Source organism: Phocoena phocoena, chromosome 13 (assembly GCF_963924675.1).
Source record: "Phocoena phocoena chromosome 13, mPhoPho1.1, whole genome shotgun sequence".
NCBI lineage: Eukaryota > Metazoa > Chordata > Mammalia > Artiodactyla > Phocoenidae > Phocoena > Phocoena phocoena.
Genome location: NC_089231.1, coordinates 20199854 through 20344032, shown reverse-complemented (window position 1 = coordinate 20344032; position 144179 = coordinate 20199854). Strand labels below are relative to the sequence as shown.

Below are 144179 nucleotides of genomic sequence, written 5' to 3'. Positions count from 1 at the left end.
CCCTTTCTTCAACTCCTATAACAAGGTGCCCCTCCCCAGAGATTCTGTGACCCCTCACCTCCTAATGATTGCATTCTCCTCTGAAACTATGACATTTATAGTTCACGTTAAACATCTGACAGTTTTCCTTAGCGTGACCGTATGTCCCGGTGTGTGTGGGACACTCCTATTTTGCGTCTATATTTCTGGTGAAATACTTAATAGCGCCCCCTCATGTTCAAAAATGTTTCCATCCAGATGATAAAACATGATCACCCTACTTATCAAACCCAGCTTTGTGAGAATCTTGCCACCAGAGCAGGATTGCCCAGGACTCAGTGATGAGAACTTTATCACATTCCTCTGACACCTCTGCACGTGCTGTACATTTGCCCAAAGTAGCAGCTCAAACAGCCCTTGAAAATCAGCTGGTCTTATTTGACAGTGGGCAAGCCAGGAATGCTTATTTTGCTTATCGACAGTCTGCCCAACAGATAATTCTATGGGGAATTACCTACTCTACTCCTCACCACCCTCCCCTACACGCACACACTCACACGCACACACACTCACAGTCTGGCCAGAGTACATGTCTGAGCTCCTTCCACAGACACTATCTTTACTGTGAGCCTCATTCCAGGTGGGTGGGGCTAGGGGCGCCTTTGTGTCTTGCAAAACCCAGAACTTCTAGATTGTAAATATCTTTACTAAGGATTGGTCTGAAACATAATCTTAAGAGTCTGTCACTGATGACACTCATTTCCTGTTTTAGCATATCCACTGGCTCCTTCATTCACAAAACAATTGATGAGCATCTGCCATGTGCTAGACGCCATGCAAGGTGCTGTGGACTCAAAAAATAAGCAGACGTCCTTCCCTGTAGGAACTTAGAATTTTGGTGGCCAAAAAGACACCCAATCAGGATTCTGTGTGGCATGTGCTATTGAGAAATGTATAATATCATATGCTAGGGGGACACAGAGCAGAGAATACCTCTCTGATTGGTCTACCTGGATGAGTTGGAGACGGTTCCACAGAAGTGACCTTTGAGCTGGGGGACCAAACAGAGAATTACGAAGAAAAGCTACACCAGGAGATAGCTGTAAGAACAATGTCCTGCACGGAAAGGGGAAGGGTAAGCTGGGACGAAGTGAGAGAGCGGCATGGACATATATACACTACCAAATGTAAAATAGATAGCTAGTGGGAAGCAGCTGCATAGCACAGGGAGATCAGCTCAGTGCTTTGTGACCACCTAGAGGGGTGGGATAGGGAGGGTGGGAGGGAGATGCAAGAGGGAGGGGATATGGGGATATATGTGTACGGATAGCTGATTCACTTTGTTATACAGCAGTAACTAACACACCATTGTAAAGCAATTATACTCAAATAAAGATGTTAAAAAAAAATGTCCTGGAAACATGAACTAATTCAGTATATAACGAACATGCCAGGCATGAGAGTTGGATGTGAAGGGGGGAAAGGGCAGAAAATATGGCTGAAAATGTGGATTGAAGCCAGGCAGAGCCTCAGATAACATGCTCAGAGTTTTGGGCTTTACCTTATAGGCAAAGAGAAACCAGTAAAGGTTTATTAAGTTGGGGAATGGTGTGATTAGATTTATGCTTTCTTGCAGAGAACTCCAGAATTCATATACAAGAGGTTAAGGGCTGCTTTTCTGTAAGGAGAGGTTGGATAAGTATACTTAGAGTGTGTGTTTTCAGGGTATGACTGGTTGGGAGTGGTGGTTTAATAAAGACTATGGAGAAGCTAAAGCCCTTCCCACCAAATAATTACCCATTCTACCCATTTGTCATTTATTATATAGAGTCTTTGTTACTGGGTGGATTTTGAGGGGAAAGCAGCAGAGATGTGGGGAGTAGGAATGGGGTGGGGGGAGATTGAGAAAAAAAGAAGAGAAGCTTCTAGCTTGGGCCACTAGATGGATTATGATGCCGTTAATAAAGTTGGAGAATACAGCAGACCCAGACTTGGGAGGTAAGACGACCAGCTTGGTTTGGGACATGCTGAATTAGAAGCACTTGTAGGCATTCCAGATGGGAAAATCTAATAGGTTATAGAGCTATCAGTGTTAGGGGTCAGGGGGAAGATGTGTTCTGGAGATAGAGATTGGGGTGTTTTCAGCATATGAGTACTCATTGGAACTGTGGGAAGGGATGATGTCATGCAGGGAGAGGATGGATATCAAAATGAAATGGAATCAAGGATCGTAGGAGAGGCACAATTAAGGCAGGCTGAACGGGAGGTATCATCCATCCTGCCCACTTTGATCGACTAGCAGTGTCTGCCTGGAGCCCCGAGAGAGCATGCTAGGGCCACAAACAGGTACCAGGATGGATTCACAAGGTCGTTAGTGGGGAACGAAGTGGTGGCACTGGTGCCATGAGGCTACCATGCCAGGTTTAGGAGGTTGTGAAATGCAAAAGACCAACAAGAAAGTACGTCGGAAAGAAATGTTCAACACGAGCAAGTGCCCCAGGGAGAGCTAATAGAATTAAGGGCTGAAAAAGGGATGCTGGAATTTGGACCTTTGTGATTTGAGAGTTGTCTCAGTGATGTAGTGGGGGCAGAACTGAAGAAGGTTGAGGAGTAAACGGGAGGAGTTGAAACTACTTCAATAAGGAGAGACTACGGCTCAAGAAATTCCCAGCATCCTTCACACGCTACAGTGCCTGCCCAGGGATCTCAAGTTCTCCATCGCCACCTGCCGTTTCAGTGTGTCCTGTGGCTGTTTATCGTTCTCTCCCCCAACACTTCCACACCATCTCCACTGCGCCCTAAAACTGAAATATCCTTTGATAATATAACAAAAGAAATTAGGACTTTTCAACGTTGAAAAACAAAGGCCAAAATGACATATGTATACAAAAGGGGACACGCACACAGACACACACACACACACATACACGGATTCTTTTACTACAAGGGAAAAAAGGGGGAGTTAAAGTGAGGTGAAAAGGCAACAGGCTTCTGCCCACCCTGGGGGTGAAGCTTTGAAAGGACAGTGGGCAACCTTCCAGGTTCAAACAGAACAGGTGAAAAGCAACATATTTGAAAACAGCACAAACAGTCCTGAATTTCAAATTAGAGCTGCCTTTGATTGTACATGTTTAAAGTTGCATTAAAGGAAAATGGCCATCTGGGGGATTGTTCTGGAGCCAGCCTCGGCAGGAAGTAATGGGACGGGTCCCTCATTATGATGAAATAGGGACAAAGCTGTGATTGAAATCTCTGGGATTCAGCTCAGCTGCGAGCCTTGGCCATGTTTTACGTTGCACTGACCCCTAGAGGTTCTTCATTTCCTTCAGAACATGCTAGGCGTTTGGCCCAGGGGAAAAGAAATAAGTATGGGAAAATGTTGCTTCGCTTTCTTAAAATCAGAAAGGGTGTGGAGAGTAGCGGTAAAGCAGAGAGCGGGATCTCCCTGCCAAGTGCCATCAATTAAAACCGCCTTAATAGGAGCAAACTTCATCAGCGTATTTCTCACGACCCGAGCGCCAGCAGTTAAGCTTGCTGCTGTATTAGTCAGACAGATTGGAAACAAGCGCTTGCATTTTAAATGTGCAACTTTGATTTCCTGCCCCGTGTAGCAGCTGAGACCCTAGGCCAGCTGCCAACCACTCCAGTCCCTCCCAACACAGGGAAGGCAACCGGGAGCTGTGTCCCTGCGTGCAGGCCCCGGGCTGCCTGGGATACGGCATCACTCGCGTCACCCCTTGCCTTGCTTCATTCCTCATCGAGAAGAGAAGGTTGAGTCACACTAGATTGAAATACCAGCGCTGCCACGGAGGCTGGGGGCGCGGCGGACACAAGTTGCAGCACTGCCACCGAGTGGGGGGAAAACAGCTGTGGCGTGTCAGCTTCTCCCAAGAGTCTTAATGACACACTTCTGGCAACTGAAATTTTGATTTGTAATACACAGATCACCCAGAGATCTGTCCCCATATACAGGGGGATTGAAGGAAAAGAAGCACATGGAACACTGAGGGAGCTGAGATTCCGAGTCTGCAAGTCTAACTTTGAGGGATGGGCGATTTGCGGAGTGCATTCTAGGGTTGCAATAAGGAATGAACCCCCGCTAGGGGCAGACAGCCCACGTCAATCAGCCCGGAAGGAGCTGGGATTGTACTCTGAAATTCAAATGATCCGGAGTTATGGTCAGGGAATCTACATAGTGTCACAAATAGGGACAAAGGAAAAATATAAGGAACTTTGGAAACAGCTCCAAAACCATAGCTCGATCACCCTCTAAACGTCCTGTAAAGCCTCTTTATCCTTGAAGCAGCCCAGACCTACCTAAAGGGGCCCTCCCCTTCCAGGACATCTCTGGTTTAAAGCATCTTTGTTTGCACCTGGTCGTACACCGGGGCTCAGGGCTACCTGATTGGAACTGGAGGATGCTCCCCAAAGGGGTTGCCAACTAACCTGGAGAGGTCATTGCAGTCCATGGGTAAAGCAACATGGTGTCCACTCCTCGGTCCTCGATTGTCTTGGTCTGAGCAGGCAAGAGTTCGGATGAGGTTTCTAATCTATTTTCCTCTGGGCAATAATACTCTCACCTACAAGATCGCTACCCTAAAGCTCCTGTCCTCAGCAGTGGTAATCGTTAACATCTCAAACAAAGCCAGCCTCTCCAGAGCATACACCTGGGAAGAGGCTGAATTTATTGAAAAATGGTGAGTCTGAGAAACATAATCGCAGATAAATCTCTTTATCCCTATGAACTGTGGAAGAAGGAATTTTAAGCCGGTATATACATAGGTGACTTTTTTTCTTTTTAAAAATGAATACCTGGTGGGGGGGAGGGGGATGACTTCTCATCTAGATACTTGATTTGACACCAAAATTAGAAACATAGGGCTTCCCTGGTGGCACAGTTGTCGAGAGTCCGCCTGACAATGCAGGGGACACGGGTTCGTGCCCCGGTCCGGGAAGATCCCACATGCGGCTGAGCCCGTGAGCCATGGCCGCTGAGCCCGCGCGTCCGGAGCCTGTGCTCCACAATGGGAGAGGCCACAGCAGTGAGAGGCCCGCGTACCAGAAAAAAAAAAAAAAAATTAGAAACAGACGGTAATTAAACAACTCGTGTCTTGTGGCTAAGCCAGTTACCCATTTCATGAAAATAACAACTGTTAGTGTCACTATCCTTGACGTTATCCATTTGGAATTTCAGGCTGTCTTTACTACTGATACTCTAATAATTGATCAGGTAGTGATCTGATTTGATGGGGGACTAGCTGAAATGATTGGATTGACAGTTTCCACAGATGAGGGGCTTACACACCATCTTTTGCCCATTAGGATCTCATGCATTGCCTTCAGTACATCCACAGAGCATCATAATTATTCACAAAATTTTCCAGTGCCCCACTGCAGTTGTCACTTAAAAAGTATGTCCAGAAACCAAGGAAAAGAAATACATAAGTATGTGAGCATTTATCAAATGTATCCACCTTACTACCAGTCTAAGGGGTTCCCACTTTCATATACAAGGAATCCTGATGCAGTCAGTCCTAAGACTTATAGCACTGATTGTGCCTTCAAATATATCCCTTTCCCCAAGTGGACTTTGAGTTCTAAAAAAGTATCAGAGCAAGCACTTGCTACCAACTTGTAAGCCTTCATAGTTACGTCTATAATTTCTAAAAAAAAAACCTGGGAGAATACCAATCTTCCCAAATTACAAGAAGATGTGATTTATACTTACTTTCCTTTTCAATTGTGTTTTGTTAGTTAGGCACCTTTTGCCCAAGGGAATGAGGCATTTCTAGTTGTCCTCTGGGCTTGGAAGGTAGAAGAAAGTAGAAAATACAGCGGCTAAGTTGGCGGAAAAAGCAAGTGCTAGTTGGCTAACTCCTGTACCCACCCCAGTCCAAGGATGCAATTTCTCCCTTAATTTCATCTTTTGGACTAGAAATGATAGAATGTTGTTGGTTTGCATTCTCGGGAGTTCCCCTGGTGAAATTCAAAATCAGCCCCAGTATGCAGAGGACAAGGAGTGACCATAGGCAGGCCACTCCAGATTGGTAAGCGGCAGGTGTAACAAGCAAGAGAACTTACCTACAAGGCTTGTCTTGGGCCGCTGCAAGATGGGCAACTCTCCGCACCTGCGCACCAGAACCTTAAGTTTATATAAAGCCCTTAATGGAGGTCAGTCATATACGTGGTCCAGGTGGTCTCAGCCAGACATTATGCTCTCAAGACTTGCTCCTTGCAACTGCTGCTAATATGAGAACAGTGGACGGGTGGAACATACACCCCAAGGACAGGGGACAGGGTGAGGAGCCTCTGATGTCATGGTCAACTGGTGGCCATATCCTCTCTGTGACCTCCTCCAACTGTATTTAAAGAAGCCTAATGCATGCACATGTATACACTACCAAATGTAAAATAGCTAGTGGGAAGCAGCTGCATAGCACAGGGAGATCAGCTCGGTGCTTTGGGACCACCTAGAGGGGTGGGATAGGGAGGGTGGGAGGGAGACGCAAGAGGGAGGAGATGTGGGGATATATGTATAGGTATAGCTGATTCACTTCGTTACACAGCAGAAACTAACACACCATTGTAAAGCAATTAGACTCTAATAAAGATGTTTAAAAAATATATATTACCTTCCTCTCAGTGTCCCTGTGAGGATTAACTGAGTTCATATGTGGGGCATTTGAAAGAGCACTGGGTACATTATAAGGGCTGTACAATGTTATGTATGTTGAATGTGGAGACAAAATGTAGAGTGCTTGTTATTTATGGGAAAGGTATTCTAACAACACCACCCATATGTCAAACCACTAGACCCTAGCATTTTTTGCACTACAAACACACTAAGAGTCTGATGGAAGTGTGTTCATAATGTAGGACACAAGTTTTGCTTTATGATTTCAGCATGTGTATGGACCCCGAGTAGTCCATGGGCTCTAGATAAGAAGCCTCGCCTTATGCTGAAATCAGGTTTACAGTGAAAACATGATGGCACAATGAGCATTAAGATATTTTTTAAACTTCAACATCTAAGATGTGGTATCAAGGATGTAGGGAGTTATGGACTGAAATGTGCCACCCCGCCAAATTCATGTCCATATGTCTAGTCATAGCCCCCGGTACCTAAGAAAGTGACTCATTTGGAGATAGGGTCTTAAAGAGGTAAATGACTTAAAATGAGGTCATTTGAGACGACCCTAATCCAATCTGATTGGTGTCATTATAAGAAGAAACCGGACTCAGCCATATAGAGAAGGAAAATGATGGGAAGACACAAGGAGAAGATGGCCATGTACAAGTCAAGGAGAGAGGCCTCAGGAGAAATCAAACCTGCTGACAGCTTGATCTTGGACATCTAAGCTCCAGAAGTGTGGGAATAAGACATTTTCTTGTGTCAGCCCCCCACTTTGGGGTGCTTTCTAATGGCAGCCCTGGCAAACTAACACACAGGGTAATAGAAATAGTGACAGCATTGGGGTGTGCTGAACCGAAGAGCTGAAAAAGTTGCAAAAAAGAGGGGGAACACTTATTCCTTTACACTTAGATGTGTGAATATGGAAAAGAGGTGAAGAAAAACAGTTGCGATTATGAATTTTACTGAGACCTTGTTTGAAATACTACATCCTTGTTTTGAAATTCTCAAACTGTTATCCCACGTGAGACTCTATGAGACTGTCCGAATGAACCAACAATAAATACAAAACCTTTGTATCCGGATGAATTTAATTACGTGGCAAGAGGAAAAGATTCCATAGGCAAGTGTACGCAAGCATGAATGATGTAGATGCAGATGTTATATTTCTGAGAGGGGGAAAACTGTCGCTGTCCTTTGTCAAAACGCTAATCACGTTTGGCCAGAGAGCAGAGATTGAAATCTCCCTGTACAATACTCAAGCTATGGCCATGCATAATTGAAGGTAATGGTAGGGCTGCTACTGCAAGCAAAAAGGACATGAATGTTAGCACCAAATGTTGCTTCTAGGAAAATAAGAGCGCAAGTCTGTGAGCCAGGTTGTTTTTCTCTTTTAGAACAGGTCCTGAGACCAGTTCATGCCATTTCTCTCATGGCAGCCCTGCATGCCATGGTGATGACTAAAGAGAGGGAAAGGGAAGAGGAGAGAAAAAGCAAAGAAGGAAGAGCAGCCCCATCATGTCAAGGCTTCCCTTCGATCCAGCCTGGGCAAGAATTGCCTATTAGCTCTGGAAAAGACTCAGGACAAAATCCTGAAAGAGTATGGTAAATGGAACCTCAGAAGAGGTCTCTTGGAAACTCAGCACTGACTTTTCAACACGTGCTTCTTGGAGCACATTTCATTGTAAGTATTTCGTGGACATTGATGCATGAGCTGGCAATGCTCCTCTTAAATTTTCTTGAATACAAACAATTCAGGAACTAGCTTGCATACATTTTGTATATGATTTTTAGAAAGAATGTAGCATTCAGGAAATATATTATGTTGATGACTTATTCCCAAGAGTACAGAAAGTTTTCCATTTACCCTGCCTGGGTCATTACCTCGGCTTGGCCCATCTGAACCTGAGCTATCTCGACAGCCAGTAAAAAATAAAGGTAATGAGGCTGCCTCTCCAACCAAAGGCTAGGAAAAGTGAAGCATTAAAGAAATAAAGCATGTCATTTAAGTGAAGATGCAAAATTCTGAAGAAGCAACATTTTCTAAAATATCTAAATGTGGCTTCTTTCAACATGGGGCTCTTGATCCTGTTTTCTTTCCGATTTTTTTTTTTTTTTTTTTTTGCAGTACGCAGGCCTCTCACTGTTGTGGCCTCTCCCGTTGCGGAGCACAGGCTCCGGACGCGCAGGCTCAGTGGCCATGGCTCACGGACCCAGCCGCTCCGCAGCATGTGGGATCCTCCCAGACCGGGGCACGAACCCGTGTCCCCTGCATCGGCAGGCGGACTCTCAACCACTGCGCCACCAGGGAAGCCCTCTTTCATATTTTGACACAGGCTTTTTCTTTACAATTTTCTTTACCATTCCCTGTTTAAATATATATATATTATTGAATATGAATTAATATATATATATTTCTATTTCAAGTCATATTTTCTCACCTTTTCTCATTCTTTTCTCATTCCCAGGTCCACTACTCCACTCAGATATCCCTACTTTCCACTCATTTGAGTTCATGCCATTTCTCTCAGTTCTGGGGTTTTTACAGAAATGTTGCCAAAAAGGTTGTTCTCCCACTTTAACGTAATCCATTCCTCTCTAAAATTGGGGCACTCCCTCATTCTGTTCTTTCTGTGAATATGCTAACCCAATCCACAGAGACAGAATGGAGAGGTGAAAATGGTGTCCTGAATGGACTCTGGCACCAGCTGGGTGGCCTTGATGAAGGTCCTCTAAGACTCAGTTTCCTTATCTGCAAAATGGGGATAGTAATGTCTTTCTTGCAGGGGATATTGTGAGTCTAAAATGAGTGTATGTAGACATCTGTCATTATTATATGTTATCTCATAAGCTATTTTCTGGGAGTCCTCCAACTCAGTAAGAACTGATAAGCCTTTTCATGGAAAGAAAAATGGATTGTAATAGGAAACAGAGTAATGCTTCTCCTGGAAGTGTTTGGTCTGTGTCACTTCCCTCTGTGCCAGCAGAACCACATGGAAGAAGGTCCAGTCACTGCAAAGATCATCTCCCTTCCTTACGCGGCATCTTAATGTGATCACAAGGGTGACCCTGGGCTTATGCCCCATGGATCCTTACCCCCGCTCATTTGTATCTTCATACACAGTTCTAAACATAATTGGATCTTTTGAAAGCGCATCATTGGGTCAAACTGAAAGTTAATTATTAAGTTCACTAGTCCAGTCTGCCAATTTTCCATTAAACACCACCATAGAGTGTGAAGTCAGAAGTCAGCATTTTTCTTCAGGAATTAACCAAAACCGCCAACAAAAGAAAGAAACTGGTCACAAGGAAGGAAAGGAATTAAAAACTGAAATTTACAATAAGGGAGATGCTGTGGTAACATAAGTTCCATATTTGACAACTGCTGACCAAGATCCATCTGCAAAGTCTGCCTCTTCACGGAGATTCAGAAGGGTCACACACTGATAGATGAGAAAGGCAACACACTCCTTTCCAGCCAGATCAGCTGGATCCACCCTCTGGATCTACCCACTGGATTAGCAGTATAGGGGATGTTGCAGCCAGAAAGCCCTCCTATCCATGTTTGTTTAGTACTAGAGCAGCCAAAGAAATTCTGATTGCCAAGGGTGAAAGTAGCTAAAACAAGAAAAATGTCACTCAAAATACTTGGTAGGGAAATGTTCAGGTGAATCTACAGTTATGATTCCAAAAGAATATCATTAAGGTTATATGATAGTGTTTTTTCTTCTCCTCTTTAGACCCACAATGACTGTGACGACCAAGCAAACAGCATTCCCATATTACGCTGGGTTAGGCCAGAGGACAAAGATGGTGTCTAACTCATGTGCTGCATTTGGAGAGCATTTTGTACTTTCTTTACTGTATCCAGCACAATCCCGAGCATATATTAAAGTGCAACTCTCTGAAACAAAAAGCAGAATGATTAAAAACAGAGCAATTGTCTCCGACTTGAATTTGACTTACACTGAATTTGGAAGTTCACCATGCATAGAATATGATGCTACTCTTTCGTTTGAACCTCTCAGCCATAAGATGTGTTAAGATGATCAAGTTTTGATCCTAAAACAAAGTGGAGTAATGTCCTTCAACAGATGAATGGATAACCATGGATAAACAAACCTCCACAGCAATAAAAGAATGAACTTTCAATACATGACTTATTCTCAGATGTATTATACTAGGTGAAAGAAGTCAGTCCTGTAAGGCTACATACTACATGATTCCCATATGACATTCTGGAAACAGCAAAAGGCTATGGACATGGAGAACAGATCAATGGTTGACAAGGGTTTAGGGTAGGGAAGTGGTTAACAACAAAGGAATTCGGAAGGGTGATGATGATAGAACGTTTCCATATCAACTATGGTGGTGGACATATGACTTTCTTCCTTTGTCAATACCCACAGGCCTGCACATCAAAAATGTTAGTGTATATAATTTTTAAAATAAATATTTTTTAAAACCAAAATTATATGAAATCCTCCAGGCAGGCAGCAGCACTTTAGAATTCTGTACCCACCCACCCATCCACCAACCCCAATTCACATCTAGAGAGGGACATTTACTTGAAAGGCAAAATGCTCCGATATATCTACATTTTGACCATATGTATTTTGGAACCTCAGGACCCCCCAGAGATCATGACTCTATTGGAGAAATAAGGTGTCAAGACTTGTTCTCCTGTCCTATAACCTCACTTATTGGTTTATCCCTTTTACTAGATTTTTACGACTAGCATCATAAGATTAGCATCAAGAAAGTTCTAATGTGATATAGATGAAAGGATGGATTTTTTAAAAGGCCTAAAAAATATTGAATTAGAGGCAGGAAAGACCTATGACTTTGTAATTGCTGCAATAATTATTATTGTTAAAGTTTAATAGAGATTATTGCTTTTTCTTTCTAGGAGGTAAAGTGTTTGCATGATTACTCAGTCTGTGGCCTCGTTGTTATTCCTACACCGTTTATTTGCTCCAGATTGAGAAAAAAGAAAGCAATTATGTCTTAATTATCTTATATAACTTGTGAAGAAAAAGCAACAGAGAGATACTCTTGCTTAGTTTACATTACAAGTGCAAGGAATTATTCCTGTATAATAAGAGCAAAGTTGAAAAATAAGGTTTTAGTGGAATGGCACAAAATGCTAACTGCTGTTTAAGTGTGATCATTCTATAGCATATCTAAATATTAATTTGATTATCACAGTTCTTTGCTGAAGGCTCTAATAATAACCAGGTTAGTATTTCTTATTACTAAAATACTTACCATGAAGTGTGTAGTAAAGAATTTGGCCTTGCCTAGAGAAAAGAGTGGCCATTGCCCTTGGCTTCTGGGAGGTAATCTATATATACCTGAAGGGAGTCTCTCTTTTTATGGAAAGGCCTGGTCACAATAGATTTTAGAATGGGGCTAACCATGCCACACTGTCTTAGGAGGAGAGGCGCTAGCCACTCCAGAAAGAACCAACCGTGTGAATTGGGTAGAGGCTTTGGGTCAAGCAGTATCGTGGAGACTGAGTTTGACCATGTGGGCAATCAATCAATCAGCCATGCCTAGATAGTGAAGCCCCAACGAAACAATGAACACTGAAGCTCAGGTGAGCTCTTTGGGTTGGCAATACCCAGTGCATTTTATCACGTTGATGCTGGGAAGGTAGTGTGTCCTAACTCAGCAGGGAGAGGAACATGGGGATTTTGCAATTAATGCCAGGTATTAAACTGAAAAACTCACCCCCAAATTCACTGCTCACATCCTGGAGGAACTTAACACCTAGTTAAGATGAGAAACATTTGAGGAATGCGCCATATGGAGTCAAGGGTGTGTCAGACAGTGTGTCAGACAGTCATGCTATCTGGAAGGGACAGATTGGAGGGAGGGATGCATGAGAAGCACTGCGGAAAGCAACGCAATGTTCTCGGGCTTAAAGGAAATATAGGACTTGGATGATTGTGAGAAAAACAAGCTAGTTTTTACAAAGAAACAAGTAAAACTGAAAGCACAAATGTGGGGAAAGCATGACACAGAAGTATAGTGAGTCGTTTGAAGCAGGTATTGTGGTTGACTCCTAACAGCCATATCACTCCGATATGATTAATCTAAGCCATTTGGGGTAATTCCAACCCCCTTCGTCAGTGACTAGTTTAGGAATGGGCAGGTACCCAAATCCAGCCAGTGAAGTAGGGAGGAAAGTGTGTGGGGCTTTTAAAATGCAGACGTAGGAAGAAACAGTCTGTTTTCTTCCTCTGGCCACTGTCATGTCTAAACATGTCATCTGGAACCATCCTGCTACTGAGATGAGGATGTAGCCAATACATGGAGGGGAGGCCAGAAACAGAAGACTACACAGAAGCAAAGCTGGGGGGCAGCTCTGATGGTGTGCCCTGGGTGTCTGTCCTCCACTAGGATTGTCTTTAATATACATTTAATATTTAAACCACCTAAGTCTGATGTTTCTGTTACTTGTAGCTAGCAGTATGCGACAGACAGAATGGCTCCTTCAAAATGTCCATGCTCTAATTCTTGGTAGCATCAATATATTAGGTTCCATGGCAAAAGGGATTTTGCAGATGCAGTTAAAGTTGCAAACCTTAAAATAGGAAAAATTATCCTGGATTATCTGGGTGGACTCAGTCTAATCAAATGAGCTCTTAAAAGCAGAGAACTTTCTCTGGCTGGAGTTGGAGACGTGAGGCAGAAGGGAAGATGAGAGAGATACAAAGCATAGAATGGATTTGACCTGCTTTTACTGGCTTTCAAGATGAAGGGAGTCATGAGCCAGGGAATGTGGGCAGCCTCTAGAAGTTGAGAATGATCCCTGGCTAACAGTCATCAAGGGGGACCTCAGTCCTATACTGCAGGTACCTGAATTCTGCGGACAACCTGAATGCACCCAGAAGCAGATCTCCCCCAGAGCCTCCAGATAAAATCTCAGACCAGCCAACACCTCCATTTCAACCATAATACTCTGAGCAGAGAACCAGCTTGTCACACTGTGCTGGGATTTCTGACCCACAGAAACTATGAGATGATAAAGAGATGCTGTTTTAAGTTTCTAAAACTTTAGTAATTTGTTACCCCAGCAGCAGAAAATGAATACACAGTGTCTGAGCTGATTAAGGGGTTTAGTTGGGAGTATCCTCACTCAGGTAAGGTGTGTCGACCAAGGGCCAGACGTCATTTGAGGAATACACACCTGGTTCAGAAGGACAGAAGCCCACCGTACACATGACCGAGAACATCAGATTATCAGAAGCCACTGCAGGAATCCAGGCAGGGGTTAACAAAAGCATACGAAACCATGAGAATGAGAAGGGAAACTGGGTGGGGCTTCCAGTGACTAACTGAATATGAGTGTTCAAAGCTGAGTCTAAAGTTTGGGTACGTACTAATTAGCAATGGCTGCTGAAGATCTAGGCATCCGATCTTAATTAGGAGCATAAGTGTGGCACCAGTACATCTGTGAATGGCTATCGGGTCAGCCAACCTTCTCTGTCTGCCACACATCACATGGTTAAATAACCAAATAAGGGGGTTCCCTTTTTTGGGACTTCCCTGGTGGTCCAATGGCTAAGACTCTGCGCTCCCAATGCAGGGGGCCCGGATTCGATCCCTGATCAGGCAACTAGATCCCACATGCCGCAACTAAGAGTTCTCATGTCACGACTAAAGATCCTGCGTGCAGCAACGAATCCCGCATGCTGCAACTAAGACCAGGCACAGCCTAAATAAATTTTTTTTTTAAAAAAAAAAAGAAGTTTCCCTTTTTATTTGAGAATATGAGCCAAGATTTTTATAGATATTTGAATAAGCGAGTACTAAGTGGACATATTTGTGAGAGTGTACATTTCTTCACTGTCACATTTGTTTCTTCCCGAAATGTCCTCTGCGATATCTCTGTGCCAGGTAGAAATCTCCTTGAGTGGTTTGAGTTATCTCCATTCTTTACCTCTCACCTGTATTTCCTCTTGCCTCTCAATTGGTCTTTAAGGATATGGCAATGGAGCCTATCGGATTTCATTAAAAAAAAAAAATTCAGGGCTTCCCTGGTGGCACAGTGGTTGAGAGTCCGCCTGCCGATGCAGGGGACACGGGTTTGGGCCCTGGTCCAGGAGGATCCCACATGCCGCGGAGCGGCTGGGCCCGTGAGCCACGGCCGCTGAGCCTGCACATCCGGAAACGGGAGAGGCCACAGCAGTGAGAGGCCCGCCTACCGCAAAAAAAAAAAAAAAAAAAAAATTCAGAAGAACAAAGATTGTGATCATTTTGAATGAATTTAAAGTTCCAGGAAAGTTGTACGTGTTTTTGACTCATTGAATAATACTGCATTTCTCCCCAGCGTTAAGTGCTTTCAGGGTTAGGTGACTAATCCATCCCCTTCTCACAGCAGATTCTGATAAACTAAAATCTGGCTTGCTACAAAGAGCCACAATGTTATTTTTTAAAAAATAACAGTCATAGCTGTAAGCCTGTGGTTTTCTCATTTACAACATTATACTAAGTGACTTTAGGTTTTGGGGCTGACAGAAGAAAGAAAGGCTTTAAAAGAAGGCATTTATTCCCTTCATAGATAGAACATTCTACCATGCTGCTATTCATATCTTTCCCTTTAAGTTTCCAAATGTTTCTATTTTCACACAACTAGCTATTGTTGGGTCCAAGGCTCTTCAGTGTAAATCATGCTGCGATCAACAAGGCACTCTGACAGCTGGGCACCAACCTCCCACCAACACACCCAACTCCCCACTTTGGCTCTCTCTTGCACCAAGAGGTATCTGTCAAGTAAGCAAAATTCAGGATAACTCTCCCCAAAGCAGATTCAATCCTGAAAAAATCATCGGGGTGTTTTTTGAGGGAAGGGGTTGGTACCATTTATGAAATACGGAAAATGTGATATGTATTCCCTATTGAGAATTTTATGGAAGCTCTGGATACCAGCCCAGGAGAAGGGCACATTGCCACAAAACTTTGCACTTGATGGCAAAAGGTTGGTGGGCTTCTTGACTCTGGGGTACATGAACCCCAGATGACGAGTCCTGCACTGGAGTAGTGTTCTCAAAACTCTTTTATTTTTTTTTTAAACAACTTTACTAGGGTATAATTGCTTTACAATGGCATGTTAGTTTCTGTTTCATAACAAAGTGAATCAGTTATACATATACATATATCCCCATATCTCCTCCCTCTTGTATCTCCCTCCCTCTCACCCTCCCTATCCCACCCCTCTGGGTGGTCACAAAGCACTGAGCTGATCTCCCTGTGCTATGCAGCTGCTTCCCACTAGCTACCTATTTTACTTTTGGTAGTGTACATATGTCCATGCCACTCACTCACTTTGTCACAGCTTACCCTTCCCCCTCCCTATATCCTCAAGTCTATGCTCTAGTAGGTCTGTGTCTTTATTCCCGTCTTACCCCTAAGTTCTTCATGACCTTTTCTTTTTTTTTCTTAGATTCCATATATATGTGTTAGCATACGGTATTTGTTTTTCTCTTTCTGACTTACTTCACTCCGTATGACACACTCTACGTCCAAGCACCTCATTACAAATAACTCAATTTCGTTTCTTTTTATGGCTGAGTAATATTCCATTGTATATATGTGCCACATCTTCTTTATCCATACATCTGTTGATGGACACTTAGGTTGCTTCCATGTCCTGGCTATTGTAAATAGAGCTGCAATGAACATTTTGGTGCATGACTCTTTTTGAATTATGGTATTCTCAGGGTATATCCCCAGTAGTGGGATTGGTGGGTCATATGGTAGTTCTATTCGTAGTTTTTTAAGGAACCTCCATACTGTTCTCCACAGTGGCTGTATCAATTTATATTCCCAACAACAGTGCAAGAGGGTTCCCTTTTCTCCACACCCTCTCCAGCATTTATTGTTTGTAGATTTTTTGATGATGGCCATTCTGACTGGTGTGAGATGATATCTCATTGTAGTTTTGATTTGCATTTCTCTAATGATTAATGATATAGAGCATCCTTTCATGTGTTTGTTGGCAATCTGTATATCTTCTTTGGAGAAATGTCTATTTACGTCTTCTGCCCATTTTTGGATTGAGTTGTTTTTTTGTTATTGAGCTGCATGAGCTGCTTCTAAATTTTGGAGATTAATCTTTTGTCAGTTGCTTCATTTACAAATATTTTCTCCCATTCTGACGGTTGTCTTTTGGTCTTGCTTATGGTTTCCTTTGCTGTGCAAAAGCGTTGAAGTTTCATTAGGTCCCATTTGTTTATTTTTGTTTTTATCTCCATTTCTCTAGGGGGTGGGTCAAAAAAGATCTTGCTGTGATTTATGTCATAGAGTGTTCTGCCTCTGTTTTCCTCTAAGAGTTTGATAGTGTCTGGCCTTACATTTAGGTCTTTAATCCATTTTGAGTTTATTTTTGTGTATGATGTTACAGAGTGTTCTAATTTCACACTTTTACATGTACCTGTCCAGTTTTCCCAACATCACTTATTGAAGAGGCTGTTTTTTCTCCAGTGTATATTCTTGCCTACTTTATCAAAGATAAGTTGACCATATGTGAGTGGGTTTATCTCTGGGCTTTCTATCCTGTTCCATTGATCTATATTTGTTTTTGTGCCAATACCATACTGTCTTGATTACTGTAGCTTTGTAGTATAGTCTGAAGTCAGGGAGCCTGATTCCTCCAGCTCCATTTTTCGTTCTCAAGATTGCTTTGGCTATCCGTGGTCTTTTGTGTTTCCATGCAAATTGTGAAATTTTTTGTTCTAGTTCTGTGAAAAATGCCAGTGGTAGTTTGATACAGATTGCATTGAATGTGTAGATTGCTTTGGGTAGTAGAGTCATTTTCAAAATGTTGATTCTTCCAATCCAAGAACATGGTATATCTCTCCATTTATTTGTATCATCTTTAATTTCTTTCATAAGTGTCTTATAATTTTCTGCATACAGGTCCTTTATCTCCTTAGGTAGGTTTATTCCTAGATATTTTATTCTTTTTGTTGAAGTGGTATATGGGAGTGTTTTCTTAATTTCTCTTTCACATTTTTCATCACTAGTGTATAAGAATGCCAGAGATTTCTGTGCATTAATTTTCTACCCTGCTACTTTACCAAATTCATTGATTAGCTCTAGTAGTTTTCTGGTAGCATCTTTAGGTTTCTCTATGTAGAGTATCATGTCATCTGCAAACAGTGACAGCTTTACTTCTTCTTTTCCAATTTGGATTCCTTTTATTTCTTTTTCTTCTCTGATTGCTGTGGCTAAAACTTCCAAAACTATGTTGAATAATAGTGGTGAGAGTGGGCAACCTTACCTTCTTCCTGATCTTAGTGGAAATGGTTTCAGTTTTTCACCATTGAGAACAATGTTGGCTGTGGGTTTGTCATATATGGCCTTTATTATGTTGAGGAAAGTTCCCTCTATGCCTATTTTCTGCAAGGTTTTATATGGTCCTTTTTTTTTTTTTTTTTTTTTTTGCGGTACATGGGCCTCTCACTGCTGTGGCCTCTCCCGTTGCAGAGCACTGGCTCAGGACGCGCAGGCTCAGCGGCCATGGCTCACGGGCCCAGCCGCTCCGTGGCATGTGGGATCTTCCCAGACCAGGGCACGAACCCGCGTCCCCTGCATCGGCAGGCGGACTCACAACCACTGCTCCACCAGGGAAACCCCTTCTGCAAGGTTTTTATCATAAATGGGTGTTGAATTTTTTCAAAAGCTTTCTCTGCATCTATTGAGATGATCATATGGTTTTTCTCCTTCAATTTGTTAATATGGTGTATCACATTGATTGATCTGCCTATATTGAAGAACCCTTGCATTCCTGGAATAAACCCCACTTGATCATGGTGTATGATCCTTTTAATGTGCTGTTGGATTCTGTTTGCTAGTATTTTGTTGAGGATTTTTGCATCTGTGTTCATCAGTGATATTGGCCTGTAGTTTTCTTTCTTTGTGACATCTTTGTCTGGTTTTGGTATCAGGGTGATGGTGGCCTCGTAGAATGAGTTTGGGAGTGTTCCTCCGTCTGCTATATGTTGGAAGAGTTTGAGAAGGATAGGTGTTAGCTCTTCTCAAATGTTTGACAGATTTCGCCTGTGAAGCCATCTGGTCCTGGGCTTTTGTTTGTTGGAAGATTTTTAATCACAGTTTCAATTTCAGTGCTTGTGATTGGTCTGTTCATATTTTCTATTTCTTCCTGGTTCCGTTTCGGCAGGTTGTGCATTTCTAAGAATTTGTCCATTTCCTCCACGTTATCCATTTTATTGGCATAGAGTTGCTTGTAGTAATCTCTCACGATCCTTTATATTTCTGCAGTGTCAGTTGTTACTTCTCCTTCTTCATTTCTAATTCTATTGATTTGAGTCTTCTCCCTTTTTTTCTTGATGAGTCTGGCTAATGGTTTATCAATTTTGTTGATCTTCTCAAAGAACCAGCTTTTAATTTTATTGATCTGTGCTATCGTTTCCTTCATTTCTTTTTCATTTATTTCTGATCTGATCTTTATGATTTCTTTCCTTCTAATAACTCTGGGGTTTTTTGTTCTTCTTTCTCTAATTGCTTTAGGTGCAAGCTTAGGTTGTTTAATTGAGACGTTTCATGTTTCTTAAGGTAGGATTATAATGCTATAAACTTCCCTCTTAGAAACGCTTTTGCTGCATCCCATAGGTTTTGGGTCGTCGTGTCTGCATTGTCATTTGTTTCTAGTTACTTTTTGATTTCCTCTTTGATTTCTTCAGTGATCACTTCGTTATTAAGTAGTGTACTGTTTAGCCTCCATGTGTTTTTTTGTTTTTTTTTTTTCTGCTGTACGTGGGCCTCTCACTGTTGTGGCCTCTCCCGCTGCGGAGCACAGACTCCCGACACACAGGTCCAGTGACCATGGCTCACAGGGCCAGCCGGTCCGCAGCATGTGGGATCCTCCTGGACCAGGGCACGAACCCGTGCCCCCTGCATCGGCAGGTGGACTCCCAACCACTGCGCCACCAGGGAAGCTGGTTTGTATTTTTTACAGATCTTTTCCTGTAATTGATATCTAGTCTCATAGCATTGTGGTCGGAAAAGATACTTGATATGATTTCAATTTTCTTAAATTTACCAAGGCTAGATTTGTGACCGAAGATATGATCTATCCTGGAGAATGTTCCATGAGCACTTGAGAATAATGTGTATTCTGTTGTTTTTGTATGGAATGTCCTATAAAGAGCAATTAAATCCATCTTGTTTAATGGATCATTTAAAGCTTGTATTTCCTTATTTATTTTCATTTTGGATGATCTGTCCATTGGTGAAAGTGGGGTGTTAAAGTCCCCTACTATGATTGTGTTACTGTCGATTTCCCCTTTTATGGCTGTTAGTATTTGCCTTATGTATTGAGGTGCTCCTATGTTGGGTGCATAAATATTTACAATTGTTATATCTTCTTCTTGGATCAATCCCTTGATCATTAGGTAGTGTCCTTCTTTGTCTCTTCTCATAGTCTTTATTTTAAAGTCTAGTTTGTCTGATATGAGAATTGCTACTCCAGCTTTCTTCTGATTTCCATTTGCATGGAGTATCTTTTTCGATCTCCTCACTTTCAGTCTGTATGTGTCCCTAGGTCTGAAATGGGTCTCTTGTAGACAGCATATATATGGGTCTTGTTTTTATATCCATTTAGCCAGTCTGTGTCTTTTGGTGGGAGCATTTAATCCATTAACATTAAAGGTAATTATTGATATGTATGTTCCTATTCCTATTTTCTTAATTGTTTTGTGTTTGTAGGTCTTTTCCTTCTCTTGTGTTTCTTGCCTACAGAAGTTCCTTTAGCATTTGTTGTAAAGCTGGTTTGGTGGTGCTGAACTCTCTCAGCTTTTGCTTGTCTGTAAAGGTTTTAATTTCTCCATCAAATCTGAATGAGATCCTTGCTGGGTAGAGTAATCTTGGTTGTAGGTTTTTCTCCTTCATCACTTTAAATATGTCCTGCCACTCCCTTCTGGCTTGCAGAGTTTCTGCTGAAAGATCAGCTGTTAACCTTATGGGGATTCCCTTCTGTGTTATTTCTTGTTTTTCTGTTGCTGCTTTTAATGTTTTCTTTGTATTTAATTTTTGACAGTTTGGTTTATATGTGTCTTGGCATGTTTCTCCTTCGATTTATCCTGTATGGGACTCTCTTTGCTTCTTGGACTTGATTAACTATTTCCTTTCCCATATTAGGGAAGTTTTCAACTATAATCTCTTCAAATATTTTCTCAGTCCCATTCTTTTTCTCTTCTTCTTCTGGGACCCCTATAATTCGAATGTTGGTGCATTTAATGTTGTCCCAGAAGTCTCTGAGACTGTCCTCAGTTCTCTTCATTCTTTTTTCTTTATTCTTCTCTGCAGTAGTTATTTCCACTATTTTATCTTCCAGGTCACTTATCCGTTCTTCTGCCTCAATTATTCTGTTATTGATCCCTTCTAGAGTATTTTTAATTTCATTTATTGTGTTGTTCATCATTGCTTGTTTCCTCTTTAGTTCTTCTGGGTCCTTGTTAAATGTTTCTTGCATTTTCTCTATTCTATTTCCAAGATTTTGGATCATCTTTACTATCATTATTCTGAATTATTTTTCAAGAAGACTGCCTATTTCCTCTTCATTTTTTAGGTCTGGTGGGTTTTTGCTTTGCTCTTTCATCTGCTGTGTGTTTTTCTGTCTTCTAATTTTGTTTATCTTACTGTCTTTGGGGTCTCCTTTTCGCAGGCTACAGGTTCGTAGTTCCCGTTGTTTTTGGTGACTGTCCCCAGTGGCTAAGGTTGGTTCAGTGGGTTGTGTAGGCTTCCTGATCGAGGGGACTAGTGCCTATGTTCTGGTGGATGAGGCTGGATCTTGTCTTTCTGGTGGGCAGGTCCACGTCTGGTGGTGTGTTTTGGGGTGTCTGTGGCCTTATTATGATTTTAAGCAACTTCTCTGCTAATGGATGGGGCTGTGTTCCTGTCTTGCTAGCTGTTTGTCATAGGGCGTCCAGCACTGTAGCTTGCTGGTCGTTGAATGAAGCTGGGTGTTGGTGTTGAGATGGAGATCTCTGGGAGATTTTCACTGTTTGATATTATGTGGAGCTGGAAGGTCTCTTGTGGACCAGTGTCCTGAAGTTGGCTCTCCCACCTCAGAGGCACAGCCCTGCCGCCTTGCTGGAGCACCAAGAGTCCATCCTCCACATGGCTCAGAATAAAAGGGAGAAAGAAAGAGAGAGAGGGAGAGAGGGAGGGAGGAAAGAAAAAAAGAAAGAAAGAAGATAAAATAAAGATAAAATAAAATAAAGTTATTAAAATGAAAAGTAATTTTTAAGAAAAAAATTTCAGGCCTTCCCCGGTGGCCCAGTGGTTGAGAGTTCGCCTGCCAATGCAGGGGACACGGGTTCGTGCCCCGGTCCAGGAAGATCCCACATGCTGCGGAGTGGTTGGGCCCGTGAGCCATGGCTGCTGAGCCAGCGCGTCCGGAGCCTGTGCTCTGCAACCCGAGAGGCCACACAGTGAGAGGCCCGCGTACCGGAAAAACAAAAAACAAAAAACGGACGGACAGAACCCTAGGACAAATGGTGAAAGCAAAGCTATACAGACAAAATCTCACACAGAAGCCTACACATACACACTCACAAAAAGAGGAAAAGGGGAAAAAATAATCTATCTTGCTCCCAAAGTCCACCTCCTCAATTTGGGATGATTCGTTGTCTATTCAGGTATTCCACAGATGCAGGGAACATCAAGTTGATTGTGGAGCTTTAATCCGCTGCTCCTGAGGCTGCTGGGAGGGATTTCCCTTTCTCTTCTTTGTTCGCAGAGCTCCCGGGCTTCAGCTTTGGATTTGGCCCCGCCTCTGCGTGTAGGTCACCTGAGGCCGTCTGTTCTTCGCTCAGACAGGACGGGGTTAAAGGAGCCGCTGATTCGGGGGCTCTGGCTCACTCAGGCCGGGGGGAGGGAGGGGTAGGGATGCGGGGCGAGCCTGCGGCGGCAGAGGACAGAGTGACGTTGCACCAGCCTGAGGCGTACCGTGCGTTCTCCTGGGAAAGTTGTCCCTGGATCCCGGGACCCTGGCAGTGGCGGGCTGCACAGACTCCCCGGAAGGGAGGTGTGGAGAGTGACCTGTGCTCGCACACAGGCTTCTTGGTGGAAGCAGCAGCAGCCTTAGTGTCCCATGCCCGTCTCTGGAGTCTGCGCTCATAGCCGCGGCTCGTGCCCGTCTCTGGAGCTCCTTTAAGCTCTTAATCCACTCTCCTCGCACACCAGGAAAGAAAGAGGGAAGAAAAAGTCTCTTACCTTTTCGGCAGTTCCTGGCTTTTTCCCGGACTCCCTCCCTGCTAGCTGTGGTGCACTAGCCCCCTTCAGGCTGTGATCACACCGCCAGTCCTCTCCCTGCGCTCCAACCAAAGCCCGAGCCTCAGCTCCCAGCCCCGCCCGCCCCGGCGGGTGAGCAGACAAGCCTCTGGGACTGGTGAGTGCCGGTCGGCACCGACCCTCTGTGCAGGAATCCCTCCGCTTTGCCGTTCGCACCCCTGTGGCTGCGCTCTCTTCCGCGGCACCAAAGCTCGCTCCACCACCACCCGCAGTCTCCGCCCGCGAAGGGGCTTCTAGTGTGTGGAAAACTTTCCTCCTCACAGCTCCCTCCCACTGGGGCAGGTCACGCCCCCAACCTTTTGTCTCTGTTTTTTCTTTTTTCTTTGGCCCTACCCAGGTACGTGGGGACTTTCTTGCCTTTTGGGAGGGCTGAGGTCTTACGCCAGCGTTCAGAAGGTGTTCTATAGGAGTTGTTCCACGTGTAGATGTATTTCTGGTGTATCTGTGGGGAGGAAGGTGATCTCCGCGTCTTACCCTTCCGCCATCTTCTCCTCCCTCAAAACTCTTTTAATAGTAAGAGTTTAATAAACCCTTTTAATAATAATAAGCCCTTTCAAAAACAAAAGTATATGTCCCCAATTTACGGATTTTTACTTATAAATCATATACATGTACTACTCTCCTAATGTATTATATCTTTAATTAAATACTCATTAAAATCTCAAACAGATGAGATGAAAACAAATATTAAAAGGTAAGATATTTTCCTGTAACTGAGCAGGACCCTTTGGGGCTTTCCTGGGACAGACCCCTCCTCCATATCCTCGGCTGCAGCTCCTTTGTGAAATATCTAGAAAATAGCATCTGATGCAGATTTCCTGAGTTTTTCAGATGCTAAAACCACCACCAAATGGAAGAAATTAACTACTTGATGATCGTGAGCATGTAGCCCCCAGACCTACTGGCACCTAAGGATTGATAATGTTAACCCTTGTGACACTGCCCTGTTACCTGTTTTGAGCACTAGCTTCCCTAGACTCCTTGTCTAGCACCCTGCAATAAACACTGCACTTTGCCTCACCAAGACCCAGTGTCAGTAGATTGGCTTTACTGCGCTCGGGTGGGCAGACCCAAGTTTGGTTCGGTAACATTCCCACCCCCACTGAATGCTTTTACACAAGCCCTAGACGCACGTGCCCCACTTTGCAGCCCCCTTCCCCAGGCCCTGCGGTCCAGTTGCATCTTGATGCCAGACTTCTCACAGCATCAAGCTCATGAAGCAAAAAATAGAAAGTACTACAGCAGAAAGAAAATGCTAACCCCCTCAGATGAAAATAACTCCCAACATTCTGCGACTGAGAAGCTGCACCTCTTCCCACCTCTTATAAAGGATTGATCTTAGTAAAGATTTCTCAGCAGAAGAATTCAATGGAAAAGCTTTGACTATTCAGACTGAAAAGAACTAAGTTTCCCATAAAGAGTCACTCTGCCCTGTGGAAGCTTTCAGGCTACAGTCACACTGTACTTGATAAACCAAACTGTTTTGTTCTCTGCCACAGAGAGAAAGGCAGCTTCAGATGTGAGTGGAGAAGAGTGTTGGAAGGTTGCATGGCGTTCTAGAAACAGAAGACCTCTGCATTCAAATGCCCCTCTCTGTATCTTACCGCTTGAGTAAGTAAGTCATTTAACCTGTCTGCTTCTTAGATTCCTCAACTCTTAAATGGGGGTAACAGCATGTGTATATGACATGGCTTATATGTAGCTTGAAATTCAAACATGACATTCATGGAGGTAAACGTGCTCTATAAATCATAAAATGCTATATAAATGAGAGGAGATAAAAACTTGTGTCCTCCTGTCATAAAAACAAAAGCCAAATAATTGACAGAGTAACTTACATGTGCCCTTCTGGAAAAATCAGTATGCAACTGGAAATTTTAAAGTCCACCCCAGACCCTTTGAGACCTGCAGGTTTGATAAGCCACTGCTGATTTGCAATCCCGTAGCTAATGCTATTTTGACTGATGTGATGACTCCACCTGTGGATTTGGTAGCCACTGAAGTAGATTTCGTATAGGGGTCATATATGCATCCCAGCAGTGAAGGCGGGCAGGACAAGGGAGCTATGACAGTCTTAGTGGAGGTTCGGAGGCTATGGCCTCACGAGGTCAAGTGTGGCCGCCACCTGATTCTGTGGAGAGCCCTTCCAGACCTTTCTGTTCACTGGACATGCCAGCAGCATGACTGAGCACTTTGTCTCAGTAACAAATGAAAGCAGTATCACTGGATAAGCTTGAAAGCTTAGGGCCCCTAACCCCAGTCTGAAGCCCCTATGTCTGGGAAACACAGGTCCTAGATGTTCTCCATAGATTCACAGATCATTGAAGATAACTTACACAAACATTTTTAAAGCTTCAAAATTTATTGCTGTACATTTTCGCATAGCATTTACTATGGAAATACTAATAGTGCAAATATTTATTTTGGACTTCGTAGCATTTGAGGGATCACAAAGCTTTTTGATATCTTTTGCAATCATTTATGAAGATCTATATTGTTCAACTTATTTTAGAAATTCAAACAAGTCATCTTCTATTCAAAGAGATTACATAATGCTTTCTAGATCTCCTCTCTAGCACAAAAAACTACCCCGGAAGCCGCCAGGGGCATCCCTTTCTGTAATAATACATACGTCTTGCAAGATTTTTCCAACTGCAAGACGCTTTGTTCACTAATTCATTCAACAAGTATTTATTGACAAACTGTTATATGCCAGGCACAGCGCTAGGCTCTGGGGACATGAGGATGAAAAGATGCAATCTCTGCCTTCACTGTGCTTACAGTCTAAAAGTAGAAACAGACATCCAAACAATTTACAATACAATACAGTAAAGTGCTTCCGTGGAGGTATTGACAAAGTGCAGTGGGAATTTGGAAGGCGGGGGGAAAGAACATCTGCCTGGAGAAACCAGGGACAGCCTCAGAGGAGGGAGCTGTGACTTGACCAGTGCTCAGGAATTGGCCATGTAGACAGGCAGGCAAAGGGAACGACAGGTGCAAAGACACAGAGGCCCAAGCGGCACTTCAGAGGAGCAGGTGATGTGGTTTTTCTTGAGCCGAAGGTGCAGCGGGGACAGTGGCAGGATGAGCTAGACAAGTAGGCAGGCATCAGATCGTGAAGAGGCTTTTGATCATTTGTCCATTTATTCAACACGCACTTATTGAGTGCTCACTGTGTGCCAAGCACTAGGCTAAGCGCTGGGGTTATAACAGGGAACAAGACAGACACATCCTTGCCCTCAGGGAGCTTACATTCTAGTAGATAGACAGACAAAAAGTCAACAAATAAATAAAATACAGATTTAGAAGATTTCTACAAAGGAAATAAACAGAGTGCCAAGGCAGAAAATAAAGTACTGCGGGTATTTATAAAGTGGAGGGTAGTTAGGGTTATCAGCGAGTGCCTCTTGGAAGTGACATAAAATGACACCTGCAGAGATAATAGCGAGAGCGCCCGCTCCAACAGGAGCCCTCACTATGCGCCAGGCACTGTGCTAACACCTGACAAACAGTATCTCCTTTAGTCCTCACAACGACACTATGAGGTAGGTATTATTATTCCTATTTCACTGAGGAGGAACAGGCTCAGAGACATTAAGTAACCCGACAAGTCACACAAATGGCAAAACCAGGGTTCGGACACAGGTTCTCTCCATTTCAAAGTGCTCCTTCTTAAGCATGATTCTAAACTGCATACATGGAGAAGTGAGGAGTTTCGAGCAGGGAAATGATAAGGTCACATTTGCTCCCAGGACCATTCTGATGACTACATGGAGGAGAAGGAGGGATGGGGAGGGAAGAAGGGGAAGGGGACAGGTGAAAAATGAAAGGAAGCCGCTGAAAGAGCAGAGGAGAGCAAAGGAGGCAGTGGGTGCAGGAACGGAGAAGAGATGTAGACGAAGGTGTGAGAAATGTGGTTAACAATTCTAACAGGATTGATGGGCTATTGGAGGCGAGGGGAACAGTGGCATCTGGGATCTCTCCTGGGCTTCTGCCTTGGGCAACTGGATCAGATGATTTGCTTTTACACAAGTTAGGGAATGCAAGATGGTGGTAGGTCTGGGGGATAAGATGATGCATTTATTTTTGGACATGTCCCACGGGTATACTGGGAACACCTGGACTTATGGGATAGTTCCCAGCTAGACACCATGTAACGGCTTTCAAACCTTGTTCTCTACCTGAGCAATGTATATAAGGACAAAAATCAAAGTTTTGTACGTGTGTGTTTTTCCTTTTACAAAATTTGTTTACAAAGGCATGTACGTCTTGGTTGGATTGCTTTGTGAAAAGAACATATGATCACCAAGGTGAAGTTACCCCAAGCCTGATTACAAATGAAGACTCGTGAACTTTGAGGAGTCTAAGCAAAGCCTTTGGACATTCATTCTAACTAGTCATAATAGCTCTTAAAAAGAAATCAATACTATTGTTAACTTCCCACTGCCACCCCAACGGGGACAGTGGGAAGGGCCCAGAGCGGGCACCCTCTGCCACTCGTCTTCCCAGAGTCTGCAAGTATCTCTGCTTCTCTGCCAGCAGGATTACTCTGTGGAAATAGGTGGCCTAAAGCCCAGAGATCAAAGTTGCATGGAAATCAGGAGTTCCAAGGTGATATCTATGTAGTTTTGCATAAGGCCCAGAGAGACAGCAGCTCAAACCTAGCCAGTCATATTGCTTTCACTGTTTTCTTTTCTTTCCCCTCCTCGGAAACGGGAAGGGTGCTGGAGGTAGTGATAAAAAAATGTACAAGTGACGTTTAGAGGGGTTTGGTCACGTCCTTGATCACATCACATCTGATTTTGAAAGAACTCAGAGTTAAGAAGTGCATAAACCCTTCGTACAGAAAGAAAACATGTTTGCTCTATTTCTCAAAATGTACTTAAATTTGCTTATAACCACTCCCTCCTTTCTTTGGCATCAGATTACCTTAAGTATGTTTTGATTTTTAAAACTCATTTCTCAATGCTATGCCAGTTTTAGTAATTAGATATCAAGGAATTTAACTGGTAATGAAGTTAACGCTTGTGAGTTTCAACAGAAAAAAAGATGTTAATACTTTGGAGGCCGGGTAGCAATTAGCAAAGTATTACAATCTGGTTCATTAAGCAACTCTGCCCAGAAAAATGCCTCTCTTTGTGGCAAAGGGTCTGACCTGCACCTGTTAACTCTGTAAGCCAGTAGACGCTGGAAAATGTAAAATGTTCTAGAAAAACAGACATGAACTTCCAGTAACATCTGATGCGCACCTGTGTACCTAACTCATGCCCAAGGGAAGAAAATGCCTTATTTTTATAGAACTAACAAAAGTACTCGTTACAGGCAAGGGGAAAAAAATTACCCATGCTACACAACAACTTATAATTCTGCTGAAAGCAGCGCAATTGTCATGATATCCAGAGGCACACTGCAAATGTATGAACTATTTGCTACTACCTCCATTTCAAACCTAAGTCCCAGGGATCACAGTTGAATGTGAACCAGGAATCCTAAGGAGGGGCTATGTATTGTTGCTCCTTAACAGAAAGAATTCCAATCAGTCTGTGAATAGAATCATTTATTTGTCTTTACAGTGATGATGGAAGAATGTACAGGTGTCCTCTTTCAATAAAGTATAAAAATCTGTTTATATACAGTGAAGTCACGATAAGCTTTCATTGGGAAATTTATTTGGTAACTCCTGATCCGTTCATATTAAAATTGCGGGGGAGACGAATATTTCACGTTAAGTGCTACATTTCCAGTAGATTGCACCTGGCATGAAAAGCTCAGCTTCATCTTCAGGGTCCTGCTTGACAGATATTACAAAAGGCTAATTTTAAGTCCTGGGACTCAAAATAAACATCATTTTTGAATAATAGATATATACATCAAAAATACATCTAAAAAGGCATTGGTTAGTGCTATTAAAAAGCTCTATGTGCTTGGGTGCATTTTTTTCTTACAGGCGAAACCCAGTGGAAACGTTTTTGTTCAATTCTAGGAATTTTCTCTTGGGGAAAGTCGGTCGAAAGTTACCTGTAAGAAAAAACAAACAAACTTAAGTAATTCAGTGATTTCTCAGGTAAGGTCAGCAAAACAGTTAGAGGCCAAATTTCACTTAGAATAGGATTTTTAGAGCCTGATAGCATTTAGTTACAGCACTTTGTACATAAAAAGTGCTCAACATTTCCCTTCGTTGTTTCAAGTGTTCTATTTTGAAAATAACCCTTAATACTCACTTCATTTTCAAATAAATCATATGTATCCCTTTGTATGCTTATGAAAATATTTTCTATCATTAATTAAATCAGCATAAAAAGAGAAATCACAGGGCATACAAATGAAGAAAATATAACAGACGTAGCCAAATCCAAACATACCTTTTTAGGAAAATTTCTAACAATGATTTCGTTTATTTCACAATAATTTATTTTACTTCTCAGAATTTACAGATGATAGAAATGTACTGAAGTTTTATTACTGCGTAACTTGGGTAAAATGGTACTGTGATTCAACTGCTTCCGTGTTTGATACTCCAGCTCATTTACAGCTAAAGGTCTTAACACTTTTGTTCTTATAGTTTTCTTCTTCTCGCAGTCACTCCTAAAATGTTTGATAAGCTGGGCACTCCTCTTGAGTGTAAAATCTTAAGTGACACAGCAAACCTCAACCTGCTATTGACGGTGTGTGTACACACACACACACACACACACACACACGGGCACACGCACGCACGCACGCACGCCTGCTCGCCCCGACCAATAAGAGCCTCAGCTCCGTCCTCCCTGACGGGCTCATCTGTTCCGGCAATCTCTGGAGCAGATTCTGGCGGGAGGAACACACGCAGAGGTGGGCTGAAACCACAACTGAGCCCCAGGGGCTGTGTGACTAAGGAAGCAGAGCTGAAATCTCTCCTTGCGACTGCACGAAACTTGGGAGTTACACCTCCGCTGACAGCTTCCTAAACTCTGCACCTGCCAAATATATGTATACATGCAAATTAAGGTCCATTTTGCTAATAAGGACCGTCAGAAAGAGCATCCATGTCATAATGCGGTGAACAGACCTAAGCAGAACCGCATGTTACAGGTTCCATCTCTTGGCAGCCACGTGAACTTGACCATGGCCCACCTTTAGCCAAGCTCAGTCCTACCTATTCCACAGGTTATGAACACCTAATTAAGTCATGTGGCAGGGCTCTGGTTTATTAAACACTTTAGATGTACGTGGGGGGCTAAATTAGTGACTTAGGTAAATTTAATTTTGATAATTAAGAAGTACATCTAAATCTTCCATAACCTACAAGTCTAATGGCCTGGTCTAATAATACCATTCTCAAGTTTAGAATATGATACACGTAATGCAGATCTCTCCCTAGCACCATGCCAAAGTGACGGCTACTCTTTAAGTACATATTAAAACTTTAATCCCTCAACTTTAATTAGTTTATTCGTGCATTAACCACAGGCTCGCTTACATAGATTAGGGTGCTGCCCTGACGTCAACCTGCAAAGTAGTCTGCCAAGTAAGTGAGGGTCCCGTAAAACCTCAACTACATGACCCCTGATTATACTAAATTGTTTTCAGGAAAAAAGTCTGAAAAACAACAAAAAGCTCTGGAGGAGAAGAGGGCTTTCCCAGAGTCGGTTCTGATGTGGTGCAGGCGCAACGGTCCAGATTCCCACACCGCACTGAAGTCTCTGCAGAAAAGAAACACGCTGCAGACTTGCCTCTGAGAGACTGTACACACGTTAAGTCCGCTCATCAACGTCCATAAAACACATCCTGATCGGAGTGGAAAACAAGATTCAGTGTCAACACGGCATCTTCCTGTCCTCGATACGGAAAACAAGACAAAACCACTTAAAATAGCACTGAACTCGATTTCAAAGGTTCTGCGTGGTCAGGAAACTGTGTGACCGAAATGTTGCTGCTGTCCCTGGCTATGTAAGTGGAAGACACTGTGATTATTACCTGACCTGTGTCACTGTGGCATGGGCCACTCCCTGAATTAAGACAGAGCACTGACGGGAAGGAAAGACTGTGTTAACAGTGAATTCATCCCCCCTGCATGCACACCCTCAGTACGACCCTCGAAACAGGACCCCTCCCCATCCATCCAGTGGCTCCGGTAAAACACCTGGAGTCATTCATCCCACTCTCACCCTCACTAACAGTCAGTCACCCAGTCAAGTCGATTCTACCTCCAAATACATCTCAAATTGGCCTTTTCCTCTTTTTCTCCACATCCGCTTGCTGAGACCCTCGTGAAGCCACCGTCACCTCTTGGGGGACTACGGCAGCCTCCTAACTGGTCTCCCTGCTTCTAAGCTTTCCTTAGAGAGGACATCCTTTTTCACGCAGCAGCCGTAGGGACTTCATAAATGAGCACATCTAATCGCTTTACGCAGCCTTCAGTGGGTTCCCAGTGGTTTCAATGACGAGGCTCAGAATCCTTAAGAATGCACAAGGCTCACCAGGATTTGATTCGTCTCCACACTTTCTAACCCTCCCCAGACTTCCTACATGCCAACCACAGTGACCTTTCCTTTGCTCCTTAAAGGAACTGAGTTGTCCCTGCTATTTCTTTAGATGAGAACCGTTTCCCCCTAACTTCTCCTGCTCACTCCTACCCGCCTTTCAGGCTCACCGTAAATGCCACATCCCCAAATTCTTGTTGGCCCTCACATCGCATTAGCTCCCCCGCCAGCGGCTCTCCCAGCACCTTCATTTTCCCTTTATCGCACTGATCACAGTTGGTGATCATACAGCTATGTGAGCATCTGTTTCATACAACTGTATGGTAAGCTCTGTGAGCGTGGGGGTGTCCCCAGGACCCAGCACTGAATGCAGGACCGACTATGAGGACGAGGTGTGAGGGGCAGAGACGGGCTCGAAGGGCGCCACGGGGTGAGACTCCCGCTCGGCTCCGCTCGCTCTGCTTCTCGGCCCATCCCTTTCTCCTTCCCTCCCAACACCACCACCCAACACTCAGTTTTGCCTTCAGAGGATGCAAATAAATAATTGGCTTGGGGTTGGCAGAAAGACATGGCCCCCAAAAACGAAGCAGGATAGAAGTTGGGGAGCAACATGCCACATAAACCCTTGGAGACGGGAGTGTAGTCATCTGAAGAGAACATGTACCCGATGGAACAGAGACTGTGAGACTCCTACGTGAGTTCAGGACCGGTTCATAATTTGTACTTTTTAAGGTAAATTCTTTATCCTACTTTAAAATGTCCTTCTCATTCTCCCTGCACCAAGTCTGTGCTAGAGAGAACAGAAACGGAGGGAAAGAAGGAGGGATTTTGGCCTACTTTGTGACCATAATTTTACAGAGGGGACAACAGACCCCAGAGAGCTACTGTGGTAGAGGTGATGGTGCCTTCATCTCCTGCAGCTGCTTCTCCCTCCCTGGCAGAGTCCTTTCCTCCTCCTTCTGCTTTTCTCTGGTGACACCTTGGAGACCAGATCCCTTGCAAGTGGCTGCAGGGGTGTGAACATCTTCACATAATGAGAACAAAAGGATGCCACGCTTATATGGTCCTTCAGTATAGAGGGGCCAAACAACAGCACATGCACAGGATCTGCAGACGAGAAGGCTTTGTGGGCACTGCTGAATCGGGCGACCAGGGCAAAAGCGAGGAAATAAAAGACCTTAAGTTCCACGTCTCTCCGGTGTTGCTTTACCTGATGCTAATCTTAGGCTTCATCTCCACTGTCCATTTCAATGCCCATCTCCTCCGTATCAGCAGCTCGTGACAAGATGTCTGCCATCAGTGCTTCTTCCAATTTCTTACGCACTTGTTGTACTCGCTCTTCCTGTTTCCTTTTTAAAAACAGAGTAAAAAGATACTAATAATTTGGCCAGTACTGGAACAATGAAGCTGCCGAAATGGTTTATCTTTACTTCAAAGTCATGAAAATTCCTGAGAAACATACATTTCCTTCTCCTTAGACTTTGCAAAAGTTGCTTCTACCCTCACAAAACCAAGTCACATGGGGAATGAACTCTGTCAAAAAGAGGGACATTCAGACAGGCAGATAGCCCTCATCTCACAGAGAATTCCGGCAGGAGTAGATTTATTTCAGTGACCTTTTCTACAACTTCACAAACTTCAAATATGTGAAGATTCAGGGTTATTCCTATAAAGGATAATTAGAAATAATTTAAAAGCAGGGAAGGAATACAGAAAATAAAGAAGGAGAAGAGATTTGCTCAGTGAAGCACTGAGAAAGACAGAGGAGGTGGAGGCATGATGAGCTGGGATCTCGCTGCCACTCTCTGCTATGTCAGGGGAAAGGTAGTTGGAGTTCTCCCTGGGTTCCCAGGCCTGCTGGGAGCAGGCCATCAGGAAGGAACCAAGACCATGTGATCCTGTACACCAAGGACAGGGAATGAAAAGACTCTTGAACTGAGATGAGCTGAGTAGGTTAAGAATATGCCACAAGTTTCCCTGTGTCTTGGGGACTCTAAAGGAACCTCAAAAGTGAGAGTTAATAACACCGAGTCATAAAAAAGTTCAGACCCATTAGGTGAAAAACAAAGCACAGGAAGAAAGGCTATTGGTATACAATTCATCTTAAAAAAAGCAGGAAAAAAACGGAGACTAGCTCCTCGACAGGGCAAGAGAGGGATTCCTAAAACAGTTCTAGCAAATGAAGATGGTAAATAGAAATTTGCCTCCAGAACCCAGTGGAGAGGCAATGGTTGAAGACACAAGGGAAGGGACAAGACTGGCTAAGTAAAAGACTTAGAAAAAAAGCAAGAAAGGGAGAGAGGCAAAGGCCCAGCTGGGAGGATGAGCCTTGACTAGAAAACAGGACGAGTCACCTCCTGAGACCAAAGGAAAGGTGGTTAGGATGGATACAGAATGGGAGACGGAGCAGCCCTGGGACAAATGAGAGATGCAACAAGGAATACTGATGGCTCTACTGAAAGAAGAAGTGATTTTCTCCATCAGTAGTTGAGGAAGACAAATTATAACAATGCCCCAAACCTGGGAAAGCAGAAGGGTAGAGGAGCAATGTTCCAGAAGACTCCACTAAGATGCCCTGAGTATTCACCCCTTGGGCACTCAACCAGTTGTAAAGTCGTGTCTACTGTAGTCTAGTCCCCACGTCTCTCTATCTCATGAGACCATGTCCAAGGTAGTAAAATTAACATATACTGTGTAAACACAGAAACTTTAGACGTCATCTTTACTAAACTCTAAAAACAGCACAAAGAGATAAAAGGTTTGGACTTATATGTTTTAAATGAATTTTCAAAAAGAGGGGATCTGTCACTGAATTAATTGAGCTCTGTAGCCTCGATCATATTAACAGAAACTGAAGTTCAACCGATTTTCATAGAGTGGAGCAGAGTCATGAAGAACACAATGTTTATTTCTTAAACAGTTAGCCCTGCCACTGGCTCAGTGACTCCAGCTTTATGATAAATGGCTTATCAGTCTCATGGCAGTCTCTCATGCCTAGTAACAGTGTATGAGAGTCTACACAACTGCCCTAAAGTCACCCCATCAGGAAGACAAAAAATGGAAGGAATGGTGCTTTTGGCTAGAGAAGTATATCTGAAACTCTTGACATTGGCCACTGTTTCTCTTTTGTCTTGAGCACTGCTTCCCACATTTATGAAAACTGAAATTAAAGCATCTGCTGGATGTGGTAGGCAGAATTCTAACACAGTCCCCAAGGTGTCCCCACCTGCCCCTGCTTACATTCCTAGTACAATTCTCTCCCCTAAGGGCAGGCAGAACTTATGAATATGACTGAGCTATCATTCTATGATTAGGTTCCTAATAACTGACCTTGAGTTAATCAAAAGGGATTATCATAGAGGGCCTGATCTAATAAGAAGAGGCTTTAAAAGGGGCTGGGCCCTTCCAGAAAGAAGCAGGAGAGGGGATATTAAGGGAGCCATGGGGCAAGGAAATGCTGGCAGCCTTTAACTGCTGTGAACGGCCTCATCCCACAGTCAACAAGAGAACAGGGGCCTCATTCTTACAACTACAAAGAAATGAATTCTGCAACAAACTTAGGAGGAGCCCAGGCTCCAGAAGGCCTGCAGTCCTACCGACGCTTGGATTTCAGCTTTGTAAGACCACGGGAAGGGAATCCAGTCATGCCTGTCCCAGACTTCTGACCTACTGAACTGAGAGCTATAAATAGGTATTGTTTTAAGCTGTGAGGTTTGTGAGAACTTGTTACTCAGTATTAGAAAACAAATACACCCGTGGGTGAAAACAGTATCAAGACTGATGAAAATATATGTGCTTAATGTTGAGATTCTTAGTTGAAGGTTTAATACAGACAGATTATTGGCTACCCAATTGGAGAAAGGGTAACAATTCCATTTGCAGTCATGTATTTTGAACCTGTACTAATTCAACAAGAAATGTTTGCTTAATAATTTCTGTTATGACAATGAAATCAAATGGACAATTTGCTAGACAAGTTTACCCTAAAAGGAAAGCATCCAGATTTGGCTTTGAGACAGCTTCCTCCACTGTCAAAAGATCTGGTGTTGAAGCCGTCAGCATTCCCAAGACATCACTCAGAGAACCTCAGTCAACCCCCATAATGACCTGGAGGAATCCCTGCTGATTAACTGGGTACTCATTCCAAGACAGATAAGAACTTGTCTCCTGAGTAATTTCCTTCCTCAAAGGTAAGAATTGTCCAAAGAGCAAGTTGATTCCCTTCCCTGATTTTACATTTTGTTTTTCTTAAAAAATAACACTGATCGTAAATTCTATGTAATAAAGGCATCTGAATGCAACTTTGAACCATTCTACATCTTTGCAAAAGGAATCACTTTCAAACCCAGGAAAGGCTTTCCAATTATAAACCTAGCTAGACTCAGGCATTTAAAAACATTCTCATGCCAACTTTCATGGATTTACCAAAAAAGTACAAATATAATACATATTTTTAAATTCAAAAGTGCCTTCTGCCGGTTTGGTCTAGGAATAATACTCCAGTAAAGCTTTCTGGTTTATATTCAGAGGATAGAAATAGTGAAGTGTACACACTGCCCTATATTTAAAGAAAATACAGTATACTATACAATCATTCTAGAGTAATAATACTGAAGTTCATAAATCCCATATAAGAATTTCTTTGTGGTCTTAAATATCTGGAATAGTTTTGTTTCTCTTGAGCAATGGTTTGCTTATACTCCTTGGGCATTATCAATCTGAGCTATATGTCTTCCTTTCAAAATTGGCTGCTAAAAACCTAATTTGTGGCCCAACCTCAGAAAGAGTAAAAGATGTTAAAAGATGCGCTTGTGTCCGCTCCTCATTTGCTTTGTCTTTCTTCTCATTTGCTTCTTATCTGGCTTCACTGTGTGTGTGTGTGTGTGTGTGTGTGTGTGTGTGTGTGTCTTTGGAGTCACCTTAAATTTTTACTTGAAACAGGTTTAAGTAGAGATAAATAAATCTCTAAATTGAGCTTAAGTGAGATAAATATAATCAAGATAAGTAAACTGAATTTTGAAAACACAACTGAACTTAAAGTAGCACGGCAATGAACTGCTACTGCAGACGAACCAATGCAGTCAGCAATCACAAAAGGCATAACTGAATGAAGGGGTTCTTAGAGCAGAAAGGCAGAACCCCAGATTTCATAAGACACTGCAAAAATGATGTGGAGAGAGTACAACTGATCTGTCCTTTGGACATCATCGTGATGATATGCCTTATACCCAGCACTGCTACCTTTTTCAAGCATGTATTTGTTTTAAATGTTCTCTATCACCTTTCATTAGTTTCACAAAAGCTCCTTCTGATTGATTCATCACTTACTAGATGTGCCACGGAACCTAACAGGCAGTATAAAATGTAACAAGTGTAAAAGACAAGCTTTTGAAGCCATGTTAAGCTGCCTTACCTAATGTCTTCATCTGTGACAATGAAAGCCTTGCAGAGGGGTTGAGATGTGTTAAGCCAAACAGCGGGGTTCTTTTCCACAGCAGCGGAGACTTGCCCTGTGATCGGTGCAGAGCTTGTGTGCAAAGCACTGGCAACAGCAGATAAAAGGGTCTCATCATTACTACCTGGACCAACTCCTGCAATTAGAAACATATATGAGTTAAAGGAAATTTCTAGATGTGCTGAGCAAACCTTATGTAACCTAAAACGACTGATATCTTTATATTCATTCGGGATCAGCTATTTAAAACTGACACAAGCCAAAGCAGCAAAGGACAATAGCGTATCTATTTAGTTATTATACACCAAAGAATTAACATTAAAGAAACAGTAACAAAATACCTGAGTATTATAATAAAACTTTAACATAACTTAAAAATACATTTTCCAAAGTATTAAACTTTTTAAAAGTTGGCTACATTTCCACAAGCAAGTTCAATTATTTTAATATCTAAGTCCCTTCTAAGGTCATATTACACTCCAGTATCCCTATTAATGTGTCCCTAGGATCCTGGAATAGTTTCCCCTGTAGCTGTTTAACATTCGTTTCCAGCCATATCTCAAAACTTATCTTTTTTGTGTAGGGATTTCAAAGGAAAAGCCAATGCAAGTACGCTGTACCTGCACCTTTAACAGCTTTTTCAAATACCTAACAAAATATCCAAATTAACAGAATTAAAAACTGCACAGCTTGACTACATGTAGGAGACTGGAACCATGGCTACATTTAAGTGCATTGCTTAAAGTCCTAAACTTGTTAAACCAGTTAAAGCAATAATTTCCAAGAGCACAGAGGGATGAGACAATATTCTAACCATGAATTATGAGGATTTTTGAGCAATCCACAATGTATCAAGTTTTAGAAGCCAAAGTTCCAATACTTGAAAAATAATGCTTCTCTAGAAGTTGGAATTAACATATGATATGACAAGCACACCAGCAGCTGAGCTCTCCACCCCAGATCCCACTCACTCCTGTCACTGGACCAACGGGCATCTGCTCCCACTGCTACTTGCAGCAGCAGTTTGTGGAGGGAGAGGCAGAAGGAGAGCTGTTGGCTGCTCTTTTGATAAGAGGAGGACAGAAAGAGCATGTGCTGGGGCCAGATGCTGCTTTGAGCTGCATCCTACCATTCAGCTGCATTTGGTTCTAAAAGCAGAACATGCGTTAATTTACATGACGAACCTAACTAACCTAAAGCCAAGATGTACACGCAGAAAAAAATCTTAAGTGAGACACTGCCCTGACGCATCCCTGCAACATACAAGCTTTTCAGGTACATTTCCTCTGGGTTTACTAAAACCCAAGAGGTACCTCATCCAGCAAGGCATACAGTCCCCAAAGCAAAGACTTGTCTCAATCATGTCTGACTCCACTGCACCTAACACAGAGCCTGGCACATAGTAGGTACTTCTCAACTGAACTTGGATAATACCTTGAAGACCTTTAGGTAGTTCCATGGTTTTTATAATTTGTTCAGTTACATCTGATGCACTAAGTCCTTGTAGCCTCTTCTCCCAGAAAAGCTGTAAGGCAAAACATCACTGTTAATAGATACATTCTTGGGACAAGAAAGTAGCGCATCGATGCTGTTGAATAATGAAATTGAAATCATTTCAGTAGTTTCCTAATTTCCCCACTTTTTCCTTACAAAAAGCTAAATGATATTCCAAACATGACTTCAACACATCATAATTCTTTCAAGTTATATTACTCAAAAACTTTTGTTATTCTATGCAACCTATTCACTTGTTACATACAATAGATATTTATGTGCTATGTACTATATATAGTCCTTTATAAGGTATCTTCCAAAGAGTATAACTTGAATTTTTTAAAGATTCATTTGGCATGAAAATTTAATGTTATAATTTACCAGGAAAGAAAAAAACTATATTATGTAATACCTCTTAATCCGATATTGTTTGGGAAATAACTCCTCCATCTATGTGATTTTTCCAAGACACTGAAGTTTAGCCCTGTAGCATACTTTAAGGGGAAAAGGCCATTTTTTAATGGAAACTTGCCTAAAATGTCTTACATACTTCCTTGCTTTTTAAACAGGATGTAATGTTCATGAGTGACTCTCTTCCTGTTGCACAGAGCCTAGGTCGCCTTAGCCACTCGGGGGCCCCAGGTCATCCTTCCGGCACCAGTGAGCACACTGAAGTCTCTTCACACCCTCTGGGGCTAGTGAGGTACGCAATTGCTTATTCAAACACTAAATGGTCCAGGACAGTTCTGTTTGATTTTATACCCTTCCTACACTTAGTTCTCTCTCCTAGTTGGCTATTACTTCTCACTAATATCATTCATCCATTCGACATGTATTTATTGAGCTCCTACTATGTGCTGTGCTTGTCCTGTGGATGCAACAGTAGATAAGACAGTGTCTTTGTCCTTAAGCCTCATCTCTTTTCTAGTCTGCTTCATATTTACTACAGCCCAAAAAACAGATAAAGGAATTCCTCAGGATTCGATATACCTGTCTTTAACCCTGGATACCCAGGGCCTGTCACATGGTAAATACTGAAAAAATATTTGTGTGAATGACTGAATGTGGGAGTAAATGGACTCAGAATCAGGATCTTGAGGGACACACAAACCCAAGTTGAGAGCCCAGCTATAGATGTATGACCCTGGACAAGTTCTATAACCTCCAGGGTTTCAATTTCCTCTTCTGTAAAATGTGGCAGCAATGACTATCATATAAGATTACTGTGGAGATTAAATAAAGCAATATATGTAAACACCTGTCACAGAGTAGGAATAAGGTTCATCACATTTACTTTTAACAAATTTTGACCACTCTGAGGGCTTTTCAGGCTTATATTCTAACTTCAGGATATATGAAAAGTATCAAATAATCGCCTTCCAGACAAATGAAAAGATACATTAAAATACTTCTATTTATGGCAGAACAATAATATGTTAGATTATATAATAACCACAATGCTAGCACCAAGAGTAACCTGCTTCACTGTCCTTTGAAGACCTCTGGTATGTGGTTAACAGCTCCTTGTATCTCCACACAAATTACATCAGCAGCAGAATATGTGGTCAACACATATGAGGACATGAACATATCAACCATCATGAGAAAAATAGTTAGGTGAAGGTAATAATTAATGAATGTGATAAATGTCTCAAGAAAGTCTGCCTGCTTTTCCTCTTTGGGGAAATAACAATCATCTATGCTTTGAATATCACAACTATAGGAAAAAAACAAGAAAAACGAAAGTGCAGTTAATTCATAATGAAAAAGCATACAGAGGGAGTCAGTGAATATGAGATTAGTAAGTGCTTTTATAATAAAATTATATATATATATATAATTTGTAAAAATAACACTGCCAAAAACCAAGTTTGAAAACCTTGTACAGAGATGATTACTAACAAATTACACCTAAAAATTCCGATTCTAGATAGCAAAAGTTAAATTGTTTACCCTCTATAATTTTTAATGTTTAAATTCCTATTAATTTGAAGGAAAAAAAATTTAGAAAGAAAAATTTTGCAGAATAAATCTTGGATTGAGAAACAAGTGTACAGCTCTAGATTACAAATCCTGGTACCACTACGCGTCATCTGATAGCCCTCAACTAAATGCGAAGCTGAAACTGAAAGGTTGATGAGCTCTTTATAAATGAAATGCTTATGCCATGAAAATGGAGATACATGTATTTATGAATGTGTAAGTGCGTATGTGTGTATTTCTCCCTGCCCCTACCCACCCTGAGAAGTGGGGAGGTAGTGGGAAAGTTCAGAGCAGGAAAGGAGGCTAGTTTGAGAAAAGAAAATATTTAACTGGTCAGGGGTACCACTGCCCTCCTCTCCATCCTGTCCACCATGCGTTCAAAGCTAACAAGCTTGCCTAGGTTCCATGAGGACTGGAACCATCTTCATGAGCTAGATGTCTGTTTACATTTCAATATGTCCCTAACTCACTTTCTCTACACCCATCTTCTCAGGTTCCTGCTTGTTTTGTTTTGGAGAGGGGGGATTCTTTGTACTTTAAAATATGTTTAAAATTTATACTGAGCAGGCATTATGCTAAGTGCAGTAGTCCAGTCTTTTACATATTGTATGATTGAATTTATATGACATCCTAAAAAAGAAAAAACTACAGGGATGGTTGCCAGGGATTAGGGGTGGAGGGAGGGTTTCACTGCAAGGGGTTAGCACAAGGGAATTCCTTGGGGTGCTGGAATTGTACTCTCTGTTTTTTTTTTTTATATAAACATAAACTTTATCCCGCTGATACAATTATCATTTTTTTTCCCAAGCCAATTGCTCAAGGAATGATCAACATGCACTATCTCCATTCTCCCAGGCCCAGTTCAACTTTATTACCCCAGCCCCTATCCCACGAATTTCCATTAAATTTACTGTTAAAACTTAGTCAGCTCCTCTCACCAAGTTCAGTGACCTTTTCTCGTTATCTCTGGTCACTTTATAGCCCTGCATGCTTTGGAGGGCTGCAGCGAAAGGGAGAGGTCTTCCTCTGCCTGAAATTAAAATTTCTGATCTACTCATTTATGTATTCCACGTGTTTACGAGGTGATTAACTGTGGTAATCTAGAGTTCTTTTTATTGAATTTCCAGTAGAAATCTAAAGACAGAAATATCGAAAAGATGAATCTCCCTAAATTTGTAAGGAGTCCCCCACTAGGACAGCTGTCTTCTCCACCATACTTTCATGAACACTATTGCCTTCATAAATCCTAATCTACCCAATGAAAATCTGATTTCACCTGCCAAATCCAATAGTTTTCATGGCTTAACCTTGCTGCCTTGTGTGAGGTCAAATAATCAATGTAAGACTTTTAAGGATCTAATATTTGGAGAAACTCCCCAATGTGCTATCCCTCTCAGTTATTAAATCCCTTTCTAATCGCCACTAATCAGACCCTCCTCTAATATCATGTTTTCTTTGTCACCCTCCAGTATATAAGAGAACTGGATAGCTCCCATGTGTGCATCACTTTAAATTGCCAACGATCTGGGCAATGCCCTATCCAACAAGCCAGTCGATAGAGAAGCACAGGATGTGATTAAAAGTTGTCCCAAATGAAAAAGACTGCCTAAAATATCACTGACAGGGACAGTGCAGCTTTGGAGAAACCATCCTACTAGAAAGTGGAGTTCATCTCTACACCTTTGCTCCTCACATGAATGTAGGAAACACCTCTATGACATCAGTGGAAGCACAGCTGCAAGTACTTTATCTTAGAGTCCCAGAGGACAAGCATGATGATGTGTTATAACTAGGACTTTGGCAGACTCTTTCAACATGCCTTACAAATGAGATCCAAAGATGAGGGTGAGGAAGAAATGGGGGTGTCAAACAATTGCTCATATCATGCACAAACACACATCCCAATTCTGATGTGCTGGGATGTAAGGCTGATCGTGTTTATTAGGACTGTCCTACATCACCCTGAGCTTAAGAATACGTACTCTGAAGGGATCTGTGCTCTTCGGAGGAAGTCAGAACAGAAGGTTTTATTGGAAAAAAGCAGTAGAGAATCCATCCAAATTACAGATACTCTTTTAGTGCCCATTATACACAAAGCACTTTGCTGGGCACCAGGGATAGTTATTAGGATAACTGGCAATCAGGCAATCACTGCCCTCTGGCTGCTTACTGTTTGGTGAAAAACTAGCAAAACTCTATGAGGTAGACTGTAATAATTGCAATAATGAAGATACAAAATTAACTTCCAATTTGGGAGAATCTGGAAGGACTTTTAGGAAGAGTTAGCATTCGAAAAATGTGTAAGAATTCTATAGAAGAGGAAAGACTACTCCAAGCCAAGGAAATAGCTTAAGCAAAGGCAGGGGAGTGAGACAGAGAGTATGGGCCAGTATTTCTAAATGGTTTTTATACACAAGAATAACCAGGGTGGCTTGTTTTATATGCATGTTCTAAGACCTCAGCCCCAGAGATTCTGTTCAGTAGGTCTGGGGTTAGATAGCTGGCCTTTATTTTATTTTTTTAACCAGTGTCTTAGGTGATTCTGATGCAGGCCGGGGATCTCAGTTTGAAAAAGGCTGGTCTGGTCTGTGCTGAGAGAACGGCAGTACACACACAGGGCTGTGTACACTGATCACCGAGACCCCCGAGTTATTCCTGATTCTACCAGAAGATAAAAAACACATCATGCTATCCTCTCCTCACAGAGAACAGGAGGAAGGTATTTGCCTTTCTATTTTTCACTGCAGGAAGACGTGTGTCAAAGTACATTTAAGAGTATACCAAATTATTTAGGTGTAAACAGAAAAAGGGCTTGCCCAAAGTTCTGTTTGTGCCCAGGCATATCCTCTTGGTGGAATAAGAGGAGGAGGATGACAACTCCCACTTACCCACTGAGCCCTTTCCTTCAGCCTGGCACTGTGCTCAGGGCTTTACATACAGTAATTCGGTCTTTCCTACAGCATTTTGAAGAAGACATCATTGGTCCCACCTACAGTAACTCACCAAAGGTGCACAACTAGTCAGCGGTGCAGCTGGAATTAAAACTCAGGTCAGTGTGATTAAACCGTCCTGGTCTTAACAGTAAAAGCTCTGGAAGAACACTTACATGCATGGCTCTGTGCTAACAGTAACAGGCCTGAGACCCTTGTAGTCATGAAATCAAAGGCAGATGAAAGATCGGTAACTGCTAAGAAAATTGTCAAGTTGCTCTTAATCCACTTACCAGCTAAGTGTGCTGTGTAAACTGCCCACTGTAGGTGACTGGTGCCGACGCCTGCCTCCTCCTCATGTAGAATTAAGAGGCCTGGCCGTGTAATGTATTTTGGCTAAAGCTGGCACAGGGTTTCAAGATGATATCAAGGGACATCCCTGGTGGTGCAATGGCTAAGACTCTGCGCTCCCAATGCAGGGGGCCCGGGTTCGATCCCTGGTCAGGGAACTAGATTCCACATGCATGCCACAACTAAGAGTTCTCATGCCACAACTAAGGAGCTGATGAGGCGCAACTAAGGAGCCCACCTGCTACAACTAAGACCCAGTGCATCCAAATAAATAAATAAATATATATATATATATATATATATATAAAATTTTTTATTTATTTTTGGCTGCGTTGGGTCTTTGTTGCTGCACATGGGATTTCTCTAGTTGCAGCGAGCGGGGGCTACTCTTCAATGTGGTGCACAGGCTTCTCATTGCAGTGGCTTCTCTTGTTGAGGAGCATGGGCTCTAGGCACGCAGGCTCAGTAGTTGTGGCTCGCGGGCTTCAGTACTTGTGGCTCACGAGCTCTAGAGCACAGGCTCAGTAGTTGTGGCGCACGGGCTTAGTTGCTCCACAGCATGTAGGATCTTCCCAGACCAGGCCTCGAACCCGTGTCTCCTGCACTGGAGGACGGATTCCTAACCACTGTGCCACCAGGGAAGTCCCCAAAATAAATAAATATTAAAAAAAATATATGTGGGGAAGCTCACATGATAAAAACCAAAGAATTGGTATAAACTATATTCTCTACAAATTACTTTCTTAGAATTAATCGCAAAAATCAATGACATTGAACAACACATTTTTTATTTGGTGGATAAAAATTAAAGACAGAAACCCGTACTCCAAGAAAACTCCTTCAGATAAGTCACATGAACAATGGAGTGTTAGCTCCAATGGATGTTTCATAAAACAGGAGAGATGGAGTGATTTATGAAGCTTATAGAATGGAAGACTTTTGAGTTTTTTTCTGTAAGAGTACTTTTTTAGGTTACTTATGCGAATACCTATTTCTCATGAACACAAGGAAAAGCATCTAGATCAAATACACATTTTCATCCACCATTATATTTAATTTGAAAAGCACTGTGTAGTGTTTTAAAAGAATTCACTGATTAAAAGAAATTGACCTCCTATGTATACTCATGACCTCAACTTGAGAGTCAACTGGACAGTAGGAAGACTGAACTTCTGAGTAGCTGAGTGAACGGGACTGGCCTTCAGAGTCAGACGGACCTAGGTTCAAATCCATTCTTTGTCATTTACTAGCTTTATAAACTTAGACAAGTAACATAGCCCGTTTCAGCTTCCTACCCTATGGAATGGGACAATAAAAACAATCTCAAATGGTTATGGACACTACATGAGGAGGTTTTATAAACACTTGAAGATAACCCATAGAGAGCAAGTATCAGTTTACTACTTAGTTTTACCCACGGCGTCTAGCACGCTGTTCATCACACAATAGTACCTAGTAAGTAATTGGTCATCTTACTAAAATTAACAAATATAAACACAGCAAAAAGAGTCAGCTCGGAAAGGTGCGTATTTACAAAGTAAGACTGAGACATGCATTCCGGTCTGCCAGTCCCGCCCAGATTTTCAGCGGTGGGGGGCCTTCTTGCTACTCTAAGTATCTTAAAACCCTTCCCCTTCCTTTTCTCATCCAAGCCAGTCTGCGCCACTCCTGGGCCCAAGGTTGGCTGGGAGAACTCTGGTAAGCTACACAGTTTGCAAGGCCCAGTACAAAATGAAAATGTGAGGCTCTTATTCCGAAAGTTATTAAGGTTATTTCATGATGACAGCACAGCACTTGACCAGGCACGGGCCCTAGTAAGGAACTGCTCAGGTCACATGCCCAGGAAGCCAGAGGGATGGTAACTACCGTGCCGGGTGGAAAGGAGGAGAGGCCAGCAGAGACAGGAGACCCCTGTGCCGTGTAGCAGTACTTAGGGAAACGCTGTGGTATAATCTCATTCTGTGAATTCCTTAAAAGTAGCAGGGCAATAGAAAATTGTTCTGGCCGGATCTACGCAATAACAAAGGAACCTTCCCCTCACTCCGCGTCAAAACAGCCCAAGGATTTCTCTTCCCTCTTGTCACTCCTCATTTGGAGGACTGGAGAGAGGACCCCTGCCAAAGCCTCTGCGACTGAGCTGTACGGTAGGAAGAAGGGAAGCCCAGGGAATGAGGAAACCATAATGGGGAAGAAGGACAGAAGCCTAAAGAGGGATGAGAATTTTGTTCTATTTAAAGTACAGTGAGTGGATAACATGGAAGCTTTTCATTAAGATTTCCTGAAACTGTCATTTTCTTGTTATTTTTACTCCAACTATTTCCATCCTGTGATGATAGTAGAGCCCTTAGAGAAACCTCAAAAGGCTATGAGCTTGTTTCAAGAACAGAAGGTAGAAAAGAATCTGGAAACAAACGACATTTCTGTTCCTCAGTAAAGCAAGAAGGCAAAAAACTCAAACCAGTGGCAGTAGCCTAGAGCTGAGTTTCTCAATCTTGGCATTACTGACGTGTCAAGTTGGATAATTCTTGGTTCTCAATTTTTAGCGACATCCTTGGTCTACACCCACTAGATACGAGTAGCACCACCCCAGTTATAACAGCCAAAATGTCTCTGGACACTGCCAAATTTCCCCAGGTATTTGGGGTCGGGGCAGGAGGACAAAATCAGGTCTGGCTAAGAACCAGGGGTCCAGAGAAAGAAAAAGGGGAGAGGAGACAGGAGGTTTTCAGTGGCAGGGGCCCAGATCTCACAGCTGAGACAGAAGGGAGACCCTTCCCTGGCATATGCATCACCACACCAGCCCCTTTCTTGACTTTCAAAGAGTCTCCATCCCAGCTCTCCATTCCCGGGCCTTACCAGAACCACACTAAGTGGCCTGGAGCTGGGTGCCTCTTTCGTCACTGCCAGACAGCCAGGGGGGGAGTAAGATAAAGCAGAAGTGGGAGAAACACTTCTTACCTTAAGAGTTGAAATTGAACACACTTCCTGATAGAAACATGGTTATAAACAGTAATTATTTTTAGTAATTCAGACACACTCTAGATTTAATCGTCTTTTATGGGCTGATCTAGGACACTAGAACCATTTATAATATTTCCATTGGAAGATGTAGAGTTCCAAATGACTGCAACACGACATCTTATATCCCAACCTGTAAGTTGAAAAGCATCTGTGTGTACAGATTTTAGAGGGAGTTCTCTATTATTACCACAGGATCAGAGACCATATGTATGTGCAAAGATGTCACTGACTACTGAGAAAAACACAGCTCCATTCAGAATGACTTCAGGTGTTCAAATATAGGTATGGTAACAAAATAGAACCATGGGTCGATCTTGAACATTTTAACTTCCACAAATTCTTAGTATGTAGCTATCAGTAGGGCCTGGCCAATATTAAATTAAAAGTCCAGGGAAAAAGCATCCCACCAAACTGAGCCATACAAAAACTTAAAACTTAGCTCTTCATATAATTTTCATATCTTGTCTTAAATCACATCTTCCCTTCCCTTTTGAAATTATAATCTCCATTAGAAAAAATCAAACTGACTATATAGAACACACTGAGATTTCAATAATGAAACTGAATTCATCTAAAACTGCTATATATCCAAACTTCTATTTCTTATTGCTCATTTTAAATACCACACGCTGAATATTAGCTCCTAAGCCAAGAAGCCTGTAACAATTGACTCCACAGCTGACTAGAAACACCAGCAACTGAAGCCTAAAGGCCCCAAATTTCTTCAGTTATCCTCCCTGCCCCACAAGATCGCCCCTGGACCATTGCGCCCTTCCTTTACTTTTCTCCTGTCTCAGAGGAATAAGTGTCCTGCTGTCTTTCCGACAGCTTCTCTACAATGATGCTTGGTCATATCTTCTCCTGCCTCCTTCTGATCCCGCCCATCAATTTAAAAAGTCCTCCTCTCACACTTTCCATTTTACCCCTTCCTCTCCTTGGAATTCTTCCCCTGAAGTGACAGATACACTGGAACATGGCTAACATAAAAAGTGTCCTTATTTAACTACATCTCCCTCAAACCATCTGTCTTCCTCCTTCCACCAGGAGAGAAACTTTCTTATTTCCTCACTTTCCATTCATTCTTTCCTTCTAACCTCGACTCTACTCCTACTATTATATTAACACTGACCTGCCCAAAGTCACAGTAACCTTCTAATTACCCAATCCAATTCCTGATTCAAGCTTCCTTTGCCCTACTTCACTGTTGCCACTGCCTGCTGTCAGAAGACTTATGGAAGTCTGCCTTTTATGATGCTTCTCTGTATGTTTCTGTATTTTCTGTTACTGTTAGGCAACAGACTGACAAAAGACTTCTAACAAAACAAAAGACTTCTAACAGTAATTATCAAAGAAATAAGACTATAAGCAATTTTTCTAATAAAAACAAATATTTAAAATGTATGAGATGAAATATACCGGGACTTCCCTGGTGGCGCAGTGGTTAAGACTTTGCACTCCCAATGCAGGGGGCCCAGGTTCAATCCCTGGTAAGGGAACTAGATCCCACATGCATGCTGCAAGTAAGAGTTCACACGCCACAACTAAGAGTTCGCATTCCACAACTAAGGAGCCCGCCTGTGTGCCGCAACTAAGGAGCCAGCGAGCCACACCTAAGGAGCCCTTGAGCTGCAACTAAGGAGCCTGCCTGACACAACTAAGATCTGGCGCAACCAAATAAATAAATAAATATTTAAAAGAAAACAGAACAAAACAAAATAATTATCAACATTAAAAAAAGATGTAATATACCTTTTAAAGTATTTGAGCACAGAAGTGTTAATACTTTGCAAAGTAGAAGAAGTTACATTTAAAATTTAACCATTTTATGAATTTTAACTTACACAGTCTTCATCTCTGTCAAGAGCATGATGCGAGACACTCAAATTTCATGGGATGAATTTGTGGCTAAGTAGAGGGAATACAGGGTAACAGGAAAACCACTGGTTTGGAAGTTTAATGCTTTGGTCCTGACTCAACCATCAAATAGATGTGCTGTCTTAGGGAAGTCACTTAATCGCCTTTGGATGTATCTTCACTAGTAAAATAGAAGTTCTAATAACTGCCTTATCTACCTCAGAAGATAAACACTGATATAAAACGAGGAAGTTCTTTGAAAACATAAAAATTTTATTGTATTGTTTAGAATATTTTCCAATGTTAGGATTTCATAAATTCGATGAATATCTTACTCACTTTTCTAAGGCTTTTGCTAAATCTAATCAAAGAACAAAGGATCTTGTCATGTATTTTTAGACTAAACCAAAACCCCAAAAATGTACACTTTATATTCAGTGATTCATGAAAAGCTAAATATGCAAGACACTGGGTTAGGGCTACACAGAAGAACAATGTTTCCTGCCCAGAAGGAATTTGCTGTCCAGTTTATAAACTGCTCTATTTCAAATCAACCCCATATGATATCTGAGTTGCTAGTTTTGGTCAGCAAAAACAACAACTTAACTTAAATACCATGGCCTGCCAACATCAAAAGACAAACATGAGATACCCTTTTATTTTGGGGTAGTGGGCTAGGAAGAAAGGGCTAGATAATGACAAGAAAATTATTATGTAAATCAAGGAAAAGCCTGACTCATGTGGCTGTGCAAACTACAGTGAGATCACTTGTGAAGGCAAAAGATAACAGTTTGGGCTGGAGAGGATGGAAGGATGAAGCAAGAGGCAGTGGAGCTGAGGAGGATGGAGGTGCAGTAACCGTCCGCTGCAGCTGCTCGTCTGAACTCTGTCATGAACGCCACTTCACTTACACAAAGTTGGTAGGTAATACTTGCCAAGTACCTGAAAAGGTACTGTTACCCTAAGATAACCATGGAATAAGAATACTTGCTCATGAGGCCTATAAGTTTTTCATGTGTTACTCCCACAGGAAAAGTTGTAACAATTTTCTTATTAATATGGAAGTCCATATAAGGATGTAGCTATGTTCCTTTATTTCTTGTATGTCACATTTCCACACAGTTGAAATTATTTGTTCAGTGTCTGTTTCCCTTATTAGATTGAAAGTTTTATAAGGAGAGGATGCATGACTGATTTGTGTGTTTGTACAGCACCTGTAATAGAAGCAACAATATACTCTGTTTAATAAATGAATTAATGATTTCAAAACCCACTCAAGTGCAAGAACTTTAATCTCTGATAGAGAGCTATCACTAGTTGTTTATCAGAAGAGAGGCCCTTCAGAAGAGCTTCCCTGAAACTAATTTCAATAGTATAAAGTAATTCCTCATTTTTATAGTGGAACATCAATACATACTATTTCCTTTTTAATATCAATAAATCAAGAAATAAAAGTACATACATACTATTTAAAACATGACATTGAGCAATGACTAGAACTAAAATCAGGTTACAAATCCTCAAAATTATCAGAAGTATGAATTTAAGTGGAAAACCCAGACCTCAGAACAAAAATATTAATACCAGAAAATGACAATAAAATATTAAAAACAGTATATAAATAGAATGATAGAATCAAGACCAAACATATCTATAAAATCAATAAATATAATGGTCAACTCAGCTATAAAAGAAAAAAAGACCCTCAGATCAGATAGGAAAAAAATCAACTGTATATTTTATGGAAAAAAAAATTTCTAAAAATAAAGGGACTCAAAAAGCTGACAATAAAGAGTAAAGAAATAGAAAGCAAATATAGACAATGAGAAAACAAAGGTTCCAATATTACTAGAAAATTACTTCAAGGCAGTAAGTGTCAAATAAGACAAAGCTTAACCCATTATAATTAACTAACTTCCATAAAATAAATATTATCTTAATACATTTGATGATAAAAGTAGGAGTTTGGTTTTCCATGGGGAAATGTGCATGTATAGACTGAGTTCAAAACTTGTTAAGAAAGCTCTCCCCAATACTTCATTCCACCTTTCACCTAGATACTACCAACATCAGAGAAAAGAGGGTATCACAGATACTACAAACATTAAAAATATTACTAGAAAATATTATGAGCATCCTTATATCATTAACTTGAAAATTATGAAATGCACAAATTCCTAGAAAAACATGTTCTCAAAGTTGGTATAGGAACTATGAATATTCATCCATGTACTCATTAAATAAATTGAATCTGCAATTTCAAGGCCTCCCACTTAAAAACAACAACAACAAATTAGGCTGAGATGACTTCACAATTAAGTCTTCCAAACATTTAAAGAAAAGTACCAATCTTCCACAGATTCTTCCAGAGAATATTAAAAGAGAGATCACCTCCCAGCTTATTTTACAAGGCCAGCAAAACCTTGATACTAAAGCTTGAGAAGAAAATTATGAGAAAAGAAAAATGCACATCAATCTCTCTTGTGACTATAAATGCAAAATATCCTAAACAAAATAACACCAAATCTAAACAGTGATAACACAACATGACCACACTGAGCTTAATCCAGGAATTCAAGGTATGTTTAAAGGTTTTTCCATCTAAAAAAATCAAGTCTTGCAATTTACCACATCAACCAATCACTGTAATTCACCCTATTAACAGAAAAGAGATCATTATATCATTTAACTAGGTAGGGAAAATAATTTGATAAAATTCAATACCCATTCATGAAAAATATTCTTAGTAAACTAGGAATATAGTGAATTTCCTTAATTTGACAAAGGGTATTTACCAAAAAACCTACAGCAAGCATCATATTTAATGGAGAATCATTAAAAACGTTCCCTGGTATTACAATAACAGACAAGGATGGCTGCTATCACTTTTATTCAAGATCGTATTAGCATTCCAAGCCAGTGAAATAAGACACGGAAAAAAAGAAATCAAAGGTTTAAGGATTGGCAAGGAAGAAATAAAACTCTCGTTTGCAGCTGATATGTTTGTTCATGTGCAAAGTTGGAGAAACTCACTATCTAATAAATGAATTTAGGAAGATAACTGAATACATAGTCAATATACAAAATTCAGCTTATTTCTTCATATTAGCAACAGATAACTAGAAAAAATTTTAATGTAATCAGAATAGCATCAAAAAACATCAAATATCTAGAAATCAATTAAAGATGTAAGATGTCTAGACTGAAAACTATAAAATCTTAATGGTGGGATATACCAGGTTAGTGAATTGTAAGACTTAATACTGTAAAAATGTTAATTCTCCCCCAAATTGATCTATAGATTTAAATCCTGGCAGGTTTTGAAGAAGACTGGACAAGCTGAGTCTAAAGTGTATGTGGGGGACTTCCCTGTTGGTCCAGTAGTTAAGACTTCACCTTCCAATGCAGGGGGTACGGGTTTGATCCCTGGTCAGGGAGCTAAGATCCCACATTCCTCATGGCCAAAAAAAACCAGAACATAAAACAGAAGCAATATTGTAACAAATTCAATAAAGACTTTAAAAATAGTCCACATCGGGCTTTCCTGGTGGCGCAGTGGTTGACAGTCCACCTGCCGATGCAGGCGACACGGGTTCGTGCCCCAGTCCGGGAACATCCCACATGCCGCGGAGCACCTGGGCCCGTGAGCCATGACCGCTGAGCCTGCACGTCCGGAGCCCGTGCTCGGCAACGGGAGAGGCCACAGCAGTGAGAGGCCCGCAAACCACACACACACAAAAAGGTCCACATCAAAAAAAAAAAACTTTAAATAAATGAATAAACAAAATAAAATGTATGTGGAAATGCCAACAGCCAAGACTAACCAAGATAATCTTAAATTAAGAATAAGAAAGCTGGAAAACTTACACTACCAGATATCAAGACTTTTTATAAAACTACAGCAATTAAAAGAGTGCAGTATTGAGAAACAACGAACAGACCAATGGAATAAAACAGAGTGTAGAAACAGATTCACATGTACAAATAGGGCAAAGGAGCAGAACAGACCAAAAACAGACTTTCACACTTACACATTTCATTTATGACAGAGGTGACAACACAAAGCAACAGAAAAAGAATGGTCTTTCAGTAAATGGCGCTGGATCAATTGGATATCCATATGGGAAAAAAATAAGTCTACCTCACATCATACACAAAAGTCAATTCCAGACGGATCATAGACCCAAATGCAAAAGTAAAACAAAGCTTTCAGAAGATGATATGGGGAATATATTGATAACCTTGGGGTAAGCAAAAATTTCTTAAACACGTCACAGAAATAAAAGGAAGAGACTGATAAAGTATATCCTTTACTTTTTGTAAATCATCATTGAAGTATTACATACAGAAAAGTGTAAAAAAAACATAAGTATACAGCTCACTGGAGTTACATAAAGTAAACACTCATGTAACTACCATGCAGATCAAGAAACAGAATATCACTAGCATCCCAGAAGCCCCCACCCCACACTCTCCCAGTCTCTATCCCACCTCCCAACTCTCTTAAAATTATGAACTTACACTTACCAAAAAACGCCATTAAGGAAGTGGATAAGGTAAGTCACAAACTGGAAGAAGATATGTGTGATAGATATATCTGACAAAGTACTGATACTCAGAATATACAAAGAACTCCCACAAGTCAATGAAAAAAGATAAACAACATAACAGAACAATGCATAAAAGAGTAGGCACTTCAAAAGAAAGGATATCTATGCAGCCAATAGACATACAAACAGTGCACAGTATCATTAAATACCAAGGAAATGCAAGTTAAAATTGTAACAAATACACCTAAACACATACCAGAATGTTCAAATTTTTTTTTTTTTTTTTTTTTTTTTGCGGTACATGGGCCTCTCACTGCTGTGGCCTCTCCCGCTGCAGAGCACAGGCTCCAGACGCACAGGCTCAGCGGCCACGGCTCACAGGACCAGCCGCTCCGCGGCATGTGGGATCCTCCCGGACTGGGGCACGAACCCGTGTCCCCTGCATCGGCAGGCGGACTCTCAACCACTGCGCCACCAGGGAAGCCCTGTTCAAATTTTTAAAGACTGATAATACCAAGTGCTGACAAGAATTTGAAGCAACTGCACACTACCGGTAGAACGGTAACTTTGTATAATCACTTTGGAAAACTATATGGTAGCATCTAATAAAGCTGAACATATGCATATCTATGACCCAGCACTTCTACTCCTCTATAAGCTCAAAACCAAACACACATACTACAATATTCACTGAAGAATATCCATAATAGCCAACAAGAAAGACAGAAACTAAAATAACAGCAACAGAATGGTCAATGCAGGGAACAGAGAAAAAGCAAGTATCATACAAATAAAAATTTTCCCTATAATTAATAGATTCAGAGAGGAAAGAGTAGAGGTTGTATCCATAAAACAAGAACAGCAAAATTTTACATACAAAAGCCAAGAAACAGCTGCTGGAAATTAGAAATATGATCATCAAAATAAAAAAATCATAAAAAGGACTAAAAGTAAAATCAAGAAAATAGCCCAGAAAGTAAAACAACAATAATAAGATGGAAAATACAAAAGTAGAAATAGTAGAAAAAGTAGAAATAGATGGCTAATACACAACTCATACGAAGAGAGAATGGAAAGTTAGGTGATTCAGGAGAAAATGGGAAAAAATGACACAGGAAAATTTCCCACGCAAAGGATAGTAGTCACGTCTATCACCTACTAAGTGCCTGGTGAATGACAAAAGGCCTACAGGCACATATCAGTGAATTTTTAAAAATCATAAATATACTAAACTTTTTAAGAGAGAAAAAAAAAAGACCATAAAAGAGGAACAGAGATTGAGCACGGCACTGAATTTCTCTTTGGCAACTCTAAAACTAGAGAACAATGAAGCAACGCCTTCAAAACTTCAGGGAAAATGATTCTCAATCTAAGATTTCATACCCAGACAAACTTGGTTGTGTCCAGCTGGAATAAAGTTTATTTCCAATGTGCAGGTTCTCAACTTTACCTCCCATTTTATTTTATTAGAAAGCTACTAGAGGATTTGTTACAAACTGAAGGCGTCTACTGAGACAGAGGAGGACAGAATTCCAGAAAACAAACTCCCCACACAGAAGCACAGTAAAGAAAATCCTCAGAGCTACAGCTACACAGCAATACCAGAGAATGCATTCAGACTGAAGAGGAGGAGACGTGATTCCAGGAAAGACACAAGAAGGAACGCCATGGATTTCAGCATAAGGAAAGTATTATTGATGGCCATGTGGCAGAAACAAGCATGAGGAAAGATTAACTCTGTTATAAAGAAAACGTAGCATACAATTCTTAAGACTGACAACAATAAAGAATTCTGATGCTGATGATAAAAGACATTACTTGCCATAACCATGAATAACTTTCAGTCATAAAAATGTAAACCCTGACTATTTAACCTATTTAACTAAAAATGTGATATAACTATGTTGGGAGCATGAAGCAGAGAGAGAACTATGTATTCATATACCATTGTGGGAAGTCAAGAAATAATGTCTAAAATTAAGAAATAGGATAATAAGTTTATTATTCAGAAATACAGAGGTAATTATAAAGGGAAGTGACCAGAATTGAGATTAAATGCTTCTGGAAATGGAACTAAAAGACACAAAACGTAGGAAACTACTGTTATGAAACACAAGTTTTTAAGCATTGATTTTTTTTTATCTATATTCCTACGTTTCTTAGAGAAATACAAAAATCTCAAAAAATGCCATGGATCTACCCATATCGGTGAAATATTTTTAAGTGATCTAGAGAAATATATGATGATTAAAGGTCACTATGAATGAAAAATCTATGGATTCATTATTTTTTTTAAAAAAATTTACATATAATCTTTCAGCTGCAACTCTTACCCCCATAAAGCTGACAAGTCACCAAACCGGTTTTCTCTATAGGGCTCCAACCCACCATCCTTTACCTGGATCTTTTCCTTTCACAACTGCTTTAAGAGTATACATTTTCTAATACTTATATTCATATTTTATTATTTAAAAAACATTTCCACATTCCAGTCAACGACATTGTTTTCCCAGTTACGTTAAATTTTAAAACTCTCCTCATAGGCACAGCTGATTCATAGATAAATTTTGTCAATTATTTTATGACCAGCATGAAACCAATCTTATCATCTATGCCCTAGCTTCCTATACTTTCTTCAACGGTCTCCTGGCCTTAAGTCAGTTATCATATTACATACAAGAGCCAGATTAAAACCTCTATCTAGGGACTTCCCCGGTGGCGCAGTGGTTAAGAATCCGCCTGCCGGGCTTCGCCGGTGGTGCGGTAGCTAAGAATCCGCTTGCCAATGCAGGGGACACGGGTTCGAGCCCTGGTCTGGGAAGATCCCACATGCCACGGAGCAACTAAGCCCATGAACCACAACTTCTGAGCCTGCTTTCTAGAGCCCATGCGCCACAACTACTGAAGACCATGCTCCTAGAGCCCATGCTCCACAACAAGAGAAGCTACCACAATGAGAAGCCCACGCACCGCAACCAAGAGTAGCCCCCGCTCGCCGCAACTAGAGAAAGCCCGTGTGCAGCAACAAAGACCCAACACAGCCAAAAATAAAATAAATAAATAAATAAATTTAAACCTCTGTCTAGAATGTCCTACCCATACTTCTCTTCTTTCAAAGACCATATATTCTCTCACTCCTCTGCTTTTTGTTTTCATTGCATTTACCATGCCATGACACATTATATATGTATTTATCTGTTTGTCTCTCTCCCTATCACTCTAGAAAGTAAGTTCCATGAGAGCAGGGACTTGGTTTTGCTCACTGCAGTATTCCCACAACTTAGAAAAGTGCCTGGCACAAGTTGAGGGCTCAATTCATGATTTTTGAATTAAAAAAAATTCATTCATTCATTACTTCGACAAATATGTGTTAAGCACTGACGTAATGGAGACACTATGGATAAAGCAATGAACAGCTAACACAGTTATGATCAGAAAAGGAGAAAGGAGAAGCACTAAGGAGGGTCTCTAAACCTAGACTTCATGAATCAGGTTTCTTGAACAGATGAAGTGATATCTAAGTTCAGACTTGAGGGATGAGCAGGAAATAGCTAATTAAAGTGGGAAAGAAAGCAGCATGAAATATGATCAGGGGATGCAAGGGCAGGGTGCAGAGGGGGAGATGAAGAGCACATTCAAAAATCTACAGTTTCACATGATTCAGTTGTAGAACAAGGGAAGAATGTGAGGCCAGAGAGATACACAAAAGCCAAATCATGAAGGACTTTGTAAGTTATGTTAGGTGTTTTGACTTTAAAAGTCATGTTTGGTTTTGTTTTTTTTTTTGACCTAAAAACTAACACGAATCATCAAAACGTTTTCAGCAGAATAACACTGTTAGATCATTATGTCAAACAGATCTTCAGGATGCAATATGAAGAAAGAACTGAAGAAAATAAGACAAGAAGCAGAGAGATGAAATGATAGTTCCTTGGTAGAGAGATGGAGCAAGTGAATATTTAGGAGGCAGAGTCAACAGGACTTGTTGGCTAATTAGATTTGGGGGTAAGAGATGGGAAGAGTCAAGGATGATGCTCACGTTTCTGGCTTAGGCGGCCAAGTGGGCAGTGGTACATACAGTGAGATAAAGCATATAGAAGAAAGAGCTGGTTTGAAAGGATGATGAAGTTTGGGAAGATGAATTAGAGATACTGGTGAGATGTCTAAGCAAACAACGTTAGTAGATTGAGTGATACAAACAAATGAAGCTCAGGATAAAGATGTAAATTTGGAAATCATTAACATATAGATGATAACTGAGGCCATGACAATGAGTGAAATCATCCATGGAGGGTTTACCTACAGAGAAGAATGCACAGTATTCCCTACGAAACCCCACCATTTTGAAAGATAGACACAGAAGGAACACAGGATGGGGACTGAGAAAAAACAAAGAAGGAGGAAAACCAAGAGACTACCGTGTCACAGAATAAAAGACAATATTTCAGAAGGCAGGTGTAGTCAAGAATGCCTAATACTAAAACAGGTCAAGTAATGTAAGGACTGAAGTTTGCTCAACCAATTTAATTAGGATCATCAATAATCTGGATGAGAACAGTTCAAGTGGCATAGTGAGAACAAAAGCAGTATTTCAGAGATATGAAAACTAAGAGGTAAAGTAGATAGTAAATACACACAACTCCAAGAAGTTTGACTGTAAAGGGAAAAGAAAGAAAATGAATTCTAGAGGAGACACAGTAAAATAAATAAATTTTTAAGATAGGGGAGATTTGAATACATTTAAATGCTTTGGGGAAGAAGCCAGTTTAGAAAGAAGTTGAAGATGAAAGGTAGCTGACATAATCCATTGAGTGAGCTGTCTGAGAAGGTAAGAGGGAATGTATCTGGGAAGCACAGATATTGGTATTACCTTTAGGTCACAAGATATGGTCAAGTTCAGTTCAGAGGGGTAATAAAAAAGCTACTTCCTTGTTCAGATCCTTTAATCATTTCTCATTTGCAAATTTAAACACAAATGCTTTAGTCTGTTCAACTTCACAAATATTCAAATAAGTGCAAATTTAAAATGAAAACGTTTTTATACAATGAACTACCAAGAAGAAGAAGTATTGATAATAATACCCTAGACGGTAAGCTGAAACTGAACTACACATAATTTGTCAACAGACTTTTAATTTGGTACAAGTCTTTGGAAATCAACTTGCCAGTATGTATCAAAAATCATAAATATTCATACTAACTATATTTCTGGGAATCTAGCCCAAGGAAATATTGAAAAATATAGGAAGGAACTTACATACATAAGGATACTCACTTGACTACTACCTATAATGGCGAAAAATGGGAAATAATATGGAAATTATAAAGTAAATTGTATGCCAGTACAATGCACAGTTTTTGGAATAATATACAGTTAATTATAAAATTATAGCACACAAATTATATAAAACATGGATTAAATGTGTATAATACAACGTTAGGTGAAATGTTTTAAAAGTATGTATATATACATGGCATCTTTCCAACATCACCCAGAATAATGCTTTTAAATAATACTGGACAACATATCATCTATTTCTTCTACCCAGGCAGCCAATTTATCTGTCTAGAGACAAGGAATATAATATCCTCCATGGAACTCTGTGCTTTAGCTTATCTATTTCTTAATCATAAAAGCATTATACTAAAGACTAAACTAGAAGTAACAGTCAGGGGTTAGGAAGGAGTAAATGTTAAAATGCCTGGAATGAACAGCAATTTTCAGGGTTATAATAACTGAATACTAAAATATTTTATAAACTCTTCACACACAATGTCTTTAAAGTGCACATTTAAAAAATTTACCTTTCACCTAGAAAGTTTCTTCTAACATGTAAAAATAGTCACTCTCGGTTATTATCAAAAAGATGAGATTTAAGTGCTGGCAAGGATGTAGAGAAAAGGGAACCCTCATTCACTATTGGTAAGCATGTAAATCGGTACAGCCATGATGGAAAACATCTGAAGGTTCCTCAAGAAATTTGAAATAGAACTACCATATGATCCAGCAATCCCACTTCTGGCTATATATCCAAAGGAAATGAAATCAACATCTCAAAGAGATATCTGTACCCCCATATTCACTGCAACTTTATTCACAATAACCAAGTTATAGAAACAAACTAAGTGTCCATCGATGGATGAATGGATAATGTGTGTGTGTGTGTGTGTGTGTGTGTATATACATATATATGTATATACACACACACAATGGAATATTATCATCCATAAAAAAGAAAGAAATCCTGCCATGTGTGAAAACATAGATGAAACTTGAGGTCATTATGCTAAGTGAAATAAGTCAAACAGAGAAAGCAAACACAGTGTGATCTTGCTTATATGTGGAATCTCAAAAAACCAAACTCATAGAAACACAGAGTAGAATGGTGATTGCCAGGGGCTGAAGGTGGGGAAAATGGGGAGATGTTGATCAAAACATACGAACTTCCAGTTGTAAGATGAATAAGTTCTGGGAATCTAATGTACAGCATGGTGACTATAGTTAACAATACTGTATTATACACCTGAAAGTTGTTAAGAGAGATCTTAAATGTTCTCACAATCACAACAACAAAAAAATGGTAATTATGTAAGGTAATAGATGTATTAACTAACTTTTTTCTGGTAATCATTTTGCAATGTATACATGTATCAAATAGTCACACTGTACACCTTAAATTTACACGACGTTATATGTCAATTACATCTCAATAAAGCTGGAAAAAAATCATTAAAAAAAAAGACATTTGTGGAACGGAGTAAAGGCAAGTTTCATATCCTTTGAACAAAGAATTAGCTAACAAAATAAAAGGAAAAAAATCTAGGATCAAATGGAAGATTTAAATCCACTTCTTTGGTGATTTAAATGTTTACTTTTGGGTAAAACAAAGAATATTCTGTAAGAAATGTAATTAATATTCAAAGACTATCAGAAACACCTAAAGCCTATAGGCTTTAATTAAAAGGAAAAAGTAATGGCTCAAAAGCTGAAGTTTCTTTGATTTGAGGATAAAGAAAGAGAAAAAGCAAGAGACCATAAAGTGTCAAAGATGACAGCATTAAAGAAATAAGAAAGAAACAGATATGTGAGTTCTTCATATATTGAAAGAAGGAAGCTAGGAAAGACACCCTTGACAGCAAAATCACTATTCAATTAGATTAAAAAGAATTAGGGGCATGTTTTACATATCTGGCCAAATAAGGATAGTTCAAAGATCTTACTGTTTGGGATAAGAGTCTTATAACTGGTAGAATTCCCTCCACCCCAGTCAAGATTTCTTTTTAATCTAATGACAAGACAAGTACATGTTAAATATGCCAATAGTATATATAAAACTGGCTGGCTACTTACCCTATCATAACCAGATTTTACAAATGCCATCTCTACCTTATAATTTTAATTGTAGGCAGAAATCACTGCTGAATTCTGTTTAATGCACTTTTGTTTACATACCTTAATTTGCCCTTTTGAAACTAAGGCATTTGCAAGGAGTCAGTACATTAGAATTTCATAATTTATATATTTTATAGAACTCAAATTAGACTGCCATATTAGACAGAACTAGGCATATGATGTTTGTTATATAAAAACAGAATTATAAATTTCTATGATTGCTTCACATCTAAACTAATCACTTCAAACCAATTCAAGGTAAAAGATCTAAAAATCAAATCCTAGTTCTAGGTCTCAAAATTCAACACTCCAAAAGGAATTACAATACCACTAGCTTGAATACCTTATTAAAAGAATGTGATACAGTTAAGATAAAAACATATCTGCAGGAACCTCAAAAAAATAGAAACCTCACTGTCTAATTTATTTACTCTATGATCAGAATAACTTCTCCAAATGAAGTATTTGGCAATTTATATTACTAATCTAGTTCAATGAAGCTATGCAAAAGGTAGCAAAATTGGAAGAATCATTTTTGCCTATGTATTTTATGCCAACTATCTCCTCAACAATAATAGCTCACTAGCAGTCATCTGCCATATGTATGTCAAAATATAATTAAATCAACGTCTTTCCTTTACTTAAAAACCTGAATCTAAACTGGAATAGTCAGGATGACAGATCATGATTTCAAAAAACATTAATACCAAAGTTGTCTCTTTACTATTTTCCTGCATTTGCTCAATGCACAGTCCTATATTTTGAAATCCTGTTAGTGAGACAGTAGTCAAATATTATCTCAATTCTTATGTTCAGGATAAAGAAGGTGGAGAGACAACTAATGTCTTAGTGCAATCAAAAACATCCAGCAAAAATTGTCAGGTGACAAGAGGATAATGTGAAAAACGGTGCAAACATTTGGAGAAGTAACCTCCAAAATAATTTTAACACTTCCTGTCTCTGAAAGCTAGAAGGAAGATAAAAACCCTCAAAAGATCTGGGTTAAAATGACATAAGTGGGGATTTTTTGGTGGGGGCAGGAGATGATTTAGCTTTTTTGACATATTCTTTTCACTTGAGAACAATCTCATAAACGTTAATTAAAGAAGGAAAACTTACAACTACTCAACATACCAAAGAATAAGAAGCAACTAATCTGGTTACTTCAGCTTTAAAAATCTAGGTTGCCAATATCTCTACAACCAGATAAACACCCAGTAAATATAATTACTACTGTTTTTAAAATCTGTGACTGAACTTAAGTGCAGAAAACAATTAAATTCCTGTTAAAATGACCATAATTTGCTAATCGGTTTGTCTTTAACCAAAATATTTGTTCACAGACTATATTGAGAATGATTTGACAAGGAAAAGATGAGGATAAAATTTACTAAATACTATCTGTTCTCAATGAGACAACTCAAATTTTCAACATGGAACTAATATTATTAGTTATTCCACTTTCTTTATCTTTTGGGCATTTTGAAGCAAACTGTCTTACCCAATTACATACTATCAAATTTTTCAATTAATAAAAACCTTTACAAGGAAACGATTTTAAAATCACCAAAAAGCCAAAGGACAAGATGTTCAAGACTTTAGACAGTATCTAAGAAAGAACACAATCAGGGAATGGCTTTGTCAAGGTGGGCAAAGTTCAGAATGGCAGAATTCCTTCCCTGTTGGAATGAATATACTAAAACTGCCGGTGGTTTGGTGGCTATCACTGGGTGCAGTAGTAAAACAGAAGGGAAAAGCCTGGCACAGAAAGCTGAATGGCCCAAAGAAAACCTAAGTGGTGACAAGAGCCTAAAGGCACATGCAGGTACGCATCTTTTATATTGGATGTGATACACTTACATGGCCCCTGTTGAATCTCTTGGGGACCAACAGTAAAGCAAGTTTAGAACTTCAAATCTTGAGACATCTATAGCAAGATGCTGATCCAATGTGGCTCCAAATATCTTCTGTTTTCCTGGCTCACCTGAAGAGGAAAAAACACTACAGAGGATGTGGGAACTGAATTTCTTTATGTAGTTTCTTCTAGAGCAACTGTCTGAAAGTTTTGGCCCAATCCTTTTTGAAGTCTGGAGATGAGACACTTGAGGGACTAGTGAAAAACAAAATTCAAATGAAAAGGTGGAGTGAGACATCTAAAAGGGGGAATACGAGAGCAAAAGATACTGGTCGTAGGTAAATCAGTGTTTCTAATCCTTAAGTGGGAGGAGGCAGAGAAAGGAGAGAAAAAATGCACCGATGTTTCTCCCTCCGCTCCCTCACCCCAATTGCTACTAAAATTTCACAAAGTACCTAAACTTTTTGACCGCAATTAGGGAGTGAGTGAGCAAGACTACTTGGAAAGTTTAAGCGTTTTGTCAAGTCTCCCTCCCCTGGCTAAGCGGCATTATTAAGCAGCAGGGAGGCCTTTCAGATAATACTTTTTTTCTAAGAAAAGATTCTGGTGGAATACAGCTTGAAACAATAAAGGAAGAGAAAAATAAATGCAATTTATACAAAAATGGAAGTCACAGGACAATATACCATATTGACAAAGTTTATTTACTTCTGTTTTTCCAAAGGGGAGGGCTGCTTTCTTGTAATAAGAAATCAGAAAAAGTAGTTTCCAAATAATAGAAAATATTTTTAAACTAGGCAACACAAACTGCATGCTTCATCCCCTTAGGAAATATTACCCCGGAAAGATAATCTTTAAAAAACTAAGAAGAGCAGAACCAAGTCTGATGTACATTACAACACAAAAGCATAAAAGTGGAGTCCATAAATTTAATTTTAGATTTTTTAATTAACTTAATTTTTTTCTTAAAACATTTTACCAAAATGTTGTCTTATCAGAGTTATTCTCCAGCATTCATGTAATAGCCTAGGATATAAAACAATTTTCTTTCCAAATATATTCCATTTTAACCAGTTTACTTGAACTATATCTGGTAAAGATACCAGAGTTTTCTGAAAAATAAGATTGGAGAACCAATTAGATCCTTACCTGACGTGGCTGTTCATTCATTCGTTGTGGATCTGATTTCACTTTATTACTAGGATGATTTGTGACTTTGGTTACCGGTTGTTTGAAAATTGATGCTGTTTGTCTAATTGGCAATGTTGTATTCAAGTCTGGCTTACCCTGTGGATATAAGTGCATTTTAATTAATAAATATTATATATAAATACAATTAGATAAATTTTTATTAATTCAATATGTATTACTTTAACTTGGATTATTCCAAACTTCTCAATTTCAGCATTTTAAATACTCTGAAGTACACTTTAATCACTTTATTATGTAAGACGTGCAAAGTTTTCTCACAATAAAAAGCTTTCTGTATTCTCTTAAATGTAAGAAAATTCTCTAAATTAAAATTCATAATTAATTTGATTAGCAAGATACTAGGAACTTCTAGGTGAACAAATATGTTTAAGGTTAGGTTACACAAAAGGAAGGAGGGTTTTCAGGACAATAATCGGAAAGCAGTCATTTCTACATTCTGAAAATGGAGGAAACTAATAGCGCACTTGGCCATTAAAATATAAATAACCTCATGAGCTGTCAGGGGGCCAGGCTTACGTAAAACCGTAAAGGTTAACCTTCCCTTTTATATTAAAAAAAAAATAATTAGAAATGAAAGTTGTAATTCCACAAACAGAGCTCAATTTAGAAAAATGTAATAAAATAAGGAAATATCCTTTAATATTTTATAGCACATTTAATGTTTTAAAAAAACTTAGAATTGAAGTTTCAGAAGGGCAAGCAACATACTTATATATATTTAATCAACCAGTAAAAAAATTAAGTTATGTTCTAATGAAAAGCAAATGTGGCACAGAATTGCTATTAAGCTCATTTGAAATACTCTAACATCAGGTGGGGCAGAGGCGAGGAAAAAGAGGAAGAAAAAGAACAAAATGTGATTTAATCACTGTGTATTCTGAGTCTGGCAAAAACCATAAAGGCTCCAATACACCTGAAAGCAATACACATCAGATAATTTTAGTATACAAGTATACCTGATAAATCATCTACAGGATATTCAATGAACTTTTATCTTTATAACTATCTCCAAATAAAAATTATAACAACTTTGAGACTCCAGAACAGCAGTTCTCAACCTTGAGCATGCATCAGAGTCACCCAGAGGGCTGATGAAAGCACAGGTTATTGGGCCTCACTCCCAGAAATTCTGATTCAGGAGGTCTGAGGTAGGACCTGGGAAACTACATTTCTATTAAGGTCCAGGTGATGCTGATGCTGGTACAGCGACCACACTTCGACAACTACTGCTCTAAAACAAAGACTGCGAGTTGGTGGCGGGGAGACCAGGTCTAACCCATAGATAGATGTGTTTTGTTCAGTTTTTAGTTCCTTTAGTAAATTAAGCCAACATCTACAAATAAAATTCACATAAAATGCAGAATTCTAGGCTGCTTAAAAGAGCTCCAGAGACGGGTGCGAGCCGCGGCTAACAGCGCGGACCCCAGAGACGGGCATGAGACGCTAAGGCTGCTGCTGCTTCCACCAAGAAGCCTCTGTGCGAGCACAGGTCACTCTCCACACCTCCCTTCCGGGGAGCCTGTGCCACCCGCCACTGCCAGGGTCCCGGGATCCAGGGACAACATCCCTGGGAGAACGCACGGCGCGCCTCAGGCTGGTGCAATGTCATGCTGACCTCTGCCGCCGCAGGCTTGCTCCGCATCCGTACCCCTCCCTCCCCACGGCCTCAGTGAGCCAGAGTCCCCGAATCAGCGGCTCCTTTAACCCCGTCCTGTCTGAGCGAAGAACAGACGCCCTCCAACGACCTACAAACAGAGGCGGGGCCAAACCCAAAGCTGAACCCCGGGAGCTGTGCAAACAAAGAAGAGAAAAGGAAATCTCTCCCAGCAGCCTCAGGAGTAACGGATTAAATCTCCACAATCAACTTGATGTACCTGCATCTGTGGAATACCTGAATAGACAACGAATCATCCCAAATTGAGGAGGTGGACTTTGAGAGCAAAATTTATTATTTTTTCCCCTTTTCCTCTTTTTGTGAGTTTGTGTATGCTTCTGTGTGAGATTTTGTCTGTATAGCTTTGCTTTCACCAATTGTCCTAGGGTGCTATCCATCCGTTTTGTTTTTTTTTTAAATTTTTTTTCTTAATAATTATTTTATTTTAAAAACTTTATTTTACCTTACTTTATTTTATTTTATCCTCTTTCTTTCTTTCTAATTTTTCTCCCTTTTATTCTGAGCCTTGTGGATGAAAGGCTCTTGGTGCTGCAGCAAGGAGTCAGTGCTGTGCCTCTGAGGTGGGAGAGCCAACTTCAGGACACTGGTCCACAAGAGACCTTCCAGCTCCATGTAATATCAAACGGTGAACATCTCCCAGAGATCTCCATCTCAACACCAGCAGCCAGCTTCACTCAACGACCAGCAAGCTACAGTGCTGGACACCCTATGCCAGACAACTAGCAAGACAGGAACACAGCCCCATCCATTAGCAGAGAGGCTGCCTAAAATCATAATAAGGCCACAAACACCCCAAAACACACCACCAGACATGGACATGCCCACCAGAAAGACAAGATCCAGCCTCATCCACCAGAACACAGGCACTAGTCCCCTCCACCAGGAAGCCTACACAACCCACTGAACCAACTTTAGCCACTGGGGACAGACACCAAAAACAACAGGAACTATGAGCCTTCAGCCTGCAAAACGGAGACCCCAAACACAGTAAGATAAGCAAAATGAGAAGACAGAAAAACACACAGCAGATGAAGGAGCAAGATAAAAACCCACCAGACCTAACAAATGAAGAGGAAATAGGCAATCTACCTAAAAAAGAATTCAGAATAATGACAGTAAAGATGATCCAAAATCTTGGAAATAGAGAAAATGTAAGAAACATTTAACAAGCAACTAGAAGAACTAAAAAGGAAACAAGCAATGATGAACAACACAATAAATGAAATTAAAAATACTCTAGATGGGATCAATAGCAGAATAACTGAGGCAGAAGAACGGATAAGTGACCTGGAAGATAAAGTAGTGGAAATAACTACTGCAGAGAAGAATAAAGAAAAAAGAATGAAGAGAACTGAGGACAGTCTCAGAGACCTCTGGGCCAACATTAAATGCATCAACATTCAAATTATAGGGGTCCCAGAAGAAGAAGAGAAAAAGAAAGGGACTAAGAAAATATTTGAAGAGATCATAGTTGAAAACTTCCCTAATATGGGAAAGGAAATAGTTAATCAAGTCCAGGAAGCACAGAGAGTCCCATACAGGATAAATCCAAGGAGAAACAGGCCAAGACACATATAAATCAAACTGTCAAAAATTAAATACAAAGAAAACATATTAAAAGCAGCAAGAGAAAAACAACAAGTAACACACAAGGGAATCCCCATAAGGTTCACAGCTGATCTTTCAGCAGAAACTCTGCAAGCCAGAAGGGATTGGCAGGACATATTTAAAGTGATGAAGGAGAAAAACCTACAACCAAGATTACTCTACACAGCAAGAATCTCATTCAGATTTGATGGAGAAATTAAAACCTTTACAGACAAGCAAAAGCTGAGACAGTTCAGCACCACCAAACCAGCTTTACAACATATGTTAAAGAATCTTCTCTAGGCAAGAAACACAAGAGAAGAAAAAGACCTACAATAACAAACCCAAAACAATTAATGGGAATAGGAACATACATATTGATAATTACCTTTAATGTAAATGGATTAAATGCTCCCACCAAAAGACAGAGACTGGCTGAATGGATACAAAAACAAGACCTATATATATGCTGTCTACAAGAGACCCACTTCAGACCTAGAGACACATATAGACTGAAAGTGAGGGGATGGAAAAGGATATTCCATGCAAATGGAAACCAAAAGAAAGCTGGAATAGCAATTCTCATATCAGACAAAACAGACTTTAAAATAAAGACTATTAGAAGAGACAAAGAAGGACACTACATAATGATCAAGGATCGATCCAAGAAGAAGATAAAACAACTGTAAATATTTATGCACCCAACATAGGAGCACCTCAATACATAAGGCAAATACTAACAGCCATAAAAGGGGAAATCAACAGTAACACGTGTATGGTAGGGGACTTTAACACCCCACTTTCACCAACGGACAGATCATCCGAAATGAAAATAAATTAGGAAACACAAGCTTTAAATGATACATTAAACAAGATGGGCTTAATTGATATTTATAGGACATTCCATTCATAAACAACAGAATACACATTTTTCTCACGTGCTCATGGAACATTCTCCAGGATAGATCATATCTTCGCTCACAAATCAAGCCTTGGTAAATTTAAGAAAATTCAAACCGTATCAAGTATCTTCCAACCACAATGCTATGAGACTAGGTATCAATTACAGGAAAAGATCTGTAAAAAATACAAACACATGGAGGCTAAACAATACACTACTTAATAACGAAGTGATCACTGAAGAAATCAAAGAGGAAATTAAAATATACCTAGAAACAAATGACAATGGAGACACTATGACCCAAAACCTATGGGATGCAGCAAAAGCAGTTCTAAAGGGAAGTTTATAGCAATACAATCCTACCTTAAGAAACAGGAAACATCTCGAATAAACAACCTAACCTTGCACCTAAAGCAATTAGAGAAAGAAGAACAAAAAAAAACCCAAAGTTAGCAGAAGGAAAGAAATCATAAAGATAGGATCAGAAATAAATGAAAAAGAAATGAAGGAAACGATAGCAAAGATCAATAAAAGTAAAAGCTGGTTCTTTGAGAAGATAAACAAAATTGATAAACCATTACCCAGACTCATCAAGAAAAAAAGGGAGAAGACTCAAATCAATAGAAATGAAAAAGAAGTAACAACTGACACTGCAGAAATACAAAAGATCATGAGAGATTACTACAAGCAACTCTATGCCAATAAAATGGACAACCTGGAAGAAATGGACAAATTCTTAGAAATGCACAACCTGCCAAGACTGAATCAGGAAGAAACAGAAAATACGAACAGACAAATCACAAGCTCTGAAATTGAAACTGTGATTAAATATCTTCCAACAAACAAAAGCCCAGGACCAGATGGCTTCACAGGCAAATTCTTTCAAATATTTAGAGAAGAGCTAACACCTATCCTTCTCGAACTCTTCCAAAATATAGCAGAGGGAGGAACACTCCAAACTTATTCTACAAGGCCATCACCCTGATACCAAAACCAGACAAGGATGTCACAAAGAAAGAAAACTACAGGCCAATATCACTGATGAACATAGATGCAAAAACCCTCAACAAAACACTAGCAAACAGAATCCAATAGCACAGGAAAAGGATCATACACCATGATCAAGTGGGGTTTATTCCAGGAATGCAAGCATTCTTCAATATACGCAAATCAATCAACGTGATACACCATATTAACAAACTGAAGGTGAAAAACCATATGGTCATCTCAATAGATGCACAGAAAGCTTTCGACAAAATTCAACATCCATTTATGATAAAAACCCTCCAGAAAGTAGGCATAGAGGAAACTTTACTCAACATAATAAAGGCCATATATGACAAACCCACAGCCAACATCATCCTCAATGGTGAAAAACTGAAAGCATTTCCACTAACATCAGGAACAAGACAAGGTTGCCCACTCTCACCACTCTTATTCAACATAGTTTTGGAAGTTTTAGCCACAGCAATCAAAGAAAGGAAATAAAAGGAATCCAAATCAGAAAAGAAGAAGTAAAGCTGTCACTGTTTGCAGATGACATGATACTGTACATAGAGAATCCTAAAGATGCCACCAGAAAACTACTAGAGCTAATCAATGAATTTGGTAAAGTAGCAGGATACAAAATTAATGCACAGAAATCTCTGCATTCCTACACACGAATGATGAAAAATCTGAAAGTGAAATCAAGAAAACACTCGCATTTACCAATGCAACAAAAAGAATAAAATATCTAGGAATAAACCTACCTAAGGAGACAAAAGACCTGTATGCAAAAAATTATAAGACACAGATGAAACAAATTAAAGATGATACAAATAGATGGAGAGATATACCATGTTCTTGGATTGGAAGAATCAACATTGTGAAAATGACCATACTACCCAAAGCAATCTACAGATTCAATGCAATCCCTGTCAAACTACCACTGGCATTTTTCACAGAACTAGAACAAAAAATTTCACAATTTGCATGGAAACACTAAAGACCCCAAGTAGCCAAAGCAATCTTGAAAACAAAAAACGGAGCTGGGGCTTCCCTGGTGGCGCAGCGGTTGAGAGTCCGCCTGCCGATGCAGGGGACACAGGTTCGTGGCCCCAGTCCGGGAAGATCCCACATGCCGCGGAGCAGCTAGGCCCGTGAGCCATGGCCGCTGAGCCTGTGCTCCGCAACGGGAGAGGCCACAACAGTGAGAGGCCCGTGTACGGCAAAATAAAAAAAAATAAAAAAAAAAGTAGCTGGAGGAATCAGGCTCCCTGACTTCAGACTATACTACAAAGCTACAGTAATCAAGACAGTATGGTACTGGCAGAAAAACAGAAAAATGGATCAATGGAACAGGATAGAAAGCCCAGAGATAAACCCACGCACATATGGACACCTTATCTTTGATAAAGCAGGTAGGAATGTATACAGTGGAGAAAGGATAGCCTCTTCAATACGTAGTGCTAGAAAACTGGACAGGTACATGTGAAAGTATGAGATTAGATCACTCCCTAACACCATACACAAAAATAAGCTCAAAATGGATTAAAGACCTAAATGTAAGGCCAGAAACTATCAAAATCTTAGAGGAAAACATAGGCAGAACACTCTGTGATATAAATCACAGCAAGATCCTTTTTGACCCACCTCCTAGAGAAATGGACATAAAAACAAAAATAAACAAATGGGACCTAATGAAACTTCAATGCTTTTGCACAGCAAAGGAAACCATACACAAGACCAAAAGACAACCCTCAGAATGGGAGAAAATATTTGCAAATGAAGCAACTGGCAAAGGATTAATCTCCAAAATTTACAAGCAACTCATGCAGCTCAATAACAAAAAAACAAACAACCCAATCCAAAAATGGGCAGAAGACCTAAATAGACATTTCTCCATAGAAGATATACAGACTGCTAACAAACACATGAAAGAATGCTCAACATCATTAATCATTAGAGAAATGCAAAATCAAAACTACAATGAGGGCCTCCCTGGTGGCGCAGTGGTTGAGAGTCCGCCTGCCGATGCAGGGGACACAGGTTTGTGCCCCGGTCCAGGAAGATCCCACGCGCCGCGGAGCGTCTGGGCATGTGAGCCATGGCCGCTGGGCCTGCGCGTCCGGAGCCTGTGCTTCACAACGGGAGAGGCCACAACAGTGAGAGGCCCGCGTACCGCAAAAAAAAAAAAAAAAAAACTCCACTGAGGTATCATCTCACACCAGTCAGAATGGCCATTATCAAAAAATCTAGAAATAATAAATGCTGGAGACGGTGTGGAGAAAAGGGAACACTCTTGCACTGCTGGTGGGAATGTGAATTGGTACAGCCACTATGGAGAACAATATGGAGGTTCCTTAAAAAACTACAAATAGAACTACCGTATGACCCAGCAATCCCACTACTGGGCATATACCCAGAGAAAACCATAATTCAAAAAGAGTCATGTACCGAAATGTTCACTACAGCTCTATTTACAATAGCCAGGAGATGGAAACAACCCAAGTGTCCATAATCAGATGAATGGATAAAGAAGATGTGGCACATACATACAATGGAATATTACTCAGCCATAAAAAGAAACGAAATTGAGCTATTTGTAATGAGGTGGATGGACCTAGAGTCCGTCATACAGAGTGAAGTAAGTCAGAATGAGAAAGACAAATACCGTATGCTAACACATATATATGGAATTTAAGAAAAAAAAATGTCATGAAGAACCTAGGGGTAAGACAGGAATAAAGACACAGACCTACTAGAGAATGGACTTGAGGATATGGGGAGGGGGAAGGGTAAGCTGTGACAAAGTGAGAGAGTGGCATGGACATATATACACTACCAAATGTAGAACAGATAGCTAGTGGGAAGCAGCTGCATAGCACAAGGAGATCATCAGCTTGGTGCTTTGTGACCACCTAGAGGGGTGGGATAGGGAGGGTGGGAGGGAGGGAGACGCAAGAGGGAAGAGATATGGGAACATATGTATATGTATAACTGATTCACTTCGTTATAAAGCAGAAACTAACACCATTGTAAAGCAATTATACTCCAATAAAGATGTAAAAAAAAAGAGAGAGAAGAAAATGCGGAATTCTAGCTTCTCTTAAAAACTCAAAGATCTAGAAATACTGGACTGATGTCGCCAAAGCAGGCCATTATTCATTAGTAATGGCTGCCACTAGAGTTGTCAAGTTTTTTTCTTTTGCAAAAGTCTTCAGTTCACATTTGCAAAGCTGTCTGAGCCCTACAGGTACTGAGTTTTGATCTCTGCTTAAAGAATATCAGGATGACTAGAAAGGTAAGGATCACAATAGATTAATCTGATCATTATTACAATTACAGTATTATTTAGACTCACTATTAAATATACCTCTACCCCCAGCCCCAAACACACACACACACATACACACACACACACACACACACACACTGATCTTCTGTACCTACTGGGCATGCTTGTCATTTCTTGCACTCAATTTTCTCCCCATGTATGTGCTTACCTTTAAGAGACATATTCATCTTTAATAACTCTTAATATTATTTCTCAGGCATTTCACTTTCTTATCTTTATGGTTTTCCAAAAAACTTCGAGGTGTGGAAACTTGACCAACAGGCTGCAAAATAACCACTTAGGATGCCATCTCCGAAATGTGTGAGGCCCAGAAATGTGTATTTTTTAAAGCTCTCCTGGTAATTCTGTGATGCACCGGTTTGGATCCCTCTGATTTATGACATCTAGAGCATTCTGAGGCCCTAAGTGAAGCCATCCAACCTATAACATAGTCAATATTCAATCCTAAAGAAGCTTAACACATAAATGCTTATGAAGAACTTATCCTGTCACTGATTAGTTATAATTAGTATCTTCCACTAAACAATATCTTGTTTGGTTTTTAATGTTTTTGTTCTTTAATAAAGAACAATAAACTCTGCTGGTATTATAATGAAGATGGCATCAGTAGACAAAGAAGTATATAACAACTGTTTGTATGAGCAAACACAGTCGAGCCTGTAAGATTCTCATTGTTACAAAGAATGACTGGAGGAAGCACAGACTAGCCTAAACTATTCAAAACTATAAAATCCTGAATCCACAAAGACTGGAAGGAAGCATGAACATGTAAAACGACCTGTGCTACAATGGTTAGATTGATAGTTTTTTCATTAACTTATGTTTGTGGTACAATTAAAAATTTATTTACTGGCTAAAAGTATTCAAAATACACCATTAACTTCCATTGTCTGACAATGAGACAATTCATTTCCCAGTGGCATGGAATGAGATTATTCAAGAGTGTACTGCCTTGCTCTTCTTTTATCTTATTTTGGTTTCTATTATTTTTTCTCTTTTAAACTGGCCTGAAAGCTCTGAAGATAGAATTTTTTACTAATTAATTTTGTATTCTACAGCAGTATCGTGTAGAATAATCTGAGAAGCTGGACGAACTGGTTTTCCCAGAAACTGTCACAAAAACAGTAAATTTTATTACCATTCTCCCCTGCGGACTGTCAAAGAGTCACTGTTAATTCACGCCCAGTTGTTGTCTGAGTTTTTCTAAATAACTACCAATCTGCCATGAACTTAGGAGTTATAAAGCCAACACTTTTTTTTATGGGACAAGTTAAAGCTATTCATGTATTTGAAATCTTCCCTTTCAATACAAGAAAAAGTAAAATAGAAGTTCCTTATATCATAAAACTAAACCGACAGGGCTCCCCTGGTGGCGCAGTTGTTGAGAGTCCTTCTGCCGATGCAGGGGACACAGGTTCGTGCCCCAGTCCGGGAAGATCCCACATGCCGTGGGGCGGCTAGGCCCATGAGCCATGGCCGCTGAGCCTGCGCGTCCGGAGCCTGTGCTCCGCAACGGGAGAGGCCCACAACAGTGAGAGGCCCGCGTGCCACAAAAAAAAAAAAAAAAAAAACCTAATTTGACAAACACACACATTCTAATAAAGTTTCCAACCTTTGATAAATCTTCTCAGTATACAGGGTAGCGCTCAAATCAAAATTTAATGTATTTTATAATAATGTGTATATTAAGCTGGAAGTATTCAAATAACTCAAATAATTGTTGAGGGTTCATTCTATCCCTCTGGGATGAATACAAAAATAAATCTTTAAAAAAATTTTTTTTATTTTTACTCAATCTCTTTCCAATAAATATCTGAGATGGCTCTTAAAACTCACAAAGGACAAATATGCAATAAAAATTAATTTTAAAATTAATTTTTAAAACTCAAGGAGAAAACAAATTTCCTTTTGAAAAGGTTAACAGTGATTGATACTAGAGCTGAGCATCAAATGTGGATCTGAACTTTCTAGGGGTGTGAATGAAAAAAAGAAATATTAAATTACATAGATATCACACTCAGAAGGGAGGAAGCATACCAATTAATGAGGAAAACAAAAGCTGTCCTGGTATTAAACCTAGAAAAAAAATTAAAGACACTTAACATCACAGCAAATATTTAGCAGATTTCAAATGCTTTTTCTTTCTCCAATGACCTTCCATAAAAGCCAAGAACATATTTAAAGGACAACTCAGTGAAGATGATTCTGAAAAGGACTAAACCAGAGTGTTCGGATTACTGTGTAAACTTTCAGTGATCTAACGTGATTAAGGCTAGAAAAGAGGATAACTAAAGAGGTGATGCAGAGCATGTTTCATAAACCGGTCATTTTCAAATACTGTTTCATTCCTACCCTTAAAAATTTTTTGCAAATATATATACCCCACCTACATTTTGAAGTATTTCACATTTTAATGTAAAGAGTTGGGGAGCGGGGCTGGGGGATGAATTGGGAGATTGGGATTGACATGTATACACTAATATGTATAAAGTAGATGACTAATAAGAACCTGTTATATAAAAAAATAAATAAAATAAAATTTTAAAAAAAAGAGTTGGGGAGAATGAGCTAAGGTATTTTAAATACTGACACTTTAATAATAAACTGTTACATCATGTTAAAATGCAGCTAACAGAATCTAAATATACCCACCATCAGCCATGTATACATAAACAAAATCTTCAATAGTAATACATTTATTATACTCCTTTTTCCCTTTGAACAATTCCATTCCCAGAATTATTTATTTTAAACTTGAAAACCTTTAATTAATCATTTATACATCATAAAGTTATTTTTTTAACTTTCTGTGACCTTAAAGTTCTTAGTGATAAAAAAATTTTTTTCTGGTTTATTACAATTATTAGTATATAACTGACCAAAAACAGTAAATTATACATTTTAATAAATTATTAAATATAAGAGATAAAAGCTATACATGAAAATAATTTATTTAAAAATTAACTCCATAGCCTTATATGAGTAGTCCCAATTGCTAGAACAGAATAAGATTTAATACCGATTCTATTCCTATTCTTCATTTATTGATAGATATAACACTAAGAAACCTTGTTCACATAAATGAATAGTTTTAGTCTGTCAATTTTTTGGACTTCTTTTGAGTTATATGTCAAAATATCACATAGCAAACGATCAAAAATTTCAATAATTGACATCTACATTAAGTCCTCTGTAAATTTTATTGTGGGCAAAGAACTGTACTAGTAGAAAGATTTGACAATTACCACGTCATTCATTTTCTCAGTATCAACACCAATATTTCAAATTGTCCCTTTACTGGAGGTCAAACATTTTATACCATGGTAAAACTGCACATAAGCGAGAAGAGTATTATATACTCTTCTATAAAATGGGAGAGAGTTGACTATGGAAGAGGAACTGGGGAAAAAAGAACCTGTACCTCTATCTCAGGTACATTCTCAGAACCTAAGGATACAGGAATAATTCCTTTAAAACCACCCATGCTGTGTATACCATGTTAAGCCTCCACATAGCATAGTTTGAACAGCAGGAACTTAAACTATATATTCTAAATACCACTTTCCTCAGCCTAGCTTTGAAACAGTATGATAGTTCAGAACTGTACATATTCTATAACAAGCGCCTAGGGGATTCATTTTATCTTTAAAATGCATGCAAATTTTGCATTTTATTTTAGAAATTAGCCATGTTTGTTTTAATGTAAAAATGTTGCTCTCCTACCCAAAATGCTTCAACAAAACTGAACACCTCCAATGGAATACTACTCAGCCATAAAAGAATGAAATTTTGCCATGTTCAGCAACATGGATGGACTTGGAGGGCGTTATGCTATGTGAAATAAGTCAGACAGAGAAAGACAAATACTGTATGATATCACTTGTATGTGGAATCTAAAAAATACAACAAACTAGTGAATATAACAAGAAAGAAGCAGACTCACGGATACAGAGAACAAACTAGTGGTTACCAGTGGGGAGAGGGAAGGGGGGAGGGGCAATATAGGGGTAGGGGACTAAGAGGTACAAACTCTTAGGTATAAAATAAGCTACAAGGATATACTGTACAACATGGTGAATATAGCCAATATTTTATAATGGCTATAAATAGAGTAACCTTCAAAAACTGTGAATCATATATTATACACCTGTAACTTATATAATATTGTACAGCAACTATACTTCAATTTTAAAAAGCAACAACACAAAAGGAAAAAAAAGAAAACTGATCATTTAAGTATCATTTTAATGCTGTGGCTCTGCATATCCCCAAGAGATATTCATGCCCCGATTTGAGAAGCAAAGACTTTCCTCATCTGTAAATGAGGGTAAATACAATAACTATTCGTAAGATTCTTATAAAGATCAAACAGGATAATTCATGTATGATAATGAAAGCTCATGCAGCTTTCATTCAGTCACTGAACACACACTGAGTGCCTACTATCTGCCAGGTACTGACCGTACGCTGGGTATAGTATCACTCACAAAACACCAAAATCCCTCAGAGCTTACATTCTCAGGGTAGGGATAAGATGACAATTAACAAAATAGGTGTAGAGTTTATAGTCATGTTGGCACATGAATTCTGAAGAAATAGGAGCTATTTTTATTACCAGCACTAACATGTTATTGAACATACTACTAAAATTTAGAAACTTGACCTACTAAGCTTTCCCATAAGGGAAGCCATCTGCTGCTTCACACAAAGAGGAGCCTGAGTGGTATCTTCAGGTCGAAACAAGATTATCCTCAAAATGTAATTTCGGACTTTCTCCAGAATATGCACAGTAGCCAACAGCTAATGCGTTTCCACAAAAATCAAAAGCCAACAATACAAAGTGCTTTACAATCCTTCAGTTTTTTATATAATTCACACACCATAAAATTCACCATTTTAAAGTATACAACTCAGTGGGTTTTAGTAGATGCAGAAGGTTCTGCAAGCTTCATAGGTTTCTGCAAAAAGTAAAGAAAAATGTACCTGGGATCTACGATTTTGTACTGAAAATCCACTTCATGTAATATCCTAAATGAGGAATATTACCTTTTTAAGGAGATCAACGGAATATTAAAAAAAATAATGAAATGCGTATACTATACTTTGAGCTCATTAAAAAAGAACATATACTTGTAGTTAACTGAAGAAGTGGAGGTTTGAAATTCATCATTGAAATCAAGTTTTGAAGAGTTTTGTTTGAAAAAATAACTTCTTGGAGCTTTAGTTAATATGGGGTCATTAAAGGACAGATGGCAAAAGATTAATGAGTTTCAACCAGAACAGCTCTACTCAAACTAAGGCATCAACTGCATGGAATTCATTATCTCCTTTACATCTGTGTTGGCACTAGCTGAGTACACATCCCTAGAATTATGGAAACAGTCACCCAAATCGTTTTCTGTAGGGCTTCATTCTCTCGCTGACCTAGAGTCTACAGAGTCAGCTAACTCTTCAAGACCTATAAAACTTGGTGAAATTCACTCAATTGTTGACAGAAAACCAAGCATCCAAACTAAATCTTGACAAAACCATACCATGGGCACCTATGTCCCCAAGCCTACCTTCACTATTAGCACAAAGGCCAAGCCAGACCCTCCCAAAAGGTCTATTGTACTTTGATACCTTTGAGGTACTAACTTATAACATGCTAAACCTGCTCTCATACTGAACAGTATACTCTCATCAGCAAGTCTACTGCTAACATGGCTGAAGTTCTTCTGTTCACTTTCTGCTTCCTAGCAATCTTTATACAATCCGTACCTAAATACCTACCTCCAATCAGCCAAAAAATGGACCAGTGCTGTTAGTTGTCAATAACTTGTTCATTATCTTCATTCATCAGCTAAAGATAAATATCCTTTATTTATTTATTAAGGATATTTCTGCATATGAGAAAATCAGAAGTTCTCTGGAATACTAAATACAGTTGACCTTTGAACGACGCGGGAGTTTAGGCGTCAACCCTCCGCACAAATGAAAATTGGCATATAACTTACAGTCAGCCCTCTGGATCCATGGTCCTGCATCCATGGATTCAACCAACTGCTGATCGTGTAGTACTGCAGTATTTACTATGGAAAAAAATCTGCATATAAGTGGATGCATGCACTTCAAATGTGTTGTTCAAAGGTCAACTGTAGTTCTAGTGTCTCTTGCTACATCTTACTCTTTCTTTATTCATTAAACGACCACTGTCCAATGCATCATCATCCCAGCCTGGGTAAATAGCCTCCTGCTATAACCGGCCCCCAGCTCCCACTTCTACACCTCTACAGTATATTCTCCACACAGCAGCCAGAGGGCATATCGCTCCCTACATAAAGTCCACAAATAAGCATTCCATACCACTCCTTATGGTGGCCTCCCAAGTCCTGTCATTAGGTTTGTCTTCTTCCTTGACCTCACCAAGTACCCCTTTCCCACTCACTAACCTCCAGCCACCATGGCCTACTTTCTCCCCTCATATGCTAAATGTATCCGGCCTTAAGGATTTTGCACTGGCTATTCCCTCTGCTTAGAACACTTTTCCCTCTGGGGTTTATTTTTTGTTTTGTTTTGTTTTGTTTTTGCAGTACATGGGCCTCTCCCTGTTGTGGCCTCTCCTGTTGCGGAGCACAGGCTACGGACGCGCAGGCTCAGCGGCCATGGCTCACGGGCCCAGCCACTCCGCGGCATGTGGGATCTTCCCGGACCGGGGCACGAACCTGCGTCTCCTGCATAGGCAGGCGGACTCTCAACCACTGCGCCACTAGGGAAGCCCTTCCCTCTGGTTTTTATAGAGCTGACTCCTTCTCATTCAGATCTTGGCCAAAAATCGCACCCTCCAAAAAGCTTTCCTGATCACTCAGCCTAAAATAGCCACCTAGTCAATCTCAACCATTCTTACTTAATTTACTGTGTAGCATTTAATACTTATACTGTGTATTAGTTTGTCATACCACTAGAATAATAAGCTCCAAAAACACATAATCTTCCTCTACTATATTTCCAGAATCTGGAATAATGTCTGAGCACACAGAATGTGCTAAATATTTTTTGTGGAATAAATGATGCATAAAATGTCTGTTACATGTAAGGTCTTGTGTTATGCAGCCCTTACTCCTGAATACTCAATTGTCAGCCTGAAACGTACCCACGCTACTACGTTAAGTGGAAATTATTAACTCAACATGGTCTATGATATCCATGTCAAAATTATTAAGCATAGTCATCTGTATTATATACCTCAAAATTACCAAAGTAAAATAATCCCCACACTTGTTCCATTTATTAGTATTTAACATGAAGTTATGCTTATAGATACACAGCCAGTCCTATACAAACATCCCATGGGAAAATAAATCCTCAGATGGTGTTTTTGGCAAAGTCACTGTCAATTATAGTGATGTTATACCATGAAATAATGGGAAATAAAGAGTACAAAAAACTTGTAACTCAGCAGACTGCCAACATGAGATTAAGACATCAAAACAAACTATACATTGGCAGAAAGCATGCCATATTGCTCCTAGAGAGCCACGGTTTAGGAAAAATGTTCTTCATTATGGACCTGAAAACTTCGATCATCTCACTATAACTTACTGGCCATAACAACTTCTCATCTGTATAGTAAAATAACCTAAAATTTAGCAGTGGTCTAGATAAAGGAGACTGGTATGGAGATTAAAACCTTGGGCCAAAGTGTAAGGTCAACAGGATGTCAACAGGTAAGTTATAGAGATGAGACAGGTGATCTCTTGGTTGTTACACCAACTCAAAGTTGGTGTAAGTTTAATTGGTAAGAATAATAGGACTTCCCTGGTGGCACAGTGGTTAAGAATCCGCCTGCCAATGCAAGGGACACGGGTTCGATCCCTGGTCCAGGAACATCCCACAAGCTGCGGAGTAACTAAGCCTGTGCGCCACAACTACTGGGCCTGCGCTTTAGAGCCCACGAGCCACAACCACTGAGCCTGCATGCTGCAACTACTGAGGCCCGCACACCTAGAGCCTGTGCTCCGCAGCCAGAGAAGCCACCACAATGAGAAGCCCACTCTCCGCAACTAGACACAGCTCTCGCACAGCAATGAAGACCCAACACAGCCAAAAAAAAAAAAAAAAGAAGAATATTAACTTGGAGATAAACAGAGCTAATCAACTTGAATCCTAAAACGTTTAGTGAGAATTCAGCCTGTCCCAAATGGTAAAACTATTCTCTCTTAGGGAGGTAAGCAAAGGTGTTTAAGGAGCCCATACTGTGCTGAGTAGTCCTGTAGCAGATCACTCATGTAGGAGGCTGGGAACTAAGGCAGGAATAAAGCCAGTTTTTTGGGGGCTCAGAGTTCCAGACAGGTCCTACCTGCCTAAGAAAGTTCTTCTGAGTTCACTTACAATAGTTATCTGGAAGAGGTACATGTACCTCCTTTCTAAAGAGTCAGGACAATAATATTTCAAATGTTTGTATACTCTGCTCTAGCAATTATCAAAATTAATCCCATCACACCCCACATCCTATCTTCATAATAACCAAACGGCCAAGTCCCCCAGATCATAGGTCATCACCCAGTACTAATCTCCAAAATATTCTGTACATCCACTTCATAGTTCAATGGCTCTCAAACTTTTTTGACTTTAACTAAGAGTAGAAATATATACTTTACATCATGACTTAGTATACACAAGGGTGTGTATCACAAAAGTCACCTAAAATACTTATCCTTACTAAGTGGGATGGACACTATTTTCTATCCTATTGCATTTCATATCTTAAAAATTCCAGTCATGAACAATTACATTGATTTAACCATCTGACGTTTGAAAACCAACCCCCCACCTTACCCATCCCACCCCCCCAGTCCTTGCACTGTACACTCGAGTGACTGATAGCAGGCTTTCCTATACCCTCAATATTTTCTTTAAACATTCTCTCAAGTTGCTGGGCTTACTGAAGCTTGGCTGTCCCTCAAAGATCCTATCTCCCCTAAAGTTCTTTCAAATTTAAAGAGAAAGAGTTTTTTCTCTCTCTCTTACAACTACGTATCTGAGGATCAGGAAGTGGTAATTGCCTCCTTTCTCCCCATTTTTCTCAAATCATCTATTTTTCCTCCTCCAAAAACAGGAGCTCCTCTGAAGCTCATAGGATCTGACTATACTACTGTCTACCCTTTCTCCCTGCTTTCTCCTTATTCACTAAAGACTTTAGTTTCTGTTTCATGTTTTCCTCTCCATCCCAACTCTTGTCATTCTTAAAGGCCTCACTACCCATGTGGATAATCCACTCAACATCCTGAGTCCTCTGACCTATCTGTCCACCCAACCTCGCCCACCTAACACTACAGGCACAGGCTTCCCAACACTAGTAACTACACCATCTGCAATATCTCAATCAAGCATCCAACTCTCCAATTTCTACTTCCCATCCTTGTAACTCACTGAGGACTGCTCTCTGCATTCCTTGAACCCATCAATATTTCCCATCCACTGACTGACCATATTTCTTACTCTTCCATAACCTCTTTCACATTCCTCCCTACCCAGTATAGATTCCATGGCCCATCATCACTGTTATTACACTGCAAATATGCTTAACTTTCTTGACCTCTGTGGTTTTTCCTTTTGACAATCATTAAAATGGGAGATTACCCAAATCAGCATCCCTTTCATCTACTATCTAGTAATTCTCCTTCCTAGCCAAGAAAATTTATTGAAAGAATTCTCCATGCTGACAATTTTAACTCTCATTCACCTTCAGCCCAATCCAATCTAGCTTCTCTTCCCACTGAAACTACTGCTATCAAGGTTATTAATAACCTTCATGCTGCCAAACTCAATGGAAATTTGTCTTCCTCCATTCAGACTTTCAGCAACAATCATTGTTAACAGACCACTCTCTTTTTTGAAACCTTCTCCTCTTCTATGTCTCTCCTACCTTACTATCCATTCTTTCACAATCCACTTTGCTGATTCCTTCTACTCTAACCCAATTTTAATTACCAGACTTTCTCAGAGCTTTGTTCTGGATCTTTCTATCTATCTATCTACCTATCTATAGACTCCAGTCCCATTACTTGGAACACTACTTACGTGCTAATGACTTTCCAGCTCAGACCTCTCAATTAGTATACACACATGACATGACATGTCCATTTGGATGTTTAATAAGCATCTCAAACTCTGCATATTCGAGGTTGAAATGATTGTATTCACCCATATAAATTCTTTCCTAAGGCAATCTCAGTAGATGGCAATCCAATCCACCCAGTCACTCAATCTATCTAAAATCTAAGGGCTCACACTTTGAGTCTTCTCTGTCATCTTTCACAACCAATTCATTAGTAAATTCTGTCAATTCTATATTCACAACAGAACTAGGGTCTATTCACTTCTATCAGCACATGTGTCTAGGCCATCGTCATTCCTCATTGTGCTACTGTTAACAGCTACTTGCTCCTCACTTCCACTTCTGTCAATTTCATTTCCAATTAACAGAAACCTGTACTCAAGAGTGGCCCACACTTAAGTGAGATGCCAGTAACCCCTGTAAGGACTTCAAGGCCTAGAAATGCTGGATTCATCAGCTGTAATCTACTCTCTCCTCCTTCCACCCCCAACTATATCCAACAGAGAGAGACCAAAAGACACTCTGTTCAGCAAGGGCTTAACACAGTGATGAAAAAAGCACCAGCATCTTTGGGAAAGATTTTACTTTCCCGATAGGCCAGGAATGTTGATGTAAGGAATGAGGTCTCTGTTTTCAGTTTGGATGGAAAGATTCTAGGAAGGTAGAAGCCAAGGGGTACTTCTTACCACAATACCAGGAGTTGGTAATCAGACTGATCCTACCACAGGGCCCTTTAGTGCTGGTTGACAATGGGGTCCCTAGGACAGAAATAAATCACCCCTCTAAGGTGCTACTTCAATAACTGAAAAATTCCTAATCAGTTAAACAAATGCCTAATTTGAGCTACAGCAAATGAGCTGGTCTTTTAACATCTTCTGCCAAAGCCTTGCTCCCTCTTCCTGTCTGTAAAACAGTAGTTATTAACTTTTTCGGCTACAGTCTCCTTTGAGAAGTTGATGAAGACAGACTTTCTCCTTAAAAATTTCATAACAGGGGCTTCCCTGGTGGCACAGTGGTTAAGAATCTGCCTGCCAAGGCAGGGGACATGGGTTCGAGCCCTGGTCCGGGAAGGTCCCACATGCCACGAAGCAACTAAGCCCGTGCACCACAACTACTGAGCCTGCACCCTAGAGCCCGTGAGCCACAACTACTGAAGCTCGCATGCCTAGAGCTCGCGCTCTGCAACAAGAGAAGCCACCGCAGTGAGAAGCCTGTGCACCGCAACAAAGAGTAGTCCCCACTCACTGCAACTAGAGAAAGCCCACATGCATGCAGCAACAAAGACCCAACGCAGTCAAAAATAAATTAATTTTTAAAAATTCATAACAGAAAGCATTACACACATTACAAAGGTTCCTGAAGAGCATCCTGAAACGTGGACTCTCAGGTTAGACACCTCCCTAACTCTACTGGTTCCTGCCAAGTTGGCCTCTTTCAACTTTTACAGGAAAAATAAGAAGAATAATAATGTTCCTTGATGGTGCATTCTCTTCTGAATATTGTCCTCTTTCCTCCACCTCTCATTCAAGCTTCACAAGAGTAGTCTAACCATTTTATGGGGAGATGCAGAAATGCACATACGCGTACACGTTTGTAAATGCACAGAAGCTCTGAAAGGACATACCAAAAAAATCCCAACTGGTTAACAGCAGTTTCCTCTAGGGAAGAGGCTGAGCTTGAGAGACTGAAAGAGGAGAGAGATGTTTCTCATTGAATATCCTTTCTACCATGTGTGCAAATCCTAATCCAATAATAATATCAAATAAATTTTTTTTAAACTTTTAAAACAGCAGGCTACATTTTTGCTTCTAATATCTCATTTCCCAGAAACTTTCTGGCATTCTAAATATGACTTCTGGTCCTTCTATCCCTCAAAAGTTGGTTATATCAAAGTCAGGTGACTTCTAATTTGAAAATCCAATGAATACTACAAAGTCTTTATCCTCCTTGATCTCTCCACGGCATCCAACCAAAAATCTTTCCTAGGCTTTTATAACACCACGTTCTCTTCATTCTCCTACTACCTTTCTGGAAGTTCCTTCTTACTCCTCACACAACTAATTTATTCACTGCCTACAGTGTGACAAGATACTTTTCTGTTTGCCCCTATGTTGGGCGATCTCAATATGTTTTAGCAAACCACTATGACAGGAGTTCTCGAAGTGTGACCTGGGAAACCCTGGCGGTCCACAATTTCTTTTCAGACGTCCAAGAAACAAAAGTATTTTAACTCAATCTTCCTCACCAACCCCCTCCCCAAACCTGCTCTTCTTGTCCTACTTCCTACTGACCCCTGCCCCAAGTGACTCAAGCCAGAATTGTAGCTAGCATCAACAATTCCCTCTCTCTACAATCATCAGGTACTCATATCTACTAATTTCTGTTGACTAAGTCTCACACCTTTTCATACCTCCTAACACAGCATTAATTCAAGCCATCATCATTTTTCTGGACTAAAACAACTCAAACTGCTCTCCCTACTTCCAGTCTCCCCTTTTCCCAAATCACACCTACTGGATATTCACCTATCCAATACCCAACCTGACTTCCACCATTACCACCAGCTCACTTAAGTTTCTCAACTTGCACCAATATTGCTCCCAAGATACATTAGCTCTCTACAAGAATTTGTTATTATTTTGTTGAAGATAATTAAAGCAAACACCTGCTAGATGGTTTGATTAAGTACTTAGGACACAACCATACAGAATCCAATGCTGTGTTTATAATCACAATAGCACACTACCATAAACCAAGGTAATTCATGAGAAAATAATGGCAGACTTATACAATTAATTCCTTCAAGAGAACATAATGCTCTTTATTTCCAAATGTTTCAAATTTGTGAAATGTGGTGAAAGAACTGAGTCTTTCCAAGGTATGAGCAGAGTTGACACGTCAAGCTAAAATACAATTTGTTCCACACCATATTCATATTGTGAGCAAGCTGTAAAATATATCCACGTTAATGTTAGGGAACTGGAATTTTATTCGTTTTGTAGATTTAAGTCATAAACATTTCAGTGTTGTTAAGAGCTAGAAACACAAGGAATTCAGTTTAATATTTACACATCTGAAACATTAAAATAAACTCCTAGCAAGAAAACCAAGCTGCTCGAGTTCCTTAAACATATCCTGCGCTGAGAAACACCGTACTCTTCTTTACCCAATCTTAAGACTGTTCTCTAATTTTTAAAGAAATGTATCTTTTTAAGAAATTAACTTCCTTCATAAAATGTTGAGGATCATATCTCTAAAACACTGAAACATCTCCTCTTTGAAAAAGCAAAGCCTGCATAAATACCTAGACAATACTCAGCTTTCGAAGCAAAAGTTGTATTGAGAGGCATAGCTCTAGAATAGTGCAGTCCAATATGGTAGGCCCTAGGCACATATGGCTACTTAACCTTTAAATAAAACTAAAAGTTCAGGGCTTCCCTGGTGGCGCAGTGCTTGAGAGTCCGCCTGCCGATGCAGGGGACACGGGCTTGTGCCCCTGCCCGGGAGGATCCCACATGCCGCGGAGCGGCTGGGCCCATGACCCATGGCCGCTGAGCCTGCGCGTCCGGAGCCTGTGCTCTGCAACGGGAGAGGCCACAGCAGTGAGAGGCCCGCGTACCACAAAAGAAAAAAAAAAAAAAAACCTGAAAGTTCAGTTATTCAATCACACTAGCCACATTTCAAGTACTCAGCAGCCAAATGTGGCTGGTGGCTAAAACGTCTCCATCATCACAGAAACTGCTATTGATGGTGCTGCTCTACAACTTCTCCCTCTGAGTAAGCTTTGAGAAAGCTGCTCATGACTTCAAATATAAGCTCTAGGTTGATGACTTCCAAATCTGTCTCTAGTCTTTTTCCATTAACCTAATGGAATATCTTTAGTAACATACTCGATATTTCAATTCTGCTTTATCAGCTGAAGAGACGAAAGTAGCGGCTGGAAATAATCAAGGCAGTGGCAAGAAAATCAATAAGGTACAATGTGATCAATAATGGAACAGATTTTCAGGGTAAGGTTAAGACTGAGTTTGAGACAAACGGGAATAGATACTGCAAAAACCTTAGTAAGTATCAATCGAAAGATAATGTCCACTCCATTGTACCCACCAATCCTAAAAGAATTAAAAACCATTTTGCAAAGATCTTCAAAAGATATTTTTCCAAACACACCGGAAGATATTCACCCAGTAAATTCCCCTTTGATATAAAAGATACATTAAAATCACAGTTTATAATCAGTCAATATAAACAATTTAGCCTGTTTCAAAGTTTATTTTGTTCATTACATTTCTAATTCTTTAAAGATACGAGTCTTTAAAAAAATTTCACTCCTAGGTATACAGCCAAAGAAAACGAAAGTACTAATTTGAAAAGATACATGCACCCTAATGTTCACAAGCAGCATTATTTACAATAGCCAAGATATGGAAGCAACCTAAGCATCCATCAACAGATGAATGGATAAAGAAGATGTGATATATAAAGATATACATATAGATACACACACACACACACACCTGAATACTACTCAGCCATAAAAAAAGAATGAAATTTTGCCATCTGCAACAATATGGATGGACCTGGAAGGTATTATGCTAAGTGAAATAAGTCAGAGAAAGACAAATACTGTATGTTATCATTTACATGTGGAATCTAAAAAATAAAACAAACCAGTGAATACTAAGAAATAATAATACAATTAATAAAGCACTTCAGCCAGGTTCACAACTACATAGCAAAACACTACTTCAGATTCCTGTTTATGACTTTAAATCTCTCAATTTTCTCTATACTGTATTATTACAAAAAATACCTAATATAGTTATTATTAATTACCCACAAACATGTTTTCTGCTTTATAGAGATATTTAATGTTGGTGTTACTCCAAAAGAGAGTGTACTTGAAAAAAAAAAGGAAAAACTCCATCTTCTGTCTACTCAACTAAAATAAAATCAGATACAAAAATAAATCAGGCCCCCCAAAATTCAGACAGAGAGCTTCAGAAAACAATGATAATAAAAGGCATTTCCAAAATATGCATGGTATATTAATTTATTCAGTAAACATTTATGACCACTATAAACTTCTGGAATGAGGTGAATAATACACAAACATTCAGCAAACATTTATTAAGTACCTACCGTATGCTAGGCTTTGGACTAAATATACCAAAACAAAACAAAAGACACGGACCCTGCCCTCACGGAGCTCACACTCTAGCTGAAGCCGACAAGCAATCACAAATACAACGGCCAAGCACCAGGGAGGCATTATGGAAGGAAGGACTGGTTCTGCCTGGAGGGTGCAGAGCAGGCTTCACAGAGACGGAGACAGTGGAGCTGGGCCTTGGATGAGGAGCAGTCCAGCAGATGGAGGGGAAGGGGGAAGCACACTCCAAGCAGAGGAAACAGCACATGAGCAAGCAGAATCTTGAAAGCACATGCCACGGTGCAGGATGACGAGCGGTCCAGCGCAGCTAGAGCGGAAAGGTGCATACAAACTAAAGAGACGAATTAGTTTTAGGTTTTTAGTGAATCATAACTACCAGGAAGTATATCTTCATATTACACTTAGCGCAGCTTAACTGTGATTCTGGTAACAACAGAGTAGTTTGAAAGCATTCCATTCATTTCATAAATATTTAGGCCCCTTCAAAAGACATCCAGCACTGTTCAGAGTTTTAAAAAGGCAGTTTCAGAAAAATAAATAGTGATTTTCCTCCGTACATCTAAGCAGCAAAATAAGCCCAGAATAAAGACTTTCTTAGGCTGAAATCACCCAGCTTCGCCTCGACACACTCAAGGTCCCAACCTGAGCACCCCCCGACTCCTACCACTACCTCATACCCTCCCCTTAACACCTTCAGAACCATCAACCCACAGTAACACCATAGTTAAGCGATACGGAGGCAATTCCAGCCTTCCCTTCCCACTCTGCCTCTAAACATGGTACTTGCTGATGCCCCTTTGGAAACCATGCCAGGTAACTAACGCAGTATGTGAGGAAACAGTGCATTCTCACCTCCACACCATTTTTTTGGAAAGCAAACTATTGTTTAAAAAAAAAAAAAGACAACTGTTAAGCTAAATTCTGAAAAAAAAAGAGGGATATGAAGCAGAGACCCCATATTCTCCAGGAAAAGTAAAAGGTGAGGAGGAAGAGAGCTCAGGTCAGAAAAGTTTCCTACACTGGCCACCAGGCAACACTGTTCACTGAGGTAGCTCACTGCCTAGGAAGCTACAACGGGAACAGGAAAGGAACTTGCTAGGTAATTTCACATAAATTCCTGTTTACTCCTCACAACAACTAAAGGAAAGATTTTATTACCTAAATTTTACAACTGAGAAATCTGAGGCCATCAGAGGTTAATAAAGTTGCCCATGACTGCATGAGCTGGTAAGAGGCAGAGCCAGTACATCAAACCATGCCCGCCCCACTCCATACGCCGCCCCAGTTCCTCAAGTGAACGCAGCACTCCCAAGGGGCACACAGGGCTACATCAACCAAATACCTAGAAAGAAAAGCCCTTCCTTTTCCCTCCACCATTTTCATGGTCAGTGTGAGACAACGGTGGTGGCAACACACATACATGTGTTTCTCTGAAATTTAGAGGGAAAAAAACTGGAAAAAAAAAAAAAGGTTATCTAAGATTAGTTGTTTCGGGGCCGCGGGGAGGTGGGGAGCTTTCTCTGTAAAGATACTGGGTACTTTAATACAATTAAATTAGCATCAGAATTCAAATGCTACTCATTTAAATTCCTGTACAATAAACCATCAACTAAGCAACTCAGTAAAAGTAAGAGCTAATGGAACAATCTCTAATCACAGTATTAGAATCAGAATATTATTCCTAAACGTCACTATCCTCAACATCATCAAAAAGTCAAAATAAGAACTGCTCCTTCTCAAATCCTAATCCTGAAAATTAACAGGTAAGTATAAACTATGTGGTAGGTAAGGATACTTGCGCCATAATAAAATTTTGCCTCTTTTTGGGCAACAGGAACTATTTTAAGGGGGGGGAATAAAGGAGACAATTAACATCAACAAAGAAATCTTTTGTAAACAGTCCCAATGGGCCAAAAGTGTGATGTATGTTGGCCTAGAGAGATACTGAAATGCTGTTTTCAACTGTGCACAATTTTACTTAGGCTATCTCTCTGTAAAGCAACTACCAGAAAATTAATCAGATATATAAGTCAAAATGCTTTGGAGGGGGAGGTGAAAAAAAAACGGGGACATTCAGACAACCAAAATTCCAGTGACATAGTACAATGTAAGATACTTTTGGGAGAGCTTCTGGAATAGCACTCATTTGCTATAAGTAAATTAACCAACCTTATTTTGATTGAGAGGATCATTCCGCAGTCTCTGTTTGTTCTTCTGTAATTTACTAGGCATCATCTTTCCAGTTCTGAAGTCAAAACTGCTAAGGTCAACAGTATTTCCCAGGTACCTTGCCAACTGAGGTTTGCTTCTGAACTTCTTACCACTTGGACTAGAAGAAAGATAACATTAATTGTACAAAAGACAACAATATTTACCCTAGATCACTACATAACCCTTTTCTTCATGCCTTCTTTTCTGCTCCCACAATTTTACATATTTTTTTTCAAAGAAATATTAGAAGTTTTAAAGGAACTTAATTAGAACTTTTTATCTCCTGTAAAAAGAGATAATGTGTCACCTAATACTCCACTAGGTACACCCCTGGAGCACATAACAGATGTGAATACCGATTATCCCACTGGTCACTCACCCAGCAACCATTAACAGAATCCCAACCCAAACAGCATGCACAACACAATGTGCACACTGCAAACGTCTTCAATCTTACAAATTTTCCAAACTGATTTTTGAAATCTTTTTTTCTGTATTACACATACACAATGCCAACAGTAACCACAAAGAACTTCAAAACAAATTGTTCTGAAGTCAACAACTCTTGTTAGCAACACATTTACACAGCACTTGGAACCCGTATAATCTTTGCGCTACCGATTTGAACTCATAACATTCACAACAGAAAAAAAAATTTGTTGAATTTCTGACAATATTTAAATGCTCCCTAACGTTACTGAAAGAAAACTAAGGCAAACATTTGCAAATGTGTTTGTATGATGCCGACATGACTTTTGTTAGCCTAACTCTTATCTGAGAGAAGGATATCAAGAATAACTCGCTTCCTCTAAGAAAAACTGTCGAAGCTGGAAAATGACAGAAGTGCCGGAATTATATAGAGGGCTAAACTAAACTAGTCTTTCCTAAAAAAATTTTTCCCATATTGCACTGAAATGTAAGAAAAATTTTATAGGAAGAATACCCCAAAGTCTCATCTAATAAATTTTCTGAACCAAATGTGCTAGAATAAACTGCAGTGGGATATGTCACCAGAAGAGAATTGTGAGAATTCTCAAATACCTCTCAAAGAAGCCAACATGTCATATTGAGAACTTAACCTTGCACCAACTGACTACAATAAAAGAAAAATAATTCAACAGGAAGACAAAAGAGAAAAGGCTGGAAAACCAAGCAATTTACATTTCCCTGGAAGAGCAAAACTTCTCTCTGGGTCAAGTCCAAATCAACACACCCCAGGCTGTCACAAATTCCATGGTATTCTGCCACCACAGCCTTCAACACAACTGAAGATCGTATCAACATTCTTTTTCCACAATCACATGACATAGCTATTCCTGAAACACAATTCAAGGTATAGAATTCAGCCTACAGATGAAGATAACAACCAGTTAAGACCAGAATGTAACAGAATAGAAAGAAGCAAACAACAACCAGAACACAGCAGAGGAAAGAATACAGAATTATGTATAAACAAACCTCAACTCCCATTCTAATCCAGATTTCCAAATATGCTCAGTATCACAAAATAAAATAGCACGTAACCCTCAATACTGTTTAAAACTTGAATCATTTCTGCTCACTGCAAACTTCCACCCCCAAACCTGATCTTCTTGTGTTGCCCTCTACTGTAGCATCGTCTACTTAGCAACTACTCTTCAAGCTAGGAGGCCAAACACAACGTTCAATGCTCCATCCCTCAGCCCACACATCCAATACCAAGTTCTAAATGTTCAGAGACTCCCCAATGCTGACAAAATAGTTTTGCCTCCTTAACAGAACATCAAAAACCTTCCATCTGTTCAGGTTTTTTTTTTTTTTCCTGACTTTTTCCCACCAGCCTTGAACACACCTCACATTCTAAATTCAACATCACCAAAATATGCCACGTACCTTTGACTTCCAGCCATGTCTTTCCAGGTGGAAGGCTGAGCATAAGCAATATCCTGTCTATCATAAAACTATTAAATCTGGGCTTCCCTGGTGGTGCAGTGGTTGAGAGTCTGCCTGCTGATGCAGGGGACACAGGTTCGGGCCCCGGTCCGGGAAGATCCCACATGCCGTGGAGCGGCTGGGCCCGTGAGCCATGGCCGCTGAGCCTGCGCATCCGGAGCCTGTGCTCCACAACAGGAGAGGCCACAACAGTGAGAGTCCCGCGTACCGCAAAAAAAACAAAACAAAACAAAAACTATTAAATCCTCCAAGCCCAGCTAAAATATCACTGCATCTATGAAGTTGTCTGTGATTCTGAAAGCCCACTTAGAAATAATTCGACTATCCCTCAATTCTACTTCATTACAATTCTAAACATTCCCTTGATTAGTAAACAACCAAAAATTACAATGTCCCTTATTAAAACCCTCAAACATAACGTATATAGCCTAGTACTGAACAAAGTAACTTCTGAGAGCAAAAAAAAAACCTCTCAGTTGAATAGTTAAGAACATGGTTTTCATTTGCAGACACAATGGAACAGAAAAGTCTATGCTTATATAAAACTTACATTGTCTGGAATTTAAAAACGGAACTGGAAAATTTTCATGGTTAATCTTATAATACGTAAGAAGTATTACTAAAAAACCCAAGTTAATGAAAAATTGGTAAAGAGTACCCTGTTATTATATCCTTATATAATTACGAATAATTTTAATTAAGCTAAAATAGGCATATAGTCCTTATAATCAGATATTCCAGTTACTAGTAAATAAGATTCTGATAAACTACTTGATATACAGATACAAGCATCTGTAATGCACAGCTACAAGTACTGGTCATACACACTGTTGCCTTCAGAACGTGCTACAAGCCATTTTCTTCTCCGTAACTGCTATAGCTTGTGCTTGGTGCTTTAAGGAAAGCCAACCTGGCTGCCCCAGGGGATTTTAAGACCAGGGACCTTCCTCTGCAGGAGATGAAGGGAAGCATATTAGAAAGGCAAGGCCCATGGGAATGGTTAAGCAGAAATTCTGTCCATAGGGACCACTGCACAACGGCAAAATGACTCTGGAAGTGGTGGCCGAGGAAGTCAGCGCTAGATAAACAAAACGACTGTATGTCACTCAAGTGACTAAGTTATCATCTGTCTGCCCTCTAAGATGGCTGCTGTTAGGTAAGTCTCAGACACACCAGGACTTAATGTGACTAAGCTTTTATTCTAAAAGCATCAAGTTGTAACTCAGGGAAATTATTATTTTTTAAACTCTAGTAGACTAGTGAAGGATATTAGTCACTTTCAGTTTTCTCTGCCCAAAGCGATTACTTCTAATCCTGGTAATGAAATACTAATATTTCACTTTCAACCACAAAAAATTTCCCTACCAACTGCCCCCTAGATCTGCCTATCCTGAGCCAACCTGTGATCTCACCTTTAACTTGTCTTCCCCACTAAATACCCTGAAGAAAAGTAACTATTAAATGAAAATCAAAAGCACGAGTTACATTTTTCTGGTTCATATTAGAACATTTCATCACTTGAACTATGTCTTTGCTTGCCTTCATTTTGATTAAGCTGTTTAAAGCAACTTTTTTTTTTAATTGAAGTATAGTTGATTTTAAGCACTTTTTAAACCTAACTTTATCTTAGAGGTTTCTAGCTACAGATTATCAAAAGGAAAGAAATTTTATTTGGCATCTGACTTTCAAATCTAAGAAAAAACTTTATTGAGATACCAGAAAGACTTAAATAATGGTCACCTTAACTTAGTAGTATTCCCATTATGTCACTCTATAAACTCATCTGTAAACGGCATTACTGGAGCTAGACAACTGTAATATGCCCTGCCAGTCTATGATATGAAAATTAACTCTCTGAAGACCGTTGCTTGCATGTGAAACTGCACTCTGAAATGAGTAGTAGAGCAAACGTATTGTTTCATGTTACTTTGGTAAAATGGATAATCATGATGTCCAGTCAAGCCATCATGAGGAGACCAGGGGTCTGAGCAAACACAAGTATAACTTCAAACCAGTTTCTAACAGGATGAACTGTGGGGGTGGCGGCAACCAGAGTGGAAGAAGATGGACCGACCTATCAGCAGGAAGGAGCATCGTGGACGGCAGATGGTTAGGTCTATGTCTCAAGAGTAAGTTCTAAGGTGTATGGCTCTCCAACAACATCAGGAAGTGCTTTGTGGGGAATAATAAAAATGCCAGAAGCTACAGCATTGGAAAAGTCTGAGAATAAAGAAATGTCAACTTTCTATTTTTTCTATCCCTCTAAGTGTTCAAGTTTACTTGTTACTTACAAGAGTGTTAAGTATTGAAAGATTTCTCTACCTTTAAATAACAATTGTCTCCAGAAATCAAATTTTAGCTGAGACTAAAAATCTGAAATTAACACTATCTTCTTGTACCTTAGTACAATCAGAAAACTGCCAAACCAATTAATTCGAAGAAATATATACCAATTTTTTCAAAACTACATGACATACGCACAGGAAAATCCATCCAAAAGTCAGCTCCCAGTCCCCCTTAATCCCTTTCCTCCCAAACTTTAAATGTAGGCCTTTCCTAAAATGAACATCCTCAGCCCTCCTCTATAGTGTGTCCCAGGCAGAATTTATCTACTCTTATCTTACTATCTCCCATCTCTGATCAATTACGAAATCCAGTTCCTTCATAATCACCTTTGAATCCATCCTTCCTTTCCATTTCCATTGCCACTGCCTAAATCAAATCTTTATCACCTCAAGTCTCAATCACCACAGTAGGCTGATTTTCTATTTGCTAGCCTCTTTGCATCCTAAACTAGCCAGACTGCTCTTCCTCAAACACCACTATTACCAAAGTGCCAGTTTAAATGCCTTCAACAGACTTCAACCCATTAGCAAAAGGGAGCCAAACATTTTAGCCCTGCATTTAGGATCCTCTGTCATCTAGTCTTCTCTTAACCTTTCAACCCTATTTTCCACTCCTCTTACCCAGTGACTTCTGCCATATTGGTTTATTCAAGTCTATTCTGAATCAATAGGCTGAATGATTTTCCTCTTCAGCCCTATGCAAACCATGTATTTTACTTGGTCCAGCATGCGTGTCTCCACCCACAATCCCCAAGAGCCCAGAAACACCAATGCATCTTATACCTCTTCCATGAAGCCTTAACAGAACAAAGTAATAGGAATTACGTAAATAATCATGAACCGCCTGTTGGCATCTCTTTTAGTTTGAAATACTGAGTTCCGTATGGCTGTAAAACTTCTACAAGTTCAAATCTTATCTTCACAAATAGCATACTGAAGTATAGTTATTAATGAATGAAATGATAGGACGTCAAATGTGCTTCAAAATAATGAAGGCTGAGTCAGGGTAGTAGATGTGGGTATGGATGAAATAAGGCTGTCAACTATTGAACCGGATACTTGGTAGTTCTTTATATAATTCTACTTTTGTATATATGTTTGAAATGTTCTATAATAAAATTCTTAAAATATAAACATTAAAGTATGCAAGCTATTTCCCCATGAAAACTAGTTTTTTTTAAATATGAAGAGTTTGGGCAAGTAAATTGGAGCATGAAAGAATTTCCTTAGCAGCTGGGGTGGGGGCTGGGGTGGAGAATTATTTTTAAAGTATCAACAAGAAAAAAAGTGTATTTACAATTTGGCTACTGATAAGATAGGACAGCATTCCACCTTTTCTCTCGACTTAAATGTTTAAGGAATCACCACACAATTTTAAATGGTATGAAAGACCTTTAGTAGAATTCAAATTCTGTACCAATCATCCTTATTCCATAAACTAGCATTTATTTAACAAAAATTATATGCAAAGAGTATATTATTGGCAGCAAATTCTATTATCTCTATATCATGGTTATGAATATGGTTAAAAATTCAGGGTGATCCACTAAAAAATAAAAAATGAATGAACATAAAATTCTACCTAATCTCATCCCACTGCCACAAGCACTCACCTTCTGAAAAAGCAAAAACACTGGTTATTTTGGTTGAATTGGAGACTGAACACTGCTATGGAAATGTCAGAAATTAAGCATGTCTGGAAATTATTTCAAAATATAACGGGAGAGGTGGGAAGGGGACTGCATATTGATGAAACGAGACTGGCCAGGAGTCAATAATTGTTAAAACTGGTAGACAAGTACAGGTGGAATTCATTTCACTTTTCTAACTACTTTTGTTTTTGCATATGTTTGAACTTTCCCATAATAAAAAAACATACACATAGATAGATAAGAACACCCAAAAAACAAACTGTATTTCTTTTTTTTTTTTTTTTTTTTTTAACAAACTGTATTTCTTAAAAAGAGGCTAGGGGTCTCTGGAAAAGGCCTTTTTAAAGAAATGCATACATCACTGCACACATGTTAAAAAGAATTTTAAAGTCATTCATCCTTTAATCTATGGATTCCTCCAGTATGAAAAGAACTATGAAAGAACATACATACACACATATGTGTTGGGGTGTGTGTATGTGTATATGTGTGTGCACAGACAAATATATTCAGAAAACAGAATGGAAGACAATGTGTCAAAATATTAACAGTGATTCTCTTTAGAACTATATAAGGGTTGTCATTTCTCTTTATATACTCTTCTCTATTTTCCCTATTTTCCACACTGAGCATGGGTTATTTTTATAATCAGGGAAAAAATGGAATATTTTTTAAACCTCTGATGAATGTGTATAACCTAAGCTCTACCCTAAACACATTTCAAAATACAACAAAATATTGCAAATCCTCACATAATTAACAAGCACATGCTTCTATTTATGTTGGGTAATTAAGTGAAGAGAAAGGAACAAAGATTTTACTGATCTATTGACCATCTACTACACGCCCGAATGCCTTACATGTATTTTCATTTAATCTCACAAAATTCCATGAAGTAGAATTCCTACCCCTGATTTACACTTGAGAAATCGGAAGCTTACAGAAGTTTAAGAATCTGTCCAAGTTAAAACAGTAAAGCAAGATTCAAGTCCCAATCTTCTGACTCAGAGTCCCTATTTTTATTCTAAACCAGTGCTATGCAAGTATAGTTTATGGACAGACTTACTTCAAACAATGTCTTCAAATAAGTACAGAAATGGAGAGAAAGCATTTAGAAACTGCTATGGCAATATGACATGGCAAATTTATGACTTTTGTAGCATCTAACAATAAAAAGTTGCAATGTGTATTTCATATATCCACTTTTGTATTATATTGCCCACTTCTGCTAGGGGCCTCCAGGAAAGATCTTTCTTTTTTAAAGAGATGCATACATCACTGCATACACGTTAAAAAGAATTCTAAGGACATTCATTTTTGCTTTAATCTATGGATTCTTTCAGTATAAACGGAAGAAGAAAAGAATACCAAGATACAGTAGTCAGAAATCATCAAGAGGATGATGTTCTTCTTCCGCACATTTGTAAGTCACTAATAATTGTTCCTGACAAATGCTAAGTGTTCAATTTTTAAGATCTAATTTTAAATTATATTTACTATCATTTGCATTTACACACTGCCTATGTAGTCAAGTTCCCAAACAAACGAGTTTGAATTTATACTCTAATAAGATAAGGCAAAATCATAAGATCCACATATATTATTCAAATTTCACCCTATTTCATACTTCTACTTCCTTGAGAAGTTTTAGTTTTTAGAAGTTCTGACAAAATTAAGTAAAACTTTATTTTTCAATTTGTCTAGTTATTTCTTAGTGGAAATGGCAAACAACAGTAAAAGATGAACAGACAAGAGGTGCAAGTAATACCTATCGAGGCAAACAGTAAATCCATGTAAGAAGAGTCGATGACTTATTTCTTTTTTTTTTTTTTTTTTTTGTGGTACGCGGGCCTCTCAATGTTGTGGCCTCTCCCGTTGCGGAGCACAGGCTCTGGGCGCGCAAGCTCAGCGGCCATGGCTCACGGGCCTAGCCGCCCTGCAGCATGTGGGATCCTCCCGGACCAGGGCACGAACCCGTGTCCCCTGCATCGGCAGGCGGACTCTCAACCACTGCGCCACCAGGGAAGCCCTTGATGACTTATTTCTAATTCATCATGCTGGGCTAACAAATCTCAAATACAAGCTAAACATTATGAATCTCTATTAGTCCCACTATAAAGTGTAAAACAAAAACAAAGCAAAAAAAATCAACTTCACAAATCATCTGCTTCTGTTCCACTAATTAAAGTTAAATTACGAAAACTTAAATTGTGACTCTATATCTCACAAATGAACTTTTAAAAGCAATTTGAAAAAAATCATACATCAGTTTCTGTTGGAGATTATTTTTAGAATGTACGTGTATCAGTTCCTTTTGAGCTATGTATTTCCTCTACTACAGGTATTATGCGTGTTCTGGCTGGTGAGACTTTGCATGTCAAACTCTAAAAATCGGATGTAGGACAGATGGCAATGTTGCAACCTAACAGAAATCCCTCTAGCACATCACAAAAAGATGTGATGGTACAGTTGAGAAAAGAATTATCAGAGCACAATTTCCACCACACCTATGTCTTTTATTTCTGGATTCAGGCTTTAATCAGGCATCATCAAGAAAAGAGACTAAAAGCAAGTTAAACTTTCAATTATGCAATAAGAATTTAATAAATATTGTATTTTTTTCCTTTCTCCAACTAAAGGGATTTTTTTTTAAACTGGTCTGTAGGATACATTTCAACTATATCTTAACTCTGAAAGAAACATATAAAGCTTTTCCCAGGAACCATATAAAACTATCTCATAAGCTGCATTTAGCCTGCAAGTTACAATGTGATTTCTTCTAATTTAAGTGAAAGCTTTTAAAATGAAGATCTATATAGCTTACTCCTCAGCGAATGTGAGGAGCATTGCCTATCTGAATATCTGATAAGAGGGGCAACCCTAGGATAAACAAGAAAAAGAGAAAGAGAAATATTTCTGAACAAAATGGTCACTTCTGCTACCCAGAGAAAAACTGCTTTAATTATGTTAATTTACCACAATTTTTCCATTTTTTTTCCCCCTTCTATATTACATAGAACTGGAAGATCATCTTTTGGTACAACAGCTTCACTGCGAAATAGGATTTAAAATGTACCCCTTGTCAACTTCAGGATGCAAGCATAACAGTAAATAATTACATTATTTTAGTGGTACACCAAGCTTAATAAAGTAGACTAGGCAAGAGATGTTGCAATATTTCAGAATATAACTAGAGATCTCTATGTGAGGCAGCAGCAGAGCAGGGTAGCTAAGAGTTGTGGGGTTAAACCACCTGCATCAGGATTCTAACTCTGCACCTACTAGCAGTACAACCTCAAGCCTATTACTTAACTTCCCTGTCCTAACTCCCCACCTATAAAATGGAGTAATTGTACAGCACAACATCACAGGTAATATAAAGCAAAGGCTAAGAGGTCATTTAATCCCTGTTTTACAAAATTTTACATGCCATACATCAAACACTTATCTAGTATCTGTGTGTTCAGCACTGTGTCTGGCGGGAGGAAGACAGCTAGGTGAGAAAGCCACCGGTCCTAGGGGAATGAACAACAGAGTAATACAGGAGACACCACGTTTAACTACACAGGGATGACCAGAAAGAAAATATTATGGAGAAAGACAGTTTACTGAACGTCAACGAGACTTCAATTAAGAACTGTGACCCTAGTGCTTGCTTCGGCAGCACATATACTAAAAAAGAACTGTGACCCTTGCAACTATACTCCAATAAAAATTATTTAAAAAAAAAAAGAACGGTGACCCTTGGTCCACTGAGCTAGTTTTTTCCAACAAAGACTACAAGGGAGAGTCTATTATTTTTAAACCAAAAAAAAAAAAAAATAAGAGGGAAAGAGCCTAGTTGAACTTTGACATCCTCAATGATTCAGAATTCATGCCCTCAAAGACCATACCAGCCTTTCATAACAAATGAGATATGCCTACAGACTTTTTTAAACCTATTTATATGTTCAGTCCATACAACTTGAGTTATTTAATGAACTGTTTTCCTTAGTTAGTCCTTAAACATATCCAAAGCTTTAAGGGATCTACATATTTATTTTGGTGTTCTAGAATTGAATCCTTATAGCACTATGAGGTACAGGTACAATCATACCCGCTTTACAAACAGAGAAACCACAGCACTGCGAAGTGTAAATGACATGCTCGAGGCTGCACCATTGGTAAATGCAGAGGTAGAATACCAATTCCAGACCTTAACCCCCTGTGCCCTGCTGCTTTCCCTAGAGACTCCTACTTTTATCATCTCACTCATGATTTAAAGCCCTCAATTATATTGCCTCTGAGTCCTCTTCTTAATGAAATCTCTTTAGTCTCTCATCATGCATCTGCTCCTTAATGGTTATTTTAATTGTTCTCTGGCTCCATTTTATCTTTTCAGAGAAGTGATCAGGTGTGAATGCATCATAATTTGATAAAAGAGTCAAAAATGGTTACTATTATGTTTCCAATACCCAACCAGATGATATTTTATGGCAGCAGCTGTAGCAGTTTACCATGACTCCCAGGCCTTTAATCCAGTTATAACCAGAAGTCTAGAACCCAACAAGACATCGATACAGAGCTCACACCAAGGTTAAGCATAGACTTGATTTTAAAAAAGGCATAAGACAGCTACTAAAGGTTCCTCTGCAGAGGAAAACAGTATTTCAAAAATATCAATCTGCAAGTGTAAGAACCAAAAACTAGAAATGACAGGAGTCAAGTAGACCGGTAAGAAAAGTATTGTTCAAATAATGGGCTCATATGATGGCAATGAACTTTTTCAGAAACTATACCAATGGATCCAACGCTTGATCAAACCACACCCTTTTAAAAAGAAACTTTGGATGATCATATACAAACTGCCACAGTACTACCCGTAATCCTGACAGAAGGCATAATTACATTGCTTAACTAGCAACCAGAGGCATACCTTCCTATTAGAACTTGGCAATCTCAGGAAACAGCAAGAAAAGAAAAAAATTCTACCAAAATTTGAGGCTTTCTCAATGAGCTTAATTTAAGTCCAATTAATAAGTGTAAAGGCTTCCCTTGTGGCGCAGTGGTTGAGAGTCCGCCGATGCAGGGGACACAGGTTCATGCCCCGGTCCGGGAAGATCCCACATGCTGCGGAGCGGCTGGGCCCGTGAGCCATGGCCGCTGAGCCTGCGCGTCCAGAGCCTGTGCTCCGCAACGGGAGAGGCCACAACAGTGAGAGGCCCACGTACCACAAAAAAATAAAAAAAAAATAAGTGTAAGACACACCCTGCATTAACAGGCACAGATTTGTTTCGATTAATCTTCCCATGGGCAAGCTAAATCAGGAGTTAGCATTATTAGAATCTATGTGCACACAACTGTGTGCAGGTGTTCACGTTACCAACAGAAGAGGTGACTCTTAACCCACCTATTAACAGATATGGCTAGTATTTTGTGAGCTACTGGTTTTTAATGAGTGGCAGGTATACAGGGATGCTAATATGCAAAGCAGTGACACTGCGGATTGAAAAATAGTGTGTTCACCTCTAATACGAGTAGGTGACTTGCAGCATTCATCACTGAAAGCAGAAGTCAAAGTTAGAGTAACTACTATATCACAAGTATCACATCACACTCTATGCGTCCTCCTGTCGCAGAATGTAACCTCTCAGAATGAAATCAAGACTGGATGTTACAATCTTGTACAGTAACTAAGCTTTGTAGGTGGACAACAATAGACAACACTCCCTCCAGCCCTGAACTAAGCACATGTGGCACAACTCTGTTCAATGTGTCTTTTCATTTGGCATAAACAAGTAAAAAGCAAATCATGTTGCACTGTCTCATAAAAAGACTTTAAGGGACTTCCCTGGTGGCTCAGTGGTTAAGAATCTGCCTGCCAACTCAGGGGACACAGGTTTGAGCCCTGGTCCAGGAAGATCCCACACGCCATGGAAAGCCCGTGCGCCACAAATACTGAGCCTGCACTCTAGACCCGGCGAGCCACAACTACTGAGCCCTCGTGCCACAACTACTGAAGCCTGAACGCCTAGAGCCCGTGCTCCACAACAAGGGAAGCCACCGCAATGAGTAGCACGCGCTCCGCAATGAAGAGTAGTCCCCGCTCGCCACAACCAGAGAAAGCTGGCGCGCAGCAATAAAGACCCAGTGCAGCCAATAATAAAATAAATAAATAAATTTATTTTTTTAAAAGACTTTAATTTTATAAACTTATTTTTAAAAGACTTTAATTTTATAAATTTATTTTTAAAAAGACTTTAGGGGCTTCCCTGGTGGCGCAGTGGTTGGGAGTCTGCCTGCCGATGTGGGGGGACATGGGTTCGTGCCCCGGTCCAGGAGGGTCCCACATGCCGTGGAGCGGCTGGGCCCGTGAGCCATGGCCGCTGAGCCTGCGCATCCAGAGCCTGTGCTCTGCAACGGGAGAGGCCATAGCAGTGAGAGGCCCGCGTACAGCAAAAACAAACAACAACAAAAAAAAGACTTTAATTTTATAAATTAAAAGCCCGGTGCGTGGGCTTCTCATTGCAGTGGCTTTTCTTGTTGCGGAGCATGGGCTCTAGGCACGCAGGCTTCAGTAGTTGTGGCACGTGGTCTCAGAAGCTGTGGCTCGTGGGCTCTAGAGGGCAGGCTCAGTAGCTGTGGCGCACAGGCTTAGCTGCTCCACAGCATGTGGGATCTTCCTGGACCAGGGCTTGAACCCGTGTCCCCTGAACTGGCAGGCGGACTCTTAACCACTGGGCCACCAGGGAAGCCCAAGACTTTAATTTTGGAGAGTAATTATTACTATACTGGTTTGTGATTCTTCACAGGATCAATGTGTTAAGAAAGTTTTAGATTGATTATATCAGTTTTTCTACCATAAAATAATCTATTGGGCTTGTATAAAAAAGGTAACATCGAAAATTTACAACACATTAAAAAAAAAAAAAAGGTGACCACACATCAGAATGAGCGCTACAGCAATCTGCCTTTTTAAAATAACTTTTCCAGGTACTGAAAGAAGAAGAGCAAGAAAAAAGCTTTGCAGCAACCAAAAGTAAGTTCCAACAAATACATCATCCCAAAACCAAACAAACCATATCCCAGGAGAAATGCCACAGGGAGTGAAATTCAAAGTTAAAGATGCTCTACTGAGAATAGACTAGTCACTTATTCCTCAAGGAGTTCAATCCCAGACACAGAATGTTCTTGTCACGTATAACTGGCTAAAAGACATCAATACAGAGTTCACATAAAGGTTATGCATACTACTTGCTTAAAAAGAAAACAGAAGGAGCTGTTAACGAAAGAATATGCAAAAATGAACAATTGTGAAAAGCACTAAATGAAACAAGTGAACTTGAGAGTAACCATTTGTTCCACAATAACTTTCTTAGTATTATTGAAACAAATTTAATAGGTAATGATGGGGAAATACAAAACAAGATTATCACCTTTGTATGTTTAAAATAAGTTTTCTAATTATCATTTAAGATTTCAAAATGAGTGGTCTCGGATTAAGTGACAAAATAAGTTCTAGTGCAACACCACTTTCATTTTATTTTTTTTACTTCAATAGGTGAAATAACTTCACTGAAACTACTCTTCCATATATTTGAGCAACTATCAGGAATATGTTCATATTTACATGTTATACCAGTAGTGATTGCATTCTTGTGTGTATGTATATATGTACATACTCATATACACATATACACGTATTTTTTTAACCTCTTAAATCTATTTAAGAGTATTTCCTTTCTTTTCCTTTTTTTTTTTGCGGTGTGTGGGCCTCTCACTGTTGTGGCCTCTCCCGTTGCGGAGCACAGGCTCCGGACGCGCAGGCTCAGCAGCCATGGCTCACGGGCCCAGCCGCTCCGCGGCATGTGGGATCTTCCCGGACCGGGGCTCGAACCCGTGTCCCCTGCATCGGCAGGCGGACTCTCAACCACTGCGCCACCAGGGAAGCCCAAGAGTATTTTCAATTCATAAACATTGTATTGTGTGTGTGTGTGTGTGTGTGTGTGTGTGTGCTTTTACCCAGGAGTAATGTATGGAAAAAAGGAAATCCAATGGCTAAATGGCAGACGACATCTACTCCAACACCCATATATCGTCCCTGAAAATGATTAAATTAGCCCACAAACATGGTCCTCTAAGCCACTGAGTATAACATGTTTATATTTATACTCTCTTGAGAAATGGGACTGTTTATAAGAAAAGTTAGTAAATTTGTTGTTAAGAAAATTCCATTGGTATCAACAGCCAAAGACACTTCCCTGACCTTACTGGGTCAGACAGCATGATTACAGGATTCACCATCAAGCTGAAAACCTGTTATCATTCAGACCAAGTTTTCTCAATCCAGCACTTGTGACACTTGGGGCCAGATAATCCTTTGCTGTGAGGGCTGTCCTGTGCGTCGTAGAATGTTTAGCAGCATCTCTGGCCTCTACCCGCTAGATGCCAGTAGCACCCCCTTCCAAGGTGTGACAACCAAAAATGTCCCCAGACATTATCAAATATGCCCGGAGGACAAATTCTGGTCTAGGAGTCTAACAACGTATTACAGTGTTGGGTTTCAAAAGGGAGTAAATTCTGCAACACCAAGAAACTACAGGCATTCTAAGTGGCTACTTCATTAGAAACTTTCGTGGATTCCACAAAGCAACTGAAACCTTGTTACTGCAGATACCTTTCTTCCACATGTGCATGATTAAACACTCTTGTGATGATGAATCTGGGACAGGAGCCAACAGTGACTGGTTTTATAGTTTCGATGAATTACACCTTCTTTTAACCCTTCAGGGGAATAATCATCCCTGCCAGAGTAACCCTTCTTTCCGCAAACCATTTTCCCCAACACTTTACCCATAAGAGGCCCTCCTATGGGCTCTCACCATTCAGACACTGTGACTGTCACTGCACTGGGGTCAACTCTCACCCAAGGGCTCGGGCACCTTCCACTACAAGGCCAGTCTGTCTCTGCCACTCCCCTCTGGCCCCTGCTCTCCTCTTGACATCCCCTACCCAGGTCAGCTCTCGACCCTTGACCCCGGCCTGACCCTGCCGCCCCCTCCCCGCCCCCAAGGCGGTACCTGAAGTAGTAGACATCGCTCTTGCCGGCACTGAGCCCAGATTTTCGGATCACTTCCTCCTTCTTCCATCCGGGGGGGAGGGCCGGGCAGTCCATCCTCTTCCCGCTCTCCGTGGCCCGGGGTCCCCTGGGCCCCGGTCCCGCGCTCCCCGACGGGAAAGGGACCGGCTCCCGCCGGGGGGCGCCGCCGCCACCGCTGCCGCCGCAGACGCCGCCGTCGCCGCCAAGGCCGCTGCCGCCACTCTGGGGACGGCCGCGGCCCCGGCCCCGGCCCCGGCCCCGTCCCCGGCCACGGCCCCGGCCCCGGCCACGGCCACAGACGCCGCCGCCCCGGCCCGCCTGCTTCCACCGCCCCCGGCCACGGCCGCCGCCCCGAGCGCCTTCCCTGCGCACGCCGCTCACCGGGGACGGGGCGAGCGCGCAGCCCTGGCCCCCCTGCTCTATGGCGGAGTCGCCGCCAGCGCCACTGCCGCCCGCCGCGCTCTCCCCCTCCTCCTGCTCCGGGCAGCAGCGGCCTCCCCCCGGGTGCGCGCGCATCCAGCCCCCTCCCCAGCCGGCGCTGCGCTTCTTCCGTAACCGAGCCCTTGGAATCCCGGAGACCCGCCCCGCCCGCAGAGCGGCGCGCGGGGGACGCGCGCAAGCATCATAGAGCGGGCGCGCACAGAGAGGCCCTCCCGCCCGGGGCGTGGCCCCAGCCACCGCCTCTTAGGTCCTCCAAGCGGTCTGGGCGGCCATCTTGTCTCCGCCTCCTCGAGGACACGCCCCCAGCCCCACCCGCTCCGCCCCCGGCCGCGCCCTTCCGGCCCCCACCCCCACGAGGCGGGCGGTTTGGGCCCAGAGTCACTTGTAGAGAAATGTCAGGACTGCGGTTTATTTGTTTCAAACTGGGTTAACCTCTCTCACTGTATGATTTTACCTCCGTTTGCTTCCCAATTAAAGAGGAGCAAACAAAATGTATCTCATATTTTATGTTTACTATATAAATATGAGAATATTCATTTAAAGGAATAGAAGATACCCCCTTTCGTGCCTCGACATCGTAGCTTGCCAGGGAGCTCAGATTGATGGATTGAGTCGAAGTGTCCCCATAGAGGAGTATCACTATACTCCAGAGTCTGGCTTCCGGGCCTTAGGACCCTGGATTGATTATTCTCTTAGAACTTTGTAAGGCTACAGGAAGGTAAGTGACAACTTGGAAAGTTCCCTCCAGTTCTACAGGTTTTACCGCTAAATTCCCCATAAAATGACCAGAATTCCTGAATCCACCTAGAATTTACCAAATTTCTCAGGATCTTTTCTTAATTTATACTTCCTTGTCTAATGACCTTTGACAAGTATCAATGACCTTTGACTTGGTAAATACACCTTTATGTTGAAAGACCAATTTAACCCATTGTCACCAGCCTTTAGGAATCTGGATGGAATTCACTTGGACCTGCCAACTCATTGTTCAGGAGTGATTTTTAAAGAATAATACCACATTGACTAAGAAAACTGATTTCCATTTCGGAGGAGCACAGTTTCTATATCTTTTTTTAACCTTTTGAAATTTAAGATGATATATTATGAAATGTTTGGAATACTGAAAATAGTGTTCAACTATCTTCAGTTTTTGCATACGTAGGACCTAACAGTTGAGGGCCAAGTTTAATGGATAGAAAATATTGATTAATATACAATAATGGAAAATCTAAATTTATTTGATGTGCCTTTGCAGCATATTCAAACACCAGCTCAAACACACAAACTTGTCAATCTCTGAGCTTGATCTTAGACTTCTTTTAATGTCCTTGAGTTGAGATACGCTAAGCTATAGCTTCCTCCATGAAATCTGTCTAGAAATGAGTCTAGCAAAGAGTTGGAAAGTCAAGTTCTCAGGAGAGAGGTCAGTGCTGGAGACATGCATTTAGAAGTCATCTTGTGAAAGTGACCATTGTAGGAAACCCTGCAATAAGATTGCCAAGGAAGAGTATGCATGGTAAAATAATCAATTAATTAATTAATTAAAATCTTTAAAATAATAATTAAAAAAAGAAAGAGGAACCAAGAACTGAATCTTAAGGAACACCTACGTTTAAGGCTCAGGTGAAGGAGTAAAAGAGAATTATGAGATCAAAGTTTGGATAACAGGGAATTCCCTGCTGGTCCAGAGGTTAGGACTCCATGCGTCCACTGCTGGGGGCCCAGGTTCAATCCCAGGTCCGGGAGCTAAGATCCCACAAGCCACGCAGTTCGCCAAAAAAAACACAAAAAGCAAAAGAAAAACAGAAAAAAAAACAACCTCTGTAAGAGGAAGGGCTTTGATATTCACACCTAATTAAAAACAAAAGGATAAATGTGAGCAACAATCTCAGTAGAAATGGTAGTTGAGATAAGAGATGGGAAAAGATGTACTTTTGGAAATTTTTACCTTTCCACGCTGTGTCTGACAAGGCTATAGATCAAATGATGTAATGGATATAAAAGCATGTTTAAAAGAATAAATCACTATCATTTTAAGGTAATTACTTTGACTTCTATTAACAGATTCTATATGCTAAATCCCACTAGACATAGTGGAATGTTCCCTCTGTTAAAATCTCATTTAGAGCATTTCAAAAGCTTTTCTGGTCACATTTGAATTTTTCTGTTGTGATACCATAAACCAAAGTATAAAAACAAACAAACAAAAAACATTTATTCTCCCACTAAAAGAAGAAAATAGTGTAATTAAGTAAACATTAAATTCTCACAGGGATTAGATTGACACCTAAAAGTATTGAGGATAGATGCTAAATACCTAAGAGATAGGTCCTTTTGTTTCCCTTAAAATACTGGACAAATAATAACCCTTTTCTAATTCTGGGAAAGTGCATTTTGTATCACTCCTTGAAGAATAGCAACATTGTTTTTCTCAAGCAGGACAGCTGTGACCAAACTTTTCAATTTTATCTCTCTTACAGTGGAAAAGGTCTTGCTGGCTTCACCTAATGGAAAAAGTGAAAGACAACAAGAGAGAACTATGTATGAAATCTGGCCCATTAAGCAAACAGAGATTTAACCACTTCTGATCTCTTACTCCCAGGTGTAAAAGCAGGTGCTGAAACACCAACTGTCACCCCTGGAAGACTACCTATTCTTTAAAATATTTTCGCTTTGTTATTTCCAGGAAAAACTGAGTTTAAGCCACTACAGAAAATGCAGCTTTCAAGAAAAATAGGTGTTAGTTTGGATTTTTATTAAGAAAAATAGAACAAATTCAGGGAATGAAACTTAAAAGAACGTGAAGTAGTGGCTGGTTTTGAGATCTGTATATTAATTAACAAATACATAACCTGCATTTGAATTTTCGAGTGTGATAAGATACTAAGTAAATGAAGGATTTAAATGTTGGAAATTCTTCTTGTTTCTAATGAGCATATTTGCATCAAGTGATAACAGGGGTATAACTTTCCCTCTCTTAACAGAGTCCAAGCAGTATGGTCAGAATTCATCAAGACATTACATAAGAGTGAGGGCAGAGCCAAAAACCATTTTCCAGCTCTAATTAGCAGGTTTTATGATTCACTGAGTTGGCCCAACTACCGTTCACCTAATTCCCAACTAAAACAAAATGCTGCTGGCATGGCATGTCAAGAAACCAAATGATACTTTCAAGTATATGCAGTATAAATAAAGGTTTTTTTGCTTTTTTTTTTTTTTTAACCTGCTGCTTGGAATGACTCCAGAGGAATCTTACACTGCATAGTTCAAACTAAAAAGAGAAGAGTTAATTACCTGAAAGGCAAGAGAAAACAAGGAAAGGTAAGTTTTGTACCAAGGGAAATTATTTCAGAAGATAGTGTCTGGTATTATTTTAAATTTTCTGCTGGTTGTTACATTAGCCATAGGTAAGTGGCTGGTATTAAATGTTCAGGATTAAGGGGTGGAGAGATGCTTATTGGATTTAACATCCTAAAAAATAGAAAACACAGTACTAGGAGTAGAAAGAAAACCACATTTAGGTTTCAGAGTCCTAAGATACCACTTAACACGCCAAACAGTGAGTTTTTTAACTTAATTCTGGCTACAAAACACCAGAATGCTCAAGCCCAAGTTCCTAAAGGGTGACAGCCGCAAACCTCAGGCGACTTGCCTACATTGCTCACCCCAACCTCGGGAAACGTGCTTGTGCCCACATCGCCAAGGGTCTCAGGCTCTGCCGGCCAAAGTCCCAGGCCAAGGCTCAAACCAAGGCCAAGCCAACTGCAGCTGTGGCTCCAGCTCCGGCTCCAGCTCAGGCTTAGGCTCCCAAAGATGCCCAGGCCCTCACAAAGGCTCCAGAGTAGAGGCCTTTGTGAGGACAGAATGTCTTGATGAATTCCGCCAATGTGAGGACAGAAGGACCGGTGTGACCCCTGGTGTCCTCCTGTGCTATTTGTACAAATAAACCTGAGACAGACAAAAACAAAAAACAAAAACCCACCAGAATGCTGGGACACGTGATCCAGAGAAGTAAGGGCTGACAATGGCTGCTGTTCACAAGAAGTAGAGGAGTAGTAACTGAATCAATCAGAAAACGCATCTTGCCAGGAGATTTCATGCTGTTAAGTGGCTTTCCCAATGTCTCACGTATGTCTCAGATGTAGCAGAGCTAGGGATAGACCCCAATCCTCCTGACTCCCAAGTTTAGAGCCTTGTCTGCTTAGCTGCTTTCAAACTGCCCTGTTGTCTCTGGTTTTCTCACCCTTGAACCTGTTCCTACTTCAGAGTGGAAAAAGCTCCTTTGCTTCTACCCCCACTCCCACCCCAGCACCTGTCTTTGGCTAATTCCTATTTATCCCTTAGGTCTCACCTTAGACATCACTTCCCCCAAGGAGCCTTTTCTGACCTCTGCTAACCCTCCTCTCCTGCACCCCCCTGGGTTGTGTGCTGGATGCCACACTGTCCTTAAGTATTTCCCCCATCCATTTATTGTACTTTATTGTAATTTGTTATTTGTCTTTCTTCCCCTACCAACCTAGAAGGCCATTCTTCATGTTCACCATTGCATCCCAGTACCTATGACTGGGCTTGCCTGGAACATGGGAGAGGTTATTAGATACTTGATGAATAAATCAAATTAATGCATTTTGTAAAAATTGTGCGCTCTCAAAATAATGGGTAGCATATTTTATTCTCAATGGAAATATATAATCACGTGGATTATGTGAAATCAGAGGATTAACAGCTGTTCTTATCTTAGAAAATATGAGTAGGTTTCCATGTCCCAAGAGTTATTTAACAATAAATTTGACTTAATTAAAAATGAGGCTTAAATTTATTTTACAAACATGTTTAATTATAAAACAGTTATAAGATTTTTTTAGGATAGTCGCTCCTACATGAATTGAAAGTAACTATTCATCGGTTCCTCAAAAATTTTGAGGAATATATATCATAAAAGAATCAGAAAATAAGAGTCTACTTCTAAACAACCATTCCTGAATTGGTATATTTATCTGCATTTGTTTCTCCTCTTTGACTTCGAATAACTTGTCTCCTCCTAATAGTCAGAAGTTATATGCACACATATATTTCAATGTCTTTTTGTTTATTTTGGAATCTTTTACAAAGTTCTCAGAGTGTTTTTTGTTTGTTTGTTTGTTTTTGAGTTGCTAATTTCTGCCTTACCCCTAATCTGTGGTACTTTTTAGCATAGCTTATAAAAACTAAGAGCAAGCACATGATTTGGCCTTTTGATTCCATTCTGAAATACTTTCAGATTTTATATCCCAACCTTTCAACTACCTCGAGTCCCCAACAAGTTAATCACAATTGTACAGACAATCTTGAGTCCTCATATTGCTTATCTCCAAGCATCTATTATTAATGTCACATATTCTTCTACACAGCCTGGAAGTCTGTCCTCTGAGATGGAAGGTGGGAACAGCAGTGATCCAGCAGCTGTCTGTCACCATCTGTGGCAGACACATTGGTTGATCTAATGCAACACTCACTACCAATCTCCCTTGCCTGCTTCTATTATAAAGACTAAAAAATCTAAGTGCTAGCTATCCCAGTGTAGTTTAAATGAGAACAGGGAAGAACTGGCAGTGGTTCTGAGAAAGTCTTTACTTCTCTATTAAAGCAAAACAAAAACATGATTGGCACTACCCTCGTCCCTTTGTCCCTGCCTTAAACATGGACATGATTTCTGAAGCCTTGACAGCCACTTGCAGCTGTGAAGCAAAGAACAGAAAGATAGACAGCAGACATCCTAAGAACAGTGGAGCCAGAGGATGAAGCCTGAATGGCCTTATTGAGCAGCTGAACCAAATCTTGCAAACTCTTTATCACCAGACCTTTGTGTTATTTGAGAAACTAGACCACGTTTGGATTAAACCACTTTTGGGTTTTTGGATAACTGAAGTAGAAAGCATTCTTTACTGAGATACGGTTCCTACCTTCAGTGAAGTGTGTGTATCTTGCTGGAAATTGGGCAGCTCCCAAGCTTAAGATCGCTGGGTAAGAGATTGCAAAGGGTAAGGGAGAGAGTCAGGGAGAAGGGAAGAGAGAAAGCAAAGGAGAATGGATGGTAGGCTTTGCCCCTAACAGTAGCAAACCAAGAAAGGCCTCCCTTTCATACTCTGATAGAAGGAAAAGCATTCCAAGAGATCCCCACTACTTCGGCTCTAATTTTTATCCCCTTGCTTCACACAATGACAGGTCCAGCTCCAGAGAGTATCTGGAGTTCAAGTTGTCTTTGAACTTGATCATTTCATTGCAACTGTCATCTGAGCCCTGAGTAGAGTAATAAGTATGGGGAGGGAGAGCCTAGTCAGTGTTTTCTACAGCTGAAAATTCCATTTCAAGAAAGTCTTTTGTTTAAAAAAAAAAATCCCTAACGTAAGAATAAACACCTGGTGTCTGAGTCACGCCACCTTATCTCACTGCCCAAGATTCATCTAGTTGGTAACAGTGCTGTTTTGAATGACATTGACTAATGACAAAGGGAGGGACAGTTGCCAACTTAATATGTGAACGATGAGGTTGTGCCATATGAAAGCCAAATAACTTCAGGCCACAACGAGTAAAAAGTTTTGCTCTCTTTCAACGAGAGAAAAGCGGTGGGAAAGCTTGTTACTTGACGAATACAGTGGCGTTCATAGGCCAAAACCCAAACGATCTGACTAGTGGCAATCGGTGGCGTGTTCACTTGAAGTCAGTAATTTGGCTTCAGGGAGGGGGAACGGACTTTGGAGGGTTTGGGAATCCTCCACAATAGTAAACTGAGTTAATTTGATAATTTTACTTATATTTAACTTATAAATTTGTTCATTTTTAATTATATAGGAAGCATAATGAGGTTAAAACAAGTTTCATATTTTTACATATTTAAGTAACATCAGAACAATAATTTAACTCAACACAGGGAGGGGAGGGTCCTCAAGAATTTTTTCCTTGTAAAAGAAATATGTGTATTTCTCAAGGTTAAGGAAAAGGGCCCTAATTTGCAGTCTCCTAGTCATATCCTTTCTTCCTAAGCTAAGAGATTTCTGAGAAATTGATATTCGTCTCTGGTGACCTCCTACTTCTTGAAATTCTTTCCTTCCTTGACTTATGAAACATCATACTCTTCTGTTTTCATTCTATCACTTTCCACTTGCCTGTGGTATAGCTTCTTTCTTGAATAGTTCCTTAGATAACGGTATTCTTCGAGGTCCTTCTTTAGGTGACTTGTCTTCTCATTCTACATGCTCTCCCTTGGCAATGTCACCTACTCACCAGATTTAGCCACAGGAGCTGACCCCTGTCCTCTGATGCCGACATGGCTTAGGCAGCAATGCTAAGATCATCCCACTATAGATACCGGATAACAGTTTTCCAGGTGAAAAGGGAATCACACTCATTGGCTTCTGGTGAGGCCTTGAAAGGCCCAAAGCCTGGAACCTCTCTATCACTCTTGAGTAGTGAATCTAATAAAGAAATAAGAAAAGGAACAAGAAAGATGATGTCCAAAATAACTCCTTTCTCACTGAGAAAAGCTTGGCTAGAGGACAGAGCACAGTGTGACAGCTGAATGGGCTTGACACCGAACCCCAAAATTTAATAGACTAACCTGCCTGGTTAGGACTAGACTATATAGGGGCTCTCCCTCCACCCCCCAGGGGCCTGGTTTTTAATTTTAGTCTTTATAACCTGGCCAAGAACAATCAAGAACAAATGGGCTGGACAGGCATCAAAATGCCAGAGAGGGGGCTTCCCTGGTGGCACAGTGGTTGAGAGTCCGCCTGCCGATGCAGGGGACACGGGTTCGTGCCCCGGTCCGGGAAGATCCCACATGCCGCAGAGCGGCTGGGCCCGTGAGCCATGGCCGCTGAGCTTGCGCGTCTGGAGCCTGTGCTCCGCAATAGGAGAGGCCACAACAGTGAGAGGCCCACGTACCGCAAAAAACAAAACAAAAAAACAAACAAAAAAAAAAACAGTAGAAAAAAATAATTTTGGAAAAAACAGAGCAATGAGAAGAACTGAATAAACTTTAAAAAATTCTAATTAATATACTCAGAGATTAACATATTCAGAAGATGTTTCAGGATGAACAAGATGATATTAAAAAGAAACAGAGAATAAGAAAGAGCTCTTAGAAATGTAACTAAGATAGCAAAATTTAAAAATCAATAGAAGTATTAGAAAATTAAGAAAATCCCCCAGAAAAAAGATTGAAAAAAACCTAGGAATTCTAATATCTGACCAATAAAAGTATCAGAAATAAAGAATAGAAAAAGCAAAGAGGAGTAAATTATCAAAAAAAAATTTAAGGAATATTGATATTCCTTAAATTCCTTAAATTCCTCCAGATTGATAGGCCCACTGAGGCCCCAGCATAATGAAGAAAAAGACAAATTCTCCCCTAGATATAGCATCATGAGATTTCAGAACATCATAGTTAAAGGAGAGATCCTGAACTTCCAGAGAGAAAAAAATTCACATACGAAGCACTGGCAGTAACAACACCATTGAACTCTGGAGAATTCACATACAAAGAGCTGGCAGTAGGAATACCACTGAACTTCTCAACAACACTTAAAGTTACAAGGCAAAGAAACAATGCCTTCAATTTTTTAAAAAAAGTTATTTTTTAAACTAGAATTTTACACTCCATCAACAATCAATTTCAGAACTGCAAGGTAGGTCTCAAAAGTGAACCTTCTAAGGGGTCTTTCACAGGAGGCTGCTAAAAGATGTTCTTTACCAAAACATGGGGGTGAAACATGATTGAGGAAGATGGGGGCATCCAGGAAAGGGCGATTCCAATAACACCAGAGAGAGGCAAAGGAATGCCCAGGGTGATGGGGAAAAGAGCTCTTAAGAGATGTGCAGTAGGCCCAGGGAGCAATATTTGGGCGAAAAGGACAAAGGTTATATGAGGCAAATTTCTAGGAAAAAAAAAGAGGACCATTTATCTATGCTGATACCTATGCAGAAAATTATAGTAGAAAGCTCTTGGAGGGACTTCCCTGGTGGCACAGTGGTTAAGAATCCACCTACCAATGCAGGGGACACAGGTTTGAGCCCTGGTCTGGGAAGATCCCACATGCCACAGAGCAACTAAGCCCGTGTGCCACAACTTCTGAGCCTGCGCTCTAGAGCCCACAAGCCACAACTACTGAGCCCGTGTGCCACAACTACTTAGTTAACAATAAAAAGAAGATAGGGTTATAAATTGATTTCTTTTAGTATCGAAACTTAAGTCAGAAAGAAATGGTTTTCCAGTTGTATACCTTTTATTGTTTACACTAAAATAACATTTGAACATCCATGGTGGATTTGCTATTAGCCCCTACAACTTATAGAGTACTGTAATTAACTGATTCTAAAAAATAAATAGCACTGAAGGATGCATAAGGAAAAAAAATCCCAAACTAAATTACATTTTGGAGAGAAATGGAGAATTAGTGGATGCTTGAAAATATGAGAAGAGAAATTTGTACTTATTTTAGCAAACATCTCCTGCAAATTTTTCAAAGTCTATGATTATACAAATCATGACCTAATCACAAAGGGAAAAAAAATTAAACAATTAGTGAAACCACAAAAGAGAAAAATGATAAATTATGCAGTTTTTAAAATAAATAGAAAAGTATATGGTTGCCATATAGATGAGAGGTAGTTTTATTTAACATGGTGTTATATTTGGAAAAAATAAACCAAAGCCTTTTAAAAACAGTGCTCCCTGAGAAGTACTTTAGGGGTTGCCCAGATGCATCATTTCTTAAATGTCCAAGTATGTCGTTTTTTGTGTACCTTTTTTTTTTTTTTTTTTTTTTTGCAGTCCGCGGGCCTCTCACTGTTGTGGCCTCTCCCGTTGTGGAGCACAGGCTCCGGATGCGCAGGCTCGGCGGCCATGGCTCACGGGCCCAGCCGCTCCGCAGCATGTGGGATCTTTCCGGACCGGGGCCCGAACCCGTGTCCCCTGCATCGGCAGGCGGACTCTCAACCACTGCGCCACCAGGGAAGACCTGTGTACCTTTTATTTTAAAACAATCTCAAACTTACAAAAAAATTTAAAGAACATCTTTTTCCTGCCCGTTTGAAACTAAATTGTGAACGTGATGTCTTATAACCCCAAATACTTTAATGTGTAATTCTTACAAACAAGGACATTCTCCTCCAAAACAATAGCAGTAAAACCATTCAATCAATCGAAATTAACATTTATATATATCGTGATCCTCAGACCCCATTCAAGTTCTGCCAATTGTCCTAACAATATTCTTTATAGCAAAAGAATCTTGTCCAGAATCATAACAGTGCATTTGGTTTTCATGTCTTTTTAGTCTCCTTCAATTGTGGAACAATTCTTCAGTCTTTCATTGATTTTCACGACCTTGAAGCTTTTGGAGATTACAGGTTGGTTATTTTGTAGAATGTCGTTCAGTTTGGGTTTGTCTGATGTTTCCTTGGGATTAAATGCAGGTAATGTGCAACTTTGGCAGGAACACCACAGAAGCGATGCTGTGTTCTCATTACATCCTATCAGCAGACACAGGATTTCTATTTGGCCCATTACTGGTCATGTTAACTTTGATCACCTGATGGTGGTGTCTAGCAAGCTCCTCCCCTGTAAGGTTACATTTTTTACTTTTGTAATTTGTATGTATTTTAGTATATAAGCTAAAAAAGTTTTAATCATGGTAAAACACACTAGAATATCTTATAAATCAACTTTTAACGCCTTGGAGGCCATTTCAAGTTGTTGCCTTAACTTATGTTTGCATAGAGCCTAGCCTGTTGCTTACTATCTTTCTCAGGTTCTTATGATATAATTTTGAGTGATTCTTTATAGCGTTTTCTCTTTAGCTGAGCTGAATTTTCTGAGCTAATCTGAAATCACTCTCAGCTATATCTCTGAGCTTAAAGAATTTTTAACACTGAATGACAGCCCTGAAGTGCTCACAGGATTTATTTGCCTGGGAATAAAGCATCTGTATTCATTTTTCTATTGCAGGATAACAAATTACCACAAATTTCACCTTTTAAAACAACACATATTTACTATCACACAGTTTCCACGGATCAGGAGTCTGGGCATGGTTTTCCAGGTCCTCTGATTTTGAGAATATTCCAGGCGTTGACTGGGGCCAGGGTCTCAATCCGAAGCCTAGTCTTCTTTCAAGCCCATGTGCTTGTTGGCAGTATTCATTCCTTGTAGCCATAGTACTCACAGTGGCCTATTTCTTCAGGACCCACAAAAGGGTCTCTGGCTTCTGCTTCTGATCTCAGGACCCTCTTTGAAAGGGTTCACCTGGTTAAGTCAGGCTACAAGGATAATCTCCCTTTTGATCAGCTCAGTGTAGACTAATGAGGCACATTAATTACACCTTGCAAAACCTCTTCACCTTTGCCATCCAAATTAGATGCTTGAGCCTCTTGCCCTGCTTTACTGGCGACTGAGTTTGTCACTCGGTTCTGACTCAGGCTTTTCTTTTCTCAATCTTAATTTGTTTTTGCCTGTCTGAACACATAAAACTGTACAAGTAAAGACACTGTTACAGCCTGTGTGCACCTTGTGAAATATCAGGCAAGGCTCGGGTACGTCTGCTTTATGTGTGCTTAGCATGAAGTTGTGCAATGAGAGTAAATGCACAGCCCCTGGGGTTGTGATCCTTTCCTGTTAAGCGATTTTAACACTTATTGTAAATCTTTTGTGCTTTTTGCCTGCCTTTTCTTTTTTTTTTTGGTAAGGAATGAAATCAGTTGTTAGGTATTATTGGGAATTCCACTCAGGGGCAAACCTTTATTAACATCCTCTTAAGCTTCTGGAACAGTTTAATTGAAGAGTTTTCCAGGAGCGCTGATAACAAAATACCACTTGAAATTCCTTATCTGTATGAATCTGGAATTTCTGAAAACTCGGCAATCCCAACAAGATATAGAAATGGATGCTGAGGTAGATAAATCAGCAACGATCATCCAAGCCTGTGTTTTATTCTCTAGTTACATTATACTCGTCAATAAGGATTTTAAAATGTAATCTTATAAAATAAACATGACTTATGGTCATAAGTTTCTGCTTTTATCTACAGCAGGGGCAGTGATTGAGGTGGGTGTTCTGAGTGAGGTTTTGCTTGATTAAGGAGTCTATTGCTTTAAAAAGATTTGAAAGCCACAGAAGAGTTTGAACAAGATAGTATTGGGAAGACTGGATCTTCAGCTAGCAGATGAATCTAGGAAATTCAGGAGCTTAATCAAGTTAATAATTTAATTCAATTCTTTCTTGAATAAGACAAATGGAGCTTTTATATAATTTGATCATTTGTATATCCACCCAGTCTGATTACAGGACTACTGACATCACCTCCTCTAGCTAAGGTTTGTTGAACCTGATCAAGACCCCGTTCATTCTCTGCTGCAGAGATATACAATAGCCTTTCTTTTGTCGCTGAGTAAGCCTTAAATCTGAATAAGTAAGTCTCCTACCACTAAGATCTGACTAGTCACATTTTACCAGACAAGGTCAGTTCTTTCAACTGTCAGCTGAAGTTTTAGTTAACTGTAGGCTGCCTAAAACCCATAATACAATTTTCCAAACACAGTGTATTCCTTGGTCTGTGCCTCCTATGGGACAAAAACTTCCTCTCCTGGACTGGGGTCAGGAAAGAGCTAAATCTAAATGTCCTAAAGTGTTAGGTTTCTCAGGGGATTTCCCCCTGAATCTTATTCAGGTACAGTTGAAATGTACCAAACCACACACATCTGGAGAGTACAATATGATCCATCTTAACATATGCACACCACAGTCAACATAATGAACCCTTCCATCAGCTTCAAAAATTTCCTTTGCCTCTTTGTAATCCTTCCCTGCCTCCACCCCCTCCCCCAGAGAACCAGTACTCTGCTTTCTGTTATCACAGATTAATTAACATTTTCTGAAATTAAATGGTATCATCCACTATGTCTTCTCCTTTTGCCTGGCTTCTTTCACTCAGCTAACTCATTTTCGCAAGCATCCTTGTGGTGAACATCAACTGTCCATTCCTCTTTATTGCTGAGTGTACGGATATGCCACATTTGTTTATCCATCAATACTTTTTTCTTTTTTTAATTTTTATTCTATTTTTTTATTGTTTAGGGGATATATATATATTTTAACACCTTTATTGGAGTATAATTGCTTTACAATGGTGTGTTAGTTTCTGCTTTATAACAAAGTGAATCAGCTATACGTATACATATATCTCCTCCCTCTTGCGTCTCCCTCCCACCGTCCCCATCTCACCCCTCTAGGTGGTCACAAAGCACCGAGCTGATCTCCCTGTGCTCTGCGGCTGCTTCCCACTAGATATCTATTTTACATTTGGTAGTGTATATATATCCATGCCACTCTCTCACTTCGTCCCAGCTTACCCTTCCCCCTCCCTGTGTCCTCAAGTCCATTCTCTATGTTTGCGTCTTTATTCCTGTCCTGCCCCTAGGTTCTTCAGAACCATTTTTTTTCTAGATTCCATATATATGTGTTAACATACAGTATTTGTTTCTCTTTTTCTGACTTACTTCACTCTGGATAACAGACTCTAGATCCATCCTTCACTACAAATAACTCAATTTCATTTCTTTTTATGGATGAGTAATATTCCATTGTATATATGTGCCACATCTTCTTTATCCATTCATCTGTCAATGGACACCTAGGTTGCTTCCATGTCCTGGCTATTGTAAATAGAGCTGCAATGAACATTTTGGTACATGACTCTTTTCGAATTACGGTTTTCTCAGGGTATATGCCCAGTAGTGGGATTGCTGGGTTGTGTGGTAGTTCTATTTTTAGTTTTTTAAGGAACCTCCATACTGTTCTCCATAGTGGCTGTATCAATTTACATTCCCACCAACAATGCAAGAGGGTTCCCTTTTCTCCACACCCTCTCCAGCATTTATTGTTGGTAGATTTTTTGATGATGGCCATTCTGATATGCATTCAATATTGATGGACATTTGGGTTGTTTCCAATTTTGGACTATTACAAATAAACCTGATATGAACTTTCACGTACAAGTCTTTATGTGGGCATATGTTTTAATTTTTCTAGGGTATATAGCTAGGAACGGAATTGGCATATGGTAGGTGTTATGTTTAACTTTTTAAGAAACTGCTACATTGCTTTCCAAAGTCACTGCACCATTTTGCATTCCCATGAAAAATATATGAGAGTTCTAGTCGCTCTACAGCCTCATCCACACTTGGTACAGTTTTTAGAAGATTAGTCTTTCTAATGGGTGTGTAGTGGTCTTAAGTTACATTTCCCCAATGACTAATGATGTTAAGGATCTTTTTGTGTGAAGTGTTCAGATCTTTTGCCCATTTTCTTACTGGGTTGTCCAATGTGTTTTTTAGTGTGTCTGGGAAAGATTTGGCATTCAAATGATCCATTTCCTCAGGTTGAACATTTTGGCTCAGAAAATGATAAGCTAACCACTTTGATCTCTACCAAACTTGAGGGGACTTATACTTTCCTCTCTGTATAATAAGAATCTGTTCTGGACTGCTCACTCTGACCACCTAGTATGTTGGATGGCCCCTATCTCTATAGTTAGATCTTTCCTGCCAGGGCATGTGCTGCTTGTTACAATTTGGTGCCCTCTTTATTTCACATACCTTGTGGTAGATATTAGTATTGGAGACATGAGCACTAGAATTAGTGCAGGGGCTGTTGAAAGCCTCCTTGCAATCAATGTAGAGCGGAAGAAAGGTTTTTTGTGTGTGTGTTTTTGTTTCTATGGTTATCCTTCTAGGGAGAGAATGTCAACTTAAACAGAATATTTTCTCTAACTATCAATTAGTAAATGAGATATTGCCAGTAGAAATCTAGGGGATATGTTTTAAATAACTCATATTTACCCTTAGACTTAGAATTTTCTATTTAAAACGAGAGGCAAATTGAAAAACAATTAAGCTCTCGTTGCTCTCTCCCATGCTCAGGGTAGATTCTTTGGACTCTATAGACGGTGACATATCTCCTTACTCTAAATCTTGAATAGCTGTCTCTGAACTGAGTTGTGTGCATACTTAGACTTTGAAATCTGTACTACCTGCTAAAACAAAATACAGATAACAAAGATGGAGTCCCATCCAAAATAATAGCAGTGATCTATTTTTCACACTATTGCAGATGTGTATATGGGGGTGGTTTGTTAAAGATTTGCTCTTAACATTTTAATAATGAAGAGGACTTCTGCTCTGCTCTCCCAGAGGCGGTGTATTTACTTTCCTTCTCTCTTTTACTCTCTTCATCCTCTCTTTTGTCTTCCCCAAGGCAAGAACAGTTATTTATTTAATTAGTGGGGAGAGCCTGACAATCCTAAAGCCAGGTAGGCTCAGCCTTTAGAATCCTTCCTGGACCGCCTCCCCCGAGGCATTGTGGGTTCACTGTGCTTCCAAGTTCTAATCAGTAAGTTGGCAGGTGTGTTTAGCCTCCTGCAGGCCCTGACAGGCCTCTGTTCTCTGAGAACCAGCTTCTTACCCTGTTCCTGGGTGGAAAAATCAGCGCGGCTGTTCATATTTGGTGGTTTATCTTCAATTCATGGTGGGTAGGGCAATATGGGAGGTAGGGGAGGGGCCTCAGAAAAAAGCTTTTTACTTCAAACCTAGTTTTACTGCTAATAAAATTTTGAATCAAAATGACTTCCATCTCCTTGGGGCTGTGTTTGAGTTAGCAGAATCTGGAGGGAATTTGAGCTATGGCCTTTGAGATTCAAAAAAAGACCTTGCACTGGCTTATGTGAATGTGTGGTTCCATTCTGTTCCCTTCGTGGAAGTATGGCCCAGTTCAGAGGTTCATGGCCAGCTCTGTTTTTTGCCCCACCCGCTCTGACATGCCTTCAAAACCAGACTCCCTCCTCTCTCCCCTAATACTTGAATATTGAGATACCTTGTAAAAAGTCTGGGTGTTACCCAAGCATTTGCTGAGACTTGCAAAAAACAAAGGAAAGCATAAGAAAAGAAAACAACAGTAAATTTTAAGGTAGAGAGGGGTGATTCGAAAACATTAAATAGTTATAATCTGATAACATGCTGTTAACTTGTATATCTACCTCAGCAATTTTTCCTGAATAATGGATAAAGGCAACTCAGGAAAAGGGTGACTTACTGGAGGAAATATTTAATGCCAACAAATCTGGTTTCTTTCTAAAGCAGATGCCTTCTGCTTTTATTTACTGAGTTAAAAACACGTATCACATTTTTATGATGTGCATTTTTCTCCTCACACTGTATATTTTTTGTGTTTAGGATCATAACCACAGTGGTTTTGCCAACCACAGTACTCTTTAGGAATTTAACCTCCATAATTGATAGAGGATTGCCATATTGCTTTTATATTGGGGGAGGGGAGGGAGTTATTAAGTTGAAAAAAGAAGACTTAAATGACCTGGTTGAAAATCATGGGCTTTCAAATTCTATTATTTATTGAAATTTCCCTCTAGATCTCAAAAAACAGATCAATAACAACCTACAACTGACGTTATCCTTCTCAGGTTTCAACTTCCACGATTAGTAAGTCAGAGGCACAATCTGGATGACGCTATTTGAGAACTCAGTGATTTTCAATCTTATTATAAATGTGCTATCTGTAAAAATATGTGTAAAATCTTGGGTCTTAACATTCAAACCTTCGCTGAGAACGGTAGAATAACTCTGATGTGTGAGATTTTAGAAGCCCAAGCCCTGACAGAAACTTTGGAGGCCTTTTTCAGCTCTAACATCCTAAGATAATTGCTCTGAACTTTGCAGACTGCAGCCTTTTCTCTTGAAACCTAGGAATAACTCTTCATATATTTCACTGGAATAAAAACTTTGATTTAAATAGGGTACACAGTGAAGACTTTTGCTATCAAAACAGTTCAAAAATCTTCCTAGATTTGTGAGCTTCAAACTTTGTCTCCCTTTATACCTTATTAAAAATTCTATCAGTGGGATTCTGTTTGAACAGACACAGAATGGATTCAACCCAATGTCCAGGAGTATATTCTTCCAACACTCAGCAGTATCAACAAACAAATCTGTCGCCTGTTTTGTCTAAAAAGTATGCTAGTAGCCTCTTCAATGAGTGTGTCTCAATTTTTAGAACAATATTGAATTGAGCTTTAGGCAGAATATGCCACTGTTAACCTGTTATACTGTGTTTGCATGCTTGTAATAAAATCAGTTGACAAATGAGGATTATTGACAGCTCATATTGGACATTTATTGACCTTGAACTGAGGGCTAATCTGTTCAAGCTTTACATAGATCCTATATGTTGATGCTTTTACAAAGCCTGAACCTCAGTGAGCAAGAATGATTTCTTAACAGATACTTCAAATAATGCCAGATAAAATTCTGTCACCTACCAAAATTCAAAAAGAGTCATGTACCACAATGTTCATTGCAGCTCTATTTACAATAGCCCAGAGATGGAAACAACCTAAGTGCCCATCATCGGATGAATGGATAAAGAAGATGTGGTGCATATATACAATGGAATATTACTCAGCCATAAAAAGAAATGAAATTGAGCTATTTGTAATGAGGTGGATAGACCTAGAGTCTGTCATACAGAGTGAAGTAAGTCAGAAAGAGAAAGACAAATACCGTATGCTAACACATATATATGGAATTTAAGAAAAAAAACGTCATGAAGAACCTAGGGGTAAGACAGGAATAAAGACACAGACCTACTGGAGAACAGACTTGAGGATATGGGGAGGGGGAAGGGTGAGCTGTGACAGGGCGAGAGAGAGGCATGGACATATATACACTAACAAACGTAATGTAGATAGCTAGTGGGAAGCAGCTGCATGGCACAGGGATATCGGCTCGGTGCTTTGTGACTACCTGGAGGGGTGGGATAGGGAGTGTGGGAGGGAGGGAGACGCAAGAGGGAAGAGATATGGGAACATATGTATATGTATAACTGATTCACTTTGTTATAAAGCAGAAACTAACACACCATTGTAAAGCAATTATACCCCAATAAAGATGTTAAAAAAAAATTCTGTCACCTATAATCCTTGTGCATTTTCTTTAAATTGTCTCCCTCTTTCTAAACTTGTATTTTTTTTAATATTCTGCACAATTAGCGCTTTACAATTTTTTAGCACTTGGGATGGTGTTCTTTACAACCTCAAAGCATAAGCTTGAGCAACCTGAGAGGTAGACTCTGTCTAGGAAGATAGTTCGCTGAGATTAAAAACCACTGGTTTAGGAATTAAGAAGCCTGGCTCTGCCAAACAGCTCAATGACTGTGAACAAGTTATTTAATCTTTCTGATCGTTCATTTCCTCGTCTGTAAAATGACCCAGTCATTTTAGTCTCTATGATCCTTTCCAATTCAGAATATTTGAATATATACTGTTTTTAAATACCCTGGCATTTCTCATATAGCCCTTTCACATACATACCATTTCATCCTCAAAAGAATCATTAAATTTGATAAGGCTGGTCTTTGCAGAACAGATAGAGAAGGTGGGTAACATTTTAACTGTGGTAACGAAGATTGTGGGAAATTAGGTGATTGGCAAAGATTACCTATCTGATAAATGGCAGAACTGGAACAAGAACTCTGGTCTTTTGACTCCAGCAAATGTCTGTGTAGGCCACCAAAAGATGCAAGAGAAAGCATGACTGTTTGGAATCATTAATTGTGTGCATGAATTTCTTCTCCTGGTGATACGCCCTTGAGCTACTTAAACCACACTAAACTCAAAGTAAGTAACAGAAATAAAAGTAACAAAATGAGCAGTGCTTTACTGTGATATGAATATGGAGTAACTATGAGGGATTGAAAGATAACAGCTGAGCTCTGGGTGGGTAAGTTTGAGGCTGCAATGTAGAGCAACGTTATGATTCAGTATGGCCACTCCTTACCAGAAATGTAGAGATAAGGTACAGGCGGTAGGGGAACAAAGTCATAAGGAAACACAAGGAACTGGGAAATTCTCACAGCTTAGCTAGGTAAAGTAGGAGAACACATAGACTAAAAATATTTGAAAAACAATGGCACACGAAAATCACAGTATGTATCATGCTGGAATGAACCAAGACTAGGAAAGGATGTAAACTTGGTTAGACTGCAATAAAAAAATGTTTGTGACTGCAAAATCATATGCCAAAATGTGATAGGATTTAGGAAATGCACACTGAAAAACTAAGCGGTAAAGAGAATGACGTATGGACCCTACTCCCAAATAGTTCAGAAAAAAAATGTATGGATGTAAATTGAACCAGAAAACTTTCTGCTTTCTGTTGCTCTCTGATACAATTTTTCCTGTGGGTGGAATAAAACTCCACCCAGTTCCATAAGGATATGGGAGATAGGCAAAGGTTATAGACAGAAGGTGTTAGCGATGTTTATGTCCTGGTACATGGCCCCATTCTTGAGAGGGATATGCTAAACTCCTGTCTTGCTCAAGGTTTCCCTGAAGATCAACTGAGCTAATGAAGGAGAAAGTACTTGGTAATGACAATGGAGTAATAAAAGTGAAAGCATTCCTGAACCGTGGCAATATAACTGTAATGTATACACAGTAGTTACTATTAAGCTAAAAGAAAACCAAGGTTAGCATTGGAAAAAAAATCATCAGATTGGTAGACTTGTTTTTCTGATACTATAAACGCATAATAGACAATTTAGTTGCCCTAATCCTGATAGACACAAATCCACCGCTCTTTTCTCTTCCCAATGACTCATGAAGTATATTAGTTTGCCAGGGTTGCTGTAACAAAGCATCACAAACTGGGTGGCTTACACAACAGAAATGTAATGTCTCACGTTCTTAAAGTTGGAAGCCCAAAATCAAAGTGTCAGCAGGGTTAGTTCCTTCTGTGAGGGAATGATCTGTTCTAGGCCTTTCTCCTTGACTTGTGGTTGCCTGTTTTCTCCTATGCCTCTTCACCTAGTATTTTTCTACAAGTGTCTGTGCCCAAATTCCCTCTTCTTGTAAGGACACCAGTCATATTGGGCTAAGGTCCACTCTAGTGGCCTCATTTTGACTTGATCACTTCTGTAAAAACCTACTCTCCAAATAAGGCCACATCTGAGGTACTGGGGGTTTAGACTTCAACATATGAATTTGGGGGCAAAACAATTCAACCCATAGCATGAAGAATGGTTTCTTTTGTGAATGTAGGTCCTTTTCTTAAAGACCAAATTCTTTGATGATCCAATGGGTTCAGTGAGAGATGGTTCTCCCTTCTTTACTTTCTTAGTTTCAAGGCATGTCTCATTTCCACTGCTGAATCTGTCTCATTGAAATGGGGAAGAAGAGATAGGCTTGCCCTCCACAATAGTGCAAAGGATTGGCAGTGAATTCAAAGACCTACCAGGTGGTATTCCAGGCATACCCAATGGGGTGTTCCAGTTTTTCAGTATACAAATCTTTCCCCAAGAATTTAGTAATAATAGGTGAGAACCCACCTTACTACTTTCTGCGAGAATGTACAAAAAATATTTTTATAATGAACACATCAGTGACAGAACACTTACAAAGACCAGATACCAATATGTTCTGTTGGAGAGCACCCTTTTTTTTATTTTTTGCGGTACGCGGGCCTCTCACTGTTGTGGCCTCTCCCGTTGCGGAGCATAGGCTCCGGACGCACAGGCTCAGTGGCCATGGCTCACGGGCCCAGCCTCTTCACGGCATGTGGGATCTTCCCGGACCGGGGCACGAACCCGTGTCCCCTGCATTGGCAGGCAGACTCTCAACCACTGCGCCACCAGGGAAGCCCGGAGAGCACACTTTTTAAGACACATGAGGCATTGAAAAAGCCTTTTGTGTGTGTGTGGCCAGAATATCTATAAATCTGAGAATTATCCTATTCATTTATTTTTAACCATTAAACTAAATTTCTTTTCTGTTTTAATAAAAGCATTTCAGCTAGAATATTCGTTGCAGCAGCCAGCCTTTTCCATTGTTCCCTGAGTGCACCCCCAAAGTTTAAAATATAGTCCTCATTTTCATTTGTCATGTACTAACACGTGCTCTACACCTTAACTGCAGGCAATTACTGAAAATGTCTTTGATGCAGTAAGACAAGCTGTACCTAATTCTCCTCTTCTGACTCTGCATAGTTCAAGGATAAACTCTGGAAGTAAAAGGGGAAAAAAAAGGAAACCCCCAATCCTTTTTATGAAACATTCCCTCAGTTTTTATTCAAACAGTGACCAGTTGACTTCTCCTGCTACCAACAATTGCTAAATAGTGGTGAAAGCTGTGTAAGAAACTATCAGTGAAGCATACCTGAGAAGCTCTGAAATAATCCCTAAAGACTGGAAAATGTGCTGTAGGCTTTGTGTGCAGCAGTGTGTGAGAGTAGAGGCCTGAAACTGAAATCCTCAGTTACCTTTTGCAGTAGTCCGATGTCCAGCCCATGTACTTGTTTATTTTTGAATGCCTTTCCACTGTGTAGGAGCTGAAAGTGTACCTGTTGGGCTTAAACCAACAGTAAGCACTGGTGGTGACAATCACTGAACCCCAGCTGAGTTGAATTATTGGTACAACGAATATAATGAGAAGGAAAGAATCTAGCGTTTCCTGAACCCTTACTTGGTGATGAGGTCAGTGCTTGGCCAACTTTAATGCGTGTACGAATCACCCAGAGCATCTTCTTCGCAAACATATTCAGATTCAGCAGGTCTGGGGCAGGGCCTGAGATTCTGCATTTTTAACAAATTCTCAGTGACTACTAGCTTCTGGTCCCCAGACCACAGTTTGTGTAGCAAAAGCCTAGATCCTTCATATTTAATACAATAAATTTGAGAGATAGATATTATTATTTTTTTAAAAGCAGACATTGAAGGAGAGATTAGAAAATTCATAAATGAGGAAAACTGTAATTTGACTTATAGCAAAGTTCCTATTCTTTCCAGTACTCTAATAGCATCCAGTAAGAGCAACAAATGCTTTATTTTATTTTTAAAAGTTTGTGTCTCAAGTATGCCTGGTCACCTGTAACGTTTGTCTAAATTTCTGATCCTCAGGCCCCACCCCAATCTATTAAATTGAAGTTGCTAGATGGCGTGTCTAGGAAACGGTATTTTAAACTGGTACCTAGCTGATTCTTGTGATCAGGAAAGTTTAGGAAACAATGATTACCTAGGTGATACTGTAGTTTTGGAATTGAAATGAGGAACTTTGGTGTTCTAGCTTTATTCAAGAGTTTGAGCAGAACATTACCTGCTCAGAACCTTTAATGCATTTCAACTTCACTGAGAAGGGCTGCTGGGGCACCGGAATGAAACTCGTCGGCTTCATGACGTAAGGGATATGTTTAAACCTGTATCTTATAACAGGGTTGTAAAGTATAGTATCTAATTATGCCACTCTTAATTGTAAGGTGAAAACAACAACAGCCACAAAGTTTTCTTTCCCTCTTTATCAGGTAAATGATCTTTGCTACCAATCCAGTTACAATCGGTATTCTAGAATAGAAGCTCATTGGAATAATTTTTCCCGTGTCCAAGCTACATAATTAACTTTTTTAGTAGAAATCTCAATGCGATTAAAGTAAGGTTGGTTATTTATCTCTGCTTTGAAAAGTTTACTTTGCACCAAGGAGATTACCCATAAATTTTTCACTATAGTTCTGAACAGGAAATGAAGGGCCAAAGTAGACTTTTTAAAGTAAACATTGAGTTACTTCTTTTAAATCACTGATACTTTTTCTGGCTTTTAAAAAACACGCTTAATGTACTGCAATACTATATGTGGATCTTGGTATTTAGGATCTTGGTATAGTTAAGTTAATGTACTTAAATATAATTTATTAGCTTGATACATTCTGTAATTAATGGAACCTAATAACTAGAAGACCTTGAATTTCTTATATATTTCTATATTTTTAAGAAAATCTAATTATATATGACCAATTTTCAAATGAAATATCACATTTCCTTTTAAAATTAACAGGGTATTTCAAATATGTCAAAAGACTTGTATACCGAAATCTCACTATGACACAATTCACTAAGGGTGGAATTTGCTGCAGGGAAGTTCAACCAATATAAATATTAGTCATTTGGAGACGCTCAACTTGAATTTCAAACCTAGATTGGGCCAGTTAAGGAGTTTTTCTGAGCCTCCATTTCCTCATCTGTAAAATAGGGACATTTCCTTGCTGAGTTATGTATTAGACTAGAGGTAGACGAATGGTCAAGCATGTGGTAGGTGATTAATGAATGGTAATAATAAAACAGGGCATCATTGCTGAACTGCTGAAAGGACTTCTTTTTACTGATTATCACTTTTATAGTAATCTCAGAGAATGAATTCCATCATTACCTGTTTAGCAAAGTTCCTGCGTATGTACTTCCTCCATTGGATTACAATGAAGTCACATGATATCTACATTATACTTATTCAAATTCAATTACATGCACTTGACATGAAAGAGAAAACATGGAAAGAGGGGAAAAATCCCCCAGTTTATAATTGTCTAGGCAATTCAGCCCAATATTCCACTCAATGAGCATAAATATTCTGGTGTAAATGTAAGATGAGAAATGTGAATCTTTCTCTCCATTGGTTTTGCTTCCATTGGTTCATGCCTCTTAAAGCGTGAACACTTCACTGTCCAAAGTATAACTCTAGGATCTTGACATATACATTTCTGTACAAAATATTCCTAAAGTGCAGGCCAACAACTGCACTTTATCTGCTGCTAACTGAAGAAAGAATGCTCTCTGTGTCAAAGCCGGAGGGAAAACTGGCTCTATTGGAACTATTGAGAAATACTGTGTCTCTCTTTGAAGTAACAACTTCCTGAGGAGTTTTCCAATGCAATGTTTAAAAATGTCTTATTTTGAAATAATTTTAGACACAGAAGTTACAAAAGTAGTTCAGAAAGTTATTGTCTATCCTTCAACCAGTTTCTCTGTGTTAACAACTTTCATCACCGTAGTCTAATTATCAAAAGCAGGAGATAAAAGCCTCATACTACTGAAAATGGACACTGTTGTTCATGGTGTCCATAAATTGTTAATGTGGCTACATTGAGAACACAGGTTTTGCTTCCATCACTGTAATTTTATTGCAGTGGTGACAATGAGACCTGCAACATTTTTTTTTTTTTTTTTGGCTAGGCTCATGAGTAAAAATTGGATATAACAAGGCTTTTCAGTACTAGAAAAGATGAAGGAATAAATAGCAACGTACTCTCGCTATATTTAACTTCCAGGGTCCTAAAGTAAGTCGCTCGAGGAAATTGGATCCCAAAGATTACAGGTGGGGAATTTTGAAGTGTGTCCATATTCCACGGGAGATCAAAGAAGCCCAACTAAAAGAATTGTGGGCTGACTCACATGACAACTTCTTTTTTGAAAGGGCTATTTTATCTCGAAGATTATGAGTTTGGAGGAACTAAGGTGATTGGCAGTGGAAAGAATCAGAACATGTGAAATTCCTTAAAAACTTACTGACTTAATTTTGTCTATGTTACACATAATTTAAAAAAAGAACCCTTTACACTTTGTGCAGGAAAAAAAAAACGGGAGATAAACATGTGTACAAAAACTCTTAACCAAACTACAAAGCTTATTCGAATTTTGCCACATTTTCTCCAATGTCCCTTTTCTGTCCCAGAATCTGATCCAGGCTCCTACCTTTCATTTATTTGTTCCATTTTCTTAGTCTCCTCCAAACTGTGACGATTTCTCATTTTTCTTATCTTTCATGACTTTCCTCTGACTCCAGGAAGATAAAGAAAAGTAAATCAAGTCATTTTTAAGAATGTCTGAAGTAGGTATCGATTTCTTAGCTAAAAGATCCTGTGTAAATCCCAAACCAGGATATTTTCTACAGAGGTCATTTATCAGTTTGTCATTACACAAGTGAATGTACCAGGTGCCATTTACTGGAATGAATATAACTACCTGAGTGACAACAAAAGTAACAAACTGTTCTTGCTTTTGGATACTATTTTAGAGTCAGAGCCATTTCAGGCACTGGTGAAAGAATCTGTTAATGGTTCTCCATTTCTAACTCCTCAGATGGATTGGACATTCAGCAATTTTGACTTTAGGTGCTTGATTTCTCAATGATCTTTCTGGGGCTTCCCTGCTGGTGCAGTGGATAAGAATCCGCCTGCCAATGCAGGGGACATGGGTTCGAGCCCTGATCTGGGAAGATCCCACATGCTGCGGAGCAACTAAGCCCGCGAGCCACAACTACCAAGCCCGTGCGCGCGCCTAGAGCCCGTTCTCTGCAATAAGAGAAGCCCCCACAACGAAAAGCCTGTGCACCGCAACGAAGAGTAGCCCCCGCTGGCTGCAGCTAGAGAAAGACGGCGCGCAGCAACAAAGACCCAACGCAGCCAAAAATAAATTAAAATAAAATAAATAAATTTATTTAAAAAATAATCTTTCTGACTTTATTTAAAAGAAAAATGAGGTAAAATGTATAGATAAGTAAGAATCACCTCATGCAGAAACTTTCTAAGCAGTGATCATTTTAACAGCAGTAATTATCTGTTTGGTGCTAGTATATGCAAAAATATCCTTCAATTATAAACATTAAATGGGCATGAGAGCATCTTTTAGGGAATTTAAAGTATGGTAACAGAAATGGAAAATAATGGTTGAGACCCCAGAGGTTTAAAAGTTTTGTAAACAGAATTCAAAGATTAGTAGTCATCGATCTATATATATATTAACTAATAAAAAGATAGATTTTTCATTGCACTTTTAGATATCAGTAGCAACATATAAGACTTTTTTCCTCAATCTTAGTGAGGTATAATTGCAAATAAAAGCTGTATATATTTAGGTTGCAAAACATGATAATTTAATAAACACACACATAAAATGATTACCACAATAAAGTTAATTAACACATCTATCACCTCACAGAGTTGTGTGTGTGTGTGTGTGTGTGTGTGATGAGTCTGGAGGACTTTCTGTTTTCAGTTTTTTGTTCTTTTAGTCTAAGATTTGAAAAAATATTGTGGTTTGTTTAGAGCCTGATTTGCGATTACCTATTTTTTTAAGTAAACTTTTAATTTTAGAATACATTTTGTTTACAGAAACATTGCAAAGATAATCAAGAGAGTTCTTACATAACCCTCGCCAATTTCTGCTATTGTTAACATCTAACACTACCATGGTACTTTGGTTAAAACTAAGAAACCAGCATAGACACTTGTCTTAAACTTGTGATTTTATTTAGATTTCCCCAGTTTTCCCATTAATATCCTCTTTCTGTTCTGGAATCCAATTCAGGGGGCCACATTGCATTTAGTTGTCACGTTTTCTTAGTCTTTGCCAACCAGTGACACTTCCTTTTATCTTGTCTTTAGTGATCTTGCCACTTCTGATAGAAACTGGTTAACTGTTCTGTAAAACACCCCTCAGTTTGGGTTTGTCTGAGGTTTCCTTATGATTACATTGAGGTTACACATTTTTTGGCAAGAATTCCACAGAAGTGATGCTGTGCCTTTCTGAGCGCATCCTATCAGGGATGTATGATATCCACATGATAGTTTGGTTAAGTAGTGACTGCCAGGTGTCTCCACTGTAAGTTTACTATCCCTCCCTTTCCATCTTCTATTCTTTGGAAGCAAGTCACTGTCTAGCCCACCTGCAAGAGGGACAAGAATAAGCTCCACCTCCTGGAAGGGGGCTTATCTCCATATGTTATTTGGAATTCTTCTACAAGGAAGATTTGTCTACACAGGACTTCTAAAATCTAACATTACTAAATTATCCAATTGATGTTGAAATAACACTATTCATTTATTGCACACGTTTTGGGTAGATACCAATAAAGTACAAGGCATGCTAGGCCCCTAACCTAATATATCCTAGTAGGAGAGAGAGATTAAAAACAAGTAAACAGCAAATGAAAAAATTACACATCGGGATAAGTGTTACAAATGATACTCAGTATGTCACGAGACAATGTGGTAATTCTGAGGTAGGTCACCTGAGAGAGTGCGGTTTGGAAAAGTCAGAGGTGTTGACATTTGAATTGAGAACTGGAGAAAGAGAACAAGCCCATTCTACAAACCTTTCAAATGATAGAATGGTCTGGAGGCAGGAAATTGTCCTATGACGTTTCATTTCACGTGTCAACTTGACTGGGCCACAGGGTGCCTGGGTATTCTGAGTGTGCCTTTGAGGATGTGTCTGCGTGAGATTTACGTTCCAATGGGTAGACTGAGCAAAGCAGATGTGGATGAGCCTTATCCAATCTGTTAAAGGCCTGAACAGAAGCAAAAGGCTGAATGAGGGAGAATTTGCTCTCTCTGCCTGACTGTGTTAGAGCTGGGATATCGGTCTTCTCTTGTTTTCAGAAAAGGACTTGAAGTGGAATTTACACCATTGGCTCTCCCAGTTCTTGGGCCTTGGGGCTTAGACTGGAGCCATATCATCAGTTCTCCTGGGTCTCCAGCTTGCTGACTTCAGACTAACATATGTCCCCAGAACAGAAAGGGGGCTGGGGTGGCCCAAGTACAAGAGAAAAACATAAACTGCTATGAGAAGAAGCAGGGACAGGGAGGAAGAATGATAAACTTCTATGAAGCCTGCCCCAGTGCCGTCTTGAGGACCATGTGAGAAAGGGGTTTGAATTTTGCTCTAAAGGTTGTGGGAAGCCTTTCAAAGATTTCATTCTAGGGCCCACAAATGGTAAAGGGCAGACACTCTGAGGCCAGCGCTGTAGGCTGAGCTGGAGATGTCTGTGTGTGGCCTGCGCTGTGTCAGCCTGGATGCAGAGAATTGAAGGGGTTCCAGAGAATGTTTGGAGGCAGAAATGACAGGTCCCCTGTATCATGGTGCTCTCTCAAGCGGTTTTTGTTAATTTTAAAAAGATAAAGATAACATTCTTACAGAATTTTAGGAGGTTAGATTTGTCCTAGGGAAGGGTGGGATCAAATTCCTGAGGAAGAGCACAGAGATATACGTACAAGGATGTTCACTGCAGCAAAAAATCAGAAAGAAGTGTCCATGAATGTGGAATTGGTAAAACAGAACATCCGTTAAAAAAGAACACAGTAGATTTTTGTGCATGGAAAAGAAATGATGTTCGAGAGATACTAAGTGAAAAAGCATGGTAGAGAAGCGTCTGCATAATACGATCCCACTGATGTTAATTAGAAGTGATTATCACTATGTCTACTCTATATTAAATATTATAAGAAGAAGTCTGATGAAGTGTATCAATATATGTTAACAGCGGTTAACTCTGTTGACAGCGGTCATGTCACGGTGCAGTGGAGATTATGAGGGATTTTTACATTATACCTTATACCTTTCTGTCTTACTAGAATATCTTAAAAAATGGATGAGAAAAAAATTTTTTTTTATTTAGACGTGGAATTTTCCTTCCTTTCCATATAACTTATCTAATTAAAATATTCATCTTGGTAGTTACCACAAAAAAGTAACATAGAAAATTGTATTTACATTTTGGGACCAAAATACAAATGAAGAGCAAGGTAATACCTTGCTTCTTTCCCTCCCATTTCCCAGAAAGAAAGAAAAAGCCCCAAAGAAACTGCTCATTACACCAAGGATCACAAAGGGTTAATTTGTAATTTGGTGATTTGTATGTAGTGTAGCACGGAAAAAAAAAATTGCACAAGTTTTCACAAATGAGACCGAAGGTTCAACATCATCCTGTGTCTGCTCTGCATCCATTTCAATAACCCAGGAGAGGCGGCTGTTTAGAAACTCAGTTTTTCTTCTTCCCTCTTCTCACCAAGTCACATCCCTGAGGCAGACACTCTTGGAGGGGAAAGGGGAAAATAATTTTTTTAAACCAGAGACACAAGCAGTACTTTTAGGATTAATAGGTACTTTAATGAAGTCTTTGAATCAGCTTTAAGAAATAAGTCCTATAAATATAATTTTCCTTTATAAAGATTATGGATTATACTCAAACCAGGATAATGGAGAATATTATTAATTAAGTTGAAATTATTAATATTTCCAAAATGGTGTTGAAAACATATTTATTCATTTCCTTCAAGTAACATCAAAAACAAATAAGTGTACAAAGATTTTCCTATGTCATTTATTTAGGCAATGGTTTTTGTGGTTTAGTAAAGAAAGAGAAACAGAAGTTTATTTGTGAAATAAAACTAAAGCTTTCTTTTTAAGTTGTGCTCTATGGAAAGACTATTAATGCTTGGTTATCTCTGAGCACCAGATTATGGATTATTATGGATGATACCATTTTCTTTTTACCTCCTTTCTATATTTTCCAAATTCTCCATAATAATCACAAATCACTTTTGCAATTAAAAAAAATGTTTCATTAAAGTTAGGTGTCTATAAAGGTAACAGTGTATCTGATCAATGTCAATCTGCTTGCACTTTCTATATGGCATCAAGTAGTTCTCTTTTTCTCAAAGACGGAAGTTTGCAGACCTTATTTACAAACTGGGACCAAATGACTTTTATCGTGATCACGTTGGTCCCTACCTCTCTCTCTATCCAAAATGACAAGGCAATATCTATTGAGCACACCCTGACAAGCAACTTTTTAAAGGTCATTACTAAAATGACTATGCAGGCCTTTCATCGAATTCTACAGAACCACAAAGAAAGGTCAAAGCAAAGAGAAGCTGACTGTTAGAAAAACTCCAGCCTCTTACACCTTCTCTTAGCCACAGTCACATGGTATGCAGCAAATATTTTTAGGTTACACTGAGAAAGCTTGAAACTGCAGCTTTGGTGTGCAATGTGCAAAAAAAAAAAAAAGAGAGAGAGAAGAGGGTTTTTTCATGACAATTGAAAATTTTATGCAAAGGGTGTGAGATCCTTGGATGAGCGTTATTTAGTAAATACTGCACGACATGCACATTGTACAACTGCGTAAAATAATTCTACTTTGCTTTCAACCACCTGAAGCCTTTCTGTGCTTTCTGGTTTCAGCTTCTAAGCCGTGTAAATTATTTCTGACTCATTAGCCTTTCACCCTGGGGGCAACTCACAAGCTTCATAAAAGTGTGAATATTTTTCTGAAATCTCTTTTCCAGCCAATGAATTCATTTGCATTTTAGCCTCAGAATGTAAATCCTCATGGTGAAAAGCAACTAAATAATACTTGTCTCCCTCTCTTATATCTTCCCTTCTCTAAAACTGTCCTATTCATAATTAAAAGCACATAACCAAAGACCAATTCTACTTTATTAGTTTACAGCTGGGGACCATAAGCTGAGGAGGGAGTTGGCAGCAGCAGGATGATACAAACACTACTAGGCCAGAGTTCCCCAAGCTTGGCCCAACTGACACTTTAGACTGATAATTCTTTATTGTAAAGGGCTGTCCTGTGTATTGTAGCATGTTCAACAATATCCCTGGCCTCTACCCAATAGATGCCAGTAATCAGAGCTGCAACTCCCCAGATGTGAACACCAAGAGTGCCTCCAAAATATTGCCAAATACCTTCTAGGGGACAAAATCGTTGTCCGCAATTGAGAACCACTGTACTAGATCAAAGACTACAGAAAGACTACAACAGGCCCTCTGTTCTCACCAATACAAATTGTTCCTTTGACCCCACGGCCAACCTCTATTTACCTGGCCACCACCAACATAAAATACAGATACTCATAAACGCCCTCACACTCTTCATCTCAAAGCCCTTGAAGAACACCATCTAGAGTTCTCCTGCTGAATAATATGTGGCCAATTTGTCTAGGAGGAGATAAGCAGACGCTGGTAACTTTCCCAGCCTTCCCTGACATGGCCGGTCACGCTTGTCACTTTTTTTTTTTTTTTTGGCTGTGTTGGGTCTTCGTTGCTGAGGGCGGGCTTTCTCTAGTTGTGGTGAGCAGGGACTACTCTGAGCTGCGGTGTGCGGGCTTCTCATCGCGGTGGCTTCTCTTGTTGGGGAGCACAGGCCTTAGGCACGCGGGCTTTGGTAGTTGTGGCACACAGGCTCAGTAGTTGTGGCTCGTGGGCTCTAGAACGCAGGCTCAGTAGTTGTGGCACACGGGCTTAGTTGCTCCGTGGCATGTGGGATCTTCCCAGACCAGGGCTCGAACCCATGTCCCCTGCATTGGCAGGCGGATTCTTAACCACTGCACCACCAGGGAAGTCCTGTTTGTCACTTTTCAGGTATGTAAGCTCATAATGTCTTGACTTCTGAAGCTCATGAATGCCCCCAGTTTCTTTATCCATTACCTACACTGCAAACCCATGCTCCCCCATGAATATTGTTTCAACCTAATTTCCTTTAATTAAATGTTTATTCTGCCTTGCAATTGTTCTTCTCATTTGGCACTTAAGTACGCAGTTATGATCCAGGCTCAAAATATTTATTTCCTGAAATTATCCTAGATTTAGAGCCAATTAATTAAAACTGAGGGATGGGATTTACAGATTAAAAAAATAAACACTTTCCCTAATTCATCCCACTACAAAGCAACACATATTAGCTCAAATAAATTTTATTTTTATGCCTCCGAATATAACCAAGTTGTCGTGATTTTTTTTAATGAGGCAGATGATTCAAAATTCTTTTACTGATAATGAATTGATATGAAACTGAATTTGAATTTACTTAGTTGCAACTTCACTTCTCACTTTAAACAACTCTTTCTCAGTGATTGTCAGTACATAAAAAGCCCCTTTGCTTATAAACAATGCAGCTCTAATACATAACAGGGCCTTGCTTATTCTTGATGCCACGCTTCTGCACATACATGAATAACACTAAAAATATATTTACGCGCTTAGTGGAAACAGCCATACAAGAGTAACTGTAGGATTCCCTTTATATGAAATTCTAGAAAATGCAAACTACAACGGCTACCTGAAGATGGCAAGTTGGGTAGGGTTGGAAGAGAGAGAATACAAACGGGGCAAGGAAGCACCAAGGAAAATGGGCAGAGGGAGTGGTTTCCTCTGTGGAAGAAACATTCTTTTTTTTTTTAAACATCTTTATTGGAGTATAATTGCTTTTAATTGCTGTATAAGAAAGTGAATCAGCTATATGTGTACTTATATCCCCACATCCCCTCCCTCTTGCGTCTCCCTCCCGCCCTCCCTATCCCACCCCTCTAGGTGGTCACAAAGCACCAAGCTGATCTCCCTGTGCTATGTGGCTGCTTCCTACTAGCTATCTATTTCACATTTGGTAGTGTATATATGTCAATGCCACTCTCTCACTTCCTCCCAGCTTACCCTTCCCCCTCCCCGTGTCCTTAAGTCCATTCTCTATGTCTCTGTCTTTATTCCTGTCTCGCCCCTAGGGTCTTCAGAACCTTTTTTTTTTTTTTAGATTCCATATATATATGTGTTAGCATAGGGTATTTGTTTTTCTTTCTGTCTTACTTCACTCTGTATGATAGATTCTAGGTGCATCCACCTCACTACAAATAATTTAATTTTGTTTCTTTTTATGGCTGAGTAATATTCCATTATATATACGTGCCACATCTTCTTTATCCATTCATCTGTTGACGGACACTTAGGTTGTTTCCATGTCCTGGCTATTGTAAATAGTGCTGCAATGAACATTGTGGTACATGACTCTTTTTGAGTTACGGTTTTCTCAGGGTATATGCCCAGTAGTTGGATTGCTGGGTCGTCTGGTAGTTCTATTTTTAGTTTTTTAAGGAACCTCCATATTGTTCTCCATAGTGGCTGTATCAATTTACATTCCCACCAACAGTGTAGGAGGGTTCCCTTTTCTTGTGGAAGAAACATTCTTAATGAATTCTTCTCTATGGAAAACTCTGGAAAGTAGATTTACCATTACTAGATTCATAATCTTGAGTAAGCGTCTTAGTCTCTGCTGGCCTGTTTCATCTTTGGTAAAATAAGAATGATGATACCTACCCTCTAAGGCATATTGAATGACATAATCTGTTTTAAGCTCTTAGGGCTGTGCCTGACATACAGGTGTTTTGTAAGTGTTCTTTTCTATGCCACTTCCCTCCTCTGTTCCCAGCACTGGCTAATAATTTGTGAGGTCCAGTGCAACATGGAAATGAGGGCTCCCTTGTTCAAAAATTATTAAGAATTTCAAGACAGTAACAGGAGAACATTAAATCAAGTGAGGGGCCCTTCTAAGTGCAGAGCTACAAAGCCAGCCTGGCTTGCTCCCCTATGGTTGCAAGGTTCCATTTGTCTATTCTTCTACTAAATTTAAAGTCACTCTTCAGTTGGACAATTGACAGGGAAATAAATTCAATTAAAGAGGGCTTATGTGTGTTGTTTTTCAATGCTGGTTCACTTTTAGTCAAGCTGTTGAGTGTTAGTGACCCTAGGGCTCTTATAAAGGAACTGTTTTAATCTGCCATGGTATTTCCCTGGTTTGTATCATTCTCAACATGGAGGAATTGAAACAAAATACCTTAGTTGTCTACAAGTAATTGGACCCTTGATGATAGCCAAAGAGGCACTTAATTCAAAAGTACTTTATCTAGACTTAGCAAATAGAAATCGCAAAGAACGCAGGATAGCTTTAAATTGGTGTCTTAGATCCCATACTGGAGAGTTTGAAGGAACTGGTCCAGATGTCTAAGAGTAAAATACCCAGAGAGGAAGACCTGGTCTCCAAACCACTGAGCCCCAGCTCTGCCTGTTATTCCTTCTTTATGGATGCATCAGCATGCCCTTTAATGGGTTTCTCAAAGTTTTCACAACCTATTTATGAAAGAATCCTGTAAAAAAAAATCAAAATAATTGTGTAAATATATATATATATATATTCATTCACACACACGTGCACAGAAATTTCCAAATTTTCTGTTGGAAGAAACACACATAGGCACAAAAGGCATCTTAACAGAAAGCAAAGAGAATGAACATTTATTGAGCACCATCTAACCTTCCATGTCCCAGGTGTTTTATATTCATTGGAATATTAAAGCGTATGTTAGTTTTCATTCGTTCATTTAATCCCAATACACTCAAGACCTTTTTTTTTTTTGTTTTTTAAACAGTGGAGAAACAGGTGTTCAGAGCAGTTATTTAACCTGCCCAAAGTCACAGCAAGTTGGAGGGTCTGGATTGAGAATTTTACCCGACTCCAAAGCTCATGTATCAAAATCCTATTCAGTTTAAATGATTAAAAATTCAGGGGTCCAATCTGTCACAGTATCTTTGAATCAAACACCAAACAAACAAAATGCAAACTTTACCATACTTGCTAATCATATTAGTTTACATGGTCGCCTTGCTGTCACCATAATTTCCATCCTTTCCCCCAACTCCATCAGCATAAATCATTCAGCGTCTAAGGGTTAGCAACTCTGCTAACAGTTATCAGGAGAACAGGCTGGCTTCTAAGTAAAGATAAACAGTTAAAATTTGTGGTGTGGGACTCACTCCGAAGACCTTAAGAAAAAAATGAGCTGTTTGGTAAGGCAATCTCTCATTCACTGCTGGGCGGGAGGGAACCCCCGCACGCTGGTCTGGAGGATTCCCAGCCGGCGAGTCCTTCGGAGGAGCCCGCGCAGGCGCCAGCCCGGAGCGGCTTCCCTGGAGACCGGGCGGAAGCGGTCGGAAGCCGCCCTGCGGTTGGCCGCTGGGGCGGGACGCAGAAGCAGGGGGTGGAGCCTGAGGAAGAAGGCGACCACGACGAGGAAGAGGACGCGGCTCTGGGCATGGAGCGGGCCGAGGCGTGGGCAGCCGGCAGCTCGCCGGGTGCGCTGGAGCCTGAGGAGCCCGGCGGCCTCCCTTGGTGTAAATGAGCAGCGCGGGGCGGGAGGACTCCCGGGACAGTGGCGGCGGCTGTTGGGCTGCGACCGTCCCGCCCGGCTCGGGTCCTTTCGTCTTCCGGGCTCCGCTGAGAGAGCTGCCCTTCGCTGCCCGGTGTTTTGAGGCCAAGATCCCGAGAGGGATTTTTTGACCAGTAGGAGTAGGGTGGGCGCGTCAGTTGGTTAATCGAGGTTGCATTTGTAATCCCTGAAACAGCCCAGTGAAAGCGGAAGAGTCCCCGGCCGCCTAAAGGTTGCAGTAGCGGGGGAACTTGTCGACCGTTTGGCAAAGGTTGGGTCCCCGGCTCAGCGCAGACGGGAAGGGACGGCGCAGCTCGGAACCGGGGACGAGGCACGTCTGCAGTGGCCGCCTCTCCGGTGACCCATTTCCAGCCTCTGGACCCTACTTTGCAGCGCGCCAATCCCCGGGCCTGGGGCCAAGGCTCTCCTTCCCTGCCTCCTAGACCCCCGCCCCCTTTTTTAAAAACTTAAATTTTGTAATAATTTTAGATTTACAGAGAGATGCACAGATAGCTTTTCCTAACTTTAATATCTTACATCACCGTGATACATTTGTCAAAACTAAGAAAGTAACAGTGGCATACTATTAATGAAAGGACAAGCTTTATTCAGATTTTACCAGTTTTTTTCCACTTAATTTTTTTCTGTTCCGGGCTCCAAACCAGAAAACCACATTGCATTTAGCCTGCCTTGTTTTTAACTGGTGTTAAGAGCTGGAATCTCCTCTGTCTTATCCCTCTGCCCCTTCCCTCAAGACATGAACCACTTTTAAAATCCAGGAAATATTTACTCTGTCTTGCAATTTAGCAAGTATTCATTGGTAGTCTATTATATGCCAGGCTCTGTTTTAGGTATTGGGTATTCAGCATTGAACCAGCTAATCTTGATCTCATATGGGAGCTAGATGTAGTCCATCGGGACCCATAGGTTCTGTCTTGTGCTGCTTTGTATTTCAGATTATTTTTTTAATTTAAGGACATGCCACTGAGAATACTTTATAAGTTGGTTGAAAGATCAGTGTTTAAACTTTTCTGCCCCTTGCAACTTTCTCTAAATTTTCCCATAAACTTCCAAGTCCTAGGATTACCTCTTGCAATCTTCCATTATTGATAAATTTTTTTCCTTAAATGTATTACTATCCTGAGAAAAACATAGTATACAAAGAAATAGTAAGTAAATAGGACTGAAGACTCTACTGTGGGTGGAGTTTCTCTCCTGTCTTTGTAATTTTTAGATGCTTTGACACATGTGATAAATCCAGGAAAAAAACTTTAAAAATCACTCTGCATTCTTCTTTCTCAGTTGCCGTGTTTTAAGGGGCTGGCAGTTGCTCAGAGGCGATAAGTTGCCTGAATGTATTTTTATGTTTCTTTGCATATTGTGCCACAGTCCATGATCAAGTGGTGCCAGCTGGAAGTTCTTCATCTAGAGTCATAGTACACGTGGATCTGGATTGCTTTTACGCACAAGTAGAAATGATCTCACATCCAGAACTAAAGGGCAAACCTTTAGGTAATTCTGGAGTTTGATACTATTTTCTTTGTATAATAGGATTCGTTATTTATTATGTTTCTTATATTATGATTTATTAACCATATTAATAAATGTTGGAAGCAGTTCTGTGATGCTTTATAGGCAGTAATCTTTGCTTCACTACAGGTGTAAACTTTATAATCGTTTAATAAATGGTGAATATGATACAAGTAGTATAGTTAACCAAACGGATGAACAGAGAGACCATGATAAACTTTTAGTCTTTTTCTCAATGTTTGAAATTTTACAACCGTCTTATCTCAAGAACAATCTCTTTTATTAATTTTAATGGAAGTTGTCATCTATTCTCTCACTTTTGAAATTAACTCTTGAGTTGTGTAACATTCGACAAAATAGTTGGATTTTGAACAGAACCCAAAATGTTAAGGCATACAGTACAAATTTTCCATAAAATCATAAGTATCTTTAAAAGGCAAAGAGAAATTTTACATTGGGGATCTAATTACTATTATGTTGGCTTTTTAAAAAAAACTTTCTTTTTTTTATTATATCTTAAATTGGGAAAGTAATTTAAATTTCTAAAAATTTATTTTATGCATGTAGTAAGGATTTATCTTTTAGTAAAAGCATAAAGAGCAATTTTGGTTCACATGCCACTTCCCTCTGGTGTCTATTTTGGTTTTGATAAGTCCCCAGTTCAGCTCAGCCTAGTTGATTTACTAAGGAACAGAGGGATGACTGATGTCTAGTTTTTGGTATGCCAAGGTCAGTCTAGGATCTTTAAAATTAAGGCTGTCAAGGAGTTAGGATTAGGGGACCTCAATTTTCTTCTGAAGGCATTTCTAACTAGTAGCATGGTAACAAGATGTTCTGTAAGTAATGATTAGTAAAAAGATATTGTGTAATTAAGATGCAGGAATGAATGATTACCAGGAAGTGAGGGATATAATGCTGAAAGTTTCTAGGGGAAAGTAGCATAGTCTTCCATTTGTACTCAGCAAATATATGACTACTTAACTTGGGCTGGTGACATAATGGTGAGTCCATTAATCCTGCATTAAAAGACTACTTTTTTAGTTAAGGAAGTTACTAATCTGATTTTTACATAGATCACTGGTGAATCATAAATTATTACTTTTGACCCAGTGCTTCTATTTTTGGGCATGATCTGGTATATCAAAAATATACGAAATAATGTTTCTTTGCCTTGTTTATAGTATCAACACTTTAGAAACAAAATGTCTTACATTAGGGGAATGGACATAACCTTTTTTTCCCCATCTACATATTTGTGTTTTACATATTTTAGATGAACATTACTTTAATAGTGGTAAACAAGTAGTCAACTTGTGTAAAGAGAAAAGCAAATAATTTTAGCAATTTTAAGCTACCGGAAAACTAGAATTTTTAAACAGTCTGTAGATGATCATAACTTAATCATTTTGATAAGGAGGGGGTTCATAATGCCACCTCACTCTCTATAATCTTTTCTGAAGACTACTATGAAGAACAGTTCAATAATTAGAACACTGATTGGGGGAGATCCCTAGTAATTGCTGTAGATTGGCACTTGTAACAGAACATTGCTTTATATTCATTGGAAAGTTACTCAGAAGACAAGTTAGGTTTTCTAGCAGCAACATGTAGTTAATTGTACTCAGTTATTTTCATCTGCTTTATTTTTTGGTAAAACATGGCCTGGAGTTATATATAAAGTTATATAGAGTTAATTCTTTGGTTTTGTATTGTTTGAAAAAAATCCTCGAAGGATTTTATTTGTATCTTTTTGCAGAATTCATAGAATTGCTCGTTCGTGCTAATTTTTGTTAAATTGTACTTCATAGAGCTTTGATGAATGGAGGCTGTATTTTTTAACTGAGAGCTTTTTATTCTTATCAAAACGGATGGTATTACAACTATAATATGGAATAAGTAAATTATATTTTAATTTGAATTTTTAATCCTGCTCATAAAATATTTATTTTTCCTCATAAAATATTTATTTCTTATAGGGGTTCAGCAGAAATATTTGGTGGTTACCTGCAACTATGAAGCTAGGGAACTTGGAGTTAAGAAACTTATGAATGTCAGAGATGCAAAAGAAAAGTGTCCACAGCTAGTATTAGTTAATGGAGAAGATTTGACTCGTTACAGAGAGATGTCATATAAGGTTACAGGTACGTTACAGGTACAGATTATGGGCAATATAATTTCAGTATTAATTTTTATATAGGATGCCTGTTAACTACATGAATCTTTTGATAAATGTAAAATGCATAAGTCAGTTTCCTTTTATTTTGGGGCTTTCCCATTAAAAAAAAATTTATATGAGAATGACTTAATATATTATGAGTAATGGTGACAAAAATGTATAGTTGGAAGGAATTTGAACTCTGTCACGCTGATGTTTACATAAATATGAGAAAATGTAAAAAAATTTTTAAGTGAGAAAATGGGAGAAGATAAACCAAAAAGAACCAGGTATTTTTAATTATAAGTTTAAATGCCAAGTTTAAATAAACTATGAAGAAATATGCTGTACTCTAATGCACTAATGGGAGTTGAGAGAGGCTTCTGTAATGTTTGATTAACATAATTAAAAACCAATTTGTTAGGAAGTATTAGCAAAGATAAGGAGTATATTTTTTTCTTAGATTTTATGTATATATTAAATATTTCAGTGTAGATAAACTCCCCCTTACTAAGATTTGGGTTTGAATCTTAGTGTTTTAGTAAATTACAGGAAAAATGAAACCATGTGTTGTACTGGCATATGGCAAATATATACAGTTTTAAAACGTATACGGATCAGCTTTTTATTTATCTTGTTTGCTATTGTTTTAGTAAATTCTTTTTTTTTTTTTTTTTTTTTGTGGTACGCGGGCCTCTCACTGTTGTGGCCTCTCCCGTTGCGGAGCACAGCCTCCGGACGCGCAGGCTCAGCAGCCATGGCTCACGGGCCCAGCCGCTCTGCGGCATGTGGGATCTTCCCGGACCGGGGCACGAACCCGTGTCCCCTGCATCGGCAGGCGGACTCTCAAGCACTGCGCCACCAGGGAAGGCCTGCTACTGTTT

The 144179-nt window shown here is 39.8% G+C and overlaps 2 protein-coding genes and 1 non-coding gene across 8 annotated transcripts in view; 2 read left to right on the top strand and 1 right to left on the bottom strand.

The window, feature by feature from the left end:
- Positions 1–28480: 28480 nt before the first annotated feature.
- Positions 28481–105002, bottom strand: MBD2 (methyl-CpG binding domain protein 2). Its single transcript, XM_065890006.1, has 7 exons — positions 104467–105002; positions 89437–89596; positions 63434–63571; positions 38288–38378; positions 36812–36989; positions 32609–32747; positions 28481–28954 (listed from the first exon to the last, which is right to left on the bottom strand). Exons 1-6 carry the CDS (start codon positions 105000–105002, stop codon positions 32621–32623), a joined length of 1230 nt encoding a protein of 409 aa, XP_065746078.1. The 3' UTR covers positions 28481–28954; positions 32609–32620.
- A 23864-nt stretch (positions 105003–128866) lies between these two features.
- Positions 128867–129001, top strand: LOC136133379 (small nucleolar RNA SNORA1). The gene has a single exon (XR_010656523.1). It is a non-coding gene; the product is annotated as a small nucleolar RNA SNORA1 (small nucleolar RNA).
- Positions 129002–139436: 10435 nt separating this feature from the next.
- Positions 139437–144179, top strand: part of POLI (DNA polymerase iota) — a 23014-nt gene continuing 18271 nt past the window's right edge. For 2 of the 6 annotated variants that reach the window (XM_065889619.1, XM_065889616.1), the window contains exons 1-3: positions 139437–139536; positions 141000–141122; positions 143117–143281. In XM_065889619.1, coding sequence (XP_065745691.1) covers positions 139497–139536; positions 141000–141122; positions 143117–143281 — 328 coding nt within the window. In that variant the 5' untranslated portion in view covers positions 139437–139496. Of the gene's footprint in view, positions 139576–140999; positions 141123–143116; positions 143282–144179 lie in introns of all 6 variants that reach the window. The other 4 variants (XM_065889620.1, XM_065889617.1, XM_065889613.1 and 1 more) reach the window with 3 other exon arrangements.

Bases quoted from the DNA above. Each gene is read 5' to 3' on its own strand.
- MBD2 (XM_065890006.1), bottom strand. From the start codon at position 105,002: ATGCGCGCGCACCCGGGGGGAGGCCGCTGCTGCCCGGAGCAGGAGGAG. The intron at 38,379-63,433 runs GTAAGGATCTAA...TTTGCCTTACAG, and splicing joins TGAATGAACAGCCACGTCAG to CTTTTCTGGGAGAAGAGGCT. The intron at 32,748-36,811 runs GTAAGGCAGCTT...GTTTTTAAAAAG, and splicing joins GTCACAGATGAAGACATTAG to GAAACAGGAAGAGCGAGTAC.